At 37.4% G+C, this 144179-nt stretch overlaps 6 protein-coding genes and 2 long non-coding RNA genes across 18 annotated transcripts in view; 2 read left to right on the top strand and 6 right to left on the bottom strand.

Annotated features, from left to right (window-relative positions):
* Nucleotides 1-18455: 18455 nt before the first annotated feature.
* LOC145120391 (metal transporter Nramp7.2-like) lies at nucleotides 18456-22117 on the bottom strand. Its single transcript, XM_079056218.1, has 13 exons — nucleotides 21874-22117; nucleotides 21601-21691; nucleotides 21480-21520; nucleotides 21311-21389; nucleotides 21129-21233; nucleotides 20882-20991; nucleotides 20164-20345; nucleotides 20004-20073; nucleotides 19706-19879; nucleotides 19508-19612; nucleotides 19266-19397; nucleotides 19091-19186; nucleotides 18456-19012 (listed from the first exon to the last, which is right to left on the bottom strand). Exons 1-13 carry the CDS (start codon nucleotides 21994-21996, stop codon nucleotides 18677-18679), a joined length of 1644 nt encoding a protein of 547 aa, XP_078912344.1. The 5' UTR covers nucleotides 21997-22117; the 3' UTR covers nucleotides 18456-18676.
* A 51248-nt stretch (nucleotides 22118-73365) lies between these two features.
* LOC145120631 (uncharacterized) lies at nucleotides 73366-74331 on the bottom strand. Its single transcript, XR_013714269.1, has 3 exons — nucleotides 74050-74331; nucleotides 73768-73957; nucleotides 73366-73669 (listed from the first exon to the last, which is right to left on the bottom strand). It is a non-coding gene; the product is annotated as an uncharacterized LOC145120631 (long non-coding RNA).
* A 4242-nt stretch (nucleotides 74332-78573) lies between these two features.
* On the bottom strand, nucleotides 78574-98588 carry LOC145119046 (uncharacterized). Of its 9 annotated transcripts, none has more exons than XR_013713621.1 (6): nucleotides 97370-98588; nucleotides 96457-96530; nucleotides 96318-96386; nucleotides 96104-96138; nucleotides 91153-91219; nucleotides 83733-83959 (listed from the first exon to the last, which is right to left on the bottom strand). It is a non-coding gene; the product is annotated as an uncharacterized LOC145119046 (long non-coding RNA). The 9 variants fall into 9 exon arrangements; XR_013713620.1 differs by lacking the exon at nucleotides 83733-83959 and adding an exon at nucleotides 90490-90589; XR_013713626.1 differs by lacking the exons at nucleotides 83733-83959; nucleotides 91153-91219 and adding an exon at nucleotides 95832-96010 and having other exon boundaries at nucleotides 97370-97619; nucleotides 97768-98581.
* A 48-nt stretch (nucleotides 98589-98636) lies between these two features.
* On the top strand, nucleotides 98637-101896 carry LOC145119045 (metal transporter Nramp7.2-like). The gene is made up of 13 exons (XM_079054687.1): nucleotides 98637-98998; nucleotides 99127-99205; nucleotides 99290-99330; nucleotides 99412-99490; nucleotides 99581-99685; nucleotides 99775-99884; nucleotides 99987-100168; nucleotides 100271-100340; nucleotides 100444-100617; nucleotides 100708-100812; nucleotides 100915-101046; nucleotides 101140-101235; nucleotides 101307-101896. Exons 1-13 carry the CDS (start codon nucleotides 98879-98881, stop codon nucleotides 101640-101642), a joined length of 1629 nt encoding a protein of 542 aa, XP_078910813.1. The 5' UTR covers nucleotides 98637-98878; the 3' UTR covers nucleotides 101643-101896.
* An 8260-nt stretch (nucleotides 101897-110156) lies between these two features.
* On the bottom strand, nucleotides 110157-115288 carry LOC145120090 (putative inactive leucine-rich repeat receptor-like protein kinase At3g03770). The gene is made up of 7 exons (XM_079055880.1): nucleotides 113817-115288; nucleotides 111934-112067; nucleotides 111547-111790; nucleotides 111095-111285; nucleotides 110950-111005; nucleotides 110734-110851; nucleotides 110157-110629 (listed from the first exon to the last, which is right to left on the bottom strand). The coding sequence occupies exons 1-7, from the start codon at nucleotides 115204-115206 to the stop codon at nucleotides 110342-110344; spliced, it is 2421 nt and encodes an 806-aa protein (XP_078912006.1). The 5' UTR covers nucleotides 115207-115288; the 3' UTR covers nucleotides 110157-110341.
* A 10655-nt stretch (nucleotides 115289-125943) lies between these two features.
* SWI3C (SWITCH/sucrose nonfermenting 3C) lies at nucleotides 125944-131351 on the bottom strand. 2 transcript variants are annotated; one of them, XM_079055026.1, is made up of 9 exons: nucleotides 131145-131351; nucleotides 130435-130974; nucleotides 129791-130329; nucleotides 129359-129707; nucleotides 129210-129283; nucleotides 128998-129125; nucleotides 126950-127008; nucleotides 126709-126860; nucleotides 125944-126631 (listed from the first exon to the last, which is right to left on the bottom strand). In XM_079055026.1, the coding sequence occupies exons 1-9, from the start codon at nucleotides 131161-131163 to the stop codon at nucleotides 126197-126199; spliced, it is 2295 nt and encodes a 764-aa protein (XP_078911152.1). In that variant the 5' UTR covers nucleotides 131164-131351; the 3' UTR covers nucleotides 125944-126196. The 2 variants fall into 2 exon arrangements, with proteins under 2 accessions (XP_078911152.1, XP_078911153.1); XM_079055027.1 differs by having other exon boundaries at nucleotides 126709-126857.
* A 7954-nt stretch (nucleotides 131352-139305) lies between these two features.
* OGG1 (8-oxoguanine-DNA glycosylase 1) lies at nucleotides 139306-140940 on the top strand. The gene is made up of 3 exons (XM_079054206.1): nucleotides 139306-140120; nucleotides 140190-140400; nucleotides 140525-140940. The coding sequence occupies exons 1-3, from the start codon at nucleotides 139411-139413 to the stop codon at nucleotides 140759-140761; spliced, it is 1158 nt and encodes a 385-aa protein (XP_078910332.1). The 5' UTR covers nucleotides 139306-139410; the 3' UTR covers nucleotides 140762-140940.
* A 1245-nt stretch (nucleotides 140941-142185) lies between these two features.
* LOC145119268 (V-type proton ATPase subunit B 2) overlaps nucleotides 142186-144179 on the bottom strand; it is a 4623-nt gene continuing 2629 nt past the window's right edge. For both annotated transcript variants that reach the window (XM_079054894.1, XM_079054895.1), the window contains exons 10-15: nucleotides 143998-144148; nucleotides 143297-143379; nucleotides 143134-143181; nucleotides 142995-143048; nucleotides 142795-142878; nucleotides 142186-142693 (exon numbers count right to left, since the gene is read on the bottom strand). In XM_079054894.1, coding sequence (XP_078911020.1) covers nucleotides 142508-142693; nucleotides 142795-142878; nucleotides 142995-143048; nucleotides 143134-143181; nucleotides 143297-143379; nucleotides 143998-144148 — 606 coding nt within the window. In that variant the 3' untranslated portion in view covers nucleotides 142186-142507. The remainder of the gene's footprint in view (nucleotides 142694-142794; nucleotides 142879-142994; nucleotides 143049-143133; nucleotides 143182-143296; nucleotides 143380-143997; nucleotides 144149-144179) is intronic.

Genomic DNA, 144179 nt, shown 5'->3' with positions numbered 1-144179 from the left:
CATGAGAACTTATCGTCTTAAGTCCCTTCCCTTATACTTTACTCCAACCATTAACTCTTTGAGCCAATGGTCATTGTGGATAGCGCTATTAGGAATTGACAACTCCTCACTCTCCCGATTGCTTTAGTGCATGATACCATATAATCTATGGAACGATAAGCATAGATCTTGATAGGGTATCAGTCATAGGCTTGGTTGGGAACTCATTGTTTGCTCATACACAGACAAACTCGTTACTTATTATAGCAATAAACTTGTTTATTAATTATAGCAATGAACTTTGTTTCTCATTACAACAACGAACTTTTGTTACTGAAAACTTATATACATGTTGCAATGAAATTGTCTGCTCCTTGTAGCAACGAAATTGATTGCTCATTTTAGCAATGAAACTTGTTTACTCGTTTGAGTAACGAACTTTATCTTCCATGAGAATATGAATGTTGCATCTTATTTAGGCAACATACTTTATCTCTCATGATGACAAAGAACTTTGTTTTTACAAACTTATTTACTCATTTTAACAATATACTTTTATTATTGGAAACTTTTATCAAAACTTTGATTTCAATTCATGGAATCAATATTATTTTGTTTATCTGTGAGTACTCAGCAACTATTTTTATAGTTGACGCTCGTTTTACATGCTTTTTCAGGAATCATCGAGTAAGTGGCACTTAGGGACACTTCACTGTTAGGAGCATTCGCATGTGTTGTATTCCAATTTTCATTGTAATTTCTTTTAAAAGTTGTTCAAACCCATTGTAATTTTGTAATGATTTTTAATACTATGGTTGGTGTTGTCTTTTAACTTTTGCTATGAAACCCTTTATACTGCGATGCCTCGTGTTTCCGCTTTAGCGGGGTGTGACAAGGTAGATGACTATCCCATGCCTTCCCAAAATCTATCACACAGGCTCGCAACATATCTTCCAAAGTTTTAATAGTTCTCTCACTTTGGCCATCGGTTTGCGGATGGTAGGGTGTACTCATGTCCATACTAGTTCCTAGGCAACCTTGTAGCGACTGCCAGAATCTTGAAGTGAATCTACTATCTCTATCGGAGATAATGGATATTGGAACATCATATTGTCGTATTATCTCCCTAATGTAGGTTCTCGTTAGTTTCTCCATCTTGTCAGTTTCTTTGACAGGCAGGAAGCGTGCGGACTTTGTTAACCTGTCTACGATCACCATATGGTATCGAGACCACCCGTTGTCTTGGGCAACTTGGTTATGAAGTCCATTGTGATCCGCTCCCACTTCCATTCAGGTATCTCCGGTTGTTGTAGCAAACCTGAGGGTTTCTGGTATTCAACCTTAAGCTTGGCGCAAGTAAGGCACTTGCTCACGAAGGTAGCAATCTTTGCTTTCATGTTAGGCCACCAGTATCACTTTTTGAGATCCAGATACATCTTATCTGAACCTGGGTGGACGGAATATCGAGTATTGTGCGCTTCGTTCATGACCAAGTCTCTGAACCCACAGTGCCTCGGTGTCCAGATCCGATCCATGAGGTACAAGGCTCCGCCACCCTTGACATCCAAGTTTTTATCCATCCCTCTAAGGGATTCACCCGCCAAATTTTCAGGCTTCAAGGCTTCTAGCTGAGCCTCCTTAATTTGTGTGGACGGATGTGAATGGATAGTCATAGTCTATGATTTGACTGTACGACCAGAGTATTCTTTCCGACTTAGGGCGTCAGCTACTACGTTGGCCTTACCGGGATGATAATGAATTTCGCATTCGTAGTCACTGAGTAGCTCGACCCACCGTCGTTGTCTCATGTTGAGCTCCTTCTAGTCGAATCAATGTTGAAGGCTTTTGTGGTATGTAAAGATAGTGTTTTTTGTACCATACAGGTAGTGTCTTCAGATCTTCAGAGCAAATACCACTTCTCCTAACTCAAGATCATGTGTGGTGTAGTTGACTTCGTGTGTCTTTAGCTATATTGAGGCATAGGCGATGACCTTTCCTCGTTGCATAAGAACACAGCCAAGCCCTTGGTTGGATGCATCGTAATAAACCACGAAGTCTTCTATCCCTTCAGGGACGGATAGTATCGGTGTGGTGCATAAGGCGCGCTTCAGCGTTTGGAACGCCTTCTCTTGTTTCTCTTCCCAGTCAAAGGCCACTCCTTTCTGGGTCAATGTAGTAAGTTGTTTCGCGATCCTAGAGAAGTTCTGAATGAACCTGTGATAGTAGCCAGCGAGGCCTAGAAATTGACGAATTTTTGTAGGCGTCTTCGGAGCTGAACAGTTCTCAATGGCCTTTATTTTGGAAGGATCCACGTGAATTCCCTCTTCGCTGACCATGTGACCCAAGAATTCAACTCTTCGAATCCAAAACTCGCACTTAGAGAACTTTGCATAAAGCTTCTATGATCATAGTGTTTCTAAGACCTGACGCAGGTGTTGACTATGCTCTTCCTTACTACGAGAGTAGATAAGTATGTCATCGATGAATACAATGATGAACTGATCCAAGTAAGGACGGAACACCCTATTCATTAAGTCCATGAATATTGCGGGCGCATTGGTCAATCCGAATGGAATCACTACAAACTCGTAATGTCCATAACGAGTTCGGAAGGCGGTCTTCGGAACATCCTCCTCTAACACTCGTAACTGGAGATACCCGGATCTTAGATCAATCTTGGAAATGTAATTCGCCCCTTGCAGTTGGTCGAACAAGTCGTCTGTACGAGGCAGAGGGTAACGATTCTTGATGGTTAGTTTGTTAAGTTCTATGTAGTCGATGCACATACGGAACGATCCGTCTTTCTTCTTCACGAGTAAGATCGGTGCTTGTAACACTAGTCAAAATAGGTCAATAGACAATCACATGTGATTATACCAATCATGTAATGTGATTTTGTTAAACTAGTAATATGATAAGAGTGATATGTAGTTCATGATAAATTCAAATATAAATATGAACTTTCTTTATGATACAACTCAAAGTATACATCCATACGATTCCAAAAACATAGAGAATGTCTGAATCTGACTTCGCATGAAGAAGTTATGATAAACCGAACACTATAAATCTCTGTAATAAGAGGAATTTAAAATAGACTTATAATTAGCTATTGGAGTATAAAAGAGAGTTTTAGTACTTGTAAATACCTACGCGTGCATATAAAGAACGTCAAAAACGGAGTTTGTATGTGAAAGTTACGACCTTCCGAAGATTCAGCTGTCAGAAACCCTAATATGACTGAGTTCACGACGTGAGCACAAAACTCACGACGTGAGAAGTCATTTATCCACATCTCAAAATCTAGAAGGTGTGTGACGAGGCTACGAGGGGATAAGATCCAAGTTCACGACGTGAGCAAGGATATCTCACGACGTGATGAGTCACATAGCCACCTTCCGAAGCTAGGGACGCAAATGGCAAGTCTACGGGGATAAGCTCCTAAGTCACGACGTGGGCCTTATAAAACCCACGATGTGGGGGTCCAAAATCCCTACTATAAATAGCAGGTCCGACTTCAGCCATTCTTACACCTAAACTTCTTTCTCCTCTCTCCTTTGCTAAAGCCATCTTGCATCCCGAGCCCCGACGACCTTGTACGCTGACCGTTTCTGCTTAGATTACATAAAATCACGCTACTAGGGTGAGTTTCACGGCCCCACTTTCTAATATTTCGGGGGAAAACGCATGCTAAATATTATATATACATTATTATTATGTCTATATGATAATATATAGTTATATTATCTGGGTATAGTTGTTCTAAATATAATATTTTGAATATATACAACTATTATCAACCTGTCGGCATGTTATTTTACTGATGTAGATCTTGAGTTATACTTAGGATTCTATATATATGTTGTGTGCGATATAGTTCCGAAGTTATATTCGGAAGTTCTATATGTTAAGTTATAAAGTATGTTGCTATTATTTGTTTTATGTCAAGATAAAATTGGATATGTTATATGTTGTTATTGTTAGTTTTATGTTAAGATAAAACTTAGTATTGTTATTGATAGTTTTATGTCAAGATAAAACGAGGAATGTTATATGTTGTTATTATTGGTTTTAGGTCAAGATAAAACCTGGTTTTACTTCAAGATATAGCTGTTAGACTGCCTAAATGTTATGAAGTTAGGAGTAATGTTTAAAAGCATAGTCTAGTGACTTAGGGTTTTAGACATGAAAATGCTTTTGTTGTTAGAGTTATAGGAAGTCGTCGAAGTCTACATGAGTAATTGTATTCATCAACTAAGATTGGGGATCTTAGCGGAAATCCTCTGAACTGTAATCGTTAATCCCGTGTGAGCGAGGAAGTCGTGTATAATTAGTATACGGGTTGACCACCCCACTTGTGACTGTTAATCCCGTGTGAGCGAGGAAGTCAAAATGATACTTTCAAAACTATACTTTTGAACGTGGAAAATGTATTATTTTATGGAGTCAAAACCTTTGGACTCACCAACTTTATGGTGACGTATTTTAAAATGCATGTGTTTTCAGGAACTTGAAAAGCTGGTATGTATTCGAACAGAAGAAGTTTTACTATTACCTTTCTGTTCATTAAGAAGTATGCCATAGTCGGATATTATGTAATAGGTCCTAGAAAAACAGTTATGTAACTTTCAGTTATCAATAAAGGTATGTATTTTATTTAGTACTGTTCAATGTATGTTATATAACTGTGATACGAAGAATAACGTTACATCACCCGGTGTTTCCGCCGATGGCTGGGGGTGTGACAGAAATTGGTATCAAAGCTATTAACTATAGTGAACTAGTACTTTCTCAGGAAAGCACGTCTATAGTTTAGGGCTAACTCTATTAGGTTTAGGTATATCCCTTAGCCTATAAATAAAAAGTATTATTAATTATTCTACTGAAGGACTACTTACGGGAGCGGTGACAAGGATAGACATGTCGATTTGGGTTGCTGGATTTCAGAACGGCTATATGCTAAAATGATCCTGCCCTTTCGACTGTCCTGACTAGCCGGAGCCTTATCAGATAGACCTGAAGTAACAAACAATAGTTAAAGCGTGAATACAATAAATAAGAATATAGAGTCATATATAAAGACTCAGACCCGCGATGAGAATACACCTTAATACTCGAAATGTTTTTGATCTCAAGGATTTAAATCAAATATTCCAACTAAAGTTTATATGTATGTATATCTTATCACAATTAGGTGTAGGTGCGCAACTACATTTTATTATGATCAGATCATATGAACTATTTAATTTGGGAGTAATATTTGATAGACTAAAACTTTTGGTGATCCAAAACGTATAGGAATTCGGCATGGCACATTCACGAGAATGGATAATCATCGAGGATACGGATGAAGAAGATGAAGTTTCATTCCCCATTATGGTAGGCGATCCTTACTACCCTATAAATCCAACCACCTTTCATCCAATACCTTCTGACGATGGAGCACCTGTACCCTCCAACGAATGGGAAGAGAGTGAACCAATGGAAGAAAGCGAATCCATGGAGAAAACAGAATCGGTGGCATCATCTTTACCACCACTGAACACTCTTTACCGTAAAGTTCCAGGAGGAGTAAAAATGAAACGCACGGTGCGTAAATCTATACCGATATGGCAAAAGATTAAGAAGAATCAGAAGGCGGCATCTTTAGGAAGTCATAGAGTTCAAGATGAACCTGCACGGATCGCACAAACCGTTGATATGTGGGTAGCTGAAGAAAGAGCTGCTAAGATATATGAGACTGGTCAATCATCTCGACCACATCTCCCACATTCTTCTGAAGCTAACACTTTATCTCAATTGTTTGAGAAAAGTGTGAAAATTGAAGATAAGATGGAAATTGTCGAAGGGAGGGCTACTCATCTCTCTGGAAGAGTATGAAGGCTAGAAGGAAAAAGGACACGAGATCAGGAATCGATGATGGATGTCCATCATCGTATAAATTTCGCTTACAATGACATGATTACTCACGATGCCAGTATTGCAGAGTTAGAGCTCTACAATCAAACCTCAAGAAATGAAGAACGCACGGGAAGTCTTGAGCAGAGAACTCAAGCACTTCAAGAGCAAGTGGTCAATGTCACTGACGTGCTAGGTCATCACTTAGGTTTCTGGTAGATAAGCTACAACTAGTGGTTGTGTAAATAGAGAAATCAGACTAGTTAAGGCAAAAAGAGGGAAAGTTTATAGCAAGGCTGTAGAAAACCTTGCAAATTTTGTAATGTTTATAGAAACTTTTCTCTTATAAACCTAAATAAACTGATGTAACCGCTGGTAATAATATGAAGCATATATTACAGTAATCATTGTGTTGTCCATTATGTTTTACACTTTGAAGAATAATTGAAGTATTTAGTACTCGTGTATTAAATAATTAACAAAACTCATAAAAATTCTTATTATTTTAGGAAATAAAACAAAATGCCTAGAAGGAGTAATCGGCTAAACCCTAACCAACCATCAGCACCACAACAACCACCGGAACCAAACCCCCCAATAGGTACAACACAACTGGAAGAAATCATAGCTCAAAGAATTGATGCGGCTCTATCCCATGTCACAAGAGATGGAGTTAGAAATGAAAACCATGTAGGGACCGCTAGAACATATACCTATAAAGATTTTATGAATTGCAGGCCAAAAAGCTTTCATGGAAATGAAGGGGTAGTTAATTTGACGAGGTGGATAGAAAAGACAGAGTCCGTCTTTCAAATAAGCTTCTGTCCAGATGATTGTAAGGTACGATTTGCAGCATGTACTTTCGCTGATGCAGCACTCACATGGTGGAACAACCATGTGAATACAATGGGAATTGATACTGCAAATTCCATGAAATGGGAGGAGCTAAAAATGATGCTAGTGGAGGAGTATTGTCCTAGGGAGGAGATACATAAACTGGAACAAGAACTGTGGACCCTAACCATGAAGGGTTCAGAGATAAAAGCCTATACCGCTAGATTTAATGATCTTGCAATAATGTGTCCAGCACTTGTAACCCCCGAATATAAGAAAATTGAACGATATATTTGGGGTTTAGCATCGCAAATTAAAGGCATGGTGATCGCATCAAAGCCTACGACTTATGACAGCACCAAGAGAATAGCTCATCAGCTAACCCTTACAGAGATCTAAGGAACAAAAGTGGTCTCAAAGGTTGAGTCTCCCAAATCTGGGATAAACAAGCGCAAGTTTAATAGGAAGAATCCCAAACAATCATCTGAGAAAATACAAGAAGTGGCAACTAATTATGCAGCCACAATAGCAATACCTACACAACCAAAATCTTCATGGTGCAATCAATGCAACCGTCATCATCCAGGTGACTGTTTTGTCTGCATGAAGTGCAAGAAAAAGGGGCATATTGCTAGTTACTGTAGGAGCACAACACCTGCAACAGTCGATCAGCAAACCAATAATGGGACAGGCCGTGGTGAAGAAAGAAAATGCTATGAGTGTGGGGAGGTTGGACACATCAAGAAAGAATGTCCAAAGTTAAGGAGTCAAGGAGGCATAGGACGTGGCAGGGCGTTTGTGATCGGAAGTAGAGAGGCTATCCAGGACCCTTCGGTCGTATCTGGTACGTTTCTTATAGATAATTTATATGCTACTATACTCTTCGACTCTGGAGCAGATCAAAGTTTTATAACTCCGACGTTTAGAAAATTGTTAAGTCATAAGTCTAGCAGATTAAAAGAAATCTATGAAGTAGAAATCGCTAATGGTCAAACCGAGCGAACACATGAAATCCTAGAAAATTGTCTGTTAACTCTTAATAACTACCTTTTTCACGTCAACCTCATGCCAATGCCTATCGGTAGTTTTGATGTCATAATTGGCATGGATTGGTTATCTTCACACCACGCCGAAACTCTATGTCATGAAAAAGCCATACGACTACCCTTACCAAACGGCGAAGCCCTGATTATCTATGGTGATAAATTTGGGAAGAACCTCAAAGTCATCTCTTGTACTAAGACCCAGAAATATCTACATAAGAAATGTAGCGCATTCTTAGCCCACATTGTAGATAGGAAGAGAAAGACAAAAGAAATCAAGGACATACCTCAAGTATGTGAGTTCCCTGACGTGTTTCCTGAAGATCTACCTGGAATACCTCCCGTCCGACAAGTCAAGTTTCGAATCGACTTAATTCCAGGAGCAGCACCAGTAGCGAAATCTCCTTATCGGTTGGCTCCATCTGAAATGCAAGAATTGTCTAGCCAACTACAAGAACTTCTTAACAAAGGCTTTATCCGACCAAGTTTTTCACCCTGGGGAGCACCAATCTTGTTTGTCAAGAAGAAGGGCGGATCCTTTCGAATGTGTATTGATTATCGGGAGCTGAACAAGCTAACGATCAAGAATCGTTATCCGCTTCCGAGAATTGATGATCTATTCGATCAACTGCAAGGATCCAGCTACTACTCAAAGATAGATCTTAGATCAGGATACCATCAACTCAGAGTACAAGAAGATGACATTCGAAAGACAGCATTTAGAACTCGTTATGGTCATTATGAGTTCCTAGTTATGTCTTTTGGATTGACCAACGCCCCAGCAGTGTTTATGGATCTCATGAATCGTGTTTGCAAACCATACCTAGATAAATTCGTGATCGTATTTATCGATGATATATTGATATATTCACGAACCAAGGAAGAACATGGTCAACACCTGCAAATAATCTTGGAACTACTAAGAAAAGAAAAGTTGTACGCTAAATTCTCCAAATGTGAGTTTTGGATTAGAGAAGTACAATTTTTAGGTCATGTAGTTAGCAATGAAGGAATTCATGTTGACCCATCCAAAGTTGAAGCAATCAGGAATTGGGAAGCACCAAAGACGCCAACAGAGGTGCGTCAATTCCTAGGACTTGCTGGCTATTACCGTAGATTCATAGAGAATTTCTCTAAAATAGCCAAGCCGCTAACAACACTAACCCAGAAGAATACGAAGTTCAACTGGGAAGACAAACAAGAAGCTACTTTTCAGAAACTGAAGCAAATGTTGTGTAGTGCACTAATCCTATCCCTTCCAGATGGAACAGAAGATTTCATTGTATACTGCGACGCATCAAATCAAGGATTGGGATGTGTGTTGATGCAAAGAGGAAAAGTTATTGCCTATGCATTACGACAACTTAAGGTGCATGAGAATAATTACACTACCCATGATCTTGAATTGGGAGCTGTAGTTTTTGCACTAAAAATTTGGAGACATTACTTATACGGTACTAAGTGTACTATTTTTACCGACCACAAGAGTCTCCAACACATCTTCAACCAAAAAGATCTTAATATGAGACAACAAAGATGGGTTGAATTGTTGAATGATTACGAATGTGAGATTCGTTATCATCCCGGAAAGGCAAACGTGGTAGCAGATGCCTTGAGCCGGAAAGAATATATTAAACCTCGACGGGTACAAGCATTAACTATAACTATCCATTCTAACTTTACCGCACAAATTAGAGAAGCTCAACTTGAGGCTCTAAACGAAGAAAACATCAAGAACGAAGCTTTACGAGGAATGGAAAAGCAACTTATACGAAAAGATGACGGAATAAGATACTTTATGAACCGAGTTTGGACGCCTAAGTTCGGTGGAGTCAGGGACTTGGTCTTAGAAGAAGCCCACAAGTCCAGATATTCCGTGCATCCAGGTTCTGACAAAATGTACTTAGATTTAAAAGTACATTATTGGTGGCCAAACATGAAGGCAGAAATTGCTACTTATGTGAGCAAATGTTTGACTTGTTCTAGAGTAAAGGCCGAACATCAAAAGCCTTCAGGTTTACTTCAACAACCGGAAATACCTGAATGGAAATGGGAGCAGATATCAATGGACTTCATCACTAAGTTACCTAAAACTCCTAGTGGGTCCGACACTATTTGGGTAATAGTCGATAGATTAACTAAGTCCGCCCATTTCTTACCAATTAAGGAGAACGACAAGATGGAGAGGCTAACTAGAATTTATCTTAAGGAAATTGTCAGATTGCATGGAGTTCCAAATTCTATTATTTCTGACCGAGATAGTAGATTCACTTCACGGTTTTGGCAATCTTTACAAAAATTCTTAGGAACACGTCTAGATATGAGTACAGCTTACCATCCACAGACTGATGGTCAGAGTGAGAGAACCATTCAGACTTTAGAAGATATGCTCCGAGCCTGTGTGATAGACTTTGGAAATGCGTGGGATACTCATTTACCGTTAATTGAGTTTTCCTACAACAATAGTCATCACACCAGCATCAAGGCTGCACCGTTTGAGGCTCTTTACGGACGAAAATGTCGTTCCCCAGTGTGTTGGGCAAAAGTTGGAGATACGCAGATGGCCAGAGAACGTACAGGCGATACCTTACGTACTAGACCATAAATAATCCACGAGACAACTGAAAAGATCGTACAAATTAAGGATCGATTAAAGGCTGCACGTGATCGTCAAAAGAGCTATGCTGACGTAAAACGTAAGCCTTTAGAATTCCAAGTTGGAGATAAAGTAATGTTGAAGGTCTCTCATTGGAAAGGTGTAATTTGATTCGTGAAACGAGGCAAACTAAACACACGGTATATAGGACCTTTTGAAATTCTTGCAAGAATTGGTTCCGTCGCATACCAACTCAAGTTGCCTCAAGAGCTAAGTAATGTGCACGATGTTTTTCACGTATCAAATCTCAAAATATGTCTTTCCGATGACACTCTTGTTATACCTCTCGAAGAGATACAAGTCAATACGAAACTCAACTTTGTAGAAGAACCTTCTTGAGATCATGGATCGAGAAGTCAAACGATTAAAGCAAAGTCGTATTCCCATAGTGAAAGTTCGATGGAACTACTTACGAGCACCTGAATTTATTTGGGAACGTGAAGATCAGATGAAAGAAAAATACCCCCAACTGTTTGACAAAACTCCATCCATAAGATAAATTTCGGGACGAAATTATTCTAATGGGGGGAGAATGTAACAATAGTCAAAATAGGTCAATAGACAATCACATGTGATTATACCAATCATGTAATGTGATTTTGTTAAACTATAATATGATAAGAGTGATATGTAGTTCATGATAAATTCTAATATAAATATGAACTTTCTTTATGATACAACTCAAGGTATACGTCCATACGATTCCAAAAATATAGAGAATGTCTAAATCTGACTTCGCATGAAGAAGTTATGATAAACCGAACACTATAAATCTCTATAATAAGAGGAATTTAAAATAGACTTATAATTAGCTATTGGAGTATAAAAGAGAGTTGTATTACTTGTAAATACCTACGCGTGCATATAAAGAACGTCAAAAACGGAGTTTGTATGTGAAAGTTACGACCTTCCAAAGATTCAGTTGTCAGAAACCCTAATATGACTGAGTTCACGACGTGAGCACAAAACTCACGACGTGAGAAGTCATTTATCCACATCTCGGAATCTAGAAGGTGTGTGACGAGGCTGCGAGGGGATAAGATCCAAGTTCACGATGTGAGCAAGGATATCTCACGACGTGATGAGTCACATAGCCACCTTCCGAAGCTAGGGACGCAAATGGCAAGTCTACGGGGATAAGATCCTAAGTCACGACGTGGGCCTTATAAAACCCACGACGTGGGGGTCCAAAATCTCTACTATAAATAGCAGGTCTGACTTCAGCCATTCTTACACCTAAACTTCTTTCTCCTCTCTCCTTTGCTGAAGCCATCTTGCATCCCGAGCCCCGACGACCTTGTACGCTGACCGTTTCTGCTTAGACTACATAAAATCACACTACTAGGTTGAGTTTCACGGCTCCACTTTCTAATATTTCGGGGGAAAACGCATGCTAAATATTTTATATACATTATTATTATGTCTATATGATAGTATATAGTTATATTAGCCGGGTATAGTTGTTCTAAATATAATATTTTGAATATATATAACTATTATCAACCTGTCGGCATGTTATTTTACTAATGTAGATCTTGAGTTATACTTAGGATTCTATATATATGTTGTGTGCGATATAGTTCCGAAGTTATATTCGGAAGTTCTATATGTTAAGTTATAAAGTATGTTGCTATTATTGGTTTTATGTCAAGATAAAATTGGATATGTTATATGTTGTTATTGTTAGTTTTATGTTAAGATAAAACTTAGTATTGTTATTGATAGTTTTATGTCAAGATAAAACAAGGAACGTTATATGTTGTTATTATTGGTTTTAGGTCAAGATAAAACCTGGTTTTACTTCAAGATATAGCTGCTATACTGCCTAAATGTTATGAAGTTAGGAGTAATGTTTAAAAGCATAGTCTATTGACTTAGGGTTTTAGACATGAAAATGCTTTTGTTGTTAGAGCTATAGGAAGCCGTCGAAGTCTACATGAGTAATTGTATTCATCAACTAAGATTGGGGATCTTAGCGGAAATCCTCTGAACTGTAACCGTTAATCCCGTGTGAGTGAGGAAGCCGTGTATAATTAGTATACGGGTTGACCTTCCCACTTGTGACTGTTAGCTACAGTCAACCAAAAGCGAGTGATGAACTATCCTTTTACTTGTTATTGTTCCAGCGTCGATGAAGCGTACGGTGTTGTTCTCATGGTAAATCATGAGTGTGTTTGTTTCTCATGGTAAATCATGAGTGTATTTTATCAGAGGTATTATGTCACAGCCGCAGTTGCAGGCTCATGGTAGCAAATTGTTAGAAACATTATACTTTGTCGTATACAAGTATTAATGTTAAGTATAAGTTTCCCCCTACTTATACCTTAGGTTTAAGGAATGTTTAGGTATAACACTTAATTGATAAGTAAACTATTATACCTAATATACATACTAAATATTGGAGAGTCAAAATGATACTTTCAAAACTATACTTTTGAACGTGGAAAATGTATTATTTTATGGAGTCAAAACCTGTGGACTCACCAACTTTATGTTGACGTATTTTAAAATGCATGTGTTTTCAGGAACTTGAAAAGCTGATATGTATTCGAACAGAAGAAGTTTTACTATTATCTTGATGTTCATTAAGAAGTATGCCATAGTCGGATATTATGTAATAGGTCCTAGAAAAACAGTTATGTAACTTTCAGTTATCAATAAAGGTATGTATTTTCTTTAGTACTGTTCAATGTATGTTATATAATTGTGATACGAAGAATAACGTTACATCACCCGGTGTTTCCGCCGATGGTTGGGGGTGTGACACCGACCATCTGCGAGAAATGGAAAGGCTAAGAACGGTACAGATCTTGTCCGGTTTAACAACCGGACTAAATGTCTCATCGCAATCAATCCCTTATCTCCAGCTTTTACCGTTTTCCAAATGGTGATCTTCGTACCATTCCAAATAGTCATATGCATTATATTTCCTTTTAAACAACCACATAGACCGGACTATATTAACATCCTTTGGTCTAGGTACAAGTACCTACGTTCCACTAGAAATAAGAGCATTAAATTTGTATTTCATGGCATGGTTCCAATGTGGGTATTTGAGTTGTAACGCCCGGATCCTGGTCTGTATTCTAAATCAAAAGTTATTCATTTTTGCAAGGGGACTCGACGAGTTGGTGGCCCAAACTCATCGAGTAGGAATGGGAATTTGGACGCGGGACTTGAAGTCTACTCGACGAGTTGAGAGCCTCAACTCGACGAGTAGATCTGCCAGAGTGAAACCCTAATTTTCAGGGTTTGCACCCTATTTAAGCACCTTAACTCTTCATTGTGGCCTCCACCATCGCCTCCCTCAGTCCAGCAAAACCCTAATTCGTGATCTAGAGCCTTATGATTGTGTGTTAGTGAAAAGAGAGTGATTTCTTGGTATTTCCTTGAAGGAGTGGAAGCTTGAAGTGCTTGGTTGAAGGAGGGAGCTTTGTATCCAGAGATTTCGTTGCCAAAGCAGCCTTATTGAGGTATAAAGTCTATACCTTGACTATTCATTTACTAGATCTCTTCAAGGAGTAGTTTAGGGCTTCAAGGAGCATATTTTGGAACCATTCATGGATGCAAGCATGTTTTAGAGTCATGACTTCAAATCTGGAGACTTTGGGGGACTCCATGGCATAAAGGTGCCAACTTTATGGCCATGGGAGTCTCATGCAACATGTGAACCACTTTTTAGGGCCTTTTTAGCTAAATAACCCATGCATGGACGTAAAGTTTGAAAGTTTACGTGATTTATTGACCCTAGGGACCAAATCTATGGTTTGGAAGCTTAGAACCCGACTGGAAACGACTGAATGGATTTAGACTATGGGGGACTCGATGAATTGTTCATACAACTCGGCGAGTTGAGTCGTGGTCCCCCCAACCTTTTCTGTTACTGAGCAAACTCATTGAGTCTAGAAGATGACTCAGCGAGTTGGCCATGGTTTGGGTTATGAAGATTCAGGAACTCGACGAGTTCAAGGAGGGACTCGGCAAGTTGTGGGTAAAAGGTCCCGACTATGCTATGAGGATGAACTCGTCGATTTCATGAAATGACTCGACGAGTAGGATCGAGATTTCGGGGTTTTAGGGATTATGGAACTCGACGAGTTGATGGACTAACTCGGCGAGTTGAGTCAACCAGGATGTTGACTTTGACTTTGACCATTGACCATGGTTGACCCTTAAAAGGGTTATGATTATGAAAGAGTAATTAAAGGAGATTGTTATGTGTAGGACTTTGAGAGGAGTTGATCCCAGAGCCGAGGACCGTTCAGCTACTTCGCGACATTGAGGTGAGTTACCTTCCAGTAGAAGTGGGTCTAAGGCACCAATGTCGGCCCGCTAGTAAGAGCTATAGTAGGGATGATTGTCTTTGTGATACTTATCTGGTATGTTGCTATCTGTTATTCTTTATGTGCTAGTATGCTCTGATGTTATGTGATAGGGGGTGAAATAGTCCCCGGTACCGGTCGAAAGGACCGAAGGGGTAGGCCAGCACCCTGATATGCTAGGTGAGGTACCGATCGAAAGGACAGAAGGGGTAGGCTAGCACCCTGATATGTTAGGCGAGGTACCAGTCTCCAGGACCGAAGGGGTAGGCCAGCGCCCTGATATGCTAGGCAGTTACCAATTAAAAGAGACCGAAGGGGTAGTCCAGTACTTGGATATGTTAGATATAATGTATATGGTATGGTATGTGGTATGATGGGGGAACTCACTAAGCTTTGTGCTTACGGTTTTCAGTTTTGGTTTGAGGTACTTCCTCTTCGAAGGGAAAGGAGCCGGTACGGTAGCAACGCATCACACACACACAATTTTCCGCATATGAGATTATTGGGATTTGTACTCTGAGAATGTTACTATATTATGACATGCTTTTGAGACATATGATCCATGGTTTTTATGAAATGAAATAACTTGATGATGTTTCCTATAAATTGTTTTATGAATCGTTATATCAAAAATGAAATTTTTGGTCTCGAATTTTTGGATGTTACATGAGTGCATGTAAGTGGGAGCGGGGTAATGGAGATCAAGTTGTGGTGTGCAGGTTACGTTTAGATATGGGCTTAAAAATGCAACATTGAGAATGGGTGGTCATAGGGTGAGTGGGGAGGGGAATATTAGTTGGAACGGTAATGGGAATATGCGAAGGAAGGCTGGAAGTAGAAGAAGAAGATGATGAGGGGCTAAAATAAGGGTTATCGTTGAGGAAGGGGTTTTTTGGAGGGGTTTCGATAGATGGGGGGCTGTTTGGAAGGTTATCGAGTTGATTATGGAGGTGCAACGGATTTGAGGGGTTGGGTAGTGGATCCGAGGGTGGGGTATAGGTAGTGGAAGTGGTTGGAGATGATGGAAAATCATCAAGAAAGGTGTAAGAACGTGGTGAGGCATTGACTTGAAAGGAAATGATGTTTCATCAAAATATACATGCCTTGAGATTATTATTTTTCGAGTATGAAGGTCAAGGCTTCGAAATCCACAGTTTTGAGAGGGATATCCAATATATATAAATGGGGTGGATCGGGGTTGGATTTTATGTAAGATGTGTATTAGAGGATATCAAAAGCATCCAAAAACTGTTAGGTGAGAATATTAGGGCTTTTTACCAAAGCGTTTGGTGAAATGGATGTTATTTTGAATGGTAGTGGAAGGTGTGAGGTTAAGAAGGTGGCAAGCCATGTGAAGGGCTTCTACCCAATAGGTAGGAGATATATGTTCATGAAAAAGAAGGGTTCGAATGACATTATTTATGGACCGGATGCCATTTTGGTCAAATATTGAAAGAAATTTGTGATTGTCATATGCACCACCATGGTCACATTGGAAGGATTTTATTTCACATTTAAATTGTGTTTTGACATAGGCATGAAAATTGAGAAATTTGCTAAAAATATCCGATTTGGTGCGAGGTGGGTAAACCCATAGAGAAAGTGAATAATTGTCAAGAAATATGATATAGTATTTTATGCCACTAGTACTAAGGATGGATGAGGTCCATAAATCGGAATGCACAATTTCAAACAACTAAGTGGCTTTAGTATTGGAAGAGGCAAAAGGTAAACGAGTATGTTTTCCAAGGCGACAAGCATTACAAGATAACGAAACGTCATTTTTATTACAAGAAATTTAATGACTATAAATTAACGATTGGAGAACGTTTGGTCGGGGATATCCGAAGCGTTGATGCTAAAGAGATGCAGTGGTTGTGAAATGGGCGACATCAACAGGAGTTATTGGATATAGGTCGCTCGTGCTATTGCACCTAAGGAGTATTTGCTTGGTCAGGAAGTCCTTCACAAAAAAACCATTAGGATCAAATTCAACGGTGGCATTATTATCAATAGTAAATTTGCGCACATAAAGAACGTTTTTGATGATATCAAGTGTAACAATGACATGATTCAAATTTAAGGGGCGGTGAGTGTAGGGAATAGTTTTATGTACCGTATGAGTGACTGGTATAGTGGAAACGTCGCCAACAAAAACCGAATTGTAAGTGCGGTTATTACTAAGGGCAGAGAGACTACCTGCATCATAAGCGAGGTGGGAGGTTGCACCCGTGTCCATATACGAGCTTGCATCTTCGAGGTCGTTGAGTGTCATGGTATTAAAGGATGTTAGGAGTTCAGTGGGCTGATCGGATAGGAGTGGAGGAAACCACTGTCATGGTGGCAGGATAGAGGTTGGATCAACAGTGGTGTGGTACGTAGCCTGATAGACGGATGAACTCGGTGAAGCCATCAGGTGTTTGCCAAGGATACTGTTGGACGACGACTATCGGTGTTGCTAGTGTAGAGTTTGAGCGTGCAAGGAACAACCCAATGAGGAGGTGTCGTCCATCCATACGTAGCCCACAGATAGAAGTAGGGGGCCACGGTTACGCAGGTGAAGGAGGCGGCTGAGAACGACGGTTGGTGGAAGGGTTTACTGTTGTTGGCAATGAGCACTTGAGGAGCAGAACCATGATCATAACGGATAGATGAGGAGAAGTGATTGTGGTTGACACGGAACTCCTCAGAGACAAGGGTTGAGCGAGCCTCGGGGATGGAGGGGAGCGGGTCCTTGTGGTGGATAAGCATGGAGATGTTCCCAAACTTTGGAGAGAGATTGTTTAGCATGTAGGTAACTAGGGTTTTCTATGGGATCGGGGTGTCAATATTTGCCAACAAATTAGAAATGGCCTTCATCTTCTGACAGTAATCGGTGATAGAACAATCACCTTGAACCATAGCGCGTAACTCATTGTCTAATTCGATTTCATGTGAATGCTTGTTGTCTCTGAAAAGTGCTTCAAGAGCCGTCCAAATGGAATGAGCAGTCGAGGTAACCGTAGAGCCAAGATTTTACCAGATTATCGAGATTGTCCCAATCTGCGTTGGCTGGATTGTTGGGTTTAGAGGAGCAGTCGAGGTAACCATAGACACCATAGGCGCGATAGTGAGTGAGGAAGAGTTCACGCCATGCATCATAGTTCAGTTCATTGAGATCTAGAATGAGGGGAACATAGTATTTTATATGAGTGACAGTGAAAGATTTAGTTTTATCAGCCATGGCCACTAAAAGAGAAGCACAAGAAACGAGAGCGAGAGGAGGGAGAAGACAGTAGGATCGATAGGTAGAAAAGAGGTAGGGCGGCTTGGGGGAACCAAGATCAGAAAGAGTCTGATACCATGTTTGGTGAATAATCTTCCATAATGAATTCATTAAACAAATGGAGTATATATACAAAGTACAACGGGCTTATGAAATAATACAAATGGTATCTAATGGGCTATAATACAATACAATGGATGATACACAATATAAACTAATACACAATTCCTACACATAAGTTTTTTGGATATCCGTATAAAGGTGCTTGTAGAAGTATGTATAAGCTAAAAATCATTTCAACTTACAACCTTTCCTACAGATACTTAAAATGCCCATAGCATATTGAATCAGATTGTTGTTTTGTTACAGAAAAGCTTTTCAAAACCATACATTTCTCACTTCGAAAGTTCACCGCATTATCTATAAAAGCACAATAAGCTATACTTGACTGTAGGCTCTTAACAAAGAAAAATATACGATTATAATGATACTATTAAACTCAGTAGGCATACAAGCGTAGGCACATCAAACTTCTATGAGAATTCATAGGCATGGTTTCATGTATCCATATCTGCTCCCACTAGAATACTGAAACTACAACGATCTATAACCACAAAGACTATCTTAAGGCTAGATAACAGAGAGTTCCGAATTCACAAAAGGCACTTCAGTTACACTATCATGGGAATTGTATATCAGCAAGATCCTCTCTGTAAGGAGCATTACTCAACTCAACTGCTCTATCAGCACCATTTTCCCCTCTTTCCATGCTGACTTGTGTGGTGGGATCAAATTTAGTTGGTTCGGCAAAGGTGACAACAACATCTTTACGAAGCATAAGGTAGAGCACTGATATAACATAGATGCCCATGACAGGGAACACTATTATCCCAATGAACACGTTGGCAACTTTAGGCAAACTGCTGTGAATCAGCCAATTGACAAATGACGTGCTCAGGTAATAAATATTAATTCCGATAATCCCAAGTCCTACCACCCATGAGAAGACGATTATCTGCACAAGGAAAAGGAATTATCTTCTTTGAACTTCAGCTACCTCGAATTCATATCATACTGACAATCGCTAACTTACAATCATTGAATTTTTGTGAGGACCCATTTTTGTTGTCGTGCTACTAAACTTGAGGAGTGGAATGAGGGCAAAAGGAAGTTCAAATGACAATATCATCTGCCAAAGATCGTTATGGAAACTCAATCTTAAAGAAGCTTGGAAGTGAATTTGTAATACGAAAAACAGAGATACTAACCGATGCTATGATGATTAGTCTTCCAGCTCCAGAAGATCCACCAATGATCGAAACTATTAAACTTGGCGTGATGGCTATGCATCTTGTTATCAAGTTTCTGAGCCATTTCCTCATCTTTAATTCCAAGAAACCCTGTAATACCATGCAGCACATAATCAGTACTCACGCTTTAATTATTGGAAAGCTAAAGCTGAAAGTGAAATGACATTGGTAATCGCATATTGCAATGTAAAGTTCCTAACCTGCATTATAAATTGTCCTGCATAAGTGCCTGTGATGGTTGAACTCTGGCCAGAGGCTAGTAGTGCAATTGCATAAAGAGTGGAGCTGGACTTCCCTAAAACATTCTGTATAGTAAAATACGGGGGTTATGAAATTCTATTGAGTTTCTTTTAATATCAGTGACATGCAAGATTAAAATCCTATAGAACTCATCATACTTTAAGAAGAAACGAAGCAGAGTCAAGGCTAAGATCATTGCAGCGCTCCAAGGCGTCACTTGGCATGTTCTCAGCTGAGCAAACGGTGCCAGAAACAGCGATAATTGAGACATTTATCAAAAATGCGATAAAGAGAGCAATGCCACTTTCTATGAGGAAGTATCTGCATGCATTCTGTAGTACAAAGTATCATCCATAAAGACACATCTGATGTTAGATTATATTTGCAGAGGAGTTAATTTGTTTGATCTTTGAGGTTTACATATTTATGAGTGTCCTTGTTCATGAAAAGACTTACATTGACGCCTTGAACTGAATTTGGTATCTTTCGGGAGAGAACAAGAGCAGAATGAAGAAAGAGATTATGCCTGTTGTAAAGAGGAAAATACCTGTTAAAAACACTAAAACTTTTTCTAGGGAAGACCATAAAGATGAGTGAAGTGGAAGTGGGATCATACGGCATAACTAGTGCACCGAGTAGTGCAATGGCATCACCAGTAGCACCTCGGCCACCAAGTTTTGGAATGAACATTCCCTTTAGTAAATCAGCAGCTGGTGGCTTCACGTAGCTCATTTCTCCAAAGAAACAACCGGCCATAACCAAAACTAGAAGGGCTATCAATACTTCAAGCTTCCTCACCTATATATACATGGGTGTGCATGTATATTAAAGTTTAGAGTCCCATATGCACGTGCAAATTAAAGTTAATTAATATAGTGGAAACTACTAGAAGTTGTCGGCGTTATGTATTTCAACACATTCTGTCTAGCAAATATTTTGCAATTTACCAAAATTTAGATTGCTAGCTAGGTTCCAAGTAAATAAACTATTTACATAGTAAATGAAGTTCTTAATTAATTATAATTGTACACAGATTTCAGAAAATCTTGAAATAAACTCTAGAACTAACCACCATCAAGATGGTTAATTAGTGATGACCCCATTAAATTTAAACAATCCAAAATGGAATATGACAAGTTTCGACCTTGGGATATATAGCTGCCCTTCAAATAAAAACAAAAACTAAGAAATTAATAACTAATTGGAGAAAGCTACTGTTCGTTTTTATACTAGGAAGCGTGACACTTCTAAAACCTGTCTTCTTCCATAGAGGCCCATAATTAAATAAAATTATTCCATTTTTGCAGGCTGTGTAATAAAAAAAGTAAACTTACACCATATCTTTGAATGCCAAGAAATAGGAGGGTGCTAAAACCAGTGAGAAGAACCCCAACCCAAACTGGAATCTTAAATAAGATATTCAACGCAAAAGCCGTCCCAATCACTGTCAACATTAAAGGATAAGCGATCACAATTTAATAGAAAAAGTTGAGTAGAAGATATATAATGAAACAAATTATAATACATCATCATAGTTTTATAATCAATAAAATAATATTCGTAGATAAGTTCAAAATTTACCTTCGGGAATATCCGCTGCAATGACTGCGATCTCTGCAAGCAGCCATAGGCAATACTTGACAAATATTGGATATTCAGCCTTGCATACCTCCGATAGATGCTTCCCTGAAAAAAAAAATCAGTAATTTCTTGGCATATATATTTTTTTATAATTTCTCAATAAGTAAGTGTCAGTATCTTACCCGTGCATACTCCTAAATTTGCAGCAAGAGATTGAATCACAAGTGCAAAGATTAACCCAATTAAAATCACCCAAAGTAGCTGAAAACAAAAAAAGGTATTCGGTGATCAAACTGAAGGGGGTTTCTCTATATTATAGCAATTATGGGTGTTCCTGGCATGAACATTTACCTCGTATCTGTGATTTGCTCCTGCTTGTAAATCGGTTTCCACTGCATACAAAATATTCATAAGTTTGCGGGGATTAAGATAATGCACAATGAGATATCAAGAGATCAAGATGAAGACATACAGTTCCCAGGATCAAGATAAGCTAATGAAACTAGGAAACCAGGACCAACAAACGAGAGGAAAGCTTTCCATCCAGGCTTCTGAGGATTATCCTTTACAAGAATAAGAAAAAATTCAAATAACACTGGTCAAAAATAGGAATTCTTAGCCATTTTTGTACCTTTAAACATGAGCATAATCACCCTCTCTATTAAATGTTTTACTAGCTAAAAAGTTGAAAATCTGCTTATATTCAGCGTAAAAAATTGAAAAAGATAAATTATGCATGATGAACCTGGGTAGCGATGATCTCTTGATGATCATAGTCTTTACTATTAACAACTGGAGATGCATGTCCACTCTGATCAATAGCTGAAATGCGGTTCACTCGTGGTTCATGTTGCATCCGGCCTGACATTGGATCCTGGTGTTTAATTCAACCTGTATTTGACAATGGAGTGTCTATGAATACTGGTGACTAAAGCTTTCAATTGTAAGTGTTATTTATACACGAGTTTGAAAAGTTACAGTAGTTTTGGATTAATATATGCCCCTAATTTGTAAAGACACATGGCTAAAATACAGACGAATGCCGTCTGAAAGCGTTCTATGACCTCATATATGTTTTCTTATATATTCTTGGAATTTTGGCCTATAATTGAACAAAAAGATGGACTCTTACTTGGGTTAGGTTTGTAATTTTATTATTTGGATTTTAGGTAGTTATCGGGTAGATGGTATTATGTGTTGTATGATCCAACTTTGTGGTCTATAAATTATTTTCAACTCTACTTTACAACCTTTTGATATATGAGAAGATAACCTTGGAAATTAACCGATGAAAGTTTTCATATTAAAACAAGAACAAATTATTAAAATTGTCCCTCTAGTTTTTTAAATTTATACGTTAGGTTCCTATCCTTTTTCTGCACTCGGACCGTCCTCAAGTTTTAATTTTGTAACGGTGTAAATCCTTGTCCGATAGAAAGTGACTATAATGCCCTTATTTTTTTAATTAAAAAAATGAATTAATTGATTTACTAACATGTGGGACCCACTTGAGCTTTAGATTAGAACTTTTTGCCCTATACCCAGTTTCTGAAACTCGTCCCTTTCATACACTACCACAACCAAGTCGTTCTTCCTCCTCCCCCATCTCTTTTCAACAGAAACCTACATCACCCACTCTCCCTGTCTTGTCATGCATTTGCATCTCTTCTTCCCACATTCTACCTCTTTTGAAATCGTTCTCATAGGTTTCAGAAGGAAAAAACAATTGAAGCAGCAATGGTTGATTTCAACAACCGAATTAGTGTTTATCGGTGATGTGTAGCGGTTTATCGGAGGAGGCAGAGACGTTCAAGTGGAACCCACTCTCGTCTCTCTTATCACGATGGAAACAGCATTGCCTCTCTTGAAACCATTTCTCTCCCTCTGTCACATGCATATATGCACATCGCCACCGTCACCTGCACATCCACACATCGCCATCGAAACACATAAACTCAACAGATCGGGAAATTTTTTGAAACCCACAAAACCAAAAGATCAATAAGAGAGGTTGGTTTCTGTAATCTCTGTAACACCAGGTAAATATTTATTTTGGTGTTTATGGCAATTAAAACACTTCATATGTAGATTTTGGGTGGCCACGACGTGGTGGGAGAAATACCACGATATGGAGTTGGCTGACAAGAAGCATGCTTATTGTATCCACCACGACGTGGCAAGGTCATGACAACGACGTGGTGGTGGCCAGCGTACTTAACCCTAATTTTTCGGGTTTAGAGCCATATGTAAGGGATATGATGGCTAGGGTTTGCTTACCATCAGCCTCCATCACTCCCTCTTGACCTAGATCAAACCCTAGCCTCCATTGTTAACCTCTTCAAGCTTTTTGGTGGTTTTTAGTGGTTTGGAATAAATAAATAAAAAGGTGTCCTTGGTGCTTAGATCCAACAAATAAATCTCATCTTCTCCTTCTTGCATACATTTTGGACTTTTGTAAGTCCTCACTCTTCTATCTTTATGTGCCATCCTTCTACATCTAAGCATTTAATACACTTTTCTTCATGTTTATGGTGGTTTGAGTGGATCGATTCCATAAATTTGGCAACTTTATAGATCCTTGAGGTCCCTTTGGTATCAGAGCATTGTTTATAGTGAACTAGTATATCGAACCATACAAGATATACAACTATAAATACAATGGGACTAAAACACTCTGACTAAAAATATACTTCTCTAACAATAAGTATAAAAGTATACCTACATGCATACGTGCTAGGAGCAGTGTCATAATAAGTATATTATAAAAGTAGTGATGAGTTGAACACTACGGATAGGCCCCGGGATATGTAATTAGACTTTGGATCAATGTAGCCTAATCAACTACATTTATCTGGAGTATAACTAGCATACGTTGGGAAATAGTCGTGCTGAACGGCGAGTCTAGTACATAGCAAAGGAACTCCAGAATCAAACATAAATAATTAAAATACTATAGGAGTATAGGAGTATTTTAGGATCCTATAGAACCTCCCACACTTAAATCCTCTACGTAACTCTAATGTATCTATGGTCACACAAACAACATAGCTGAAATTCCTCACCAAGACCTCTACTACCCTACCAAGACCTGTACTACCCTACCACGGTAACCAACGAATGGATTGAGGAGAACCTAGAAATGGATCTTGAAGAATACCAAGAAATTTACTAAAAAAGGGGAGGATTCTGATGAAGAATCGGACAAAGATGAAGACGCTGGAGAAATTCTTGGCGAGTCTTACCTTATCAAGGGTGGGCAAGAAACCCTTCACCTCTTCCTCCCAAGATACGTAAGCACCCAATATAAATACTCTTGGAGTAGACATACCTAGTAATAAAATATTGCCCATGCAAGTACAAGTTTCGTGACCAACACCTACCGGATTTAGAATGCTTTACCATCAGGGGGCAACCCAATTGCATGCCTGATAGCCAACAATCCACAATTGACATGCATCGTGCTCCGATCCCCAGCACCCTCACAAATCAGGCATCACCTCCATTTCGGCCACAAGTGACTCGTTTAGACTCCCGGTCTCCAACTCTCTGTCATGGAGTAATGGAGACGGTAGGCAAAGCCCGATATACAACAAAGTAAATCCGACCCCCCCCCCCACGAATAACAAGAACACCATTCCAAAGCCTTATGGAACCAGCAAGTAGAACCATACGAACCGTCTACACTCCTTAGAGGAGGAAGTGATCACCTTGAAAGAACAGCTGATATCAACAGAGATTAGAGCAACCGCAGCAGAACAGAGAGCGGAGGAGGCCACTCATAACATAAGTGAAATGGCCAAGAACTTTGTGCGCCATTTCGGCATAGGAGAATCACCACAGTACTCGTCTTAGGTTTATAATGTCTTAAACCGCAACCAGTAGTAGTAAACCAAGAGAGGTACGCCCTCCAAGAACCCATATATTCTAAATCCACTAATTGTATAGGTGGCTATACCTTATTTTGATAAAACATAACATTCGTAGAATGCTTATTTCTACTCTTTATCGTAAAATACATCATAGGGATATAAGTTGAAACCAAGAGAATCGTACAACAACACGTGAAGGTTATATGTAAATATAAATGACTAAAGATGACCATGGTTTCTTACAAACTCGCTTCTCACCGTGCGACAGAATCATGTCTTCTCATGAGAATAACCAGCACCCCGACGAAGCATCGATTCTACAGATAGACTCCGCCACATTTCAAGCCATAGTCACAGCTGCCGTGACAGCCATCATGGCACAACTCAACGCTAACAACCCATACGGAAATGGGAAAAGTTGCAACAATCCCAACCATAGTAGTAACCAAGGACACCAAAAAATGGCTGCCTACAAGGATATCCCAACCCACAAATCTAAGAATAAGAAACGAAAGTCCTGGAAAAAGGAAAGGAACTGCTCAACTCAAGGACCTACCAAAAGGCAACGAGCTTTAGCAGCCCTCACCCCCACTGATCCTACTACCTCAACACCAAGTAAACCCTATGTTGGAAACCTCCCAAAATGCAACAAGTGCAGCATCTATCATAAGGGAGATTGTCAGAAGTTACATTGCAATAGGTGTAACAAGAAGGGGGCACACCGCCCGTTTCTGCAGAGCCCCGGCCCAATGCATCACTCCAACCCCCCAACGCTAAAGTAAGCTCAGCATGTCATACATGCGGTGAAACATGACATTTCAAGAGGGAGTGTCCAATAGAGAAGAATGACAGAGGAGCTAGAGGAGTTTGACAACTAGACATGAGGAAGCAACAAGGAACGCTACTGAGATTTTTGGTACGTTCCCAAATGATAAACTTTATGCATCAAATTTTCACAAAAGGATTTGTCAATTAAAAACATAATCAAAAATTATTTCCTCATCCGAACAAATCATGTCAATCACTGAGAAACTAGAAATCCTTACAGGTGAACCAGGATGGTTCCGTGTAAACGTTAGGGTCATATAAAATTAAGATTCTACGAACTAAGAGTGTGATCCTGCCTCATTTTATGTCCCTGGTCTGATTTTGGATTAGGGCAGAGCCACTCAGTCAACTGTCTTTTCAATCTTTATTATATACGGTTAGGTTACACCCAGCTATCATAGAAAAACCTAGTATAAATTAGACTGTGAATCCCATTGTTTTATATCAGAGCTCTCGTATTACTAGAACATATAAAGAGCAGGAACAAAATAGACGCAGTAGTAACAACAACAACGAAACTGGTAGTGATAAGAACATGAACGTAGAACACCCTATCATTCTTAACAACCATTCCTTCCCAATCGACGTAACATCTGTTATAATAAGAAGTCCAACGTCGTCAGTTGACACGGACTACCTTGATTCTCACCTTACAAACTTCGAGCACTGCAAAGAGACTTCCGCCTTACCCAATCGATTTACAAAACTCTTTCAACCTATAATGACAAATCCCCAACATTTAGGCACATAAGTACGTATGTAAGAGACATTATGCTCCTTCCTAGCCCACAATAAAGATGGAAACAATAAAAAGAAGACATCAAGGGAATCCCATAGGTTTATGACCTCCCCCAGATATTCCCGAAGTCTTTCGGAAACATCACCCATACACTGAGTTGAGAATGGAATCAACTCGACTCTTTGAACCACTCCAGTAACCAAATCCATGATACCACTTAGCACCAACACAAGAACAAATATTGTCCGATCAAGAGAACAATCTAATAAGAAAGGAAATTATCAGACCAAGCCTCTAACCTCAGTGGACACCCGTCTGACTTAAGAGAAGGGAAATCGGATTGCGCATAAGGTCACTAACTACTAAGATTCAAGCGAACCCATCGTCAAAGATTGACACCCCTATTCTGAATCAACGACCCGCTCAACCAATTCTAAGAATCAAACAATGATTGACATTCCTTTAGTTTAGAAAGTCCGTAGGGGAGAACCCCCAAGGAATTCTAGGATGTATAAGGCCAGCTGCACCTCACACAACCTCAACCTTGGTAACAATGGTGTCGATGCTTAAGGTCCAGGAGCACAACATCTAGGATGCCAGGAGCACAATCTTCAGAAAATCATTTGAGACCCTCGCCAAGATAGGTTCGGTAACCTATAGCCTTCGATTATCATAAGAACTCAGTTTCGTACATTTCACATTCCACGTATTCAACACTCATAAGTGTCTGACCACCGAAGCTCTAGAAATCCCACTTGACGAGATCAAGGTAAACAAAAACCCACACCCCGAAGAGAAGCATGTGTAATAGACTTTGGCAAAGCTTGGGATACCCACCTGCCTCTAATCAAATTCTCATATAACAACAGCTACCACTCGAGCATAGGAGTTGCTTCCTTTGATGCCTTGTGTGGTCGGAAGTGCAGTTCATCCCTTTGCTGGATTGAGGTGGGAGACGCCCAGCTGGTAAAAGGGAAAACGCCCAACAGCACTCTCACTGGACCCGAGATTATTCGATAAACAATAGAAAAGATAGTCCAAATCAGAGCACGACTCCAAGCATCATGAGACCGACAAAAGAGTTATGCTGATAAAAGGCGAAAGCCTATGGAGTTCCAAGTATGGGATCGGGTACTATTGAAGGTATCTCCTTGGAATGGGATGATACGGTTTGGAAAGAGGGGAAAGCTAAATCCACGATACATCAGACCATTCGAAATCCTTGCCCGGATCGGTCTGGTAGCCTACAAACTACAATTACCCTCAGAACTTAGTAATGTACACCCTGTATTCCATGTGTCAAACATAAAGAAGTGTCTATCGTATGAAACTCTTGCAGTTCCACTAGACGAAATTGAAGTGAACGAGAACCTTATATTCGTTGAACAACCTATCGAGATTATGGATAGAGAAGTTAAGCGCACGAAACAAAGTCACATCCCCATTGTGAAGGTTAGATGGAATGCCAAGCGCGGACCTGAATTCACAAGGGAACGCGAGGATCAGATGATGCAAAAATACCCTCACCTTTTCGCTGGTTCGTAAGAATAGCTTTTAAAAAATTTCGAGACGAAATTCCCTCTAATGGGGGGATGATGTCACAACTAGAAGTTTCAAGGCCAAAACCAAGCCAAAGGAGTCCCGTGTGTATAATAATTGTAAGTATATTACTATTATGATATGTGTAATACAAATTTTGGGAATTATACTACCCTAAACTCTCATGAGAAATACAAGCAAATATGATCTTGGATTTACGTCAAAATATTAAGCACATAAACAATAAAGCCAACAAATTGGAGTTCATACACATTAAGACGATGAACTCTTCCCTCGGAAGCACCCAAGACTGCGAACTACTTCTTATGGACCATGGTTGGCCGTAAACAACTTCCAAGGAGCCACTTTGGCCGTGAACACTTCAAGGATGGAAGGATTGGCCGTAAACCCTATAAGGGACCACCATTTAGACCGTAAACCACCTTTGGTAGACCTCCTTTAGACCGTAAACCTTAGTTTAAGGCCCATTTAGACTGTGAACCGCTTTCCAATTCAAGGGTGTTTACGGATTGTGAGCTGTAATACGTAAGTTTCCAATGCAAATCTCAGTAATCTATACATTAACTTCCAGTGATAAGGTTTTACCCAGCAGTAATCGAAGTAAACATCCCATCAATTTCCCATTCCCATATGAGGAGCGTAAACTTCCTTTTTCATTTCACAAATTCATTTCACATTCTGAAGAACTCCCTCAAGAATTCAAGCTAAGTCCAGAAGCTATTTCTTCACAATTCCCTTCTAATATGTTGTAAGTAATTTGTGCCTAGCTAGATATTTCATACATTTAATTGTTGAAATTCTTCTAAATCACACATAACTTCATGTGTTAACAACATTAGGGTATCAAAATCCTCAAGAAATTCATCCAACACTACAAGTGTTCTAGGCTCAAATTTTTCATCTCATCTCTTCAACCACACTTTCTTCTACCCAAGGTGAGCTTCATACCCCTATTTTGATTTTCATTATTTTGGGGGAGGATACAAGTCAAAGGTCTTGTGAAATCATGGTATAATTGCTTGTCTATACTTGTATGTTATGATGTATGTGTTAAGGTTATGAAACTCCTTATAAGAAGTCCAAAAACTCGAGATTTTGGTTAAGTCTCAAGAGTTTGAACTGTATTTCACGTATTATTTGTTGATTAGAAATAAAAACTAGTGTTTATATGAACTATGATTCATAAAACCTTATGTCAAGAATCACAAGGATTTGCTCAAAGAATTTACTTTAACAAGTTGTTGGACATAATATTTTGAAGATGTTAAATTATGAAAATATTAATATCTTGGACCATTTTCGGCCAAATATATGTATAAGGATCATTTTTAGAATATGGGATAAATTTGAGTAATTATTGAACATTTCGATTTAAAATGGACCAAAAATGGAATTATTTGATAAATAAGGGCCATTTTGAAGATTTTCTTAAATATAAGTCTAGAATGAGCATTTTAGAAGAAATGGGTCATTTTCAACAATTCTCGTATTTTTGGATCACTCATGACACTTTTTGACAAATGTGGGTCTTATTTGATAATTTATAAAAGAAGGGCCATTTTTGCTAACATCGACAATATTGAGTCATTTTTTATAAATATGATTCAAAGTGGATTATTTCAGTAAACGAAACGAAACACCTAGTCAACGAGCACAACTAAGGTTATGAAACGAAACGAAACACCTAGTCAACGAGCACAACTAAGGTTATGAAACGAAACGAAACACCTAGTCAACGAGCACAACTAAGGTTATGAAACGAAACGAAACATCTAGTCAATGAGTACAACTAGTGTTATTTATTAAATAAATAACAGATTTCAACTATTTGTGTAAATATCGGTTAGTATTCTAGTCAGACGCTAGACAGGCCAGTCTAGGGTGACAAATGTTTTCAACAAAATCGACGCCTGAAGAACGTCTAGACAAGCACTCCGTCATATTAGTATGGTTATAACGACTCACTAGAATATAACAATATTATTTAGAAATTTACATGGGAACACACTACAAACAGTTAGCACATTGTGTTGATCGTCCCCATGCATGGTATTGATTGTCCACATTCGTTGTGTTGATCATCCACATGCATTGTGCGGATTGTCCACAAACACCCGTTAATTACTCACACCACTCCGGTCTTAGGGTTTTAAGACCACAAACGATTACATAATTTACGCGGATCACATCTTTTGTCCATAATCAATTATGATTTTGAATATCTTGAATGAAACTTTATCGCACAAGTCTTAGGGTTTTAAGACTACTATTTTTGTATATCAGAAAATATAGGATTTTCTGAGGGAAAAACGAATTTTATACAATTTTCGAAAAGTTATAACTAAAACACACACGTAGTTATACTTGATTGGAAACAAGACTTACAACTATTTTGACAAGAAAATATTGGATTTTCTGGGTTTCTAAACTATCACAACTTTTATGTAAAAGTTCTTATGAACTCACCAACATATGATATGTTGACACTTTTCAAACGGCTTGTATTCTCAGGAAATAAGTAAGCAAGTTTATGGATCACGGATTCTGGATTATTTTGCTGTAGTTTGGAATTTACTTACTAATGCCTCTTTTGTGTAAATTGAGAACAAATACATGATGTAAAAACAATGTAAGTTCGTTATCTTAATGTATAATGTTTGGATTTTCTATGTCTCATTTATATTCAACTGTTATGGTACTATACAATGAAGTCACCCTCCTTCGACGTTTCCGCCGTTTTGGTCCGGGGGTGTGACAAAGAGTAATGTCTAGGCTGGATTTAGTGAGGTGTTTAAAGTGGAATCCAAACTCTATACTCTGTATACCAAACGGACCTACCTCCGATATGATCCTACCTAGTTATTCCTTACTCGATAGATCTTGATGTAGATATTGGGATTAGTTAGGAATCTAGATTATCATTAGTTAATAGGAACATTAAACTAAGACTCGGTTTGAATCGCACTAAGGTCACGCCAAATGAAAAGCTTAGATCTTAGGCGAAACTCTGCCCAAATCACCATTCAATTCACCTAAGTCGGGTAAGTGCATAGTCCCTTTCATGAACATGATTTTAATACAAGTATTAATTAAATTATTAAATATTTGTCGAGAGTTTATATGTGAGCTATATGCTTATTGCCTGAAATATGTGTTAGCAATGTATTTGATGAAACATGATATGTGAACTAGATATGATTCTATATGTGTTAAGATATATATACCTATTATTACATGACAATAATAATAGAAATAGTATTAGAGAGAAAGATAAAGGCATATTAATACCTAAATACTCAGTATTAAATATATGCATTGTATTAGGATAGTGTTGCCTAAACAAAGATTGTATTGGAAGCCTATTAGTTTTTCTCATTAATGAGATAAGACTTATTACGGTTACCTAGTTCAAATAAGTTTGATATTGGGTGGTTTAATTATGGGAACGTGTGTAAGTTAGGAACGAAGAGTAGAGTTTTTTTGTGTAACACTTTCAAGTGTCGATGGTACGAAATATGCATCGTAGTACAAATAGTATCCTTTTTGGATGACTAGAAATGGTGGGTACAGATCAGGCAACTGTAAAGGTATGTCTAGTCATCTTCCGGAGTAAGGTGACAACACTTGGTCATTCTAGATGGTCTTGTGAATTCCATTGCTAGTGTGGGCTCATAACCCACAAACATAGATGAAATTGGATACCATATTCATTAAATACTCTGATGAATCGAGTGCCTTTATGAATTTCACCAGCCAAGGAATCCCCTAGCAGTGTAATCAAGCCCTTTCTTTAAAATGGTTTATCTTCCTGATAACGGTGGACTAGGATTTGTGAGGATCGTTAGGGATGGGTATGAATGGTTTATAGGTATCTAAGTTTGAGATACATTGTCTCGTACCGGTTGGTTTTGCAGGATTAAGATATATATATATATATATATATATATATATATATATATATATATATATATATATATATATATATATATATATATATATATATATAATAACGTTATGGGATTAAAATGCCTATGTATCTCACCAGGTTTCCCAACGTAACCCACTAAGTTTGTATGCATCATTGGTATCAAGACTTAAGCTATGGGAATCTTGAATAGGATGTTGAGTGATTAAGATACATCACGCAATGGTGTTCAGGACCATTACAACTTTACGCTATAATTTATATATATATATATATATATATATATATATATATATATATATATATATATTTATTTATTTATTTATTATGACATCCTTAGGATTTTATTCGAGGCAATCGTGTTCACGAAAGATTTTTATAAACTAGAATTTTCTAGAAATGAAGTATCATGATTTTTAAAACGTAGAGAAAGTTCTTTTTGGTTCTAAAAATTTGAGGATGTCACAGGTACCACGTATCGCTCGCCCGTTGGTCCGAATTCCTAAATTTTTTTAAAATCATAACTTTTGCATACATTCTTCATTTTCGATGTTTTTTATATCCACACGTTGCTATCGGTGAGTACTACAACTTTTGTTTAGACTTCATCCACTAGTTTATTTTTCGTTCTACCATCCAAGAAGGCTTAGACTAAAAATAATGTTGCAAAATTCATAACTATTTCATACGAGCTCCGTTTCTGACGTTCTTTATATCGTTGATTTCATATTGTAGATTATTACAACTTTCATAGCTTCTTCATAACAATTTTTATTTCGATTTCTGTGTCGCACACTGTTATACTCTATCGCACTCAAAACTTCGCAAAATCATAATTTCCTCACACGAAGTGAGATTTAGGCATTATTTATATGCACGCTTTCCTGATTATGATTACTACGAATTTTATTTAGATCACTAAGGCTAATAATCATTCTAATTCTAATTCATTTTTTATGACAAACGTTGTCGTACCGGTTTGAACGTGAAACTTAAATCAATCATAACATCCTCATAACAAGTCAGATTTAAGCGTTCTTTATATCCGTGCGCTCGTGATCACGACTACGGTAACTTTTTTTAAGTTTATTTATCCTAAATAATAATTTATTTTTAATGTTATTTTATCTCTTAACGACCATTTTTATATTAATATTTTCTAAAAATATTATATAATCTTAATGTTTGTCTGCGTAATGTGTATACGATAAATGTTCATTAGCTCGTAACACATACGAAGAACGATTACCCTAATCAAGATTTTAATTGTTCATTAAAATGTATAATTATTATTTGTAACATCCTGTTCCGAATCGATTCCTAGTATGAGGTTATGCCCGAAGATCGGTCATCATAAGGATAAGGGCTCTTGAAAATGTAAGATCTAGGCACTTTTGGGTACGGGTGATGCATTAGAAGTGATCTGGGTGTTCGGTTCGTATTTTGGAACGTAGGGGTATTTCGGTAAAGTGTCAGTTCGGGCTTTTGTAGAAAATGGATTCTTGTTCGGAAGGTCTTAAGAAAGGTTTGAGTTGCTAGAAGTGTAGGGCTTCTCGTTACATTTTCGTTGATATAAGGATCATCGGAATCGGGTTTATAACAAAGAAGTGATGGCCCTCGGAAGTTTCGTGGGTTTCAGGCTTAGCCGAGTACGCGGGGCGTACTAGTGAAGAAAGCAGTACGCGGGGCGTACCTTGGACTACGTTGGGTGTACTGACCAGGATGATCATGAATGTTCCTCGGAGTACGTTGGGCGTACCATATGTACGCTGGACGTACGTCAATCAGATCAGAACCCTATTTTAGGGTCTTGGACCCTATTTAAGCGCCTTATGTCATAACCTAACCCTAATACCTTCAGCCTCCATCCCTCTAAACCCTATAAATCATCATATATCATCCTTGGTGGCATTCTGAGCTTATGGAGTCCATTTTTGGGGTGTTTGATCCATTTTCAAGAAGATGGAGTTTGATGCAAAGATGGGAATCAAGGAGGAGCTTATGGATCTGGCTTTTAGGACTCATTCTCAGCTTGATGAAGGTATAAAGCTTTGAAATTAATCATTCATCTCTTAGATCTCTCATTTGTGAGTTTTAGTTCATTTTGGTCATAAGGATGAAACTTTATGGTTAAAATCCAATTCTTAGGCTGAGGGTTGCCACCGTTGATGCTATTTGAGTCCCTAAGACAGAAAGTCGCCATCTTGGAGGTCTTAACGGGTTCATGCATGAATTAAGACCATTTTCATGGAAGTAGATTATCATTTTTGGAGTTTGAGATTATGTGGGACATGCAAAGTCACCAAGTCTGTGACTTTATGGGTTTAGACATTATGTGGGACTCAGATTTGTGGTTTGGACTTATGACTTAAGGCATTAAGTGTTTAATGGCAGAAGTGAGATTAGAGGGTAGTACGTTGGGCGTACAATCCAGTACGCGAAGCGTACAAGCCATTATGCGAGTATGCGCAGCGTACTGCTGGGTACGCCCTGCGTACTTAGTCAGGTTGGATTTCGGACATTGGGCTTAGGGTTTGGGCCATGTGTTTGGGCCTCGATTCTTGGGCCCTAATGGACTATTAGGGTGGTGGTGTTCTGGACTAATTGAAGGATTGGATCTTAGGATGAGGCCCAATAAGGAGTATGGGCCTAATTTGGAAAATTGGGCCATTAATGGGCTTTTTATGGATTTTATGGTTTTGGACTTTGTGTTTTGGGCCCTATTGGGCCATCAAGTTTTGAGCTTGATATTTAGTTGTAGACTATTTGGTTTGGGCCCAATTTAGAAATTGGACCATTAAAGTACTTATGGACATTATAGTGTTGGTCTTTTGTTTTGGGATTGGGCCTTAGTTTTGGATCATACTGGGCCAGGGGTAGAATGGTCATTTTACCCCATGCATGGATTAAGGATTATGGTATGGGACCCAATTACTAATTGGGTATATTGATTGGTAGTGACAGCTTAGGAAGTTGGCAGGGCGGCAGCTAAAGAATTCATGCGGGAAGCTTCTGCATTCGAGGTGAGTTTACTCACCATACCAATGGGTCTAAAGCACCAAGGCCGGCCCATTTTATGATATGTAGTATCCTAGCTAAGATTGTATTATGTGACTTTTTAGTTGGTATGAGCTAGGAAGTATGCTAGTGGTATATGTGGTATGTATGTATGGAAGACGATAGGAGAGCCCATGGCACTTGGATGTAAGACCATGTAGAGAGCCCACGGCTTTCCTATTATGTAGTAGTGGTTATTGTAGATTCGTTACTGATATGTCTGGCATGCATATATAGGTGGTATGCTAGTGATTATGTGGTATGCTAGTTGTCTTTATGATAATTGCATGGAATACCATGGGGGAGCCCATGGCACCTGGATGTAAGACCATGTGGAGAGCCCATGGCTTTCCTATTAAAGACCATGGGAGAGCCCATGGCACTTAGGTGTAAGACCATGTGGGGAGCCCATAGCATCCTGGAGTAAGACCCTGGGGACGAGCCTACGTCATTCTTATATGTTTGTATGCATGGGTTATGTAGTAGAGATAGCTTTTACAGCTAATATGATATGTGGATTGTGGATTGTGTGTGGGGTATGCTCTAGGGGACTCACTAAGCTTCATTCTTACGGTTTACAATTTATTGTTTCAGGTATCATTGACTTGGAAAAGAAGAGCTCGGATTCATCGCAGTGCACACACCTATGATTTTTGTTATGAATGATTTTGGGATAAACTCTGATAAATGTTTTATTTAATGATGAATTGAAATGTTTGGGATAAATGGTATCAATGTTTTAACTATATTAAGAATAAAATTTTTACCCTTGATTTTTGGGTCGTTACAAGTTGGTATCAAAGCCTTGGTTTGAGGGATTCGGACATATTTTCGGGTGTGTCTGTACTCAAACTGAGGATCTATAAAGTTTTTAAAAGAAAAATGTTTTCAAGGAAAAGTTTTCTAAGAAAAGAAAGGGTGTGGTGCATGCAATCAGCCGAGCTCAAGTAAGTTTCCCAGAATACCCATATATGTTATCTGTTATGACTTGATTTATGGATCTGAGAATCGCATGCTAGTTAGGGCTAGGGAAGATGCCTTTATATGTTGTATGATCCAGTAGACTTGCATGCTAGTGCTGAGTAGTCAGTGATAGATTGGCCTGATATGTGATGCATGTAGCTTTGGAGATACTGTATGGTATGTTGTAATGAGAATGACTATTGGTATTGGTAACTGCTAAGTGTATGTTTTGAAAACTGTATACGATTAGGATCTTATAGCCTTAGAATAGTCGATTTGGACTTATTTCCTGTTGTCTTAGGGTAGATTCTATTATTCGACTGTCTATTAGATCTTGTTCTGTGTATAATTTGCATGCATAAGGCAGCCGGCAGCGAGGATGGATGGATGTGGATAGCATGAGTGGTGGTATGTGGGCCGAATGTTTTATGATAGTTCATGGGTCGAAGACTACCCTAGGATAAGCCGAGGATGAGGTTAGCGACAGGTGTTACCTGCTTGCAGATTGTATGTGTGGATAGACTGACTTGTCTAGTGTATGCTGGTTAGATTTACCGATTACCTGAATGCTGCTTGCTTCGTGCTTTGTGGGATTCTTATTAATGTGAGTTAGCTATTAAGTGAATATGCTGAGTCACATGTAGCACAGAATGGATAATCTCAGAGTGATGGACTTGACCCTATTGTGCAGCTCTTGTATGAGTCCAACCGTTCTAGGGATGAGACCTTTACTTGAAGGATTGTATGATCTCTGCTACATGTTGTTGTATTCATGAGGTAGATAGTTGATATTAATGGGAATCTTTCAACAGCTGAGGGCAGGGTGAGGTTGGGAACCTAGGAAAGCCTAGGATATGCTCCAGTAAGCTTAGTGGGGCGGTTCGATGAAGTTGGGAACCTAGGGGGAGCCTCGGAGGTGCTACGGTAGAGATCGTCTTGCTTTTTAGCAAACATTTAGTATACCGGTGGAGTAAGGGACTTAGAGGATTCGGTAGGATTTCTGAGGAAAGTATGGTTAGGTGTGGAAGGTAGTATTGGGCTCGTACTACTGAAAGCACAGGATCCATACTCGAATCGGTGACAGTCTTGGAGAATCTAAGCAGCTTACGGGAAGGAGAATTCTTGGTTATGCCTTGATCGTGGGAATAGCTGCTTTGCAGAATGAGGATGAGCACGTATGGGAGGGACCAGGGTTTAGTCCTGGCTCCGGTGGTGATCCAGTTAGTGGAAGAACTGCCAGGGTTTTGAGTTCGCCTTGGATCTTTTGTATCATGCGGCAAGGATTGATTGTGTGATCTATTGCGCTTTGGGATTGGAGACTGTGTCTTGGGAGTGGTTTGTAGCCGGTTTAGAGCAGAGGTTGCACTAGTTATTGCATTTTAGCCGTGACGATTGAGTTGGTGAGCGCGTTGGGGTGCTGAATGATATGGATCCCAGATCCGAGGGCGGAAAGCAATTGGGAGAACCTCGATGAGAGAGGATCAGGTCAGGTGAATCTAGTGGAGGATCTCGGATGGAGACCCAAGATATTCGGATCAGCCTTTGAGAGGCCAGCAGGTTGGGTTCAATGCAACGCTTGAGGAAACTGGACGATGGAGGTTCGTTCCAAGAGTTTGGAATGTCATTGGGATTGGAAGGAAGTGTTAGACTATGTCCTCAGGATGGTCGAGATAACACATGAGGAGGTGGTTAGGATTCCTTCACATGTTGCGAATATGCTATCTCCTGTCACTTCAGGTGAATATCAGGAATTTGCATCGCTTTGGAATTGTGATAAGTTAGATCTCGGGTCGGTTATCTGCTATTGTCTGAGTTAGCAAGGGTTGTCAGATGCCAGTCAGCATGACGAGGAATCTTTGAGAAATCTTCAGACGGGCGTATCACGTGGAGCTGGTTCCACGTGTACCGTGATTGTTCCGAGTCTTTATCGGAATCTGTTTAGGGGTCTGTGTTGCTACATGTGTAGCAGGGTGGTTGCGTCAGCAGGGATGGCCCACAGGGGGCAAGCCCGTTATTCTTTCGTTGTGATCAAGTGGGCGACAAGGAGGTCGACTGTCTGATGATCAGAGAGAAGCAGAGAGTACACTTGCTCCAGTTATTTTGGGGTTGTTATCTCTGTTGGTGGTTGAGTTGATTATATTCAAGAAGAGTCATATTTCATCTGCATACCATGGATCTTTGATGGAGTAGCACGAGGTCGTATCCTTATATACAACAGATTCCCAGTGTTCGAATGTCATCTTAGGTGTATTAGGGGATGGATCAAGGGCTTGTGCGAGGGAATCATGACTAGTTTTCAGTATCCTTGGTATTGTGTGATTGGAAGAGAATTCGGGATCGCCAAGGGAAAAGAGAGTTGTTGCGGAGGTCTTGGTTAGACTATCTGTTCGTTGGACTCCGAGATCTGAGCTTGATATCGCTTTTAAGCGTTTGAATTCATTGATGTTGTTGGGCTACGGTTGTGTTAGGATGGAAGTGTTGTAAGTCTGCGGGTGTAGCCGTAACATTCACAAGATTGTTGGATAGTGTTGGAAGTGTTGTAAGTCTCTGGGGGTAGCCGTAGCATTCACAAGGTTGTTGGATAGTGTTGGAAGTGTTGTAAGTCTGCGGGTGTAGCCGTAGCATTCACAAGATTGTTGGATAGTGTTGGAAGTGTTGTAAGTCTGGTGGCTAGCCGTAGCATTCACAAGGTTGTTGGATAGTGTTGGAAGTGTTGTAAGTCTGCAGGTGTAGTCGTAGCATTCACAAGGTTGTTGGATAGTGTTAGAACTGTTGTAAGTCTGCGGGTGTAGTCGTAGCATTCACAGATTCGTTCAGATGACTTAGGAAAGGATGATCAAGTTTGCAAGGTTGTGTGTAGTCACAACATAACTGGAATCAGGAAACGGTAGGTCGAAGGAGACCGGGTATGATGTAAGACTACAGTTATTCTGGTAGCATTCACCTTTTTGCGTTGAATTCAGTGGCGACAGGTTGTCAACCTATCATGATCGGATGGATCAAGTGAATTGAAGGAGCCACGAGTGGCGGTATAGATAGGGCAGTTATTGTTAGACGATGTATCCTTCGGAGGTCGCATGAGACTGGGGCGTGTGTTTTTGGATCAGCAATCAGGTAGGTGTCCGGTGTTTCGGACAGTTGGCAGACAAGTTAGGACTAGGGAGGTCCCGGTTGTTCTTCAGGAAAGCAGTTATGTGGCAGCAAGAGGAGTTGGAGCGACTTCAGTGATTTGGGGTCCGTGTGTGGAGTTGCTTGTTATTAGGTAACCGCAGTTGACCGGTGATTTTGTTCTTTTGGAAGACTCAAGTTGTCGGGAAGCTAGGTCAATTTGAAGTTTCGAGTTTCGGAAGGATAGAGGTGGTTTTATTCTAGAAGGTTTCAAGGTTCGTTCCTTTTCAGGTTGGTAAGTCCTTTTAGGGTTGGTATCAGGTTGCCTTGGGAAGGCTGTATTTATTCCAGATTGTGGAGGTATGGACCAGATTGTTGGATGTGTTGGGAAGGTAAGGACAGATTTCGAGGACGAAATCTAATTCAAGTGGGGGAGAGTTGTAACATCCTGTTCCGAATCGATTCCTAGTCTGAGGTTGTGGCCCGAAGATCAGTCATCATAAGGATTAGGGCTCTTGAAAAGGTAATATCTAGGCTTTTTTGGGTGTGGGTGATGTATTAGAAGTGATTCGGGTGTTCGGTTCATATTTTGGAGCGTAGGGGTATTTCGGTAAAGTGTCAGTTCAGGCTTTTATGGAAAATGGATTCTTGTTCGGAAGTTCTTAAGAAAGGTCTGAGATTTTAGAAGTGTAGGGCTTCTCGTTACCTTTCCGTTGATATAAGGATCGTCAGAATCGGGCTTATAACGAAGAAGTTATGGCCTTCGGAAGTTTCGTGGGTTCCAGGCTTAGCCAAGTACGCGGGGCGTACACAAAGAGTATGTGGGGCATACTAATGAAGAAGGCAGTACGTGGGGCGTAGCTTGGAGTACAATGGGCGTACTGACCCAGGATGGTCGCGAATGTTCCTTGGAGTACGTTGGGCGTACCATATGTGCGCTGGGCGTACGCCAATCAGATTAGAACCCTATTTTAAGGTCTTGGACCCTATTTAAGCTCCTTATCTCATAACCTAACCCTAATACCTTCATCCTCCATCCCTCTAAACCCTATAAATCGTCATAGATCATCCATGGTGGCATTTTGAGCTTATGAAGTCCATTTTTGGGGTGTTTGATCCATTTCAAGAAGATGGAGTTTGATGCAAAGATGGGAATCGAGGAGGAGCTTATGGATCTGGTTTTTAGTACTCATTCTCAACTTGATGAAGGTATAAAGCTTTGAACTTTATCATTCATCTCTTAGATCTCTCATTTGTGAGTTTTAGTTCATTTTGGTCCCAAGGATGAAACTTTATGGTTAAAATCCAATTCTTAGGCTTAGGGTTGCCACCCTTGATGCTATTTGAGTCCCTAAGACAGAAAGTTGCCATCCTGGAGGTCTTAATGAGTTCATGCATGAATTAAGACCATTTTCATGGAAGTATATTATCATTTTTGGAGATTGAGCTTATGTGGGACATGCAAAATACCAAGTCTATGACTTTATGGGTTTAGACATTATGTGGGACTCAGATCTGTGGTTTGGACTTATGACTTAAGGCATTAAGTGCTTAATGGAAAACGTGAGAATAGAGGGTAGTGCGTTGGGCGTACAATCCAGTACGCACAGCGTACAAGCCATTATGCGAGTACGCGCAGCGTACTGCTGGGTACGCCCTGCGTACTTAGTCAGGTTGGATTTCGGATATTGGCTTAGGGTTTGGGCCATCTGTTTGGGCCTCGATTCTTAGGCCCTAATGGACTATTAGGGTGTTGGTGTTCTGGACTAATTGAAGGATTGGATCTTAGGATGAGGCCCAATAAGGAGTATGGGCCCAATTTATAAAATCGGGTTGTTAATGGGCCTTTATGGATTTTATGGTTTTGGACTTTGTGTTTTGGCACCTATTGGGCCATCAAGTTTTGGGCTTGATATTTAGTTGTAGACTATTGGTTTTGGGCCTAATTTAGAAATTGGACCATTAAAGGACTTATGGACATTATAGTGTTGGGCTTTTGTTTTGGGATTGGGCCTTAGTTTTGGATCATACCGGGCCAGGGGTAGAATGGTCATTTTAACCCATGCATGGATTAAGGATTATGGTATGGAACCCAATTGTTAATTGGGTATATTGATTGGTAGCGACAGCTCGGGAAGTTGGCGGGCGGCAGCTAAGGAATTCATGCGGGAAGCTTCAACATTCGAGGTGAGTCTACTCGCCATACCAATGGGTCTAAGGCACCAAGGTCGGCCCATTTTATGATATGTAGTATCCTAGCTAAGATTGTATTATGTGACTTGTTAGTTGGTATGAGCTAGGAAGTATGCTAGTGGTATATGTGGTATGTATGTATGGAAGACGATAGGAGAGCCCATGGCACTTGGATGTAAGACCATGTAGAGAGCCCACGGCTTTCCTATTATGTAGTAGTGGTTATTGTAGATTCGTTACTGATATGTCTGGCATGCATATATAGGTGGTATGCTAGTGATTATGTGGTATGCTAGTTGTCTTTATGATAATTGCATGGAATACCATGGGGGAGCCCATGGCACCTGGATGTAAGACCATGTGGAGAGCCCATGGCTTTCCTATTAAAGACCATGGGAGAGCCCATGGCACTTAGGTGTAAGACCATGTGGGGAGCCCATAGCATCCTGGAGTAAGACCCTGGGGACGAGCCTACGTCATTCTTATATGTTTGTATGCATGGGTTATGTAGTAGAGATAGCTTTTACAGCTAATATGATATGTGGATTGTGGATTGTGTGTGGGGTATGCTCTAGGGGACTCACTAAGCTTCGTTCTTACGGTTTACAATTTATTGTTTCAGGTATCATTGACTTGGAAAAGAAGAGCTCGGATTCATCGCAGTGCACACACCTATGATTTTTGTAATGAATGATTTTGGGATAAACTCTGATAAATGTTTTATTTAATGATGAATTGAAATGTTTGGGATAAATGGTATCAATGTTTTAACTATATTAAAAATAAAATTTTTACCCTTGATTTTTGGGTCGTTACAAGTTGGTATCAAAGCCTTGGTTTGAGGGATTCGGATATATTTTCGGGTGTGTCTGTACTCAAACTGAGGATCTATAAAGTTTTTAAAAGAAAAATGTTTTCAAGGAAAAGTTTTCTAAGAAAAGAAAGGGTGTGGTGCATGCAATCAGCCGAGCTCAAGTAAGTTTCCCAGAATACCCATATATGTTATCTGTTATGACTTGATTTATGGATCTGAGAATCGCATGCTAGTTAGGGCTAGGGAAGATGCCTTTATATGTTGTATGATCCAGTAGACTTGCATGCTAGTGCTGAGTAGTCAGTGATAGATTGGCCTGATATGTGATGCATGTAGCTTTGGAGATACTGTATGGTATGTTGTAATGAGAATGACTATTGGTATTGGTAACTGCTAAGTGTATGTTTTGAAAACTGTATACGGTTAGGATCTTATAGCCTTAGAATAGCCGATTTGGACTTATTTCCTGTTGTCTTAGGGTAGATTCTATTATTCGACAGTCTATTAGATCTTGTTCTGTGTATAATTTGCATGCATAAGGCAGCCGGCAGCGAGGATGGATGGATGTGGATAGCATGAGTGGTGGTATGTGGGCCGAATGTTTTATGATAGTTCATGGGTCGAAGACTACCCTAGGATAAGCCGAGGATGAGGTTAGCGACAGGTGTTACCTGCTTGCAGATTGTATGTGTGGATAGACTGACTTGTCTAGTGTATGCTGGTTAGATTTACCGATTACCTGAATGCTGCTTGCTTCGTGCTTTGTGGGATTCTTATTAATGTGAGTTAGCTATTAAGTGAATGTCATCTTAGGTGTATTAGGGGATGGATCAAGGGCTTGTGCGAGGGAATCATGACTAGTTTTCAGTATCCTTGGTATTGTGTGATTGGAAGAGAATTCGGGATCGCCAAGGGAAAAGAGAGTTGTTGCGGAGGTCTTGGTTAGACTATCCGTTCGTTGGACTCCGAGATCTGAGCTTGATATCGCTTTTAAGCGTTTGAATTCATTGATGTTGTTGGGCTACGGTTGTGTTAGGATGGAAGTGTTGTAAGTCTGCGGGTGTAGCCGTAACATTCACAAGATTGTTGGATAGTGTTGGAAGTGTTGTAAGTCTCTGGGGGTAGCCGTAGCATTCACAAGGTTGTTGGATAGTGTTGGAAGTGTTGTAAGTCTGCGGGTGTAGCCGTAGCATTCACAAGATTGTTGGATAGTGTTGGAAGTGTTGTAAGTCTGGTGGCTAGCCGTAGCATTCACAAGGTTGTTGGATAGTGTTGGAAGTGTTGTAAGTCTGCAGGTGTAGTCGTAGCATTCACAAGGTTGTTGGATAGTGTTAGAACTGTTGTAAGTCTGCGGGTGTAGTCGTAGCATTCACAGATTCGTTCAGATGACTTAGGAAAGGATGATCAAGTTTGCAAGGTTGTGTGTAGTCACAACATAATTGGAATCAGGAAACGGTAGGTCGAAGGAGACCGGGTATGATGTAAGACTACAGTTATTCTGGTAGCATTCACCTTTTTGCGTTGAATTCAGTGGCGACAGGTTGTCAACCTATCATGATCGGATGGATCAAGTGAATTGAAGGAGCCACGAGTGGCGGTATAGATAGGGCAGTTATTGTTAGACGATGTATCCTTCGGAGGTCGCATGAGACTGGGGCGTGTGTTTTTGGATCAGCAATCAGGTAGGTGTCCGGTGTTTCGGACAGTTGGCAGACAAGTTAGGACTAGGGAGGTCCCGGTTGTTCTTCAGGAAAGCAGTTATGTGGCAGCAAGAGGAGTTGGAGCGACTTCAGTGATTTGGGGTCCGTGTGTGGAGTTGCTTGTTATTTGGTAACCGCAGTTGACCGGTGATTTTGTTCTTTTGGAAGACTCAAGTTGTCGGGAAGCTAGGTCAATTTGAAGTTTCGAGTTTCGGAAGGATAGAGGTGGTTTTATTCTATAAGGTTTCAAGGTTCGTTCCTTTTCAGGTTGGTAAGTCCTTTTAGGGTTGGTATCAGGTTGCCTTGGGAAGGCTGTATTTATTCCAGATTGTGGAGGTATGGACCAGATTGTTGGATGTGTTGGGAAGGTAAGGACAGATTTCGAGGACGAAATCTAATTCAAGTGGGGGAGAGTTGTAACATCCTGTTCCGAATCGATTCCTAGTCTGAGGTTGTGGCCCGAAGATCAGTCATCATAAGGATTAGGGCTCTTGAAAAGGTAATATCTAGGCTTTTTTGGGTGTGGGTGATGTATTAGAAGTGATTCGGGTGTTCGGTTCATATTTTGGAGCGTAGGGGTATTTCGGTAAAGTGTCAGTTCAGGCTTTTATGGAAAATGGATTCTTGTTCGGAAGTTCTTAAGAAAGGTCTGAGATTTTAGAAGTGTAGGGCTTCTCGTTACCTTTCCGTTGATATAAGGATCGTCAGAATCGGGCTTATAACGAAGAAGTTATGGCCTTCGGAAGTTTCGTGGGTTCCAGGCTTAGCCAAGTACGCGGGGCGTACACAAAGAGTATGTGGGGCATACTAATGAAGAAGGCAGTACGTGGGGCGTAGCTTGGAGTACAATGGGCGTACTGACCCAGGATGGTCGCGAATGTTCCTTGGAGTACGTTGGGCGTACCATATGTACGCTGGGCGTACGCCAATCAGATTAGAACCCTATTTTAAGGTCTTGGACCCTATTTAAGCTCCTTATCTCATAACCTAACCCTAATACCTTCATCCTCCATCCCTCTAAACCCTATAAATTGTCATAGATCATCCATGGTGGCATTTTGAGCTTATGAAGTCCATTTTTGGGGTGTTTGATCCATTTCAAGAAGATGGAGTTTGATGCAAAGATGGGAATCGAGGAGGAGCTTATGGATCTCTTTTTTAGGACTCATTCTCAACTTGATGAAGGTATAAAGCTTTGAACTTTATCATTCATCTCTTAGATCTCTCATTTGTGAGTTTTAGTTCATTTTGGTCCCAAGGATGAAACTTTATGGTTAAAATCCAATTCTTAGGCTTAGGGTTGCCACCCTTGATGCTATTTGAGTCCCTAAGACAGAAAGTTGCCATCTTGGAGGTCTTAATGAGTTCATGCATGAATTAAGACCATTTTCATGGAAGTATATTATCATTTTTGGAGATTGAGCTTATGTGGGACATGCAAAGTCACCAAGTCTATGACTTTATGGGTTTAGACATTATGTGGGACTCAGATCTGTGGTTTGGACTTATGACTTAAGGCATTAAGTGCTTAATGGAAAACATGAGAATAGAGGGTAGTGCGTTGGGCGTACAATCCAGTACGCACAGCGTACAAGCCATTATGCGAGTACGCGCAGCGTACTGCTGGGTACGCCCTGCGTACTTAGTCAGGTTGGATTTCGGACATTGGCTTAGGGTTTGGGCCATCTGTTTGGGCCTCGATTCTTAGGCCCTAATGGACTATTAGGGTGTTGGTGTTCTGGACTAATTGAAGGATTGGATCTTAGGATGAGGCCCAATAAGGAGTATGGGCCCAATTTATAAAATCGGGTTGTTAATGGGCCTTTATGGATTTTATGGTTTTGGACTTTGTGTTTTGGGACCTATTGGGCCATCAAGTTTTGGGCTTGATATTTAGTTGTAGACTATTGGGTTTGGGCCTAATTTAGAAATTGGACCATTAAAGGACTTATGGACATTATAGTGTTGGGCTTTTGTTTTGGGATTGGGCCTTAGTTTTGGATCATACTGGGCCAGGGGTAGAATGGTCATTTTAACCCATGCATGGATTAAGGATTATGGTATGGAACCCAATTGCTAATTGGGTATATTGATTGGTAGCGACAGCTCGGGAAGTTGGCGGGGCGGCAGCTAAGGAATTCATGCGGGAAGCTTCTACATTCGAGGTGAATCTACTCGCCATACCAATGGGTCTAAGGCACCAAGGCCGGCCCATTTTATGATATGTAGTGTCCTAGCTGAGATTGTATTATGTGACTTGTTAGTTGGTATGAGCTAGGAAGTATGCTAGTGGTATATGTGGTATGTATGTATGGAAGACGATAGGAGAGCCCATGGCACTTGGATGTAAGACCATGTAGAGAGCCCACGGCTTTCCTATTATGTAGTAGTGTTTATTGTAGATTCGTTACTGATATGTCTGGTATGCATATATAGGTGGTATGCTAGTGATTATGTGGTATGCTAGTTGTCTTTATGATTATTGCATGGAATACCATGGGGGAGCCCATGGCACCTGGATGTAAGACCATGTGGAGAGCCCATGGCTTTCCTATTAAAGACCATGGGAGAGCCCATGGCACTTAGGTGTAAGACCATGTGGGGAGCCCATAGCATCCTGGAGTAAGACCCTGGGGACGAGCCCACGTCATTCTTATATGTTTGTATGCATGGGTTATGTAGTAGAGATAGCTTTTACAGCTAATATGATATGTGTTATGTGGATTGTGTGTGGGGTATGCTCTAGGGGACTCACTAAGCTTCGTTCTTACGGTTTACAATTTATTGTTTCAGGTATCATTGACTTGGAAAAGAAGAGCTCGGATTGATCGCAGTGCACACACCTATGATTTTTGTAATGAATGATTTTGGGATAAACTCTGATAAATGTTTTACTTAATGATGAATTGAAATGTTGGAATAAATGGTATCAATGTTTTAGCTGTATTAAAAATGAAAGTTTTACCCTTGTTTTTTGGGTCGTTACATTATTATACCTTAAACGTCTACCTCGAATTTGCAGGCGTTACAACCAGGTGTAGCCAATGTATCACCCGGGCTCGACGAATTGAGCAAGGGGGATCGGGCATAGCCAATGTGTCCCAATGGGTTCGGGTATAGGGGATTGGGCTTAGCCAATGTGTCCCAATGGGTTCGGGTATAGGAGATTTCTCTTAGCCAATGTGTCCCAAGGGCTCGGTGTACTGAGCAAGGGGGATCTCGCCTAGCCAGTGTGCCCCTGTAGGAGTATTTTTGTTTCTAATTCATTCTTTGACATGCATACGTGGTTGTCTGATTGATATTGTTGGTATATCTGCATAAGGATAAAGCTTATATGATATGATATTGTGTATATGTGAAATTCACTAAGCTTTTTTCTTACCCATTTTCCCATAAAAATACGGTTTCAGGTACACAGAATGAGAGGGCATGATCGTACACATTGGCTCGAAGCGGTTTGTTGTAGTTTGATATTACATTGATTTATGTTTTCATGGATTTTAGAAATTATAACTATGAATGATTTTTGAAACTAGATTGATCTTGGGTTTTTGATTTGAAGTTCTTCTGAATAACGAATACTATTTGTTTTAATTATATTGTTTTTAAAAAGTTCAAATTTATGGGAAATTTGGGATGTTATAGGATCCTTGTCAATTTTCTTATTGGACTTTATTTCTCTTTCTCTTATTAATACATTTAATGGTCTTGGTTTTTTCTTCTGGATCTTAAAGAATATTTCTTTTTCTTCTTTTTAACACTCCTACTAGGTATTACGATTGTCTCTGCGAATTGTTCATTTTGAAGTTCTTCTTCATTTCTTAGTGTTTGTTGATCTATTTGTGGTATGATTTCTTGCTTTGTAACCTCTACATTCACTACACATTAAAAAACCAACGCACTCATTATATTATGCAAGACAAAATACAATCATTTGGCCCATTTTTTCATTTTAGGATAATGTTTTCACAAATATTATTAAATATAATAAAAACAACTTATAAAACATACATAACATGTTAAGGAAACCTATAACATGTCATAATCCTATTAGTCGTATAATTTAAAGATTATATCAAAATAAAACATCTTACTCATACATAATCCATAGAAAATAAGAACCAATTTACATTAAAAAAAAACTTTTCCACATTAACTAAATATCAAACGTTAACCATAAATACCTAGGGTATGAAAATGGGGAAACATCATTCACCCCATATTTACCTCCTAAAAAAAGTATGCCTAGAATACCTATAGTAAAAAGGAAGAGATGTCTCAGAGAGAATGGGGAAGCATAAAATGTCAGAGTTGGGTAAACCCATTGTTTGTAGTGCTTGTAATATGCTTGGCCATAACAATGTGGCGTGAACCAAAAGAAATGAGAGGCCAAGTAAGCTTATAGTGAAAAGAACAAATAGAAGCAAGGCTAACTAGGTATATTGTAATGATGTTGTTATTTAATCAATGTAAACACATTAATAATTATTTGTAACACTCATAAAAATCACAATAAATTTAAACTTTTTAAAACCAACTCAAATTCACAAATTGTTTACAATCATAGTTTTCAAATCATTTTCAACATCAGAGTCTCCAAAAACCATAAGTCAAAACATGAGGATGTGTACGGTCACACATTCGCCTTCTCGCGGTCATCTGAACTACCTGAAACATAACCCAAAACTGTAAGCCAACACTTAGTGAGATCCCCCAAAGTACCAACACATAAACAAATAACATATATAATAACAACATATCGGGTCCAATCAACCATCGGGTTGGAATACCCCCAGGCCTAGTCAACCATTGGGTTGGAATGGCAATGCATTATGGGTCAAGTTAACCATCGAGTTGGAATACCCCAGGCCCATCAACCATCGGGTTGGAATGCCAATATACAACGGGTCCTATCATCCTCGAGATGGAATACCCTCGGGCCCATTCAACCATCGGGTTGGAATTCCCCCGGTCTGTTGGCTCATGCACAAAGTAGTAAAGCCTCAACCACCAACCAAATATGTGCACATATACATAATAGATAAAAATATAATCAGCCAACAGACGAACATGCAGATTTACTGATCACTAAGCATACCAACATCCTATATATCAGGGTACCGATCTAAAAGATCACTACAGCTCGATAACATACTATCACATAACATGATATCAAATCCAAAGGGTCTGCCTTGGTGCCTTCGACCTGCAAGTAAAGTAAGGAAAACTCATCTCGCAAACTGGACAAAGCTGATGAGGTCCCGACTCCGAATCTCAGCTCTCTAACCAACACCTATTCCAACCAAATGACCAATCTCCATCAAATGCCCAAAATTTCCCAAAATACCCTTAAGGTCCAACTTGATCAAAGTCAAAGTCAACTGGTTAAACCAACTAGTCAACCGAATCAACCCCAACAGAGTCAACTCAACCGAATTGACCCGGTACGAGTACGCGGGGCGTACTCCGAATGTACGTTGGGCATACCCCATCCTTGCATGTTGACCACCATCGGGGTGGTTGACCTCGTGCGTAAGGCGTACTCCGAGTATGCGGGGCGTACTCCCCAAAGTCCAAAAATCCATTAAGAGCTTAATGGCTAAAGCTCTTACGTCCGTAATTCAGATCCAAGGTTAAAATACTCTAAGGAGTCATAAAGTCTCCAACTTTATGACTTAGCATGTCCAATAAGTGCTTAACTCAAGGTCTTATTCCATTGAGATGTTCTAAATGATGCATGAAGCAAAACTAACCATTTGGAACCCATTTTTATAACTTAAGACCCCTCATAGGGTCTAAAAGGACACCTTAAAGGTCAAGAACATGCAATGTTCAAGACCTAACATTTTGGGACCAAAAAGCTTCATAAAGACATCTGTATCTAGATCTATATGCTAGAGGGAGAAATTTGAAATCTTTATACCTTAGAAAGATTGTAAATGATGTAGAAACTCCATATCCAAAATGCTTCACTCTTCCAATATGAGCTTGGCTTCCTTCCTTCTTCTTCTAAGTAAAAAACACACACTCTTAGCCTTGAAATAGCTTCTCAAGGTGAACTAAGGTTGCAAAACGTCTCAAGAGGGATGGAGGCTAATGAGGTGAGGGGAAATAAAGCCATAAAGATGTTTAAATATGAGCTAAACCCTAAAAATTAAGGTTTCCAAATCTGGAAAGTACGCTCGGTGTACAGCATGTATGCCCAGCGTACGCTCAGCGTACACACATGCGCATGGTGTACTCCCTAAGAAAATGATACTAGGGATCCTTTTGCACACTTTATTGAACTTAGGGACCAAAATGCAACATAATTAAATTATAGGGTTAAAATTAGAAGTACCTTATCGCCGGGATGTTACATCATTCAAATGTGATCCTGTACAGGAATCTGTAGGTGAAAGAGGAGTTAATGGAGGTGAAGGAGGAGTGCATGGAGTGAATGGTGGTGGAATAAATGATGTTCCAATGGGTGAAGGAAGAGTGAATGTAGTGAATGGTGGTGAAGGACGAGTGCATGGTGTTCCTACGAGGAGGGTATGTACTGCACCATGCATTAGAGAATTTTTAAACAATATATCAATTAAAGGGTAATATTGCAATTTTGTCTACTACATGTTAATTCAAGGGGAAGGAGTGGTGGTGTTAGATCAAAAAGGCCATCTGAGAATTTTGAAGACTAAACTTTCAAAAAGAGTTTATAGAAAAATGGTGAAGGCAGTTCAACAACAAATGTTGTAGATTTAGATTCGGTGATTGAATGGGAACATGTGTTGTGTTTTTAAACTTTTATGATATGTACTGGTGTATCTTGTTGCTGCATGGGGAACATTAATGTCTTTTGAAACTTTAATTACTCACATGGACGCAACAATGTATTTTGTCTTTATAACATCTTGTTCCACAAACCTTGAATGGTAGTTTCTTTTCGCGGTATTCAGTTCTTTTGGTCAATGTTCTTTATTATACACAAATTCTTGTTCCAAGTGCAATTATATTTATTTATGTATATGTTGTATGTGGTATCTTGGGGAAGTTCACTAAACTTTGTGCTTACGGTTTTGTGGTTTAAATATTTTCAGGTACTTATAGTTTCAAAAGGAAGAGCCCGGCTTGATTGCACTGCATCCCCTAGAGTAATGACTGTTTATGATTTTACTCTGATCTTTTGAGAATACTTTTACATTGATCTTCTTTTGGAGTAATGAATGAACGGTTTTAATTTATTTAAAAATGAAAATTTTACTCAGTATTTTTGGGACGTTACAATATAAGGGCCCTTCTCAATGGGTGCTCGATGAATGATTAGATTACTTTCAATGTTTTAGATCATGGTAACATACAAAACATTTGAAAAACATGTCAACTTCTATGATTTTGGTCGCACTGAGTGGAGGTAATGTAAAGGTATTCAGTACCATTTTCTGGAACAGTTTTGAGATGAAACTTGTTTTCTCAAATATCCTTAAAACTCAAGAAGTTTTGACTGGAACTTGGAACAATATAAGGACTCATATATGGTTATGAAGGGTCTAGTTTATGGTTTGGGCTAGGCTATCTGATGTATAGGTCTTAATGGGTCTTTTCTCATGTAATAGAGCTGTTTGGATGTGTTTACGGCCAAAAGTCTGTTTACGGCCGTGAACAGGTTTACGGCTGTAAACCTGTTTACGGCCAGCCTTTCCCCTTTATACAGGGCTTGTCAGAGTCTGTCAGTGGTTGTTGAGTCATAGAGTTTACGGTCCATGTGTGTGTGTCCAAGTTGTACCTGACGTTTCATTGATATAAACGTGTGTAAAGCTTAGTTTAATTTTCTTCTACTCCATTCTAATCTTAATTGATTGTTATTTGTTTGATCACTGGTTTGGATCCTAGATTTCAGGGCCTTACAATTGGTATCAAAGCAAGTACGGTGTCAAATCATCTTACAATCAAGTTCACGGTCAAAGGAGCTTAGTTTCGTCATTGTTCGAGGCCTGATTTGGTGTCTTCGTAGCAAAAGGGGATAAGATCTACTTAAAATTCGTGTTTTCGTCAAAATATGGGCATTTACGGTCAAGAGTTCACGGCCATAAACTCCTATTCACGGCCGTAAACTAGCAATCTTCAATAACTGTATACTGTGTATCTTTAGAAACCGTAAAAAGGCAATCTTCAAAGACCGTAAACTACCAACCGTAAACTCCTCAATTGTAATTAGTCAACCGTAAACTCCTCAACCGTAATCAGCCAACTGTAAACTCCTCAACCATAATCAACCAACCGTAAACTCCTCAACTGGAATCAGCCAACCGTAATCTTGTTTACGGTCGTAATCTTGTGCCCGTCAACTAGATTTTTGGTGTTTTAGTTTAATTTTTAAGTCATTTTCAATTTAAAAAAAACAACAAAAATGGATTCTCAAAGCCCAACAATTCATCATGAATTGCATTCAATCATGGGAACAACCACTCGCATTCCATGCTTGTTATCTGCAGAAGGGTTCCCGGAATGGAAATACCGGATCGAGAAATACATCAAGATGAAAGACTTTAAGGTTTGGCGAAGCATTCTCAGAGGACTAGTCAGAATCACTACTAATCTTGCGCATGGACAAATAATTGACAAAGTGTATGTTGATTACACTGATGAAGACTTCGAAAAGGTTGAAGAACAGGAAAGGGTGTTGGCTACTTTAACTATGGCTTTATCTCATGATATTGCGCAAGGATTCAGAGAGTATGATTCAGCCAAGGCATTGTGGGAAGCTTTAATTGAGGTCTATGAGGGTAATGAAGACATGAAACAGAGTCGCCAAGACATGTTAAGACAGAAATTCAATATGTTTAATTATGTTCTTGGAGAAACTCTAAAAGCCCAGTTACAGCGTTTTACCACACTCACCACCGAAATGAGTTCAGCTGGGATTTATGTGACTAAGTCTGAGATAAACAAAAAGCTGCTGAATTCACTTCCGAAGGCATGGGATATGAACATGGTTGTCATCAAGAAGACGAAAGATCTCAATCGTCTCAGTCTTGTTGAAACTATGGCAATCATCAAAGCCTGTGATCTTGATGATAAGCAAAGAGAGATCAATCATGTGAATTCCTACTCGACTGCAAATCTTGGGATTTCTTCAAATAATGCATTTTCATCTTTTACCTCCTCTCCAAGTCAATCTTTTGTCGTTCAACAACATCATAATCAAACCTTTGTTGCTCCATCAGCTGCACCATTTGTTGATTCATCATCTATGTCTCATCCACAAAGTCAGTCTTTTGTTGTTCCACAAACTGTTTCCTCCTCCAAAGCACCAATTATGGTTCCTGCTCCCGATCCCAAAGAAAGCGATGAAAACTTAGCTCTTGCCACTGGACTTGTCAATTGCTACAATGCTTTTGTAGCTGGAGAGCTTCCACCTCAACTCTCATTTGCTGATCTGGATCAAATTCATCCAGAAGATGTGGAAGAAATGGATATTACTTGGCAGATAGCAATGGCAGTGTTCAGGGCAAAGCAATTTGCTAAGAAGACGGGAAAGAACAACTGGGGAATGAATGCTGACAAGAAGGTTGGGTTTAACAAGAGCAAGCTTCGATGTTACAATTTCCACGAGCCAGGTCATTTTTCTCGTGAGTGTCCGAAGCCAGACAGAAAAGTAAGCAATGATAGAACAATGGTTCCAGTGGGAAATAGTTGTGGAAGTGCTGCTATCAACAGTGAAACTGCTAATCTGGCAGTGGTTGCTCAGTCCTTTGACTGGGAGGACCAGATTTAGGCACTGAATATTTCAGGACCTGAGAGTGCTCATTTTGCTCAAATCGATGATGTTCCAGAAGAGAAAGTTGAGGTTGATCCTGAAGAAGAGATGATGGAATTGCAGTTTGTCTTTATGGTATCTTCTACTCCAGAACCTGAGACGAAAGAGGTAAGTCGGTCTTCCTGTTCTCAAACATGCATTGATAATGTCAAAATTTTACTTGAGTATATAGAATTATTGCGTAGAGAGAACGAGGACCTAAGATATGAAGGGTATCAACTTAGGAAAGGACAGAAACCTCTAAAAGCTCAATTAGAAGCAAAAACAAATGATTTTAGAAAACTTCAGGAAGAGTATAGCAATAAGTGTGCCAATTATAGATTTGTGACTGAACAACTTGCTGAGTTAACTGCTGAGCTTGACACATTGAAAAACAAATTTGAAAATGCATATTTTAATTTTAGAAAATTTGATGTGTCAAGTGAAGTAGTTGCGTCCATGATAGAACATAATTTGCAATTCAAAAATAACCAGCAAAAGGGTTTAGGATATAATAAAGTGTCTCCTCCTTTTAATCACACTTATCAGTATAATCCTTTGACTGAAGAAGAGATGGACAGAGAGCCATTTCTTAAATATAGATTTGTGTCAGGAGGTAGTATTAATGTTGAAAATACTAATGTTTCTACTTCCCATGCAGATCAATCTTTAAGTCAATCAAAGCAAGAAGCTGAAGGATGTGTTTCTGACAATAAAAATGTTTCTGAACCTGTTGTTTTTATTTCAAATGATAACACTTTTGTTTCTGATGTTAAAATAAATGATGTATCTTGTGATGATTCTGCATCACAAAATGATAACTCAAACTTTTTCGATATATTTGATGATTTGTTTGACAATACCGATGTTTTTGTTTCAAGCACATCCACTTCACCAATCACACAACATGGTTCATCCTCATCAATCACACAATCTGATTCTTGCACATGTTCTTGTGGGAAAAGTAAGGGTGTCAGTAAAGAAAGTAAATCAGACAAAGGCAGTACCAGTTACAATCATAATAAGCAAATTTATTTTAACGGTGGTATCGTCGGTCACATCGCTAGGAATTGTCCTAATAGGGCATTTGTGCATTTTTCGTCTCAAAGAGGAGAGAACGAGTCTCGAGGAAGGTCTTTAACTAGAAAGTCCTTGAGATCTCACCCTCGAGATGATGATTGGAAGGCTAATCAAAACAAGAAAAGGGCAGTTTTTCAAAAGAACAAACAGGTTTTCAATAATAAAGTCACAAATAGTTTGCCAAAATCGAACAAGGCTAAGCCGAGGTCGGTTTCGTCAAAGAGCATATATGGATCTTCAACCACTTCTGGTACAAAATCCAAATGCCCAAAGCAAACGGGAAGGAAAAATGTTTCAAAAACACCCGTGATTTTTAAAAAAAACTAAATACCAGTGGGTGCCCAAATTAACTTCCAACCAATCATCGTTATCCTCTGAAAGTGTTTTAAATGGTGATTCAAAATTAAAAAGTTCAAAAGATAAATCTGTGATCGTAAAGGGTCAACCCAGGAAAGTAATGACCTGGGTCCCCAAATCTAAATGATCCCGCTCATTTTGCTGGGACAGTTGCAGAGTAATGTCGTCAGACCTTGGTATGTCGACAGCGGCTGCTCCCGGCATATGACAGGAGACATCTCCCAGTTGAACGACATTCAAACTTTTAATGGGGGATTCGTTTCCTTTGCGGGCGGAGAAGGCGGAAAAATCACTTAGAAAGGAACTGTGTCAAATGGAGTGCTGAGTTTCGAGAACGTCAACTATGCTCCCGAGTTAAAGCACAGCATGTTGAGTGTCTCGCAGATTTGTGACAAGGGATGGAAATGCATACATCATCGACATGAATAGCAACATTCCTGAACAAGTCACCTGCCTCTTTTCAAAAGTCTCAGAACAAAATGCTATGTTGTGGCACCGATGACTCGGTCATGCGAACGCTAAGAATCTGAATCGTCTTGCTAAAAATGAAATGGTGTGTGGCCTACCTGTCAGAGGCTTCATAACATTTGAAAAGTGTGTGTCACGTGCCCAGGGAAAGCATCACAAAAAACCACACCTGCCAAAACAGGTCAATTCAATCAGCCAGGTGCTCCAATTATTGCACATGGATTTATTTGGTCCGGTCAATGTCCTAAGCATCAACAGAAATTCATACTATCTAGTTGTGATCGATGACTTCTCGCGTTTCACGTGGGTCTTCTTCTTATCCAACAAAGTTGGGGTGTCTGATCTGATTAAAAAGTTGATCGTAATAATAGAGAACCAAACCAATAACCGGGTGAAGGCGTTTCGAACTGATAATAGAACAGAATTCAAGAATGCGGTTCTTGATCACTTTTGCGCAGAAAAGGGAATTGTGCGTCAATATAGTTCCGTTCGCACGCCTCAACAAAATGGTGGTGCTGAACGGAGGAATCGAACATTGCAAGACGCTGCAAGGACAATGTTGTGTGACTCAAAGTTGTCAGTTTTCTTTTGGGCTGAGGCGATCAACATAGCATGTTATGTTCAAAATCGTGTTCTGATCAACAAAGCTCAGATGAAGACTCCATACGAAATTTTATATGGTCACAAGCCATCTGTCAGTCACTTCCGCATATTTAGCTACCCTTGTACCCTTCTTCACTTGGAGTCCAACCCGAAGTTCAATGCCAAAGCTGATGACTTCTATTTTGTGGGGTATGCTGCTCGCACTGCGTGGTTGGAGGAGAATGAAACGGATGCTAGAGTGGGTCCTGATTGGTTGTTTGATTACACATCTTTGTTCAAATCGTTCAATGTGTGTTCAGATAGTTTATCTAGTTCTACTTCTGGTTCGAAGACTGTACCTGAAGAAGAAGACGAAGAAGTTGTTTACAGACCGCCGATAGTGCCCTCTGCAATTCCTTCGGTGGAGTCATCAGTTCCAATTACTTTTCCAGAATCTCCAAGTCAACAACACGCTCCAGATGCTGATGTCACACCTTTTACTCCTGTTGAAATAGAGTTCATGTCCAGAGATGCTTCCGCTGCTGCTCAAAATTTTATGGAACTTCTATTTCCTGAGCAAATTGCTAATGAGTTTGTGGCAAATCCTTCTAACAAGACAGGTTCATATTAAGTGGATCATTCGGCAAATGATGGAGTTATCAACATTCATAATCTTCCTGTTTCAATCAATGACATCAGCCAAGAGATACCTTCTCGTTTTCAACTCGATCATCCGATCAAAAATGTCATTGACCAGCTGGGTGATGGTGTTAGAACAAGAATTCAGAGTGGAGATGTTAATACATGTCTCTGTTCTTGCTTTATCTCTCAAACTGAGCCAAAGAATGTTGAAATGGATTTGAATGAGCCCAACTGGGTAGATGCTATGCACGAAGAGTTAAATCAATTTGAAAAGCTCGGGGTTTGGACGCTGGTTGAACTACCTAAGGGCAAAAAGTCTCTTGACACACGCTGGGTATATCGCAATAAGCAGGATGATTCCGGAGTCATAGTGCGCAATAAGGCGAGATTGGTGGTTCGTGGGTTTAGACAAATCGAGGGTCTTGACTACACCGAGGTTTATGCTCCGGTGGCATGCTTGGAGGCTATCCGTATCTTCCTTGCATACGCTTCCTACATGAACTTCACGGCTTACCAGATGGATGTCAAGACAGCCTTCTTGTATGGCGCGGTGAAGGAAGAAATCTACTTTGATCAACCCCCTGGGTTTTTTAACTCGAAGTTTCCCAATCATGTCTACAAGTTGGACAAGGCATTGTGTGGGTTACATCAAGCTCCTCGAGCGTGGTATGCAACTCTCACAAAGCACTTGCTCGAGCATGGATATTCTCGTGGCACTATCAATCAAACCTTGTTCATCAAGCATGTGGGTAATGATCAGATTCTAGTTCAGATCTATGTTGACGACATTATCTTCAAGTCTACAAGTCCGCAGCTATGCAAGGAGTTTGAAGGCGTTATGAAAAAGAGGTTTGAGATGAGTTCGTTGGGTGAAATGACCATGTTTTTGGGGCTTCAGGTCCAACAGAAGTCAACCGGAATCCTGCTCCCTCAAGCCAAGTATGTGGAGGATATGCTGGAGAAGTTCGGGTTCCGAGACGCTAAACCTGCATTGACATCGATGGCCGAAAGACCCATGCTGACTCCGGATACTGATGGTGAACCCGTAGATCAGACCGACTACAGATCGATGATCGGATCGTTGATGTATCTAACTGCAAGCAGACCAGACATCATGTTTGCAGTTTGTCAATGCGCTCGATATCAGGCCAATCCTAAACTTTCACATCTTATTGCTGTCAAAAGAATCTTTCGGTATCTCAAAGGCAACCCAAAATTGGGTCTTTGGTATCCGAAAAATTCTGAATTTGATTTATATGCTTTTGCTGACAGTAATTATGGAGGTTGTGAGCTTGACAGGAAATCAACTTCAGGAGGATGTCAATTTCTCGGTGATCATCTGGTGTCGTGGCAGTGAAAAAAACAGCACACCGTCTCAACCTCAACAGCAGAAGCGAAATATGTTGTTGCCTCTGCTTGTTGTTCTCAAGTTATCTGGATCCAACATCAGCTGTTGGATTACAGTTTGAACTACCTAGAAACCCCTATTTTTTGTGATAATGAGGCTGCAATTCAGATCGCAAAAAATCCAGTCCAACATTCGAAAACCAAGCACATTGATATCAAATTTCATTTCATCAGAGATTGTTTTGAGCATTCGCTCATTCGGCTGGAACAGGTTCCCACTGCTAATAATGTGGCGGATCTATTCACAAAGCCGTTTAACAAAGCTCGATTCGATGTGCTTGTGAGCTTTTTGAAAATGATACGTTTTCAGGACTAATTTTTGCTTTAGGTTAGTTTAAATTTGCGCATTTTAATTTCATTCTCTCCCATGCACAAATTTAGGGGGATAAATATACAAAAACCAAACAAAAATTTAAAAAATTCAAAATCCAAAAACATTAGAAAATCAAAAAATCAAAAATATGTTGCTGATAGTTTTTGTTTGTAGGTGATGTGTTGGGAAGTGATATAATCATGTGATAACAGGCAATCTGAATCTGTGTAAGGTACCAAAGTTGAATTGTCTAAGCTCTTTTTTCGATGCGCTGGTAGGCACGAAAGTTTTTAAAATGGACTTGACTAGGATCAGATGAACTTAAGGAATTTAGAGACCTGACAAATCTTGACCTAGATAGTTCCATTTAGCCTGACAATACGACGCTTGGGTAGGTTGAGCAGAGAGATATACATGGGAATCTGCGGATACATTAAATGATTTGTATCTAGAACTGTGGATTAACTTTTCCTCGATGTGCGGACTTTGTCCTTAATTCCGGTATTGACTGGGCAATTGGGGAATTCCGATAAATTAGGTCTGTAGAAAGTTATTTTCTTTCTTTCTTACTGTCAGTCATATGTTACCTCCTCTGTGTGATCGAAATATCCGACCTGGACTGCAACATATGCAACTCTGTCTCTCTGCATCTTCTTCTATGCTATTCTTCCTACTTGTTAGCCATATGTTGTCTCCTTTGCGTGATTAACAATCCGACCTGGTACACAGCATATGTAACCTTCTACTTCTCAATCCATCTAAACTCTAGTTAGTCATATGTTTCACTCTCTGCGTGATTGGAAGATATCCGACCTGAGTGTACAACATATGCATTCTAAATCTGACTTCTTCCTTAATAATTGTCTGCTCATCTGAAGTAAGGAGTATTCTGGAAGTCCTTGATTATTGGGGTATATCAGGAAGCGGGAAACACGTTCTAGTACAACCAAAATTGAACATTTATAGGTTGTCTGTAGATCTCGTTGCTCAATTTAGGTGGACAACAATATCCTTGGTCGTCGTCAGCTGAATGGTCCTTAGGAAGTTTATCTAGGAACATAGGATCAAAATGTCTTGTAACTTATAGCATGTCCAAAAATTTGTCACAATTTTTCGTGCTTAAGTGGACCACAATACCGACGATCGACCAGACATGGACATGAAGGTAGAAGTACCGATAAGTGGATTAAGGCTGTCTAACAACTTTGATCCCAATATCACAAAAATATTATTAGCGTTAGTTGAGGTGAAATTAGTGTTAATTTATTTTAATTTCAATTTTATTTTTATTTTTTATTTTTTATTTTTTATTTTTATTTTATTTTCATTTTTTCAAATACTAAAATTTTTAAATAATAATAATAATATTTTAGTTTGATTTTTAAAATTTGTTTCATTTTATTTTTATTTTATTTTTAGTCCTCAAAATGTTTTATTTTTAAAAATTTTGGGTATTGGACTTTATTTTTAAAGCATTATGGGTAGCAGCCCATAGATTTTGGACCGAGTATATAAGGTTTTCAGTTCCAGCCGAAAACTCTTTACCTCTTCATTTTGTTTGTCCTGGCCGTAAACCCTGATTTTCTCTCTCTACTCTTTGAAATTTTTTGTGAAATTGACTGATTGTACGTGCAGGTATGCTATTTTCGATCCTCAAAATGCCATTCTCGCATCAAATCGACCTGTATTGAGGGTGTAATCGAAGAAAAATCGTTTTCGAAGTTTACGGCCATGAGCTTACGACCAGAGCTTACGGTTAGAGATTACGGCCAGGGGCTTACGGCCATGAGTTTATGGCCGTGAACTCCCTTTGACCGTAAACTCAGTTTTGGTCAACAAAATTTGATTTTTCATCATATAATTCATTTAAGAGTCTAATTAACCTGTTTCAAGAGTAAAACACAAATTTTAAATGTTTAAATACATTGTTTTCTCACTTGGCTCGGTTTGTGCAGGTTGAAATGGCAGATCTAAAATTCTCACAACTTGGCAATTCTTTTGGCTGATCCTCATGTTGCTCATGGAGAGTTCAAGTCAATGATACATGGATTAAGGGAATGTTGCCTGACCACTGCTCTTACTGTGAATCCACCAATTTATCAAGGCATAATCAAAGAATTCTGGAGGTCAGCTGACGTAAAGAAAGGAGAAGATGGATCTGTATCTGTTGAAGCTATTGTAAAGGGTTGCAAAATCATCATAACAGAACAATTCATCAGGGACGTTCTGAAAATCAACGATCAATCTACCTTCCCTACTGAGATTGAAACCGATCAAGTTCAGGAATTTCTCAACAAGATGGGCTATGAAGGCGAATTTCCTCCAACAACGAAGAAGCTGCTACCACCTTACTGGAGGTTCTTAGCTCATGTCTTTGTGAGCTGCATATCAGGAAGAAAATCTGGCGCGGATGAAATTTCTTTAAGGAACACAGTTGCCATCATTTCACTTGTTGCGGGACTGGGTTTCAACTTCTCTAAGTTCATTCTTGACGAGCTGATTGTAAACATCAAAGGAAAAACAAGGGACAAGTTCTTGATGTATCCAAGGTTCATTCAAGTGTTCATCAACGAGCAATTTCCTGCGATGGTTAAAGAAGGAGAAACTCTAGACATGAAGTCTCTTGGGCCAAACACTGTCGGGCTAATAAAGCAAAATCGAAGGGGAAAAGTTACTTTTCAAGGAAAGTATCCCTTAGTGAAGTTTGGTATGTTTGTCGATTCAAGCGAGGCATCTGAGACTCATGAGTCTTCAGACCGCGTAACTTCTGAAGACACTGTCATTTCCGAAGAAGATGTTATTCCTGTATTAGATCACGAAGATAATGTAGTTATACCTGTTGCTGTAGTGGCTAAAGAGCATAACTTGCAATTTGTGCATGTTGAGAGTGACTACAATGAGGGAACGATGGAGGATGCAACTGAAAATGAAGGAGATGATGATGATTCGTTTAATGATATTGATCTTTCAAGTTTTGACAAGGATGACATTTCTTTGAATTTTGGAGGCAATGATAACCTCTTGTCCAATGAAGACCTTGACTCGTTTTTTGACAGTATTTGTGATGTTGCTCATCCAGCAATGGAGATAAGGGATACAGAAGATGTTCTTGAAACAACGCCTCCTACTTCCAACCAAATAACTGACACTACAACTCCTATGGAGACAACTTTAGGGATTCCTCCCCTTGAGGATGTTATTCCTACTACTGAGCCATCTGTGAGTGAACCGTTGACGACTCAGACCTCCCAGTCTCTATTGAAAAGGAGAAGACCTGATCCGAGGCAGGGAGTATTCATTCCAGAACAATCTCAAGGCCATCTGACTCAACCAACAACTACTTCAACAACTACTTTTGCTGCTAATTCATTTGTACCATCCCACAAAGGACCAAGCACCATTCTTGAAGTTGGTGGTTCATCAGCTCCCCCGGGATCATCTCCTCCTAGGCCTTTTATGATGCTGCCTCTGAGAGGCTTGCTATGCATCTGGCCCAACAACAAAGCTCAGTGCCTTCCTCCCGCGCTAAAGGAATTTCTATAGAGGAAAGCCACTCAGGAGAGGATGATTCCACCATGCACGAACTTAGAAAGGAGATCGGCGTGCTAAACCAGAAAAACATTGAGCTTGATATTCGTGTAGCTGATCTTGAACCCGAAAAAGCTCAGCTTAACATTCGTGTTGCAGATCTTGAAGCAGATAAGACTCTGAAATCAAAGCAAATCTCTGATCTGCAAACACACCTGGGAACCATAACTGCATGCTACTTTGACTTGAAGAAGAAACTGGCAGAGGAACTTGGCGACAAGTTCAAATCACCCGTTCAAGAATTCAATTTTGGTCATTCATCTCAAGATCCCCCTGTTGACCCGCCCGCTGAAAGAAGAATTCGGATCGTTGATCGTTTTGAAAAAGAACCAGTTCAAGCACCCAATGTTGCTACACTAAAACGCGCCAAATTAGCAGCATTCGTCAAGAAAAAGCAACTATCGTTCAAGAAGAGCTCAGATCAGAATGCTCCTGGAGATCAACCCAAAGTCACCGTCACTGATCTTGAAAAGAAAAGATTTGGACACAAGTACGGTGATAGATCAGGAATTGTCTCATGGGGCTTTCATGATAGGGTAAACATGTGGATAGTGAGACGCAAAAGCTCAAACTTCGAGTATTACAAAGACTTCCATGATTTCAGTTCATGGACAAGGGTTGATCTTTCAGAACTATCTAATACTCCATTTTCAAATCCATCAGGTGATCCACGGGCAACTCATTTCAAGCTTTATTTGGAGAACCAAGTAAAGAAGGGATTTCCTAACATGAAGACTGTTGGGTCCATCATTAAAAGATTCCCTGACATACTGGATCCCAAGACAAATCAGCCTTTCCAGACTATGATGTGGCCACCGACCAACCAAGTTAGGCAGATTCCTATGTTACAAAACTTTTGTGATGGATCTCTTGTGAATATGCTTTACTGGGTGTATGATGAAACCACTGCGACTGCTATCATTAAGTTTCAAGATGGTTGTTTTCGCCTGTTCGACAAAAGAGACCTACTTCAATTCGGAAAGTGGGATATTCATCATTTGGCACAACATCAGATCAAAGTGGCTGAAGAGATCTTCGAGAGTGCTGCTAAAGAATACATGTCAATGGTTGTGGAGATCATCGCAAAAGAGATGTGTAGTGGCACGATGGGGGGGGGGGGGGTCCGATGTGCTTATCGTTGAAAAGGACTAATTCAAAGCTAGCCTCAAACCAAGGGGGAGATTGAAGGGTCTAGTTTATAGTTTGGGCTAGGCTATCTGATGTATAGGTCTTAATGGGTCTTTTGTCATGTAATAGAGTTGTTTGGATGTGTTTACGGCCATGAACAGGTTTACAGCCGTAAACCTGTTTACGGTCAGCCTTTCCCCTTTATATAGGGCTTGTCAGAGTCTGTCAGTGGTTGTTGAGTCATAGAGTTTACGGTCCATGTGTGTGTGTCCAAGTTGTACCTGACGTTTCTTTGATATAAACGTGTGCAAAGCTTGGTTTAATCTTCTTCTACTCCATTCTAATCTTATTTGATTGTTATTTGTTTGATCGCTGGTTCGGATCTTAGATTTCAGGGCCTTACAGGTTAAAGGAGTACCATTTAACAACATAAACTGGGCTTTACCAAAGCCTTCAACAACGGTCGACATGCCCGAAATTGTTGTCACTGAAGTTACTTTAGGCGTAATGTTGATAAAGTAATCCTTGCATTTTAGGATAGTATGAGTGGTACCACTATCAACCAGACAATCAACCAACCCAATATACGTGCCTAAAGGTAAAAATAATTTAAATTCGACCACACATAGAAAGTAATTTCATAAAGAGAAAACTTTACGTTATTTCGAGAAACATGATCGACGTAAAACAAACCATAATCCAAAAGATAGATAATATCTAAATGGGAAAGCATAATCCAAAAGGATAAAAAATATATATATAATCATGGAGCTGAACAATAGCTCTATTTTTCCATTTTAGCCATAAAATAAGGGGTCTCAAGGAATGTGTTTGTTTCGATAGCATTTGCTTCAACTTTTCTTCCCAACTTTTCTTCCTTTATGATAGTTTTGAACTTCTTCGAGCGTAGCGTTACAAGTCTGTTGCATATAACTGTAAGTACCAAATTTGTAACACAAAGTTTGCTCATTAGCATAATTTGTTACTTTAGTACGACAACCCTATTGCTGTTGTTCTTAGTACGAGATTGCATGGGAGCCACAGGACGTTGGTCGGATTAGAATCCAAACCTCGCTTGGATTTGCGAGCTTTAGGCTTACCATGATTCCTTGGTTTTAGGGATGACTAGCCCTTGTCTCAGTTCCCATTTCATGGTTGACAACCATGAACATTATTAGCATCAGGCATTGGCATTGGTTTTGTCCTAACTGGACGAGAATTGTTATTTCTCATTAAAATGATGCTATTTTTTATCCAATAGCAATTGGGTAATAATCTCAGGGAACGTTGAGAACTTGCACTGACAGTATTGATTTTAAAGCAAGTTGTCGAAACTAGGAATGGTGGTGTAAGTCTTCCCTAATAAGTCAACATTAGTCAATTGTTGACCACAGTAGTATAGAAGTGAACGGATCAATATTGCATTAATTATCATATAAAAACGACAGGTTTATATGTTTTTGGTTTTTAGTAGCACAAACATTTTTTCGAGATGGTTGGTTCGAGAACCACTATTTTTGCTAGACTGAACTTTGTTTTCAAAACAACAGGTTCGAGAAACACAAGTGTAAATGGTTTTTTCATAATCGAACGACGGGTTGATTGGGAGAAATTGATGCAACAACGGTATATAAACACATTCAGGGAAAAGATTATTTATTCAACCCTTTTTGGTAGCTCTATTCGAATACGGCCATGAAAAATGGTGAGGATGGTAAGTGCGTACCATTTTAATAACCGGTCTCATTAGGATATAAATAACCTCCTATAACTTTCCTAGACATCGTATTTAAAATAGTTGAGCCTAGTTGAGGATAATTCATAATTTTTCCAACATAAATATGAATATATAAATTTTGTAAATGATAAACACAAATTTTTTTTAAAAAAATCATTTTTAAGTAAAAGAAAAAAAAAACTTTTTATTTTTTTCATTTCAATGTTAAGAGTTTTGAAACAACTTTTTAAGCCATATACTAAAAGACAAAAAAAACATTGATGTCACGTAAATAAATAATTATTGCCTTCAATTTCTTAAAAATTGAGTTTGTAAATGGATCAAGAAAAGTTTCTTCATAAATTCATTCCAAAACATGATATGTGATGTGTTTTCTTAATTCCATTAAACGATCGACCAAACAAAACGATAATGAAAATGAACTTCATATATTCTTAATCTAAATAAATATGTATTTTCATTTGGAATTTCAAAAACACGTTTTAATTTTGAAGATTTCCAAAAATTATTAAACATCAAAAGAAAACTATTTCATTTTTCTTTGGACAACATAAAAAAATCCAAAGAAATTGTTCTTTTTCCGATTTTGATTTCCCATTTTTTATATGAAAGCACAACTACAAGATCATAAAAAGAAAAAGAATGAGGTGAAATAAACGAGTTATCCAGAAAATCTTACTTGAGGATTATAGAGAATAATAATCTCGAACTTCTTATTTTTTTTGTTACTCTTTGAGCGACAAAAGTGGATTATGAGGCATCCATCCTTCAGCAAAGTGTTGATAGCATGTTGTATGACAAATTATCTCAACTCAAAGGATCATGAAAACATTTTCAGTAGACATAGAAGTGTTTACAAGTGTTTCTAGAGATACATGATATATACAAGACAAATACATAACACCCCTATTTGGTAGAGTTTGGGTAAGCAAATGGGTGTAGACTTTATGTACTTATAAAGGTGATAAATGTGAGCAACCATTCGTCTTCATATGAGTTACAACATGTATAGAATTATACTACTGGTTGGTATTTTTCTTTATAACAAATAAAAGTTATTTACAGTTTTGGTTCCTAGGGTTTACATCCATTTATATGTGTGGTAAAATTACCTATATACCCTATTTTTATTTTATGATATTTTAACATATTAATAAAGGGTTAATAACCTAAAAAGGTAACGAACTTTGGTCTTTGTCCATATTTAGGTAACCATGTTTTTTTCGTTCACATTTGACCATTGAACTTGTTTGACCTGTTCAAAATAGGGTAATATGACTGGTAATTACGATAGTATTACCCTATTATGAACATGTCAAACAAGTTTATTGGTCAAATGTGTACAAAAAATAACATAGTTACCTAAATATGGACAAAAACCAAAGTTTCTTACCCGTTTTGGTAATACTGGACAAGAACCGTCTCAGGGACTGTGCCTTGGGATCAGGCTCCGACAATCAATGAACAATTATGTTAGGCTTGGTCTGGCCCAGTTTAGTCCCGGCTAGGCTGTGTTTTTAGGTCCTTACAGCACATACATCCTAGCCCTTTAAGCGTATACAACCTAACCCCTAATTAGTTGGGCCTAAATTGGGTTGGCCCAAGACTTGACCATCTCCTCATACACAAATACCGGAGAACCCAATTTCATGTCATATCAATGGATCTTATGACTACTTACACTTAACATCAAGAACCCAATATTACCAAAATAGGTAAGGAACTTTGGTTTTTGTCCATATTTAGGTAACCATGTTTTTTTCGTACATATTTGACAAGTAAACTTGTTTGACTTGTTCATAATAGGGTAATGTTACCGCTAATTACCAGTCACATTACCTTATTTTGAACAGGTCAAACAAGTTCAATGGTCAAATGTGTATGAAAAAAAAACATAGTTACCTTAATGTAAACAATGACTCAAGTTCATTACATTTCTAGTTCATTAACTCATTAATAAACTACAGGGGCCATTTTATAAATTAAATAAAGAAAGCCCTAAAAACTTTGTGGCTTCATGCTTTCTCTTCAACCACCACACTCTTTCATTGGATGTAGCCAGAAAGCCAATGTTCCTCCTTCCATTAACCTTATTGAAACATACGTATATGGAAATAGACCATGACGTGCATATATTTTACAAACAAATGTTTTCATGATGGGAAGTGTGATCGTGAGCAATGCATCTACCTCTAGTTTGAGGCCACCAAAGTTTACTACTCCTACTATGTCCTATATAATATTTACCTCATTATGTAAGTTATAAAGAACTGATTCTTGATTTCTTGTCTGAAAATTATTGTTGGAGATTAATTTATGAAATATTGGATATGTTGGGACGTGTTGTTACATGGCACCAGAATATTGTTTTTTGATTGACAAAGCCGATATTTACAACTTTGGAGTATTGATTATCATGATTGATTTATGGTCGAAGACTAGTACATGTTATACCATCACCGATGAAGCCTGAGAACATAAATTTGACAAGTTATCGGAAATTGTCTCAAGGCGGTGCGGGGGTGAATGGTGTTTGTTGGTGGGTGATGGGTCGTGGGTGGGAGTGATGATGGTAGTGATTGTGGTGTTGGTGTTGACAATAGTCATTATGGTGGTGTTGCTCAGGGTGATGACTTTGACAATGGATGTAATGGCACTCCTAGAATATTGAGCGTCAAAGATGGAATCAAAAACGAACTTTATCCCTCACTAAAAAAGTGATGGATTAGAGAGAGATCAACGACAAAATTTTTGCTAATGTTCCGGCAGGGGGTTAGAGAGGGATTATCGACAGATTTGTGATAAACATATCTTCCTCGTTGTTCAGATGGTATTGTGTTCTGATCAACGACGATCAACGACGGGCATACGACGAGTATGGTGGTGGTGATTGTGGTTGATTTTTCTAGAAAATGTAAGTTAGAATGATGGTGAGTGGTGGTGGTGGTGGTGGGGTGTTATACGTATTAAAATATTAAATGTCAAAAACATAATGAATAAAAAATGAAAGAATGAAGATAATATGGTAATTTAGAAGTATTTAACATACGAGAGTTAATTTTTCGAAAATTACATGGATGAGTCATGTTAAAAATTGAGAAGATGGTTTGAAACTACACATTAATGTAAATAACAGGGACCAAAACTGTAATTTACTCACCAAATTTATTGATGATTACTACGTATACTTTTGTTTGTGATCTAATTTATTTAACATTTGACATGCATAGCTTCGACACAATGCCAAGTAGTAGTTGATCAATGATTGAATGGTGATGCCATGCATGACATCCTTCAACCTTTTCGCACATAGTTTAATAATGTAATGGTCATCTTATAGTTACTAAACAAGGTCTCATTAAAATCTTAGATTTTTTCCAACTAATTAATTAGACCGTGTAAAAAGTCAATGCTAAAATAACTGTCACGCCTCCATTTCTATTAATGAACATGATTTAAATAAAATTATCCGATCATGTCACAAAATGCGTTTTAAAGTTTCAACAATCCATAAGTTAAAGATGTGGGGAACACAAATATGGTATGTTGGGTTATTATCATGTAATCAATCATTTAGAGGGTAATTACATCCCACATTATTGCTACAGTTACAGCTTCTGAAAATGAAGTGTTACAATACATTTCCATCGGGTGGCCTCACAAGCGAGGCTACATAGTGCTAAAGTGCCGTGATTTGACCCACCTAAAATTATAAATTATAAAGTTTATAACTATCTATATACAAAAAATATTTAGGACTTACCTTAAATATTTTGAAGTATCTACCTTAATGTGTTCCGGAAAAAAGAAAAGAAAAGAAAAAGATATAAAACTATATAGTATAAGACATATTATATGTGTGGCATTATAGATAATAACAGAAATATTATATTTGTTGCATGAAAGAGTTTCACATTGACTCCAATAAGAAAACGGTGAAGTGGTTTTCTACGCCATGAGTTTGCCGGTTTAGACGGACTAATTCTAAGTATAAGTTGGTTTAGTCAAAATATTAAGAAAGTACCCGTTTAGGTTCGGTCCTTTCACTACCAATTTTTATACATGTTGAACCACTTATTTTTCACGAGCAAACCGGCTAATTCTAAGTATAAGTTGGTTTAGTCAAAATTTTAAAGAAGAACCGGTTTGGGCTCGGTCCTTTCATGACCAATTTTTATACATGCTGAACCACTTATTTTTCTAGTTGAACCGACCCGGTTGAATTGGGTTTTCTGTTGAACCGACTTGGTTCAAATTAGTTAGTGAACTACGTGGTTTTCTATTCTAGACTCTCCCCTAGGTGGCCTGATACTTCATTTTATCAAATCAGTTTTCATTCCATAAAAACATGTTTATGTATAAGAATAATGCAAAATTGAATTTCTATATATTATAATGTAATATTATAAATAGTAATGTAACTTACTTTCAACAACAGAGTCAACATAGAAAATAGGTACATCATATTTTTTTTAGGACGGAGTAATAGGTACATCATGTAATACAACAGTAATATATGGTATGTTTCTTTTGTAATCAAGCTTACTTTTAGTTGCCTTCCTAGCAAGCTTTGTTTTGAAATTGCTGATGGAGTATTACATGTTACCATACGAATCTTTAATAATCTACCACTAAAATTTCACATATTCTTCACAGTTAAAATAAAAATAAAGTGTATCACTCATCTTCACCTTCGATGTTGGTTTAGGTATATAAAACAACATCATCATTTAAAACACAACTATTGATGTGTATATTATTTTGTTTCTATTTGAGTTTAGCAACCATTGCTTGACTTTCAAGAGTTGCTTCATATTGCCCCTTATGAAGGTCCATTGATATATTCACTACCACATAAACTGAGCATTTAAAAACAACTAAACTTCTTATGACTGATCTTTTGAATATAGTAAATGTAATCTACTTTATCATAAGTAACCAAATCACTTTTTATCTAACCATTAAATACTTTATTTTTCTTCTCTATGAGCTTAACCATTCTTTCTTGATGTGTAAGAGTTGTTTTATGTCTTATTCTAGCAACGTCCATTGGTCTACCTATTACCATAGAAACTAATCATTTAAAAAGGTATTTTGTACAAATAACTGATTGATTTGTCACTAAAAACAATTAAACTACACATAACGGACTCATCACATATTAATTCAATCGTTTAAGTTTTACTACTTAAAATCATTAAGTAGTATATTCAAGTTAGCAATGCCACATTAGGAAAATAATCTACTTTGCATCATAATTAAATAAATCACTTTTCTTGAACCATGAAATGTAAGTAAGAAGACAATCCAATATATTTATATGCATCAAAAACATCATATAATTAACAATAATTTTCACACTACGTACTTTTCAAACTACATGTATCTATACATTTTTACTTAAAAAACATCAAATTCTAATTTCAAGTAACCAAGGAGTCTTTAGTAACTCTAAACGTAATATAGTTCCTAATTTTCATTCTAGTAATTTGTTAAAAATACTTCTAATCTCCTTTTTAACACTACATGAGTAGTTTGTGCTCCAGTCCTCTTTCTACTATTTTGATAACAATGTAGCTTCATAATAAACTGTAACACCCGTTTTACAAGATGCATCAGTGGTGACCTAAAGGAGTCGATGTTTGGTTTTTGAAGAAAATTATTTGCCACGACGAGTTGTATGTATACCCACGATGTGGAATTGATTTTTATGATCGCACTTTTCTAGTGAGCACCACAACGTGGCAAGTAGTGTGCCACGACGTGGTTGTTGTGGCAGCCCAAGCCCATGATCTTTTAGGGTTTCTTCTGTATTTAAAGCCTCTAACTTCAAGGTTAGGGCATCCTCTTCAACCTCCAACCTTCCAAAATGAAACCCTAGCCTCCATTTCACCACTTTGAGCTTCTCATCTCCTCTTTCCTCCATTTATGAGCTTTTGGTGTTGATTTTGATGCCTTGAAGAAGAAGAATGTGTTCTTGGTGCATAGATATAGCAATCAAGTTTCCTCACCACCGTGGAGTATATATTTTGGAACATTATATGTCATCAAGTTCCAACCTTTATGTGTCATGCTTCTAGATCTAGGATTTTATGCTTTGTTCTTTATGTTTGGGGTAGTTTAAGTGTTTGGATTCCATAAAGTTGGCAACTTTATGGATCCTTGGGGTCCCTTTGAGGTTTGGTGTGCTAGATCTGAAGTTTAGATGATTTTTGGTTCCTGCATAAGAATTTGACCTCATTTTCACCATTCTGACCTAACCAAGTTCAAGATATTCATTGGACATGTATGAACATAAAGCAAGGGTTTTATGAAGCTTATTGACATTTGGAAGTATTCTGGAAGAGATAAGTATATGGCTTAATGGATTAAGGGATTAATCCATTAACTGGTTTATGGATAGTTCCCACGACATGGCAACCTGTTTACCACGTCATGGCGAGTGGATTCTTCATGACTGTTTTGTCGAAGGATTGCTATTTCATGGCAGGTTCATGGACATGACATGGTGATCAGTTGTGTTGATATTGGTTGTTGACTGTTGAGTTTTTGACCAGTTTTACTTTTGGTCAAACTTTGAGAGGTGTTGAGCTATAGTCTGAGGTTTAGCTAATGATTGGTATAGGAGGTTCATGTAGCTAATTCTATAGGACTTTGAGTAGTAGATTTCAAGTCTTCGTTCAGGTGAGTCTTCTCACTATATTACCTATGTCATAGTAGGGTGCATACCAGACCAACTGGGCCTTATTTGTTGATTGTTGTTTATATTGTTGTGATGTATGTGATATTTAGGACTGTTGATAGTCCTCGGGACTTTTCATAGTCTCAGGGTTGCTGATAACCCATAGATGATTATTATGCTATGTTGTATGTGATATTTTGGGTTACTCGCTAAGCTTTGTGCTTATAGTTGTCGATTCATTTTTTTCTGGTACTTATCAGATTGCAAAGGCGGGATTGTACACACATCAACAGTTTTATGATTTGAGATTTCGCATTGGCTTACTTATAACTCTGTTTTTAAATTATGGCTTATGAACAATTGGTGGACTTGAATGTAACTTTAATAAAATGGGTGTTTATTTTTTTTTAAAAATGATTTTTTTTCTTATAGATTTTGGGACGTTACAAGTTGGTATCAAAGCCCGCGTTTGAGGGATTTGGATGAACACTCATGTGATTCCAAGCTCAAACTAAGGATCTGAGGATTTCCACAAGTCTATTGAAAAATATAATTTTAAAAAGGAGAAAAGAGAATGCGATGTGTACAATCAGCTAGAGATCAAGTAAGTGATTCCAAAAATATCCATACATGTTTGATGTGATATTGATGTTATAGTCTGAATTTCATGCTAGAAGTATCCAAAGGATCTGCTCAGGGTTGCATGCTGGAGTTCCTGCTTAGCATAGATGCCTTTTGTTTGTGATATGTGAAGTATTAGATATAAATGATAGTGTGTAGGCTAAGGATCTTCAGGAATTTATGTTAGGATTTCCTGATCTTTATGATGCCTTATTGTCGGTTGGTTTTTTCTTCTTGAAAGTTGCTTGCTTTGTTCTATGTGAAAACTATATTGATGTTAGTTAACTATTAGGCGAATACATTAAGTTGCATGCCACGAAGATTAAATAATTTTAGAATGTTTGATTTGGCCCTATTGGCGCAGCTCTTATCTGAGTCCAACCATTGTAGTGCGGGATCTTTTAGTCGAATGACTGTTGAATCCTCGTTGCATGTACTTGTATTCATAAGATAGTTAGTTGGCATTTGTTGAAGTTTCTGCTGCATCTAATAGCAGCAGGGTGGGGTGGGAATTCCTAGTGACCTAGGAAGAGTTCTAGAATGTGCTAGTGCAGGCACTTTCGTATGAGGAAACGAGGAAACTAAGGTGAGAATCTAGGAAGTTTGTGGTGGCTTTTTAACATATGGGTATGTTGGTACACATAGCAGTGGTGGAGTTCATAGTGACCTAAGAAAAGTGTTAATATTACATCCCCGGCCGGCGGCGGAAATGTCAGGTAGTGCAACGTATGGATATTAGATCATACCAATGTTGCAGAAAACGCTAGACGTTAGCTAGTCGGTCAACTGGGGTCTAGGGATTAATCGGATATGTGGGGATTAATCGGGGATTAATCGGAGACCATTAATTATTAAGAAAAGTATTCAAAAGTTTATAAATCTAACTTTAATCCTAAAAATATAAGTAAATAAGCATAAAAATTTCATAATAAGTTTAATCCCCGTCACTTGATTTTGTTCCCAAAATATCCTTTTGAGTAATGCATCCAATCGGTTGCTGCCAAAAGCTATTTAATTTAACCTGCAATATCAATATGATCCTTAATCACCAAACAATATGATCCTTAAATTCAACACCCAATAGCCCATACGAGTAATTATAATCAACCAAATTTAGGATGCTCACATCATGCTTAAAAAACAACTTCAAGTGTTTTACAACATAACAATTTACCTGTTAAGTTAACAGGGGAAGAGACTAAAATCGCCAAAATACAAATTAGAATCAAGCAATAATAGAGCTAATGTTGGTAAGTTGGTATACTTGTTTAACCAAAATCTAATGTTAGTATACATGTTAACATCTGTTTACAGCATAAATCATGTTTGTTTACACTCCGAATAAACCAAAATAAGCTTTGATTTGAGAGACATGGTCTCTCCTTTGGATTCCTTAATAGCCTGTTAAAAGAGTACACAAGAAGATATATGGTAAGAATAGATCCAATCTGGAAAATAATCAAAGCTAAACGCATAAAGAAACCGATCACCAAACAAACCTTTGAGCAAGCCAGGTGATATTAGTGATGTGTAAACCAAAATCAATAATCAAACACGTAATCGAAAATAGAAGAAAAACATATTGACCAGTTGAAAAACAAATCTGGGTTTTCATTCCTTTCCAAGCTCCAATCAATACGGGCCTTCCTTCAAAACGAGGCTGTAATCATGGCGACTGTGGTGACTTTTCTGGAAGCAGGTCTCAAGATGAGTTTTAGCTTTACAGCTTATATGATAAGTTTCATGAAGAAAGAACCAAAAGTAGCTTGAGAAGAACTAACCTTTGTCGATGAGTATTTCGAAGTCGAGAAGATCTAATCTGGAGTAGTACACAGCGTCGGAGGAGAAGGCGACTGCGTATTTTGTACACAGAGGTATTTCGAAGTCGAGAATGCCACGACGATGTACCGGAGCAAAAGGCGACGAAGATGTAGCAGAGCAAAAGGCGAGAATGCGACCGTCAGTGGTTCAATTTCTCAGTTCTTCATTGTTGAGTTGGGGGAGAATACATTTTCCCTGTAATGTTATAATGAGTTAGAAGAGGAACGAACCCTAGAAAAGTTTTCGGTTTGACACTTTTGCCCCCCAATTTATTTGAATCTCCGTTTACCGCGTTTGACCGGTTAGAGTGCCTAGATCCATTATGTCCGATTATCTCCGATTAAGTACGACTTTGACCGGCGTTGACCAAACCCGATTATAGTAACCGATTAGCAATAAACGTAAGCGGTAGAGGTCCGCCTAGCGGCTAGGCGCCGATTAATCGGCCGCCTAGGCCGATTTTTGCAACACTGGATCATACATTGAACAATACAAAACAATATAAAACATAAATATCACTTCCATTATGGCTAAAAATATTACATCAGAATATGATTATGAAATAATAAAATTTTGCTTACAAAGGTGCCTTAACAACTAGGCCTAACTATAACGATAATAAGCTTTTGGTAGCTTCATCGCTAAACCGCTGCTCCCGGAGGTGTTATCTTTCATCTCGTGGTTTCCAAGGAATACATGTGTTTTGAAAACGTCAACATAATGTTGGTGAGCTCACAGGTTTCAGTGTCATATCACTTGAAAATATTTTTTATGTGTAACTTTATTAAGTTAATAAAGTATTTTAATTTAAATTGTTAAGGTATCTCCTAATAGTATTTTACCATTTCTAGATATTAAACTTTTGATGATTTACTTTTTATCACATACTACCATTCTCTTTAGGTTTTCCTCTATAAAATGGAGTACTATATAATCTTATCACATATTGTTTATATTTTTTATTCCATAAGTATGCTATTGGATACTTCTATTTTTAGAGTAATTATACTTTTATTCCAGAAGTATGCTTGCGTAAGGTCATACTTCTATGTATAGTGATTAGGGATCTTTCGTGTGACAGATTAAGTTGGGAATATCATCCAAGCTTAATCTACATAACCGTTTTGTTTTATTAGTTTATTTATTATTTAATTTTATTAAATAGATATATCTTTAACAAAGCCAAACTGGCAGAATTGCGACATAATATCTAACCAATATACGTGAGGAGTGACGACGTGATATAATTTTCTTTGATATAATTTATATTTATAATTATATATATATATATATATATATATATATATATATATATATATATATATTTAACCTTATATATAATTATCTTTGCTTTGATATCTTTGATAGGTTCAGGTTAAGGATAAAACTCAATAACACATTAACCTTAGGTCTTTTATCTTTTCTTTAACTTTCCTACTTAATAATTTTCTATAATTATCATAATATAACTCTTTTGCTTTATATTTGATATTATAACGTATAGATCTCATAATTTTCTTGTACATATATATATATATATATATATATATATATATATATATATATATATATATATATATAATTTTGTCATACATATATACCTTAATTATGGTTAATTTGAAAACAGAATACTTGGGCAGAGTAACGATTATGTACAATAAATATCAATATATTTGATCAGCATTACTTCTAGGTACTATGTTATCCTAGGAAATTGGTCAGTAACGATTAGGTACAGTACATATCCATATATTTCATCAGCATTACTTCTAGATATTATGTTATCCATATAATCTTTTCCTGGTATATCGGGTAGCATAGAGACTAAGCATAATATCATTGATTAAGACTAGGTAGAGTTTCTATCGGCATATTATCCTAACGTATTTATCACATAAACTACTAATATATTACAAATAATAATATTTTGTAAAATAGATACAGTAGTTTTATAACATGTCCCCCACCCCCCATATTTTATAGAACGATAGAAAAAGGGGTTGTGAAACTCACTTTTGAAGCGTGATATCGCTGATGTAGGTTAGAATCGGGACTCGGGACTCGAAGATCGCATCGGGATCGACCGGACTCGAGAATATAAAAATAATTATTAAAATATATATTTAATAAAATTTTCTAAGAATTTCATGAGGAATTTGAAGGAATCCTCGAAGAAAAACGAGAGAGAAATGAATAGAATTGAGTGAGTATCGAATGAGGGTTGTTGCGCCTTTATAGGCAAAAAACTAAAGTGTGCCCTTTGCAAAAGCTGTGCGCCCCGTGCAAATGGGAGGAGCCTAGAGGTGTGCCGTGTCACTTTCCTGGTGGTCCACGTCGCCCTTCTAGAAGATTGCACGCGTCACGACCTTTTTGCTTCTGGCGCATTTCGTAAAACTTTAAAAATCCGTAACTTCTTCATACGAACTCTGTTTTTGACGTTCTTTATATTCACGCGTAGACCTCAACGGGTACTACAACTTTCCTTTAGGTTGTATTGTCTAATTCCGAATTTTATTTTTAGCGCTTATTTTATATGATTTAATGATTTTGCAAAAATTATAACTCTCTCGTACGGACTCTGATTTTGACGATCTTTTTATCAAATTTCATATCTTAAAGAGCACTACGATTTTCCTTTTGGTGACTTTACCCGAAAAGTCAACCATTCTTTCTGTAGCTTTTGACATTAATAGTTTTTATTATGCGGTTGATTTTTATATTTTACAAAAATCATAATTAATTCATACAGAGTCGGATTTTTATGAAATTTATATTTTTCGAATCAGGGTGACACGTACTTTCTAAATATATAATAAAATATATATGTTTTGGCGCACTAATTTTTACGACTTACGGACGATTCGGTTGATTTTTCCTATTTATCTTAATACGACACTTTATATTTCTATCATATATTGATATATATTATGTATTAAGATTTTTATACTCGACATTTGTCAATTTTCGTAAATAACGATCGGTGCCAAAAGTCGCAATTGTTACAGTTAAGGTTTTTTAGTGTGTGCATACATGTGAGAAGAATCCTAGAGGGACAGTCTAGGATTATCAGTAGTATGTGCTTGTGGGAGTATGGGTATCTGCGGTTAGTAGTGGATGTGTGTAGTGACTCAGGAACTTTGAGACAATTCTTAGGACACATACTAATAGGTGTGGAAGATAGTATGGTCCCATACTACTGAAAGCACAGGATCCATATGAGGGTCAGGAAGATTCGAAAAGGTTTATAAGGAGCTAGTGCAAGGTAGATAGTGTGGTATAGAACTAGTGTTAATTATAGTCGTTTCCTTCGGTGCTTGTCTTTCGATGATTGTCGTCCAGGATGAAGGCGAGTCTGGTCATTATTCGGGCATTAGTGGCCAATAAAGATTGGATTTGATTAGTGTAGACATGTGTGAGTTAGTTGATTCAAAGGTCTTGATGGCCTTGTACAAAGTAGTGCCAGTAGAGTCGCGAGACGTAAGTATGAAGCGATTGTGATGATCGACTTGAAGACTGCAGCCTGAGGCTGGGTGGTCGGCTGATGTCTTTGTATGTAGTTTTCTACTATAGGTTTATGTTTCTCCAGCATGCCACGTTCGAAGGAAAGAGAGAGTTGGCATATGATTTCGGATTTGAGGTGTAGTGCCAACACGAGGTTGATGAGCGGGTGCAGGGTCAGATACCGTCAGTGGATAGAGATTCATGTTGTTATAGCAGGTTTGTTAGAACTATTAAGCATATGTAAGTTTAATGGAGCAAAGTTCAATTCTTGAGGTGCCTTGTGAATCAAGTTGGTATCGGAATCCACCATGTTCGCGGAGAATTTAAGGATTGGTCAGATTGTGGGTGCAGATCAAGTTGTCGTTAGGTTTATGCCTTCAAGGATGCATGCATTGTCCTCGTAGTAGGAAAATGATGAGTAAGGAACTTGTTGTGGTCAGTAGTTCCTTTTTGAAGTGACAATGATCTTGATAGAGGGGCGTTGAACCACTCAAGTTATGCATCGGTTATAGAGAACATGGTTAGCCCATGGCATAGGTTAGTTATCTTTGTTCAATTTTGGGAATTGGTTAATTTTTTTATCAGCTTTAGGGTTTGATATGTGTATTTCTGCTCAGGCTCCTTCAGTAGTATAAGAGATCATTGGTCATTTCATTCATCGTTGACAGTTGAGGTTGTTTGAAGGTCTTGAGTTATGATTAATTGAAGGTGCAATTGATGCGTCAGCCCTTCGTTAAGTTTTGTAAACATATATCTTGGTCTCTATGTATGCATACTCTCGACCATTTGGTTGTGGAATTGTTGTTCCTAGAAGGCTTGAGTTGGCAGCTTTCTTTGGTTTCTGGGAATTTGGATGCCGGAGTGACGTTCTTCAGTTTTTTCAGGCGTGCGTGTGGCCTACATAGAGTCCAGTTTTGACATGTCGCGTCAGTTGGGTTGGTTTTGGATTGATTCGACCAGGGTGTGGGCAATATTTCTGGATAATTTTGGAATTCTTCTCCGAATTTGGAAGTTTTATTTGTCTATTTTTGCATTGGTGGGATCCATTAAACTTCTCTATCAAACTCTCTTCATCAATATCATAAAGACACTTTCCCTGACATTAGCAAACAAACAAACAAAAAACATTAACCCAACGCAAAGTAAAGAAAAGAGACATAGACATCACATAACTACCTCCTACTCCATTAAAATCATATCAATGTTGTTCAATTTTGATGTCTTCATGTATACGTGTTGCATATACAAACAAGAGCAAAATTGATTGCAGAAATCAACAACCAATAAACTATAATAATTAATGAACATAAACAAAATCAATAAAACAAAGATTATTATGATGTTTCATCTTAACCAAAACGCAAAAATCAATAACCAACAAACTATAAAGATGAATGAACATAAACAAATCGTTTCTTGAAAGATTGTCCAAGATGCCTCATTTATAAACGAAAAATGATTGGTTATTATAGCAGCTGGAAGATCAAAGGCTACAAAATACAATCCGTAATCGTAGCCAAATGAAGAGCCTCTCTAAATCGAACAACATGTCGAAAAACAAAGGCTTACCATAGGCTATTATAAACAAATTTAGGTGAATTACAGTAGTTATGTTGTAACGTCATGGATTTAACTCAATTTTTTTTCATTTATTTTAAAATCTTTTAGTGGCAAATGCAGCGGAAGACTGTAACCATCGTTTATTTCAAAAACATTTCAAACCACAACGTTACGTTCAATTCAAAACCAAAATATCAAAAGTATTTAATTATAGCGGAAGCATAAGTATCAAAAGTAAATAACGTGTCCAAGTGGCATCTTTATTCTAAGGATAAACTACCCAAACGTGACCCCATCTCACCAAGCCAAGCTCCTAAGCTACTTGTACCAATCGTAAAGGCACAAAACAAAGAAACAAGTGTCAGCAAATGCTTCGTGAGCCAATAGGAGTTTGTACACAATCAAAGGGAAAACATACCATCCCCTAACGGGTCAATCATTCAAATTAAAAAACATATAGACAAACTACACATAAAATTCAATCATTCAATTTTATATCATCCATTCACATATCGTTCATTTGTGTAACAACAATCGTATTTCATGCATAATCATATCGTAATCATATATCATCATATCAAAGGAATGTATCATAATCGTATAGGCGTAGGTAGTCTCGTAGTAATACCTAACCCCAAAGGAAAACCCCGTTCGCTACTTGTGTGCCTGGCCAGGCAAATGCTTTCGGTGGTTCGCGACTCCCACCCGTCACACCGACCCCAAGACTCCACTTTCACTACTCCGACTATGCAATGTACAAGTACATCGCAGTGTCGTTCTGGTGTTGGTACAAGCGGTGACATTCGTTCGCCACCTCCCAGCACCTACGTGATGTTTGTACAAGCCTCGTTCGAATGGCCAACATCACTCCAGTCCGCAAACACCGAAGTGTACACGTACCATGTGTCGCACGGGCATCTAGAAAGACCGAGCAACTCGTAAATGACTTAAGCTCTTTTCCTAGAAGGTATTTTCAACCAACTAGGCTCGAATGTATCCGGATAGGGTTTCATGCTAATTGCTAGGTTCTACCCTTGCCCTCTATGCATAACCCCGCATAATCGATCGTAAATCAAGTACGAGCATGCAAAATTCGTATTATCATAATCAAGATACATAACATTTATACCAACAAGATACTCAACAAGGTCATTGTCAAATATCAAACATTTCATATAGCATGTCATAGTTGCAATTAATCGTATCAAGTACCAAGATAGGCATATCAACCAAATTTACTAAGCTTGCAAGTGTCACAAAAGGCAAAACAATGACATATCTCATACTGCACATATAGGCATAATCAACAATTAATAATATTCTAATTTGCCTAATCGAGCCGTTTCTGGAAAATAGTTTTCGACTATATACAAGGTTTATGAAAAGTCTATTGACTCGCCTTAATATTGGTCGAATGAATTACCCTTTCACTTCAACTCGTAAGCTTCGTAACTTTCAAAAAAATACCTAAACAAATATATGTTTAACATTTAGTTTAGGTTCTAACTAAAGATTGCCCATTAATAATATAAAAATAATAATTGACCTAAAATATCAAATGTCATAAAACGTAATCAAGTTTTAGATTATTTTTAACCCTTTAAAGTTAACATATTTTTAACATGTACCTTATCATTTTAATAACACATTTACCATTATTAGTTCATCTTTACTAATAAAGCTCAGAATGTACCATAAGACGTCAAAACTATAATAATCCTCCATTCGCTAGCCCTCCTATATTTGTAACTAAATATATTATATATATCATATGTCATATATATAATCAGAGTATGTTTTAAATTATTGTTTAAACTTTAAAACTAACATATTTTAACATCGCCTTAACATAATTATAATTCAGGTCAAGCTTGTGCAATTCTTTTAATCGGTCCTAGATCATAATTTCATTTTGTCTAATAATTAAAAATATTATTCACTACCCAAACTGTTAAATAACCATTGATAATCTCATTCTTCTACATGTACCAACTTGTAGGACCCTTACATGCAGTTTACACAGGAGCTAAAGTCAAAACCATCATTTCCTTAGTCACTCTAGAATTTATATATCATTCGTAAGATATTAAGATGACTGGGTTTAGTGGTACTGAAATGGCCACGTATAAAACAATTAAGATAAAGGATACTCTTGTACTATTATATATTTTGTCTTAGAGTCTTGCGAATCAGAAGATGAAATGGATTTTCATATGCTCAAATAGTTCAGATTTCACGTAAGGATCAATATCGTTCATATTTTCCAACTTAATGTTAAGAGGGAATTAGTTATGCCTCCACAAGCTTGTAAACTTTCTGTCTTCACTTCTTAAGAAAGTTTATAGGTTTTAAACAACAAATACATGGCAAGTATATCGACAGCTATGTCGTGAAATAGGAAGAACAGAAGACGAGAGTTGACAAAGGGTCCGATCAAGGTGTAGTTCTTACCGGATCGATGTTGGACGCGCAACAGCAATAACAGGGCCAAACACGTTTCGCTTCTCTTCTTCCACTCCTGAAGATGCCTCCAAGTTCACGACTGTCTCGAACTTCTCTGTTCTCTCGCCTCACTCTCTCTCGTTTCACTACATCGTTCTCACTCGTTTTTTTCTCCCTCTTTCTTGTAAATGTCGATGATGAAACAACCCAAAGGGTGTTGTAATCGGTTTTTAGGGTGTAAAGGGAAAGACGTATAAGCCTCCTGGAAACGGAAACAAAGAGGAAGATTGGTCGCATCATCTTCCTTAATTAAATGGGTGTTATCTAAAACAAATTTACAGCTTGGGTCTCTATATTTGGCTTTTATTCCATAATCAACCCCTATTTTCCTTTTCTTATCTTTTCTCCTGGGTCTAGTGTAACCCTATCAGGTATCCTTAGAGAAACGTATGCGAGAGTAATTAGGGCAGACGGTTGGTATATGCGTCATGTGTAACAGAAACGAAGGAGATGGAAAGATACGGCCGCTTCCATAATCGCATGAAATTGATTAAAGATCAATTTACAGTTTTAGTCCCCAATAACTTCTCCAATTTCATTAAAATCCCCATCTCTTATATTCATTTCAATTAAAGTTCCTATGATTAAGTATTCAGCCCCTAGACTTATATATTCACTTAACTTATTACCTTAATTAAAATTTAAAGTTAATTAAACACATTTTATACATTTTGATTCTTAGTTAAATCGTATAAGTAATTTAAATCTCAATTAGTTACAACATTCTTGTCATTACGATCGCTTATAGATTTAATTCATCAATTGAATTCAAATTTACATCTATGGTCCTTGAACTTTGATACCTATTCCAATAGTAACCCTAACCATATTAAATAAGATTTTCCTTTTTTGTACAATCTTTTAATTAGATTAAATATAAAATAAAATAACCCATTTTCAATCATTTTGAATTATTAATAAATCCTAGATAATCATTCAAAATATTAATTAAATCTTTTAAATCATAAATAGTATCGTTTTGTTCATGTTATTATATACTAAGCATACATTTCTACATGAAATAAACGCACAACTTAATCTTATATATAACGGAAGACTAACATCGTTAACAAGGAGATTCTTTGATCGTTACAAGTCTACCTTTCTTAAAATGATTCCGTCCTCGGAATCTCTAAATAATTGCACCATTTTGTTCCTTATCAATGTGTGTAACAGAAACGAAGGAGAATAGGAGATGGAAAGATACGGCCCCTTCCATAATCGCAGGAAATTGATTAAAGATCAATTTACAGTTTTGGTCCCCAATAACTTCTCCAATTCATTAAAATCCCCATCTCTTATATTCATTTCAATTAAAGTTCCTATGATTAACTATTCAGCCCCTAGACTTATTACCTTAATTAAAATTTAAAGTTAATTAAACACATTTTATACATTTTGATTCTTAATTAAATCGTATAAGTAATTTAAATCTCAATTAGTTACCAATGACTTTCAGCCTAGCTGGGAAGAGGTATCGGGTTTAATACCCACGTGGGGTCAGAGGTCGGGAGTTCAATCCCTGCAAAACCCAATTTGGGTGCCTCTTAAACTTGTGTCACATGTGGGGAAATTTTCCCAGGAAACCCCTATGGGGGCTGGGTTTGCCCTGTAAAGGAGCTCAAACCCAGGGTGCTAGTTGAAATATGCGAGTAGGCTTCCGTTTAATCATTTGCCGTTTCCAAAAAAATCTCAATTAGTTACAACATTCTTGTCATTACGATTGCTTATAGATTTAATTCACCAATTGAATTCAAATTTACATCTATGGTCCTTGAACTTTGATACCTTCCAATAGTAACCCTAACCATATTAAATAAGATTTTCCTTTTTTTGTACAATCGTTTAATTAGATTAAATATAAAATAAAATAACCCATTTTCAATCATTTTGAATTATTAATAAATCCTAGATAATCATTCAAAATATTAATTAAATCTTTTAAATCATAAATAGTATCGTTTTGTTCATGTTATTATATACTAAGCATACATTTCTACATGAAATAAACGTACAACTTAATCCTATATATAACGGAAGACTAACATCGTTAACAAGGAGATTCTTGGATCGTTACATATGTGGCCTTCAAAACGCGGTGCTTTCGATAAATAACCAAAATTTTGTTTAAGTTATACAGGATATAGATATGAAAAATAAAAAAAAATAAAAAAACCCCTTGCATCTCATGTGAAAATGAATTTCATATCTAAGGGGTGCATATTTAACATAGAAACACCTTTGCTTTTAATGACCTTGAAGAAAGAGCCTCATGAGCATCCACAACGAGCATCCACAACACTAAACCTGAAAGGTATATCATTTTTTTTACTAGAAAGTCCAAGTAAAGTGTCAATTGCTCCAAAATAACAAATATTAATGTTAAGATATTGTCGCAAGCACCTAAAAAATAATATATATGTATAAAACACCGCTCAATTGCACTAAGGGGTAGTACATGAAAGCAAGGTTGAATCCATAGGGACACGTCCTAAGGTCTATGCCTTCTTGTGTAAAGTTCGCACTAGTCTGACAGTAAATTAAATAGGGGTGTTTTGATGATTAAAATAAATATTAAACGAGAAATTATAAAAATGCAACTAATAACTTATGAATAATCAAATGATTAAAAGCAATTTCAGTTTCGCGGTGATTCTTCTAATCATGAAAATAACCTTTAACTTGATTGTTTGAATTGTACACTGTCTAAACTGGTGTTGAAAATCATTAACAATATCTAATAATCTTTTTTTAACAAATTATTTAATACAAACATACTCATTGAATTACACCTTACTTTTTTCTAAATTAATCAAACAATCTCTTAATTAATCTAGAAAAGCATTATTAATAACAGTGTAAAACTCGCAGTATAGTTAAATACATCTCATAGGCTCGGCAGTGTAAAAATTTGTTCAATTAGTTTATGTTATAATTAAATCCTAGCACAGAACCAATCTAACACTCGTTACTTATTACTGATTAATTAAGACAATTATGGATCATAATAATCAATTAACCGGAATGATTTAATATCAATTCAAGTGGCCAAAAAAACTAAAGTAAAATCAAACATTCATTAAACACAAAATTGATCAAACTATATAGGATTCACAAGCAAAAATCAAGCCTAATGATTACTTACACGAAAAAATCAAGTCAATGCGAAACTGAAATCTAGGGTTTTCAACCTGATATGGCTAAAAACTAATTACATGTAACAGCCCGATTTCCTGGGATGAAATTCTAAGGAGATTATGCATCTTAGTAAGCCAACTCGACGAGTTGGGAGGCCCCAACTCGTCGTGTAGAAACTAAGAAGGTCGCGTGAATTATAAGACCTACTCGACGAGTTGGAAGGTCCCAACTCGACGAGTTGAAGGTTGAACATGAAAACCCTAATTTTTAGGGTTTGCACCCTATTTAATGGCCTTAACTCTCATTGTTGGCCACCCTCATCATTCCCTCAGTCCATAGAAAAATCTAATCATGCCTCTTTCCCCATTTTGAGTGTGTGTGAGCTTAAAGAGCATTCTTTGGTGCTTTTCTTGAGGGAGCTTGAAGTTGGAGGTACACAGTTGAAGGGAGAAGCATTAGATCCGGTATTTTCAGTGTTGTTGCAGCCACTTGGAGGTATAAAGTAGATACCTTGACTATTTATTTACTAGATCTCTTCATGGAGAAGCTTATGGCCGTTAGTAGCTTATTTTGGAGTCATTCTTGGATATGATCATGTTCTGAAGTTAAGACTTCGGATCTAGACATTTCATGGCCTACTGAGACTTAAAGTTTCCAGCTTTATCCAGTCTTGGCCCTCCTCGATGCCCTGTCCCTCTTATGAAGCTTAGTTTTAGTATTTTAGCCTCTTGATACCATGCATGGACGTAAAGTTAGCAACTTTACGTGGTATCTTAGCCCTAGGGGACCAGATATATGGTTTGGAGGCATTAGACTCACTTGGAAGTGACTGAATGAGTTAAGACTATGAGAACTCGACTAGTTGCTTATCCAACTCGGCAAGTTGGATCGTGGTCCCCCGACCTTTCTGAATATTGAGCAAACTCGGCGATTTGTGGAGATGACTCGGTGAGTTGGCTAGGGTTTCTGCGGTTTTCTGAAGACTGGAGAACTTCGACGAGTTCATAGAGGAACTCGACAAGTTGGGTCAAAGCGTCTCGATTCTGTTAAAAGGAAGAACTCGGCGAGTTGAAGGAAAACTCGACGAGTTGGATCGCGATTTCACGATTCTGTGATTCATGGGAACTCGACAAGTTGAAGGGCAAACTCGACGAGTTGAGTCAACTGGGAGCGTTAGATTTGACTTTGACTTGGATGCTGACCTTGACCTTGACTTGACTCTGACCAGGGTTGACCCTTGAGGGGTTATGAAACATGGAATGGTTACTAAGGATTGTGTTATGTAGAGGTTTGAGTAGAGCCGATCGTGGGGCAAAGACGTTTCAGCTATCATCTGACATTCGAGGTGAGTCTCCTCCTATAGGGACGGGTCGAAGGAACCAATGTCGGCCCGTATGTATGATTGTATGTTTTTCGAACCAAGTTCTAATACCAGGCGGTTCCTAATGAGTGTTTATATGTGTGCTTCCGGACTACGGATCGATGTCGGGTGGTACCCGATGATTATGTGCATGTTGATTATACTTGTTGTCTGTGTGATACTTGTATGACCCTGGTAAGGAGGTGAGTGTGGGCGGGGTCCCGTATCTCATCGTTAGCTGAGTGTGGACGAGGTTCCATATCTCATCATTAGCAGAGTAGGGGCGGGGCGGGGCCCATGATAGGCAATGCCTTAGGACTGGAGCATATAGTATTGTGTATGATTATTTATGTGCTAGTATGATTATATGATATTATTTGTATGTTTATAGCGAGCGAGGCCCAGAGACAGGCGGGGCATGGAAGAAATAGATATGTATATCGAGCAGGGCTCGATGTCGGGCTGGGCCTGATGTTGGGCGGGGCCCCAATATATGTGGTTATGTGTATGGTATGTGGTAGTATGGGGAACTCACTAAGCTTCGTGCTTAAGGTTTTCAGTTTTCGTTTCAGGTACTTCCATTTGTAGAGAGAAGAGCTCGGGATGACTGCATTGCACACACCATGATGTTTTAGCCTGGGATGTTTACTCTGATGTTTTGATTTGGAAACTCTGATAATAATATTTTGATATGTGTTGACTTATGTTTTGATGAAATGTTTTGATAACTATGGTTTTATTTAATAATTAAAAATGAAATTTTTGGACCGTATTTTATGGGTGTTACGAGTTGGTATCAAAGCCTTGGTTTGAGGGATTCGGGCACACTCTCGGGTGTGTCTGAACTCAAACTGAGGACTTGGTATGAAAATTTTCAAAAAGAAAAGAAAACCATTTTTATAAAAAGGATTTCGAAAAGAGAAAAGGGGTGTGGTGCATGCAATTAGCCGAGCTCAAGTAAGCTCTCCCAAATTACCCATACAAGTTTGTTATGTTATGATATGCTTATGAGAACTGCATGCTAGATTAGGGCTAAGGATCTAGGAAGGATGCCTTGTATGTCTGTTATATGTGTATGAGAACTGCATGCTAGAATAGGGCTAAGGATCTAGGAAGGATGCCTTATATGCCTACTGTATGAGCTTATGGAACTATATGCTAGTGCTGATTAGTCAATAATATGATGGCCTGATTAGAATATGTTTGATTTGGTTTACTCAATGCTCGAATGCTACTTGCTTTGTGCTTTTAGGAGTTCTAGTTATCTTTAACTAACTAGTAAATAAATATGTTAAGTTACATATTATGAGGACTAAATAATTTCAGAAGGTTAGGTTTAGCTCTATTTCACAGCTCTCGTTTGAGTCTAACCGTTGTAGGGTAGGACCTCTCATTCAAATAATTATTTGGTCTTAGTGATATGTAACAGTATTCGCGAGCTAGTTAGGGGGAGATAGTAGGGACTTCTTATGCAGCTAATGTCGGAGAGTGGGGCAGATGTTACCCTAGGGAAAGTTAGGATGAGATTAGCGCGAAGAGCAGTAGTAGTAGAAGGGACTTGGTGGAGTCAAGGCAATTCTTGAGGAAAGTACGAATAGATGTGGAAGGTAGTATGGGCCCGTACTACTGAAAGCAGAGGATCCATACTCGAATCAAGGAGGGCTGAGATGAAACCATGGAACTTGTAGTGTGTGAGATCCCTCAAGTTATGATGAGTATTCTGATGATTGTTATGGTGTATTTTCAGTATGGTGACGCTACACACTAGACCAGTTGGCGGTTTTGGCGTCGGCGAGGGATCATGCTCAGGATCAGGAGCCGAGCAGCTCGATGATCAGATGAGAGAGTTTATTTCAGCTAAGGTTACACGCAATATTATTGTTCAGATTCATGTGATCTTCGGAACGGTCAAGGAGGGTATATTGGAGATTCTTGATGAGAGGTTGGGTGCTTTCCGTACTGAGATGGCGGCCATGATGGGGGTGTGCACATTGACATTCAGGAAGTTCAGAGCTTGTGGAGCTCCAGACTATCATGGGGCTAGGGACCCCATTGCTAGCAGTCGGTGGTTGGCCAATGTCGCCAACGCCTTTCGTACTAGCCGATGTCCGGAGGGGGACAAGGTCTGACTCGCCTCCTGTCTTCTAAAGGACAGAGCACGTGATTGGTGGGACGAGGTTGGACATGCTATTGGAGACGATGCCGCTATTGACGCGATGACATGGTGTGACTTCTCGGCCAGGTTCAGTGCCGAGTTTGCACCAGTGATTAAGGTACAGAAGCTATCAAGGGAGTTCCAGGACCTCCAGCAAACCACAGAGATGGTGGCTGAGATCACTGCTAAGTTCAGGGAGAGGGCCCTTCTTGTCCCGTAGTATGTAGCGGATGAGGAGATGAAGAAGGCCCGATATCACGAGATGCCGAGGAGCGACATCAGGCAATTTGTGAGCCGATCCAGCTACAAGACGCTGGAGGATATGATCGCTCAAGCCAGAGAGAGGGAGATCGATTTGGAGGCAGAGAGGAAGAGGAAGCCAGACGAGGTTCGGACATCTGCTGGATCGGGCAAGAGACCCAAGGTATCGGATTCTAGATTGAGGGGTCATCAGGACCGTAGCCGATGCGGCAGGTACGGCAGGACGCACGAGGGTGCGTGTAGGAGTGGAAATGGTGATGATTCTGGCTACTTCAAGTGCGGCGGATCGGTCATTATAGCAGGGATTGTACTGCTAACACCACCCAGGGATCAAATCTTATATGTTTTCATTGCAGTCAGAGGGGCCACAAGAAGGCCCAATGTCCGAGTTTGAAAGCAGTGGGACAGGCGATGGCACCTACCCCTGCGACATTGAGGATCACCGACGGCTGTCAGGGCAGGGCAGAAGCGTCTGCGGCGAGGAGCAGGGCTTTCCAGCTGACTACAGAGGAGGAACGAGCAGCTTCCGATGATGCAGGTGTGTATCTTTTGTTTTCCTATCAGTTCTTACTTATGATTTTATTGCTATTGTCTTGCACCGGTATGAGTAAGTGTGTATTAGAGTAATATTTTTTACGTATGTTCGGGTTATATGCCATCTGCATACCATGAATCTTACAGTAGTAGTGTGAGGACGTCTCCTTATATAGTGGATTCCCAGGATACGATAGTTGTATCAGGTGTGATTGGAACTCGAGAAGTGTTCCGTTAGTCTCCAAGAGTTGTACTGTTTTAGTATTGGTTTGTTCAGGAGCACTAGCAGTGGAAAGCATTGGTTGTTAGCAAATTGATCATTGGATGGTAAGAAGGAATGGGAATCCTTCAAGCATTGAGTGTTGTAATATCTTAGACGAATTGAAGTGGGGGAGGATCGTTCAGGTATTCAGGAACAGAAGCAGGTACGAAACTAGGAGGAGTTTCGCATTTCCGCTGAGGAGGAAGGCGTCCCAAGCAGATTGAGGAGTGTGTGAGTTGGGAGTATGGGAAACTTCCCAACGTCGAGTTCGCATTTTCTTGGTGTTTGACAGCTGGTGTTGGGGATACCAGGTTTGGGAACTCCCGTCAGGACTCGAGTTTAGTCAGGATGATAGGTCGCGTGAGTGTTAGCCCTTGGGTGTGTTTAGATTAGTAAGGAGCAGTAGGGTCATGGGCGTTGGTTGAGATAGCGTAGGAAGTATTGTACGACTGCGGGGCAGCCGTAGCATTCTTCATGCGGTCAGATAGTGCTATGAACTGCTATGAACTGCACACACTCATGAAACTTCCACCAACCCTACAGCCACTCGTGCATGCTAGTCATACATAACGTTGGATCCCATAGACAGTCGAATACTTGACTCTACCCTAAGCCCTTAATCAGACAAGAACAGGAGATAAAGCTAAATAAAACATTCTCATGCTATAGAATCTTTGTTATGTACAACTATGATGCACACACTAAGAAACTACAGTAATGATGTCAAATTCATACAAGAAGTAACCCTAGGTTATCAGCCATCATATATCAGGCAATTCTATCATGCAATTCCTGAAGATCCCTAGCCTATCACTAGCATGTAGTTCTACCATAAACATCATAAACAAGTAACAGTGTGGTAACTTGGGGTATACATTCTTGCTCCGGTTGATCGTATACATCTCATCCTTCCTTGGTTACTTTTGAAAATAATTTGAATTTAATTTGAAAATAATTTGAAAACTTTCACAGATCCTTAGTTTGAGTCTGGATTCACACGAATGTTCATCCAATTCACTCAAACTAGGACTTTGATACCAAATTGTAACGCCCTAAAAATCAGAGTAAAATTTTCATTTTTCCAAACCAAACCCAAGTAAATAACTGTTTACTAAAACGTTGTTTCAAAAGTATAGTACGTAAATCAGAGTATCCCACAATCCAATAACATAAAATCTGAAAGATGTGCACGATCACGCCTTTGCTTTTACCGATCATCTGAAGTACCTGAAACCATAAAAAACAACTATAAGCACGAAGCTTAGTGAGTTCCCCCAAACTACCAACATACACCATATAACATCATATACTGAGTCCACAGCTAAAAGACTGGATTACCCCCTGAGCCCGTAATATGAGTCTGGCTTGCCTATCGGGCCTACAGCTCAAATTTGGATTGCTCTCGAGCCCACATCATAAGTCTGGCTTTCCCTCGGGGCCAACAACTTATGTTTGGATTGCTCCCGAGCCCACAACATAAGTTTGGCTTGCCCTCGGAGCACACAACTTATGTTTGGATTGCTCCCGAGTTTGTTGGCTACCGCACAAAGCAGTACAACCTCAAACTAACCCTACTATGTCGACATATGCATAACAGATAACATATAAACATCAAACGGATAATCATATAATCGGTCAAACAAACAGGCATGTCCATAGCAACATCCTATATCTCAGAATACAGATCTAATACATCACTACTGCATAACAAAACCTTATAAACCAAAATAGAAAATCCAGTGGGCCGGCATTGGTGCCTTCGACCCACTAGTACAGTGAGGAAAACTCACCGGAATGAAGTAACCCGAGAACCACTGCAACACGCTCTCTGCTACATTGCTTGCTCCCGCGGATCCACTAACACCAGAACCATGTAAAATATTAATCACCAGTCAAAACCCTCAAGTTTGACCTAAAGTCAAACTTGGTCAAAAAGTCAACGGTCAATGTAGTCAACAAAAGTGAAAGTCCAAGGTTGGTTGAGTACGCCCAGCGTACTCAACTTATGCCCAGCGTACCCGAGATAGTTTAGTACGCCCAGCGTATGAATATTACGCCCAACGTACACAAGTTGGTTCCATCCTTTCCATTAAGCACTTAATCCCTTAAGGACTTTTCACCCAAACTCAGATCTAGCCTAAAAACATTGTCTTAAGTCATAAAGTTTCCACCTTTATGACTTTCCATGGCTAGGGTAGGTCCAAAAGCAAAAACCCTAACTTATTAATCCATTAAGACATCACAACTCTTGCATGGAATGGAGAGAAGGACCAAGATCACATTTTTATGGTTCCTAATAGCTCCATAATGGACAAAGTTTCCAACTTTATCCATTAGAATGGTCCCAACAAACAAGATCTAGTCTTTAAGTCTCAAAGGGACCCAAAAGTGCATCTTTTTCAACTTAATCCATTAAGTCTGTCACACCCCCAAACCGGAACGGCGGAAACGTTCGGGGGGCGGAGGACGTCATGTACAGTATCACAACAATTGTAAAATAGTAATCAAAACAACAACAACCATTTTATTAATAATATAGTGTTTACATTGTATTCAAGTCACATATGATTGACTTCAAAAGTAAATAGCAAAACAAAGACTTGAAGCTACTATGCTCCGTCTTCTTGAAACCTGTGCATGTACCTGTCTACTAGTTTCTTGAGAATACAAGTGATTTTGAAAGTGTATCAACATTTAAGTTGGTGAGTTCATAAGCATTTTGTATTAGAAAGTATGTACTTTGTTCCTTGAAAACCTTAGTATGTTCCTCCAGAAAATCCTATATTTTCTGATGTAAAGAATTATAAGTAATATAACCCATACTAGTGCCTTCTACGATTACTTAGTGCATACAAGTTATATATAACCCAGATCGAACAAATAGCCAATTTTGTGGTTCTTCCCTAAGCCCACAACCAAACAAGGAATAGGAAATGAGGCGGAAATCACACATTCCACTGCATGTCGGATCTTTATTGTATATAAACCTAACGTATCCACTAGGAAATTACATAACTTACAGTAAAGATCCCTTTTGATAATGCGAGTGTGAGTTCCTTCATGAAATCCAATATTTTCTTAGTAAGATGATATGTAGCCTTTAAACCTTTAGACCCCGATCTATGCATATTAATCTACTCTGAAATAGTATACTTGTAGTTTTATTATTAAATAAAACTATATAGATATAAGTTTTCCTCAGAAAGATATGTTTTGTGTTAGAAAATAGTGTACTGTTCTTGTATATGGTGACTTGACCCATAACTGTTTCCCCCTACGATTACTTAATGTGTACAAGTCATATATAACCAAAATCGAATAAGTAGTAGACTGTGTGATTCTGCTCTAAGCCCACAATCAAACAAGGAACAGGAAGTAAAGCAGACTTCACCTATTTTACTACCAATCGGATATCATTTATATATAACCCTAACGTATAAATCAAGTAATCATAGAATAAGCATTAAAAGTCCTTTCTAGAATGTAAGTTCATAGTGCTAGAGACGCAGTGTGGTTTAGTTCTATTATTAAAATAAAACTCTTTGAAGCTATGTATTTCCCGTAAACTAAACGTTTTAGTTGATACTATTGTGAGTTTCTCATAACCATACTAAAATGACTATTGGCATGCACAACGTTCTTCAGACGTCGGAATGAGATGACATTTGTCACCCCAGGCCTGCCGGCCTAACTATAGCTAACAGTTGAGGTGCGGGATTGTCAGTCTCGTATATATCTATACACAAATTCACGCTCTCCCTCAAGGAGACTCTGGTTATAATTTATAGGACTTTAACTTGTACCCTGATGGGTACAACGAAGTAGCGCCTCACAACCCTGTATTAACTAGTTTACGTATAGTGTACTAGTGTTCTTTTGTACTTAAAAGATGTATGCATTCCCTTTAGTAATGTACTTGTATTACAAAATAATTATACTTAAATAAATATTTTAGTAGTGTATCATTGAACTAGTGAAATAGTGTATCCTTGAAATAGTGAGATAGAGTAGTGTTCCATAAATTATACATATTATAGTTTATATACTTGTTCCTGTATAGTGTTCCTAAATTCAGTAAAATAGTGTAGTGTTTTCCCAAACTATACCTATTATAGTTTATGTATATGTTCTGTAATGAATTGAAAACTCTTGCAATTTAACAGTGTGTATAAAGCGAAAATAAAAGGTTTGTGAAAAATACCCTTTTGCTCGACATGTTACAAAAGGGTTAAAGTTTTATCTAACGAGTTTTATATTTGTATAAACATGTATTTTACAAAACCAAGGTATAAAATAGTTGAAGTAGTTTGAAACCGTTTTAAAATAGTTTGAATCAGTTGTGATAGTTAGACATGGTTCGAAATCGTTTGAAATCATTTGAATATTTACACAAGATTTCTTGTGTTTTACTTGTATTCCCCCCCCCCCCCAAGAACATTGAAAAAGAATGAAAACGTAGGGGTATGAACTCACCTCTAGTGTGTGTGCTTGTTTGGATACGAAGTGGTAGTGATGATCATCGGGTTAGAATATGTGCGAGTAGTCGTATCCTAATAATAGTTATATATGATATCGTATTTAAATTAATAAGATATTAATTTAAATAATAGATTAAGTAATGGTTTAAATAATAATTAAAGTGTTAGACAACACCCTAATTATGTAAGAAAATTACTTACAAAAGTCTTAGGAATTATTTGGAATAATTCTGGACGTTTTCGGTGCACAAATGGAGTTTTCGGTGTGTTCTTGAGTGTTTTCAGTTGGATGCTTGAAGATTTGAAGATATGAATGAATGTTCTTGGTGTTGTTGGTGGAAATAAGAAGATCTGGGCAAGATTCCTATGAATTTATGGGGTTTACGGATGATACTCGAGAGCAAAAGTGGAAGTGTTTACGGTGTGAAATGTGATAAATGAGGGGTGTTTACGGTTGAACAAATATATATAGAATGGTGTTTTCGGCCTTAAAGGGCCCTTGGTTATTGGGTTTTCGGTCCTATGTGGGCTTAGCTAAATGATTTTGGTCTCATAAGGGCTGATTTCGGTCACCTTTGACCGAAAACCCTTGTTCTTGATTTATTCCAACCGTGAACTCCAGTTGAATTAGATTGTTTGGCCGAAAACTACATATTTCTAGATTCTTTTGACCGCAAACTCCTTTGTTTTCTTGAATTCTTGGCCGAAAACTCCAATATGGGGTGTTATTTTATAGTTTAAACTTTAATCCTTTGACTTATATTAATTTATACTAACATAAATCAACTTAGCTTTCAAACTATACTTAGATATTAGCTTATACACATGCCCTTAAGGCTATAGAGGATACAATGCAACAAGGATTGCAATGTGGTTTCACTTGTACTTGGTTAGGGTTTAGGCTTTGTTGGGTTTAAAATTTTCGGGTTGTGACAAAGTCCAAGTCTCCAACCTTAAGATCTGAATCAAAATGATGTTTAGATGGATAAAGTTTCCAACTTTATCCATAACAATGTCATAAACTTTCAAGATCTAAACTTTATGCCCTTAAAGTGACCAAAAGCTCATAACACCCAAAACTAGCTAGATCTAACAATTTCATCATCAAGATTCAAACTTTATACCTCTAGAAGAAAGATCAATGTGAACAAGGTTTGGATCTACAAGCTCCAAAGCAACCAATGCTTCTTCAATGAGCTCCTGCTTCTCCAAAGTGCACCAAGAACACTCCAAAGCACTTAAAACACCTTTTTTGCTCACAAGGCTCAATCTAGGGTTAGGGTTTGTTTGAGAGGTGGAGGTTGAGAATGGAATGGGTTTGGGGAGTTAAGGAGCTTAAATAGGGCTCAAACCACGAAAATTAGGTTTGGGCACTGATCGCGTACGTCCAGCGTACGCCTAGCGTACTCCTAGTACGCCCCGCGTACTAGGGATGACCTAGTACGCCCAGCGTACTCCTCGTACGCCCAGCGTACGCGACTAACCCAAAAATCGTCCTAACTTCAAACGGTCGTAACTTCTTTGTTCCAACTCCGTTTTTGACGTTCTTTATATCCACGGAAAGGTGTTGAAGATCTCTACAATATTATCTAAATATCTTGGACTAAAAACATCTCGAATAAAAATCCATATTTCATACAAAAACCCGGTCTATGACTTTTCCCTTTCTACCATTCGGGCCAAAACACAATTCAAGGGTAAAATCTCTTAACTAACATTACCTTATTCCACAAGGACTAAACTTTGCCTCCTTATGGCCCAAAACCCTACACAATCGACTTCCGGCCCACTGCCCAGAAATGGCAGGAAACAGGATGTTACAATCATGTTTTATATTTTTCTCGCAGATTGGTCGTAATTCTTCAATTAAAGCAGCTTCTAATCAGTCCCCAACATCAATCTTCAGTTTCCAACTCCAATTAAGCTCAAATGCTTCATAGAAAGCATCCTCAAATTGTCGTATTCTCATACGGGTCTAATTTATAATGAGAAATACACAATTTATAGCAATACAACGGAGAAAATTAGTTTTTTATAAGAAAATACCGAGAAAAACGTGCTAAAAGATGCATATAAAATGCATCTAACAATTAGCCTGAAAACATCGGGTTGAAAGAGTAAAAGATGTGGGATTGCCAATGAATGTCAGGGATGTCTTGAACACATATATCTAAGAAATTTTATAAAAGAAAAAAAGGGTATTCAGCAAATCAAATTTCTTATTATGATTTATGTTAATACTAAAATTAATACAAAGTTTCACCTTCTTCTCCTTCCTTGGCTGCTCGCAAGCTGTACCTATATACGTTTAAACTTGCATTAGATTTCCTGCTTATGTGGACATGTACACTTTGCATGATGATTTGAAGTCTTTTGAAATGTTACACAATTTAAACAAAATAAGTAATACCATATTATAAGTACAGGGTTATGAAAAAGATAAATTAACTAATGACTTGATTCTCGTAAGGGCATACCTCAATTTGTTTTTGACACTATTTGATGTGATCGATAACCAAATCCAACATGTATGTCGTGTTTGTTTGCTACAAATATCAAATACACAGATTCTTAGTAGATATTTAAGGAGGATAATTAATTAACAAATGATCTTACTTTGACCATATATATTAGGGACAAGCTCTTGTAGCGTTCTCATTTTTTTTTTCGCTTATGTATGTTCGCCTTGCCTACACATGTATGTACAGAGCTATGATCTTCATGACAATTTAGAAATTCCAAATGAACGATAGGTAAGATTGTTTATCCTTTCGTTTATGCTTCATGGGTAGGTGGGTACCCACCTATCAGGCTCCTTATAGGCACATTGTCTTGAAACCGTAATAATTGTTCCATAACAGATAACTTAGAGGAACTCATTGGCAAAACTTAGCTAATTACTCAAAACAATTGAAACATAGATTCTTTCTTCTTCATTACGTTCATCAAGATAATTAAAAAACAGGGCAAAGTTATTTGAACCAATTACAAGCTACGCAACTAGGGTTTTAAACAAACCTAACGTTCAACGAACCATTCGTAAACTGTTCGACGGGAAGATTGTTTGTATTCGTTTATTTAATAAATGAACAGACATGAATACAAATTCTCGTTTGTTTAGTTAAACGAATGACCATGACAATGGTTTCGTCCGTTCATTTATGTTCGTGAATTTTCGTTTATGTTCGTTCATTTAATTTTATTTATGTTCTTATATGTTCAATTGTTTGTTATTATATTACTATATTATATGTTCCATTATGTTTATATATGTTCAATTGTGTTTATTTATTTTTGTTCATTTATGTTCGTTCGTTTAGCATATTCATGAACATAAACGAACAAACATGAACAAGGTAATTTGTTAAAACATAAATAAGAAAACTCATTTGTTTATATGTTTGTGTTCGTTCGTTTGTTCCGCTAACTTAAACGAACGAACATAAACAAGTCATTGTTCGTGTTCGTTCGGTTCGTTTACATCCCTTTACGCAACTATCATCACAAAATGAAACATCATCAATTTTACCTGGTTTTCAGATGAACTTATTTGATCGCTTTCTCCAAGATCTTTCGAAATCAACATTGTTGGTTCATTCCAAGAATCACCACGAAAGTTGGAAACATAACCACTTTGACCAAAACCTCCATCGATTCGATATGTGCACCATTCTTTCTTATGGTTTTGCATTAGTTTTTAGGAAAAAAAGACAGTGGTCTAGAAACTGAATGTGAACCTGACGAAAAAGTAATTCGGCTTTCAAACCTCTTCTGGGACACTGTCATTAGCAGTTCAAAATCTATTCGTGGATATCATTCGAAGAGTAACCAAAGAAGAATTGTGATCCAGAATTTTATCCATGGATCACCAATTAATCTGATGGTCACCGTATTTGAAGCATTCACTTATAAAAATCGAGGAATTACCGGTCACTGGATTCATAACAGAACTCCATGAGAAGTCATGGGTGATCTTGACTTTCCGACTTACAAACATTAATATAAGAAATAAAAAATAAAAACGCATCATCTATAATCAGTGATAACACCCTGCCACCATAAAACAGGAAACCCCAAAATAGTCCTCGGAAGAACAATCAGAACAGGAACACTGAACCAGCCAGAGAAAGAAAAGCGAACACCTTAGAACAAACATAGAAGAGAAAACATAACTTCTTTGACTGAGGAGGCCATGGCAGAACACAGCTCAAGTGGAGAGATATTATGCAGATAAAGCATCCAGTAAACCCTAGGATTCCATGGACGTGCACAATTTCACATTGACTTTCAAAATCAAATTCTAAGTGAGTAGTAAGTAGAACATGTAGAAGAGATGATCAAGAATAGGGACAAAGACGATGAGTACCTGGTCCGACTTGCACGTAAAACCATGGGGGCGGCGGCGACGACTTGTCATGGTGGTGTCGGTGACGGTGATGTTGATTTTCCTTCCGTCTCTTCCTAATCTCTGCATCAGCTCTGTCGTCTCTTCCCTCCTGAGCCTCAGAGACACGAAGCACAGAGCAGCAGGTGGTGATAGAGATAAGAGATGATACAGATTTTCCTTCCAGTGGAGATTAGGGGTTGAGAGCGAGAGAGATGGAGCGATGTGGGTACCTTTATGATGATGGTGATAGAGTGGATAAAGACGTGGATAAAGGAAAAAGGAAGAGGCGGCAAAAAGAAATACAAGAGCTGAAGAGGTTTCTCGCGGCGGGAGGTGGCGGAAAGGGTGGGCGTTATCGGGTTAGGGAGAAGCTCGAATCCTTTTTTAATTCAAACGGCATGGACATGCCCACAAACTGAAAGCAACCTTTAGAACTTGAACTCAGCAGCCGTCTTTTTTTAATGCAAACGGCATGGACATGCCCAAAATCTGAAAGCAACTTTTGAACTTGAAATCTAGTAGCCATGAATTATGTGCAGAACCCTAGTATAAGTAGCATATTCAATCCAATGCTTTACCATCAAATCTGTTCATACTTGAGATTGTTCACATACAAAGACTCTGCATTCCCACACAGAGACAGAGACAGAGATGGCAAGTCTGCAGCATGAACCACGAGTTACAGGAGGGAGCAATCGTGTTTCAGCTGTTGATCTTTCTGTTCTCAACTCCAAAGACTATGATGATCATAAAGATATCGACCATGATCAGGTGATCTCTCTCTTTCTCTCTCTTTCCACCCTCACAAACGTTAATTTCAAGATTGATATCTAACCATATGTTTGAAGTTTCTATTTGTTTAATAACATTTTGATTATTTTGATAACCATAATCTGCAGAAACCTGGATGGAAAAGTTTTCTCTCCTTTGTTGGCCCTGGTTTCCTAGTGTCATTGGCTTATCTCGATCCTGGCAACAGTAAGTTTTGATTTCTCATATCTCATTGTAGTTTATATATCTTAATCCTCATTATAAATTTATCAATGTTTTTAATTTATGCAGTGGAAACCGATTTACAGGCAGGAGCCAACCATAGATACGAGGTAAACGTTTTTTCCAAGAAACACCATAGTTCTAGTTCAAAAAAATGGCCACTTTGATCAATAAAAAATCTTTATTTTCAGCTACTTTGGGTGATTTTAATCGGGCTAATCTTTGCACTTGTTATTCAATCTCTGGCTGCCAATCTTGGTGTAAGCACTGGTAAGACGTACACTGAACTAGACCTATGAATTTGTTTATATATCCAGAAATAAATATAAATATCTAAACTTTAGTTATTCTGTTATTCAGGGAAACATTTATCAGAGTTGTGTAAGGCTGAATACCCTATCTTTGTCAAGTATTGTTTGTGGCTGCTAGCCGAGGTTGCAGTCATTGCAGCAGATATTCCCGAAGGTACTAATTTTTAATCTTATCCATGAAACTGATGTGAATATATGATTTAACATTTAATATTTTGATTCAATTTCTTTTGATGTTTGCAGTGATCGGAACAGCTTTTGCACTGAATATCTTATTCAAGATTCCAGTTTGGGTTGGAGTTCTTCTCACTGGTCTCAGCACCCTCCTCCTTCTTGGCCTCCAAAAATATGGTGTAAGAACTTCATTTATGATTCGTTTTCTTTCCATGTTTTCATAGTTGGTGTTTCCTTATATATATGACAACACATGCAATGTTGGTTTCATATATCCACAGGTGAGGAAGCTTGAAATATTGATAGCTATTCTAGTTTTTCTGATGGCTGGTTGTTTCTTTGGAGAAATGAGTTATGTGAAGCCACCAGCTGGTGATTTGCTAAAGGGAATGTTCATTCCTAAACTTAGTGGTCAAGGCGCCACTGGTGATGCCATTGCTCTACTTGGTGCCCTTGTCATGCCGTAAGATCCCACTCTCAAAAAAAAAAAAACCTATTTCTCATATTTTTGTGATTCCCTAAATCTACTTTGGTTTATTAACATTAAGTTCACCCTTTTTGATAGGCATAACTTGTTTCTCCATTCGGCTCTTGTTCTTACTCGGAAGATACCAACTTCAGTTCGTGGCATCAATGTAAGTCCCTCCATGATATAATGTTCTTGGTATTATGTACACTTTTTCTCAAAAGATGAACTCGAGTTCTTATCTCTATTCATGATGATGTTTTGAATTACAGGATGCATGCAGATACTTCCTGATAGAGAGTGGCATTGCTCTCTTTGTAGCATTCTTGATTAACGTCTCAATGATCGCTGTTTCTGGCACTGTTTGCTCAGAAAAAAACCTACCAAGTGAAGAAATGGATCGTTGCAGCGATCTCACCCTTAACTCAGCTTCATTTCTTCTAAAAGTATGAGCTTATAAGATGTCAAATTTATAACTTCTATACCAACAACATTCACAAAAATTCTCATAATTAACCCCGGTTTTTACTACACAGAATGTTTTGGGAAAGTCCGGCTCTACTCTTTATGCAATTGCACTGTTAGCTTCTGGTCAGAGTTCAACAATCACAGGCACTTATGCTGGACAATTCATTATGTCGGTAGGTTAAGAGAGGTCTTTATTGGGATGTAATATTCATTCGCCTTTGGCAGATACTTTTTGATATTGATAATCACTAAGCATGAACTATTTGCTATTTTAGGGTTTCCTGGACTTAAAAATGAGGAAATGGCTCAGGAATTTGGTAACAAGGTGCATCGCCATCACACCGAGTCTAATAGTGTCAATAATTGGTGGGCCTTCTGGAGCAGGAAGACTAATTATAATAGCATCTGTATGTGACTCCATCTTTAAAGTTTCATTCTATATGTAGGATATCCATGCTTCATTGAAACTGGATTTTAATGTCGGTATGGATCTTTTGCAGATGATACTGTCATTTGAACTTCCATTTGCACTCATTCCACTACTCAAGTTCAGTAGCTCAAGTACCAAAATGGGACCTCACAAGAACTCAATATTTGTGAGTTTCAGTTTCGTAAATCCAGGATATACCTGAAATTCTTTTCTAATATGTTTATTTTTCTTCTACAGATCATTCTTTTCTCGTGGGCACTAGGACTTGGAATAATTGGCATCAACATCTACTACTTGAGCACTGCATTTGTCGATTGGCTAATCCATAGCACTTGGCCAAAAGTGGCTAATGTGTTTATTGCAATATTAGTTTTTCCAGTCATGGCTGCTTATGTTCTCTCAGTGATCTACCTTATGTTGCGTAAGGATGTTGTGGTTACATATATTGAGCCATCAAAAGGTGACCCTATTGCTCAAGATAACATGGAAAGTGGAAATGATGCTAATAGAAGACCAGAGTTGACAAATGCTCCTTACAGAGAGGATCTTTCTGACATCCCATTTCCACAATAGTGTATCTGAAACATTCTGAGTGGATTCAAAGGCGTTCATTGGTATCTAGCCTTCTTAAATATTACTTCTTTATGTGTGTAGATCATCGGTGTTTCAGGATTGGTCATATACACTAAATGTCTAATCCTAAATGTAGGAGATTTAATTTGGTTGCTTGAAACCAAAAAGTTTAATTGTCTGCGTTTTGTAAACCGAATAAGAAAGTGTACGGCATCAGTTGAATCCGTTACAGCTTAACTTGTTTTTATTCTTTACATTATTGAGTGAATCTTCAAACTAATGCAACTATATCATATAACCAACAAGGCAAATAAGGCAGCTCTCATGTGTGTTTTGGTCCTTTATTTAAAGCAACTTCAGAAAAGAGCGCTTATTGCATGGTTGTGAATCTTTTTAGAGCATTGGGTGTGGGCAACTAGATTTAACACCATTTTGGTGCCACCTCACATGCCACATCACCAATGGTGTTATAACACCAAGTGGGGAAATGGTCACCATGTTACATCTTGTTATAACACCAACTTTTTTCCCTTTTATAATTTTTTTTTTATTTTTTTTCTAATTTCTTTTTTTTTTAATTTAGACAAATATTTTTTAAATATAACATAATAAATAAAACATGATGTTTAAAAATTATAAATAACATATAATAAAAACAATTTTTAAAGATTAAAATTAACATATAAATTAAATTACACATACCATCCAAATTCCAAAAAAAATATAAAAAAAAAAATAAAAAAAATACAACGCTATTCGTTAAAAAAACATTTTTTTTAAAACTAAACGTTATTCGTTATCGTTATTGTTACCATAAAAGATATAATCCGCCAAGTCCTCTCGAAGTTGTCTGTGTTTATTTGCGTCCTGAATGTCAACAACTCGATGCAAATACTCTACTGTTCCTGGTTGAAATTGAACGTGTCTGGGCTCCGTTGGGATATAGTGTGCAATATTTCGCCCTTTATCTTCTACTACCATGTTATGCATTATGATACATGCATACATGATATATCGTAGAGTTTCTAAATCCAATGGTCGTGCTGCATGTTCAACTATATGCCACTTCGCCTTCAGTACTCCAAAAGCCCGTTCCACATCCTTACGTGCTCCTTCTTGTCTTCTCTTAAAAAATTTGTCTCGTTCTTCAACCGGGTGGCGGAATGCCTTCACGAATGTGGAATACTGCGGATATATTCCATCTGTAAGGTAATACTCATATTTGTATTCGTTTCCATTCACCGTGAAAGGAGCATCCGGGGCCTTTCCATTCAAAAGATCGTCAAATATTGGCGACTGATCAAGAACGTTGACATCGTTGTTGGAACCCGCAACCCCAAAAAATGCATGCCAAATCCATAAATCTTGAGAAGCAACAGCCTCTAAAACCAACGAAGGTGATCTGTAATGACCACTTGCGTATTGCCCTTTCCATGCTATCGGACAATTTTTCCATTTCCATTGTGTGCAATCAATGCTTCCGATCATTCTGGTAAACCCATGGCGTTCTTCATGCGCCGCATACAATTCTTGCAAATCATGCAACGAAGGTTTCCGCAAATACACGTCTCCAAATGTTTCAACAACACCCCTTGACAATGTATACAAACTCTCCCTTGCGGTTCTTTCAGACATTCTCATATAGTCGTCCATGGTGTCGGGTGACTCCCCCATAGCCATCAAACGAATGGGCGCATCACATTTCTGCAACGTTGTAAACCCTCGTCTACCTCTAGCATCATATCTCAATTGAAAAAATTCATACCTAAACATAAATTAACTACAGTTTAAAAATATATTGCATATGTTGTAAAATTAAAGAAACATGTACTAGATTTTTATTTATTTTGTATAAAGGTATAGTAAAGAAACGATACCGGCTTTCCAAGGCGTTGGCGATCTGTAGGAACACATTCCTACTCAAACGAAATCTTCTTTTGAAGTCCTTCAACCCGTATACACAATTATCCGCAAAGTAATCGCGATATAGATGTTTGTGTCCTTCTTCTCGATTTTTGTTTAACATCGCACGTCTTGTTAGTAGCGGGGATGGGTCTGGTTGTAGCAGGTCGGTAGTATAATAATGATACACCATCCTGAAGAAAATATCGTCATCTGAATCATCGGACGAGTCGAAAGGGTCCATATTTTTTTTTGAAGATAATTGAAAGTATGTAGAGAGAATAAAAGAAATTGTGTGAAATTATTTATAAAATGGCAGGTATTTATAGGGTAAATGATTTTTTTTAATAATTATTTTTTTTTATACCGTTGCCAAAGGAACGTTGAAAAACGTTTAAATTTTGTGCGTTTCATCCGGTCGCGACGCCAACGAGTTTCACTCTCGACGAGCAAAAACGAGTAAGGGGCGGTGTTCCCCCCGTCACGACGCCGTTAAGGCGTGCCACCTCAGCCCGTTGCTTCTCGTTCTGGCCCATACCGCATCGTCTATAAAAGGTATGTGTTTAAGATATGATGAGCACTTATTTCATGCTTGTGAATCTTTTTATAAGAGTTATGTGTTAAAAATATGCTCACCGAAACAACAAATTAGTGACACTCGTAGGCCTATTGAGTTACATACAATCCACAATCTAAAAGCAATAAATAAATAAATACAGGGGATAGTTTATTACTCATCAATACTTAATGGTTTAACTAGAAACTAACAGAGAGACTTATTTTGTAATAAGTCAAATATTTTAATTAAGGAGATAATTATATTAAGATAAATTTCTCAATTAGAAAATTACTTAATTTAAACTAAAACTTTGAGAGGAAGAAATTTTCATTGTTTTGGTGGCCTGCAGAGGGTCCATGGTGTTGACTGGAATGGAAAAATCACAAGTTGTACACAACAACTGTAATAAGCAAAGAACAGAGGAAGAGAGAATTTGACTCATAGGTTTCCTGCATTAATTCAACTGCTAAACAAAACAAAGGAAGTTGCCATATATGGCTTACGATTACAGAGGAAACAACTGCAAAAAGGAAACTGCCCACTAAGGCACTACTACTACTATATGACTGAGTCAAACTCTAAATTAACTAAGTTAGAAAATAACCATGCAGAAAACTAATAGGACTAAAAGAAATCACGTGTCAAGCATGATACCACGTGAGGTGTTGCATCTTCAATATTCCCTCTCAACACCTGCTTCAACAATGCCCAAAGAGTTGCAAAAGTCCACGAGTTTATGATTGGCTAGACTCTTGGTGAGAAGGTCAGCTACTTGATCAGCTGTTTTCACATAGATTAAAGCTATCTCCCCTTTTAGTACTTTCTCACGAATGAAATGATAATGGACTTCGATGTGTTTTGTTCGAGCATGAAAAGTAGGATTCTTTGCGAGATGAATAGAAGATAAGTTGTCACAAAACAAGGGAATCTTGGGTTTTACATCTTGATTTAAGTCTTTTAGGAGTTGGACAAGCCAAACACATTCTTGGGCTGCCATAGTTGCTGCTCGGTACTCATCTTCTGTAGTAGAAAGGGACACAGTAGGCTGCCTCTTGCTGCACCACAACACAACACATGATCCCAGCATAAACACATAACCTGTAGTGGAGCGACGTGTACTTCCATCTCCAGCGTAATCAACATCACCATAACCTACCAGCTTGCATTCATGTTCCCTCTGAAACATAAATCCATAATTCATGGTTGCTTTGATGTATCTTAAGACTCTTCTAACTGCATCAAGATGAGGTTTTCTGGGATTTGCATATACCGACTTAGTACTCCAAACACGAAAGCAATATCCGGCCTAGTTAGGGTTAAGTAGATTTGACTTCCAACAAGTTTCCTATACATAGTTTCATCTTCCAGTTTTCTCCCAACATCCACATACAACTTTGCATTTGTATCCATGGGTGACACAGCTTGCTTACAGTTGAACATTCCAAAACGTTTCAACAAGTCTGATGAGTACTTTCGTTGATGCAAGATTATATCTCCAACTTCATATTCGATTTCCAAACCCAAGAAGTGTCTTAGCTTTCCAAGATCTTTCATGTGAAAACGAGTACACAAGTTTTCTTTCAGCCGAACAATTACATCATCAAGATCGCTTACAGTTGAACATTCCAAAACGTTTCAACAAGTCTGATGAGTACTTTCGTTGATGCAAGATCATATCTCCAACTTCATATTCGATTTCCAAACCCAAGAAGTGTCTTAGCTTTCCAATATCTTTCATGTGAAAACGAGTACACAAGTTTTCTTTCAACTGAACAATTACATCATCAAGATCTCCTGTGATTATGAGATCATCGACATATACCAGAACAATAGCCACTTTTTCTCCTTCAGTCTTCACGAACAAGCTAGCATCTGCATTGGTTATTGACCAACCATTGTGTTCGAAAAATTCAGCTATTTTACCGAACCATGCTCTAGGTGACTGTTTAAGCCCATACAAGGCTTTCTTGAGTTTGCATACATAGTTAGGGTTTGTCTTGCTTATGAACCCTTGAGGTTGCGTCATATGAATCACATGATCCAAGTCCCCATACAGAATCGCGTTGCTCACGTCCATTTGCCACAATTTCCATCCTTTATTTGCTGCCAAAGCTAGTAACACACGGATTGTTGTTAATTTAGCTACTGGGCTAAACGTATCTTCATAGTCCATACCATATTGCTGGGAGAATCCACGGGCCACCAACCAGGATTTACATCTTTCAACCGAGCCATCAGCACGTTGCTTAACTTTATAGACCCATTTGCACGAGATGGGTTTAACACCAGTTGGTTTGGGAACTAATTCCCAGGTTTGATTCCTTATTAGGGCTCCCATTTCTTCTTCCATTGCTGCAATCCATTCTTTTTATGTACTCGCTTGTTCAAAGGAATCAGGTTCACACACTTCCTGTTCAACTATAATAGCATTAACATACTTGGGATTGGGTTTCTTGAGTCTGGACGATCTTACACTTGGTGGCTCTTCACAGTTATCATTTGTGTCTTCATGGTGGAATACTCCTGAGCTCCAAGGTTGTTGATTATGTTCTTCTACATCAGTTGATTCGATTACACTTTCCTCTTGGCTGAGATTGAAGTTAACTCCATATGTTACTAGCTTCTCTTTTAACTTTTCTGAATCTGGAAGCACTCCATGGTTTGTTGTCCACCACGAGGATGTTTCATCAAATACCACATTCCTCGAGACATAGCACTTTTCGGTTATTGGATCACAACATCTCCAGCCTTTCCTTTCTTGGCCATAGCCCACAAATATGCTTCGTACTACCTTCTTCTCTAGCTTGTGTCTTAGATGACCAGGTATGAAAACATTGCACACACATCCAAATACTCTCAAATGACTTACATTTGGCTTTACTTTCCACAACTTTTCAAATGGAGACTGATACGAGAGACCTTGCCGTGGAATTCTATTGATTACATAGGCTACAGTTCTCATGGCTTCAGTCCAAAATCTTCCTGGAACATTTTTATCATGAATCATGTTGCCCGAGATCTCTGCCAGATGCCTATTCTTCCTTTCTGAGACTCCATTCTGTTGTGGGGTATTTGGACAAGTCAACTGTCTTTTGATGTTGTGTGCTTTCAAGAACTCAGTGAAATATTGTGAGAGATATTCACCTCCATTGCCTGATCGTAAGCAGTGAATTTTTTGCTTTATTTCCCTCCAAACTTCACTCTTGAATTCTTTGAACTTGGCTAAAGCTTCTGACTTTTCTTTCATGAAATAGACCCATACGTATCTTGAGTGGTCATCAATGAACGTAATCATGTATTTCATGCCTTTGACAGAGGATTGTTTCACTGGGCCAAACACATCAGAGTGTACCAACTCCAAAGGTGCCTTTGCATGGAAGTTTGATTTCTCAAACGGTAGTTGATGGGCTTTTCCAAATTGACATCATGCACACACTAATTCCTTATTTACTTCAAGCACCGGTATCCACTGACCATTTTCTTCTTCATCATTAGCTCCAATTTGTCATAACTTACATGACTTAATCTCATGTGCCATAGATCCACATTCTGATTAATCTTCGTCTTTTCAACATAAGTTGATTCTGCAGAGAGAACATAAATAGAGTCGTTTCTTCGTCCCTGTAAAACAACCTTAGATGGAGTTTCAAACTCCTTGTAGATCTTTACATCATTAGGTCCAAATACAACATAATGACCTGCAGATGTCATTTGTGATACTGAGAGTAGATTCTTTTTCACACCTGGGACATGTACACATTTTTAAGCGTTAAGACTTGCTTATTTTTGCTTGGTGAGAAGATTACATCACCAATACTTTCAATGGCCAGCCTAGAGTTATCTGCAATTACCACCACTCGACTACCCCCATACTCAGTTGCATTGTGTAATCGCTCTTTCTCTCCTGTCATATGATTAGAACAGCCAGAGTCAACTATCCAATCATCCAACTTATTACCTTTGTTTTCAGCAGTTGCAGTAAGAGCCATGACATCCTCATCTTTTACAAACCAAGCCTCAGCATCCCAAGGTTCTTCTTCTTGCGTGGTTTCTGTGTTTCCTTCTTCTTTAGGCTCACTAGGACAGTTGTGTGCCATGTGACCACGAATTCCACAATTATAACACTTGAATGGAAAACGTTTCCCTAAACTATGGTTTTTCTTTTCACCTGAAGAATCTCCTTTCTCGAGTTCACGTTGTTTCTTGTTGTCATGCTTCTTAAACCTCCCATTATGGAGCTTATTGCCATAGTTGTTTTGAGGCTTAGACTTGCTCTTGCCTTTGCCTACATACAAAGCTTCATCTTCGGCCTTCACAGAGACACGACTCATCTGTTTGGCTAATTCTTCTTGACTTGTGAGAAGATTCTCAAACGCTACAAGGGATGCCTGAGTAGGCCAACCTTGTACTGCTGCAACAAAGCTTCTAAACTCCGGTTTAAACCCATGAATGATAATTCTCTTCATTCTCGATTCCTCAATTCTTGGTTGAGGATCAAGTTCAGAGATTTCCCGACATACGGATTTCACTTTGTGAAAATACTGTGGAATCGGCATATCCTATTGCACCAACGACATGAGTTCATTTTCAAGGAGTTGAAGTTTTGTTTCATTCTTCTTTGAGAACAAAACAAGAAGGGTATCTCATGCTTCCTTTGGAGTCTTCACATCACGTAGATGTTCCAACACGTCTTCCTCCACTGTTGTCTTCAGGATGAACATAGCCTTGCCCGCCTTTATTTTCCATTTCCGTAAAACCCCATTATTATCTTCAGCAGCAGGTTGTTCTGTCTCAGCACCATTTACAACTTCCCACAGATCCTGTCCCTGCATATACGAAGTGATACAGGTGGACCATGTATTGTAATTCTGGTTGTTGAGTTTCTTAACACCGCCTACAACTTGAAACTCAGCCATGGAAAAGGCTCTGATACCAGATTGTTGACTGAATGGAAAAATCACAAGTTGTACACAACAACTGTAATAAGCAAAGAACAGAGGAAGAGAGAATTTGACTCAAAGGTTTCCTGCATTAATTCAACTGTTAAACAAAACAAAGGAAGTTGCCATATATGGCTTACGATTACAGAGGAAACAACTGCAAAAAGGAAACTGCCCACTAAGGCACTACTACTACTATATGACTGAGTCAAACTCTAAATTAACTAAGTTAGAAAATAACCATGCAGAAAACTAATAGGACTAAAAGAAATCACGTGTCAAGCATGATACCACGTGAGGTGTTGCATCTTCAATACATGGGTCTTGGGTTTTTTCATATGTAAAAATACATGGGTTGTGTCTTAGCATGTCAACTCCATAGCGAAATTTTATATCTTGGTCATTTGGTGTCGGATTTGCTTTCCATCACCTCCATTGTTACTCTAGTGATAAGTAATGAGGGTTTGGGGGTCAAAGTGTCTTAGGAAAGATTAGTAATTATAATTTACTTAATAAGAGGAACAAATAAAGTATACTTACCTATAATTGAACAAGTGTTAGGTGAAGGTTAAACCTATAATTGAACAACTATAGGTGAAGGTTAAGTGGTTTATTTACTTGGGAGTTGAAGTGAGAGATTGTCAATTAATACTTTGAGGTGAGTTTCTATCCATGGATACACATCCCTATTTGTTTAGACAAATTCTACTTGTTTCATTTTAAGTGCAATTTGGCTGTACTATAAGGGTTGACTCTAGGATTAACACATTAGGCATCACTTGCCTAACCTACTACTTGATGTGTATCCAAATTAGGATCATGCTAAGAGATTAGAACACTAACTTTATCACAGATAGATATAGCTTTAGGTGAACCTTTGCATCTTTCCTATTTGTCTGCACGAAATTTCCGCAGCTTGGGATCTCGCATTGAAATTGCCTAAAGTGGACAAGGGAGTGTTCATTTTAAGCACTTGATAGCTGGGCAGTTTGCTCGCATGGCCTCCATTGCATCTGGTCCATTCTTACTTGTGCTATGCAAATTATTAAAGTTAATCATATTCTCTGCATTGTTAAGTTCGGAAATTTAACAAATTTTCCATGCGTAAACATGTGAAGATTTTGAAGTAACTCAATTCGTCATAGCAAATTTCTTGGTGTAGTACAAAATGTGTAAGTTTTAATCACACACAAATTTGTTAATTAAGTCTTTAATTGTTCTAGATATCACTATCATAAGCACAAAACTACAACGAATTTCGAAACAATTACAAATGTGATAATAACTTATTGAACTATTTATGTTATAGAGACGATTGTCTCATTTGTTGAGGTTTGAATATTATTCATCTTCTCGTTTGTTGAGGTTTGAATATTATTCATCGAATCCTCCATTGATGAGGTGTGGGCCTGAGCTATGAACTCTAGATTCCATAACACGTCATCAATGGAAGGTCGATCCTTAGACATGCATCTTAGACAAAGCTCCATTAAAGTCTTTAAAGATTCATCACAACATTCCTTACGAACCAAAGGATCCAGGATACTCCTTCGAGCTACCTCATCCGCCACCAGACTTACATGCAACTGTAAACAAAAAACAAAGTTTGCATGACTTTAACGTTTTGACGTTAATTCCAAACATCTATGAACATATACAGTCACATAGCTTGGTATACAATACAACTTACCATATCTTTAGCAATAGTTATGTCGCTTATGCAATCGATGGCCCTTCCTAAGATGAGTTCTAGCATGATTACTCCCATGTCGTAAACATGATCATGGTCATCCTCCTCCGTTTCAAATCTGTATAAAGTATAAACGTCAAAGAAAAACATTAATAAGCAGAGATGCATGCCATGAACGTTGACTCCATTAATTAAACGTTAATTAAACTTTAATACCGTTTACTTCTTCCAAGATTTTCACTCGATCTGGTTGCAGAATGTCCAGCAGCCACCTGCGGTAGAAAATCGTATCTTAATTTCTGCTAACATACATCGTCAACTTACTTACATGAGTACTGAAACACCGGAAAGGCATATATACCTTAGTTTCTGGTAGCAAAGGAAGATTATAGCCACTGATCTTCACTTGAAAATTTTGATCCAACAAAACGTCGGTTATTTTTAGGTTGTCTGGAAATAGTTTAGCAGTTATCCGTGTGTTTAGAAACTGTATCCCTTTTGAAATCCCGATAGCAGCTGAAAGCCTCTGTGCCCAGGAGAATTTCTGTCCGGCTGCCATTTTAATCTTCAGATTAGTTAATATCTTCAAGATTGTGGGTTTGACTTTTTGGGTCAATCCAACTGATTTTCAAATTCCAAAATCGTCAAGAATCTTTTACTTTTTCAAAAAAATTCTACAACCAGATTACCAGACACAAAGATAAGAGAAAACCGAAAAGGGTATTTAAGCTATGGTGATTGGAAGCACTGTTCTTATCGGAAAATAAGATCCAAAGTGTCTCTTTTTGTTTTTTTTAGGGAATCGATACTGACCCATTAGGGAGGTTCTGAGTGTTCCGTTTGGGACGAATTCAAAAACCAGAAAGACGCCATGGATGATGGCTGAATCGTCTGTGTGGCGTTCAAAACAGTGACCGATGGGGTTGACTAGGTTTGGATGCCTGAGTTTAGATATGAGTTCAATCTGTCGAGTACAACTCTGGATGCTACACCTCTTTCTCAATTTCAAGTTTCTAATAGCAACTATACTTCCATCGTTAAGCTGGCCTTTGTAAAGCTGATGGAATATGCAACATAAACATATTAATTTTTAGTTGAATTGTTTTAATTAAAAAGGACAATTTGATTAAAATGATAACCAAATTTCATATTTGTTATATTTAAAATCAAAATGTCTCTGCTTTTCATTAAACCAATTACCTGGCCATGAGAACCATCGCCCATGCAAGTTGATCTATGGAAGTTATTTGTGGCCTCAATCAACTCCCCCAAAACATAAGTTCGATATGCCAGAATTCCAACTGCTCCCAGCTTCATTGTCTCTGAAATGTATCCTGCATTTAATCATTTCGTTTGTTAATAGATTGGTATTAGGAGTCCTACATTTGGGACTCTGATTTCAGACATTTCCCGTTTAGAAGGTTTTAAGATTTGACATTATTTTAGTTCTAGTATAAATTACCATAGATTAGCATAGCTATATAGGGTGGGGTATTATAGCATCCCTAAAAAATTTGTTTTTTATATATATAAAAAAGTTATTTGTAAACATGTTTTATATTATTATACCCCAGCTAAAATGATCATACCATGTTTTTTTAATGTTCAGGATAGGATAACTATATAAAATATATCTCGACAATGTTTGTATCTCCGTGTCAAAAATTTTCGTTCCGCCACTTTTTCCTAAAGCCAAATAAATTCGGTTTCTAACCACAAAAACTTGTTATCTTTCAATTTCAGTTTCTAGGTTCAATAGAACTAAGCAATATGTCATATAATTAAGCATATAAAGAACTCATAAATGTAATATATACAAATGGTTTTGTTCAAATTTATTTTCAGTTGAGGGTATGCTCGGTAAAAATAGTTATTTGTTTTTTCCACATGTTATACTAGTTTGGCACTTTCCGTCCAGTTTTTGAATTTTTTTTGTCTAAAGTTTGAAGTTAGTTACAAATATGGTCCAAAATTTTTTTTTATAAATTCACCCTAAAATTAGTTTTTTTATACAAATTTTTATAAACTTTTTTTAAAATATATTTTTTACAACCTTTTCTAAACTTTTTTAAATCTTTTCATAAAAAAATTTATGAATTTTTTACATTCCTTTACAAAAAAAATAATAATAATAAACTTGTTTTATATTTTTTTTAATATAATGTTATAAACTTATTTTGTAATTTTTTAATGCAATATATTAACATTTTTATAAGTTTCTAAGTGTTATAAACGAAGTATTAAAAAGTTCAAAGAAATTTTGTGAATTTTTTTAAAAAAAATTGTGTAAGTATTTGTAAAAAAACTGTCTAAAAACCTTTTTAATACATTTTACAATATTTAGAAATATTCTTTTTCGTAAAACATCTTATATTTAAATAAAAAAATTTAAAGTTTAAAAAAACCATATAGTTGTATGAAAATTTATAAAACATGTAAAAAAAATATTAAAAATGTTTAATAAATTCTAAAACTAAAGTTATACAAATAGTAAAGTTGTAAAAAGAATGATGTGAATTTGTAGGGAAAAAAATAGACCATATCTGGAACAAAATTTATAGTTTTAAATAATAAAATTTAAAACTTATGTCAAAAATGTAAAATTAAAATGACCTACCTACAGAGAAAAATAAAAACCTAGAATTTGTTTTTTTTATAATATTATTTTGTTTTCTTGGTGATATCATAACATGTTCAACCGTATCTTTCCTAAAAAAAACAGTTTAACACTTTAATCCAAAAAGTTTTAAATGTGTTAATTTATATAAAATATAAAAGTTAAAAGATATTTAAATAGATTTTACATTATGAGTTTTTTTTTTTTTTTTTTTGGTATAAAATAAAAGTTTTAAATTTGTATTTACAAACAAAACTTTTTCAGATAAAAAAACCATACCAATCCTAAAATTTCGGTTTTTCAGAAAATAAACGGTCGTTTTTATTAAACCGCTTCATTTTATTTTTTTTTGGTTTTTATTTGGTTTGGGTTTTTTGCACAGTACACACCCTAATTTCCGGGATTTTGACCACAGACCACATAGATCCGATTCATGAAAACAGAGGAAGAGGAGATGAAGTCTTACTTGCATCAGTCAGCATTTTAATGGTATAAGCAGATGAAATCTTTTCAACTAAAACTCTAATTTGTGGTGTCGCTGCTGCACATCCTCCACCAAAAAACTCGCTCCTAATCGCAACCAAGACGACACCAAACACTGCAACTCCTCCGACTACAACACCCCCAACAACACTCGAAGCCACCACCATTTTAACCTTCGACGACTTGGAAGAATCGTCATTTCCACTTACAGGAGGTTTAATCATAACAGCTAGAGCTTCGTTATGACAAAACGAATCATTATGCTGTTGTTTCTTGTCGACATTTGATAAACAATTCCATCCGTATAAAACGCTCCCTCTTTTATTGTTCTCTAATGTTTGCATGCATGTCGGCAGTTCTCCGGTGAATCTGTTGAACGACAAGTCCACTGATACCAGTTCGTCGTTACATGAAACGTTCGCTGATAACTTTCCGGTGAACTTGTTCCCGGAGAAGTTGAGATACGAAATGGAAGGGAGGGAGAACAAGAAATCGGGTAAAGGCCCGTTGAATTCGTTTGAAGAAAGATCGACTTTTCGAAGCTGGAAAAACGAACGTAGATCATACCCCTGAATGCCATAACTGAATCTATTCTCTCTTAGCACTAGAACTAACAACCTGTTATGAAGAACTGGAAAACTAGGTCCAAGTTGGTTGCTTTCAAGATCAAGGACTTGAAGATTCGTTAGATTCTTGAAATCAACTGGGACATCACCTGATAACTGATTCTTGGAAAGATCAAGAACACGAAGAGAGAGTAATCGGGAGAGTGAAAAAGGTAAAGACCCATTAAGTGAATTGTTCTTGAAGCTCAAAACTCTCAAGGATGAGAGGTTACCAAGCCAATCAGGGATGGATCCTGAGAAGTTATTGTGATCAAGAACTAGTGTTTGAAGGTTTTTTAAGTAAGAAAGCTCGAAAGGTATGTCGCCATGGAAATGGTTTGAGCTAATGTTGAGGATTTCCAAAGAAGAAACTGTTTTAGCAAGAACAGAAGCAGGTAGAGGACCATCGAGGGCTAGAGAAACCAAAGAGAGGACTTTCAAGTTAGGGAAGATGGCAGAAATGGTGTAAAAGAAAGATTCAGTTGAGAGGTATTCATGGTCAAATCTGTTGTTGTTGTCCCCAGTTATGTGAAGTTGAGTGATGATGTTGTTGTAGCATACGAGTGTTAAAGATGAGTTTGGAATTAATGTAGGAAGGTTGATGGCGACACTGCTGCTGGTGCTACTGGGGCAGTAGTTAGTTGTACCTCGTGCATTGAAAGTGGTAAATAGAGTTTGTAGAGAACGAAGGGATTGAGAATGGGAATAGTTGATTTGCAGAAATGGTATGAGGAAGAAGAGGTGTAAGATGAAGGTGACTGGAGCCATTCGAGGTGTTGCGAACTGCACATTTGATTCTTTACAGAATTTGGAGGACTAAATTCACCCTTGAATTAAGTTGATGTTTAAAAATAATAATAATAATAATAATAAAACATTAACTTACTATTTTACCTATTCATTCATATAATGGATAACGACTAGACAAAAATAGATACAAATCGACTATTTTGTCGGTCAATAATTAAAATGGCTACCTGTCTCGTAATAAACCAATTACTAAAAATTTAAAAACTTGTGAAATTATTCTTGCCGGAAAAAGACATTCAAAAAAGTTCAAAAATAATGTGAAGTGACTTCATGAATTCACAACATATAAATACACTACATCTTGCAAAATATGTTATTTTTTCTCAAAAAAAAAAAACAAAAAGAATGTTTTTTTTGTATGAACTAATAAAAAAGCAATTTTTATAAGGATAATTTCAGAAAAGTCTTTACATTTTTTAATATTTTAATAGCCACTGATTTACATTTTTTGAAGAAAAAAAACACTCACATTTTGTAAATTTTGCAATTTAACGATTAAAACTTTAGAAATTTATAAATTTAGCCAAAATGTTAATTACTTTTTAAATTTTAACAAAAAAAAATCATTTTTTCAAAAACTAGCCAAGGAAATAGCAGACGACTAGACCTCATCTATTATTTGCTATCCTCCAACTGCGAATTATTTTCTTGGACAGTTATTTTAGCCCAATTTCCGTCTCATGACCCGACAAGAATGAATATCTATTAAAAGGTTTTTTAGATTTTTCTAAACAAATCGCAGATGATTGTGCTCCACCTGCCATTTGCTCTTTGCTCTGTTCCCACCTACAATATACCCTCAAATAATCTTTTTTTTCCAAAAAAATGACTACGGATTCTGAAGAATATATATATATATATATATATATATATATATATATATATATATATATATATATATATATATATATATATAGAGAGAGAGAGATTATATTTCCAGCCCATTGTTGGACCCAATTCTCAACCCAACATACTCAAATAAAAATGAGAATGTAGGAATTCGTAGGTGTGAAGTGTGATTAATCACTTCCGAATTGAATGGCTATTTTTTAAAAATTGTTAAATTTTAGTTATTTTTGTTAGTGTTTTTTAGCTAAATTTATAAATTTCTCTTAAAACTATATCTTTTGTATTCTAGTCATTTTTGAAGGTCCCCTTCTTAATCAGGCGGTTCACTTATAGGATTTTCTCATAAATAGAAACTATTATTTTACCATACATATGATAATAAATTATTAAATTCATTTAATAATCGAATTAAACTAAATAATTTTTTTAAACATTTAGTTCCAAATCTAAAGTTATTGTTTGTTATATCATTTTAAAACAGTCAAAATTGCTAATTTTATGAAATCTAAATGGTTTTCTAAAAAAATAATTAAAGTAATGAATAAAAAGCTAAAAATATAATGATGTTTATAAAAAAAAATCCACTTCATTGTTCATAAAATCTATATTACAAAATTAATGATCATTTTGATAGAAAAATCAAAAGGGTGTCTACCTTGTTAAATAGATCATATTATTTAGTTACCTTTACATTTTTATGAAATAGTACTTCAGATATATTTTATGGGTAAACATAAAGGACATAAAATTTGCATTGAATAGGTCCACTATATATATTTTTAAAAAGTAGCAAGGTAAGCATAAACATATAGATTTTTTATGTTTTGATAAGTAATAATATATATATATATATATATATATATATATATATATATATATATATATATATATATATATATATATATATTCCCCTAAAATCATTATAGTAAATTAGTACCTAAATTTGATCATTTTAATTAAAAAAAATTAAAAATAAGATCTTTTGTTTAACTAAAAAAGGGTTGTTTGTTATGCAATGACATTTTGGGTTTTTTTGACTTATACAACAAACTAACTTTTTAAACAAAATATGCAACTATATTTAATCCATCTCTAAAAAATCATTTTTCTAGCTAGTAGTGGAAAGTGAAAACATAAATTGGTAAATGTGAAAATTTTCTCATATGTCATGAAGTTAGCGGTTTCAAGTTACCATGCTTCATTATTTTGTCATAGAACAAAACTTCATTGCATATTTAAATCTAAAAATAAAAATTATAGCAGTCGATCTAGGAATTAATGTTTATTTTAATACTTGTTTAACTAACCAAAATATAAATAGAGTTCATAAGATACAAATAAATATAAATTTAGTTGAGCAAAACAGTACTGTGAGGTCTGTGTCATGTTTAGTCACGGGGATGAAAGCATAAGCATCCAAATAAAGTTCACGTGTTTTGTTTCTTACCAAACCAAAACCCAATGTGCTTCCCTTCATGGATCTAACACCAACTTTTTATAGGACATCTTCGTTCACACCCATTCGAACTTTCTTATTTCGTCTATACTTGAAAAAGAAAGGCAAACGGAGTGATTTCATTTTATTAAAAATAAATAAATAAATAAAAATAATAATAATAATAATAATAATAATAATAATAATAATAATAATAATAATAATAATAATAATAATATACTTAACATATTGGTTTCTAAATTTTAATTGTATGCCCTTGTTATAGTTTCATAATTTCATATAATGTTTTAAGTAGTTATCATAAAAGGTTGTAATTATAGAATAATATCATGGTGATCATTAACTTGAGTTTGTTATGTATTGGCAGAATTTATATAAACAACTAGCAAAAAACTAGAAAAGAAAATTACAAAGAGCTACAAGCTAAAGCCAGGTTTTACAAAAAATCCAGAAAAACGATCTAGTGACTTCATCATTGAAAATATGAACTTTCTTGGGTTTAGCTGTTACAAAAATTTGTACATTGCGAAAATTTCACAACACTGTAATGACAACCACATCAAAACACTTTTTATGGTTAGTCGATAAAGGCACGATATCGTCCCACTTAATGCGAGAATCAACAGACACTACTGCGGGAATATCAACACTCCACAAACTACCAATGAGCCCCTAAATAACTACAATAAAGATACATTAGGAGAACAAATTACTAACAATTTCAACCCCCTCCAAAACAAGTTAGGCACAAAATCGACTCCACTTCCAACCATGATCAACAAGCTTCTATTAAGTAGGAATACACACCAAACTGATCCTACAAAGCGGGATATTTAACTTGATAGGAGCAGAGTCGTTCCATCTAGTCGACACCCAAGTCCCCAACACCACAAGGCTATCTAAGAAACACCTAGCAGAAGACTGAAAACTCATTATAAGAATCCAAAGACCGCTCCTGCATATATGTCTGATCAAAAAGAACAACGTTGTTCACCAAAGCATCAAACGCCACCTACTGCTCATACCCCCTGTATCATCCCCATTTTCACGGCCAGACCGATTTGTTTATGTTTATTAAATCAGAGTATTCTTGAAAAGATTTATTATGCGGAAATTGTCCCAAAAACATGATAATATTATCAAAACTGTAACATCCCAAGTTCGGAAGCAAAAAGTTGAAGGGTGCAAAGTGTAATCTCGAAGAAGGGACTCGACGAGTAGGTACGCTTACTCGCCGAGTCGGAGCGGGTTTGGGTCGCGGTTTAAGTGGCCAATTCGCCGAGTCGGCTGCTTGGACTCGACGAGTTGGTGCTGGAATGAGAAAACCCTAATCTCGGGGGTTGCACCCTATTTAAAGGACTTTATGTCCTTCTCTCAGCCTCCTTATTGCCCTTGAGAACCAGAAAACCCTAAGCTCGTGTGTGTGAGGCCTTTGGAGGGAGATTGAAGCTTGGAAGTTGTTTCTAGTGGAAGAAACTTGAAGATCAAAAGGGCTTGCATCAAGAGAGTGGTGTAGATCCAGAATCTACTGAAGTTTGGGCACATCTTGGAGGTAATAAATTGTTACCTTCACTCTTTTGCATCTAGATCTATTCATGTAGGAGATTTGGGGCCATTTTGGTGTGTTTAAGATCTATTTCGGGTTTGGAGTTTAGATCTGAAGTTGCTACTCCAGATCTAGACTTGTGTTGGTCTAGAATGTCATAAAGCATCAGTCAGTGAATTGTTGGTGAAGCCCCTTTGTCTTAAACCCTAGCCCTAGAGTGATTTTGGACCTTTAACCCCTTGGTTTCACGTAAAGTTTGCAACTTTACGAGGGAGTTATGCCCTAGAAGAGTGGATCTATAGTTTGGAACCCCTGCATGGCTCAAAAAGCCTCTGTATGGATGAAGTGCTGAAGGGACTCGGCGAGTCACATGGGTGGACTCGGCGAGTCACATGAAGATAGGCATGGAGTCGGCGAGTTGAAGAACAACTCGGCGAGTCTGTTGAAGATTGGCTTGGACTCGGCGAGTCTGTTCTTGGACTCGGCGAGTCAGGTCGCAGAACCCCTAACCTCTTCTGGTTAAGACGCAGATCAGTGAGTCGAGGGGTGACTCGGTGAGTTGGTCAGGATGGGACTCGGAGATCGTTGGACTCGACGAGTCTTGGGGCGACTCGGCGAGTTGAGTCGTGTTATGGGAGTTTTCTGATTATGAGGACTCGATGAGTCGACGGGTTGACTCGGCGAGTAGAGTCAACCAGGAGGGTTGACTTTGACTGGAGACTTTGACTTTGACCAAGAGTTGACCAGTTTGACTTCCAAGGGTATTTTGGTATTTATGGAATTGGTTCTTTGGTAGTGTTCTGTGGTGAAGTTCGTGTCGGTGGTCGGAGCAGCTTGGTCTTATCTCTTCAGTCGGCAATTGCAGGTGAGTTATCCTCACTATATCGACAGGGTCTACGGCACCAAGGCCGGCCCTTTATCGGATGGAAATCCGGGTAGTGTTTGTTATGTTATTGCTTTGCTAGATCTGCATCCTGGTATTTAGGATGGTGTTATGTTAGTGACCTGGTTAAGGTCGGTACCCGGTATATAGGGTAATGTTATGCTAGTGACCGGTTAGGTCGGAATCCTGGTTAGGATGTTGATATGCTATGTGATCTGTTAGACTGATAGTCTGGTTAAGGATTTGTTATGTGATTGATTGTTTTATGTGCACATGGTTGTTTGATGGGGGTTGGGTTGAGGCGGGTCCTGCTTTGTGCTGTAGGCCAACATACCCAGGGCGGACCGGATATTCCGAAGGCCCAGCGAGCGGTCCGGATAGGCTGAAAGCCCAAGAGGGGCGGACCAGACATGCCGAGGCTCGGAGAATGGACCAGGCCGACTGAAGGCCCGGTGCGGGCGGACCAGTCATACTGTAGACTCAGAGAGTGGACCAGGTGGATTGAAGGCCCGGTGCGGGCGGACCAATCACACTGTAGACTCGATGTACATGGCTAGACTCGGAGGGTGGACCAGGTGGACTGAAGGTCCGGTGCGGGCGGACCAGTCACACAGTAGACCCGATGTGCATGGCTGTTCTGTATTGTGATATGTTATGAGTATGTTTATGTGTGGTTGGTATTTTGGGGGTAACTCGCTAAGCTTTCGGGCTTACAGTTTCAGTGTATTGTTCAGGTACTTCAGGAGAACGTGGCAAGGCGAAGGCGTGATCGTACCGCTCCTCATGTTTTATGATTTATGTGATATGGTTCTGGGGGATACTCTGATGTTTAAACTATTTTGAAAACGAAATGTATGAACGTAATGGTTTTTGAATGAATTAAAATGTTTTAAATTGACTCAAATTTTATGGGTGTTACAAAAACATATCCGAAGAAATGTGTTTTAATTATAAAACGCGGGATGTAATCGTCAATACAGAAACATAAGCATAAACGGAGACTTACAATGTCTCAATAATCTAACGGTTTATATCTCCTTGAATCTCTCATCATGCATGTAACTTTGTATTGCTTCCCGTTGATACAAAGAAACTGATTGAGTCAGGTTGGGAAACTTGGTGAGATACATAGGGTTTTCAACCCACAATATTATAATCTTTATTTATATATTCTTCTGCATTCAAATAACCCAATAACCTCATTCCCGTTATCTTCACTTTCTAATCCTAGAGTAGCGATCTTGAGAGATCTTTCCTAAAGGATCTATGCCGACAGTATGATAACATTTTGGGTAAGCACGGCAGTATAAAAGTACTTGGATAGGCACGGTGGTACAATAGTACTTGGATAAGCACAACAGTACAAAAGTACTTGGATAGGCACGGCAATACAAAAGTACTTGGATAGGCACGGCAGTACAAAAGTACTTGGATAGGCACGACAGTACAATAGTACTCGACTAAGCACGGCAGTATAATAATACTTTGATAGGCATGGCAGTACAAAAGTACTTGGATAGGCACGACAGTACAATAGTACTCGACTAGGCACGACAGTATAATAATACTTTGATAGGCATGGCAGTACAACAGTATTCGGCTAGGCACGGCGGTATAATAATACTTTGGATAGGCACGACAGGTCACGATTTACTAAGTTTCACAACTCTCACTTAACCTATCACAATCGCTAACTTACATAGCCCTCGCACAGCCTCTCATTTATTATTACGTATAACCCTTTACTACCCAATTATATTATTAAGTATATGATTAGATCAAGTAACAATCATATCATATTGTACAAATATATTAAAACACAGAAAAAAATAGTGCACATAGCATTTAAGCAATTAGAATACTTGTATATATGCGTAAGTTTTAAAGTAACTATGCACTCACTTGATAACAGTAGATGAATCGAGGTTAGGGCAGTGCCTCGCCTTAACACTTTTCCAAAAGACCTAGATGTACATAATGCTAAGTCTTAGTCTAGTTTCATGATTATGGCAACTATAATCATTATAGCCTAGATTTTGCAATAATCCCAATGTCTATTGATCTATATTTGATAAGGGATAACCAGGTAGGATCATATCGGAGGTAGGATCTGTTTGGTATACAGTGTATATTGTTTGGAAATCCCACTTTAAACACCTCACTAAATCCAGCCTAGACATCATCTCCGTAAGTAGATCAATCAGTAATATGACGTTGGAATCACTAACAAATCTTATTTATAAATTTATAACAACGACTATGAATTTAAATATAAATTACACTAAAATAAAGTTAGAGTGTAATTTAACTTACAGAGATTCCCTAGACAAAAGTCTGGAAATTGCAGTGTCAGAGCTTTTACTCGAAAGCTACTACTTGTCGGGCACTCAGGGGTCGTAGGGCTTTGTCGATATATTAGAAATAAAGGAAAATAGGACCAAGGCAAAGCAGAAGTCGATAGAATGAATTTTAGGGGTGTGAGGAATAAATGAGGCTTGGCCTTCTATTTATAGACGATTTTGGGGTACGCAGCATGCAAAAGGGGTGCACGTCATGCATTTTAAGGCTACGTCTCCCCATCCACTTTGTGCCACGTGTCGGCCTCTCTGTGGTTCACGTTTTCACCTTCTAGAAGCGTGCGTCTATAACATTCAAAAAATTCAAGAAAATTTTAAACTTTTCAATATGATCAAAAACCATCATTGTTTACAAATTGTTTTCAAAATAGGTTCAACATCAGAGAAGTCCCAAAAAGTGAAACAAAACACGAGGAGGTGCACGATCACGCCTTCGCCTTCTCGCGATCCTCAGAGTACCTGAAACATAATCCAAAACTACAAGCCCAAAGCCTAGTGAGTTCCCCCAAAATACCACCACAACACATAATCATAAATACCACAGCAACAACATGCATACAGAACCTTCAGCATGTCTGGACCGCCGCACAGGGCCTTCAGCCTGTCTGGACCGTTCTCCGGTCCTTCGGCCTGACTGGTCCGCCTCATAGGCTTTCAGTCTATCCAGGCCGCCCTGGGTCTGTTGGCCTTCAGCACAAAGCAGGACCGCCTCAACCCAACCACAACACACATGTCGACATATACATAACTCAAAAACATATAATCAATCAACCGACAAACAGACAGATCTTACAAATCAATAATTAGCATATCTATCAGGATACAGATCTTACAGTTCACTATAATACTCAATCATGCAACAATCAGGATAATCAATCCAAAAAGGTTCGGCCTTGGTGCCTTCGACCCAACAAGTATAGTGAGGAACACTCACCTCACAAGCTGCACGGATCTGACAAGGTCTGACTCCGAATCTCAACTCTCTACTCAAAGCCTACAACCACCAAGTGACCAATTTCCATCAACTTCTCAAAATACCCAAAGTACCATTAAGGTCAAATTTAGACAAAAGGGAAAAAAGGTCAAGAAAATTCAACTCGGCTTGACTGCCACGTCGTGGTACCCTTGTATTCTAGACAGTCTAGTGAAACACTGGCAGGCTCACAACCTGTAGGTGTTTTTGAACTAAGTGTTCACCAGGTGTACTCCATCCCGACCCATGGTTGCCTTGTTGACATATACTTCTAAGGAATCCCCTAAGCATTATTATTTATCCTGAAGATGATCCTTAGTATATGTCCCTTGAATTAGATGCTTTAGGGACATATAGTGAGGATAACAGGAATGGGTAATCGGGTTGAATGATTTGATGAAAATAAATCAATATTGTGTTTTGAAAACCCTATGTGCTCACCAGGCTCCCAAGCCTGACTCATTCAGTTTCTTGTATCACAGGTAGCGGCACAAGAGCACAGGTGTGATGATTGATGAGAGATTTATGGATTATAGGCCAGTAGACTAACAGATGTTTGTAAGACTTGTATTATTTCTGTTTATGCTTATGTACTTTATTAACGATGACATCCCAACGTTTTTAATATAAATAAAATACATTTCTTCGGAAGTGTTTTAATAATATCATTATCATGTTTTTGGGAACAAATTCTGCAATTTTATTCTTTAAAAATGATACTCATTTTAAATAAGCATAAATAAATCGGTCTTTTATGGCCGTGAAATTGGGGATGTCACATAGGAGTAGTTATTTGAGTTGTACCTTTGTTGGTACCTGTTGTCCTTTCTAGCGGGTTTTTGTTTTCACTTGTAGTCATATGAGTCTAATATTTGTCCTTTCTAGCGGGTTTTTGTTTTCACTTGTAGTCATATGAGTCTAATATTTGTTCCCTCTTACTTACTGTCTTTTTATTTACTAGTTTCTACTCAAAGCTTTATAGTTATTGTTTCTACATACTTTATTGCTAGTATTTGCTTACATGGTTTGTACTTATAGCTTTTTCAAGCTGACCTTGTATGTGCTTGTATTCATATGAGTTTTTCATATATTTCCCTTTTTAATGTCTTATGCTTTTTGCTCAAAGTATTGTGGCTTATTGCTTCTATTTGTTTGCAATATTTGTTCATGTCTTATTGCTCCTATTTGCTTATTTTGTTTGTGTACATATACAATGAGCACATGTTTTCCCCAAAACTTGTACCTATTTAATTTATTGATTATTCATTTATTTATTTTATTTATTTATATTACTAGTTGTGAGACTCATTTATTACATTGGTTTATTCAAAAAATAAACAAACATGAAGATCTAACAATTTAGACAATTAAAATTTGTAAGAAAAAAAAAGTAAACTATTAATTATTAAAGTTGAAGTGCTTATTTATCTTTTAAATTTCAACTAATAATTTAAATAAATAACAACTAACATAATTAGATTCAATTTATAAATTTATAAATTATAAGGAAAGTTGTATTAATGAATTGGATATATATTTATTATTACATTTATTCAATATTATAAAAATCGTTCGGCGGTCGACTAGCGATAAACGATTAATTGGACTAGGCAGGGATTAATCGGCGATTAATCGGGGATCCTAAATTATAAAAAAAAATTATTAAAAAAATTAATATTTCCTAAAAATTTAAGTATTTGAAAATTTAAATTTTTAAAAATATGAAATTTTGAAAATTTTAGTATAATATTTTAAATTTTGAAAACTTAATCGGTTCAAGGCCGTGAAGCAATTAATCAGTTGCCAAGGCCGATTTCTGCAACACTGCATTTATTACATTTAAGTATTATATGAAATTTAATAAAATAGAAAAACCACAAAATAACACATGGATATAATTTAATCTAAATTTATTATAAAATGACATGTGGCATCATAATACATAAGAAGATGACAAGTAGGAAAATTATTTCTATTTATTAGGAAGAATTTGATGATGGACTGACGTTTAATATGTATGACAAATATTATTCAACAAGTAGTTTTGTCTTTTCCTCTTTCATTTTTCATTTCTTTTTTTTTTGCCGGTTGTTTTTTTTTTTGAAACATTTTTGACAACCTTCCATCTTATCTTGATATCTTCCCTTACCTAAATAAGACTTTGGTTTTTTTTGTTGTTGTACATTGTTAGTTCTAGATGAACATCAAGAGTGGTTTTAATGGAAACAAAGAAACAAACCATATGTCCAATTATCCAACATGTAAACCTGCTAGTACATAACAAAAAGGATTATGAGGAAAGTAATTATCAGCCATGAGGACTATTGAATATGTTATTTCTTAGATCATCCTCATCATTATCTCAAGAGTTTATTACAATTTAATGGTTATAAATGGACGATGGTATCAATTTTCAATGACATTGAATTTAAAATTCAATACACTTTGAGTGTGATCTTAGTGCCTGATGCCAATTACCAAACCCGTTAGATATCAATATTGCCATGTGGCTTTAGTAACGTTAAAACACCATTACACCAGACACAAAGGACACACATGGCACAGGTTCAACATGAACACGTTGCTATGAAGAAACCAAAAGCAGTTGTTATCCAAATGCTTCTTAATCAGTAACTTAAAAGGTCTCTTTCCATAAGCTAATGTCATGTCCACAACACAAAGCATATGCTAAACTTGCTACATAATCAATATCTCTGTACAACACCATACCAATTCAGTCACAATAACATTAAGAAAGAGATTAAAAAAAAAAAGCCTAATCAACAAATACCTCCAAGATTAACCATTTCCCTCGTGTCATTTCAAGAAAAGTAAAAAACAAAAAAAAAAAAAAAAAAAAAAAAAGTTAAAATCATTTTTTTAATTACTCAAAACCAGATCTACTTCCCGACACGGGTCTCAACATGGGATGGGCGGCTGATGGCGGAGATGGGTTGATTGCCGAGAGGGGCAGGCGTGGGCCCAGCCCAAACATAGGTTGCTGCTGCTGCTGTTGAGAATGAGACATCTGTGGGTGGTGGTTACTGGGGAACCCTGAAATAAATGGCTGACCTGGCGACCCGGAGACAGAGACGGGTTGGCGGCTAGGTCCGGCGGTGTTGTTGAGCAATGAGGGGCCGACACCTGGCATGCCGGTTGGTCTGTTGACGGTTGTGCCGCCAGCAGCGAATTGGGAGGAGATGGTGAGTGCTCGCTCGGCTGAGACCCTTTGCCTTGCCCTTTCGAGCTGTTCGCATTCTTTGATTAATAAGCTTTCCACTTCTGCAAATTGCTTCAGCTTCAGCTCTAACCTCTTTAACTGAAAATAAACATAGTGGTTTTAATGATTAAAGAATTTTATTAAAAAAAGAAAAAAAAAATGAAGAAAATTGATACCTGATGATTGATGATATTAGCAGATAGCCTTTGAATTTCTCGTTCTTCATGATCTGCAAAAAGCTTTGCTTTGGTTGCAGCAGCAGCAAGACCAGCTCTTACTGCATCCCTCATCTTTTCAGGACTGATATTACTACTACCTCCTTCACCTTCTGAGAATTATTATTATTATATTATCATCAAAAGAAATAAGTAAGAAAAAAACAAGACATCAATAAACTCAAGTCAAGGCCTTACTTACCTTTCTGTTGAATTGGGTTTCTGGGATCTGCACGACCATTCATGTTTTCCGAATTTACCCTTCAAAAACGCAACTCTCAAATTAGAAAAAAAGATTATGTCTTTGATTTCCTAGCCACTGGTTTTTAGGGTGACAAGGTAAGCAGAAAAAACAATATGATAAAAGCATTGTTTTAATGCATAAATATAATTTTCCAATTTAGAAAAACATACCAAACAATTAGCAAAACATAATACTAATATCATTAGCAACTTCCAAATCCAAATCCCACACAGACAGCGTAAGGGGAAGGTGAGATGTAGATGATCGTACCTCCACCCCACCGAAGGTGAAATGCGAGCCCATAATAAAGAAGAAATAAAGCCGAGTAAAAAGGGGACAAAAGCATGTGTTGAGTTGAGATAACTTGACCAAAACTGACAATAGCAGAGTTGCAGAAAGTAAAGTATAACTGAATAGAAATAGATTGCCTTTTTCAGTTTCAGATGGTCACCAAATACAACCACCACAACACACATTCACTGCCAATTGCTGCAACAAACCAATCCCAATCCCAGACACAAGGACTCTGTTTTTTTGTAAAGTTGTGGTCAGAGAAGACAAGTTGAGTTCCTAATGGAATTTAAGCATTAAACTTTCTTTCATGTCATGCAATCTTTTTGGTGGGATTCCAACTCATATTTATGCCTTGTATCTTGGAAGTGGTGAGCACCCTATCCCATTTCAATTAAGCATCAATCATAAACTTTCCATTTCCAGTATCAACTATTAAACCCACAAAAGTTTAAATCATAAACAACCAAAACCCAAAATAGGACCTCATCCGGTTGCTATATTGATTCAGTATCTTGAATCAAATTGATTCAGGATATAGATCCGGTAAGAAGGAAATTTTTGGTAGGAAGGTAAGAAGTTTTTTTTCTATATATTTTTTTGACGAACAAAATAAATGAATCACTAGATGATTCATTTGTAAGATGATTCACAAGAAAAAATTCCCAAAAAAACATCTTTATGATTCATTTATAAGTAAATTAAGAAAAAATTCACTTTTATGACAATTTTAGTGAATAACAACAAATTCATTGTATAAATGAATCATCGAGATGTTTTTTTGAGAATTTTTTCTTGTGAATCATCTTACAAATGAATCATCTAATGATTCATTTTGTTTGTTCGCGAAAAAAATATGTAGAAAAAAAACTTCTTACCTTCCTACCAAAAATTTCCTTCTTATTTGATCTTGACTCTATATATATATATATATATATATATATATATATATATATATATATATATATATATATATATAACTGATCTAATGTCGATAACAGAAACCCAAATCAAATGATGCAACAACAAATGGCCAGATTTCTTGAAATTACTATTTGAACAAAAACTAGAGACGGGGAATTGCTATTTACAAATATCAGTAGAAAGCATACATGAAGTTTGTTTGTAATAAGTTGGGGTGATTGTGATTCACATCTTTGCTCCAACTTGACAAGTGTATGTATGAATTAGGTTGTCTTGATTTAATTACCTTATTTAGAATTGATCTAAAAATCTTTTTGTAGCCTCAAGACATACACAAAAAAAAATCCCCATACACAAATTTGGTAACAACTCCACTTTATTGCATAAATCGGTAAAAGAGCTCATAACAAACTGAATCATGGCTCTGCATAAATCGTTACAAAATTCACTTTGTTGCATGATTTGGTAAACATGTGTAAGTTCGTTACATTAACAAGTCATTAACAATTTCTTTAATTGAATGTGTTTTAGAATCATCAAGTCATTAGTATATATGATTCTTCCTATCAAAGAGTTCAAAGCTGACTACTAACTAAAACGTAAAATCCAAATATATTTGCTTTCCCTAGCATACAACCTACTAAACTTCAGTCTATAAGACTAATAAGACACTAATGCAAAGCAACTCAATAACTATAACAAAAAGAGCAAAAACATGCATCCCATAGGAAATTACTTCCACCTCAAAAGGGCATAAAGCTAATAATAATAAATCATTAGAGGAAAAATACCTATTTTCAGACCCAGATTCGTCATTTTCCAAATCACCTAGATGATCATCCTCAGACAATGCTGCCAATGATGCATGGGCACAAGCTGCAGCCACTCTTGGTCCCACTGCAGATGCCAAAAAAGCAACCTAGAAAAATCAAACAGAAATATAACTATAGGTTAATTAATATATTTCAAGATATATATAATATCTTTAGAAAAGACAACTCACCTGAGACATTACAGGATTCCCAGATTTTTCAAATGGCAATCTCTCTTCAAATTCAGAGTCTTCAATAATAGATGCTATATTCACAAACAATATGTCAGGTATAATTTCAATTAGTTAACCAACCTCCCAAATAGAAAACACAAATATACCTTTCCCATTTGCATATGATTGTGGTTTTGCACATGAATTCCCATTGGGCAAATTTGAAGCAGTTGGAACTTCAAGATTTTCCAAAGGAGTCTCATCTATAGAAAGGCGTACAAAATGGAGGATGCATTGAGCCTTTGATTTGGTACCAACATGCTCAGCAATCTCAACCCAATTCTCATTGAAGAGTTCCATAGCCTCCAACAACAATAATGTCTCCTGATTGGTCCAGCTGTCTGCTTCAAGATCTCCATAATCTTTTGTGGAATCAACCTTGATAAAATCCAGACTTGAATGACCAGCAACAAATTCCCCCTCATTGTAACAGTTCAAGCATAATAGTGACTCAATCTGCCAAACAAAATGTATCACCATAAAGTTTAAAGCTTCAACAAAACAAGAAAGAGAAAAGTACAAAAGGGTTGGTGAATTACCTCTTTGAGAGACTGATAGTACACAATACCAAGAGATTTAGAGCAATGATTGCACTTATTCTCAGATAATAGCTCACGAATTCTTGTGTCTAAATCAGATGTTTCATCACTATCAACAGCTAATTCTGGATATATATCTGTTGCTTTTATCCTACATCTTGGTTTATCAAATTGGATTAAGCTATCAATAGATCGCAAAGCAGTTGCTGGCACTTTTAATTCTCCTTTTGAATCTTCTGTCAGATATGAGCCTTCATTTCTAGGTTCATGATGATTTGGTGGAGCAGCACAGTAGTTGATTACACCCCAGTTTTCAAGAAACCTTACAACTCGAGTTACATCATCAGCATCAACACCAGCTAAAAAACTATGGCACTCAGAAGCTGACAACCTCATTGCTGGATTCTCCATGTATTTAGCAACAATTCGGTTGCGACAATCCATGTACTTTTCTGGAGTGTGGTCTGGTGACTTCCCAGAGAAAAAATGGGGCACTGCCTGTCTCTCTAATCTGTTTACAGTTGTTGGTGAAAACCAATCTGCTTGAAATGAGAGGAAGATACAAACCCATGTAGGTAAGAAAGTGCCTACAATCAACAAAACCTGATAACAACAAATGGAAGCCCACATGTGATTCTACATACCTGCGTGCATTGGTACAACATGTACTCGATCTGAACCATATCTCTTGACAACACCACGACCCTCCATGATTGGAGGTGGTGTAATTACAAAAGACCCTTCTGAGTCTCCGCCAGTCAAAGCTGGAGCATCCTTAGGCATGGCAGACAACGCCTGTAGCTGGCCGTGAGAAATATTCTCCAAGAAGACGCAGTTCATGCCACCATTGCTACTGTCTCCAGCTCGGCAAGCTCTCTCCCTGGCAACACTCTGAATCACCGAGTAATGGTGTTGATTTACCGTATGCTTGATTACAGAAGGGAAGGTGGAGATTCGAACGGCGCCATCGGATATGACCTCAGTTACTGCTCCGGTGGCAGCAGTAGGATCGGGTGAATTACTGTGGTCATCATCAAATTCGGGATGCTGGTTCTGTTGATCGAGGTCGGCATCGTCTTCTTCTTCATAATCCTCATCGTCATCATCGTGCTGGTGCTGGGGTTGCGGTCTAGGTTTTCGGGACTGCTCTCCTCGCTTCCGTTTCCTCCACCTGTTCCTAGTCTCTGTAGAAAATCAAAATCCACATCCAAATCGAAACCAAAACCAAAATTGAAGTTATCCCAAAGCTCAAATTGAAAATGGAAAAAGAATTGAAACCTTAGAAGTTCCAATTTTATTGTGTATATACACACACATATACATATGTGTATATATAGAAAGGGTGTATATGTACCTGAGGAGGAGGCTGGCATTATTGCAGCGAGAGAGAGAAAGGAAAAGAGAGAAGGAAGGGGGAGAAGAAGGGGTTTAGAGGAATTGTGGGGTCCGTGAATGGTGGAAGTATGGGGAGAGAGAGGACAAGAAAAACACGATAGAGAGAGGGGGGGAGAAGGGTTTCCAATCAATCTTCCCCAAAACACAAGAAAACGAGATTGCGCAGAGAAAATTTATCTTCCTTTTCTACCCAAAACTGTATACACAGTGATGTTAGAGGACCAATAAGCAAAAACGCAAAATTTATACTTTGACCACTACACTTTTATGTTTTGTATCATTATTTACTTGTATTTAATCAGAGCAATTTGTATATATATATATATATATATATATATATATATATATATATATATATATATATATATATATATATCCATTAAAATGAACATATTTTGAGATAATACATTTCCTTATAACAATATTTTATTTCTTATCATAAACAATCAACAATCAACAAGCTTGTTGTGTGAATTCATGATGATAAATCCTACAATAAAATGAGTGTGCTAAGCATTCTTGATATTCTTATATGTTGTGAACATGATCACGGCGGTATAGAGTTCACTAAGAACAACTCTGTGAGTTCGTAATGTATATTAAATTTTTCGACAGTTTATAATGATTGTTAACCTAATTAAAAATACAATGAACGGTATCTTTTCTTTTCTTTTAATTCTTAAACAATGTGGATTTCAAAAACAAATAACAACGATAAAGATGAATACGTTGATATACGGTGATATATCAAATATTCTTAATCCAAGTTATTCAAATTCAATAAATTCAAAGTAAATAGACATATGTAAATGCTTTTACCATTCGTGAGCGGTTGTTATAACGATTTTTACCATTCGTGATAAGATGATTAAAACAACGAACCTATATAATTTATGTAGATAATATTACTCGTGAACGTTTTATAATGACTTGCAATACTTATTTTGTCTCACAAGACATTATTTTTCTAATTTCACCAGTTTCAACCTTATTTGTTTTGTATTTATTGATTTAGCGATGCTAACAAGCAGTTAAAAAATTCATAAAAATAAAATGCAAATGATAACATGGAAATTGGAATAGTTTCATTAAGGTTAAAGGGTATATTTCCCACACCAAGGAGTCATGGAGACTTTCCATATCATCCAACAACAACACCACTATATGTGGTCGGTTGGTGTACTTCCAACAAAAAAGAAGAGAAGTGAAGAGAAAGAGGGGAAGAAAGAGAAGCAAGGAAGCAACAAAGATATATAGGGAGAGACATAGAACGTTAGCCTTCATCCGTTTGTTCCCTCTCATGTCGCTCTCCACGAAGCACCATAGTCATGGCACTGGAGGTGGTGTGCACGATTGTGGTCAACCGCCACCTAAGTCACAAATAGTCCTCGTGCAATGTAATATATCATACAACCTAATATTTAATATGCCAAATGAAGGCGTACATAAAGGTTATATGATTAATGTCTTTGTAGCCAATGTGGGGGTGTAACCTCCATGAACTGCAAAATGTTTGCACGAATAAATGATCTCCAACTAACCGAGGTTTTCCTCTAGGAAGACCTATAATATTACAACCCTAACACCAAGACTGAAATCCAAACAAATATTTTAGTATCATTTATATTTATATATACTTATAAAAGAGGCATTTTTTCTTACACCATATGCATTTGAAACCTCAAAAACCTTTTCATTTTCCACATAACTAATAACAATCATTCAAAAAAAAAATTGTATTTATATATACTGAATGGTATTTTTTTGAAACAAATTGATTAAATCATGTTTATTTTTTAACTTATATTTACTTAATGGTATTTCATGGTCATTGCACTCTCAAGGTTTCCTCATAATACATCTTACGTATGTGTATGCATAATTTCATTTCCTTGCAAAGAATATCAATGGATGTATTGCCACTAATTTTTTTGGATTCTTTTGTTACAAGGTTTGTTATCGATTTAATACATGTAATCTTTTTATTCTTATTATTAATATTATTCTCACTTTTGATGAAGTTTGTGTATTCTATTTGTGTGTTTTCGTGGGTTGTTTCTCACATCTCCATTGAAACCAAGATCTAGAGTGGTAATACATCTCAACCATATATTCTCAACCAACAAGATTTTTTTTACTTTCAGATAATAATTAGGATTCTAAAATAATTAGGATTCTAATTATTAATTCTTCGAATTGAGTAGAATGACAAGATTGCTCATTCTTATAGCATTTTTTTTATTAAGCCCATGTGCTTAATTGTTTTTCACCTAAATAAATACGTTATAGGTTTAAAATGCGATTATTGTTTATATAATTACTTTTAATTGAAAAAGTTATAATATTATATTAATTAATTCATTAAAACACGTGACTTGAGTGGTTTAATATTTTTACTCAAATAAGTATTTACATATGTTTTACTCTATATAGTATATCTCTATATTAATATATGATATATTAACATGAATCGATGTACACAAGTGCAAAGCTTGACCAAGTTAATGGGTGCCAAAATATAATAACCAAGATGATATTAAACAAGTTGATGAGATTACGTGAGTAAGAGAAGACGAATGCAATAATTTGGATTTAGTGTGTTATTCGAGTAACGAAACCAAATTTGTTCAAACTGGACCCGAATAACCAAAAAGCAAATTAACGGAAGTAATATGGTTCGGTTAAGTGACAAACATCAAACTGATAACCTAAAATCCGACTTACCCGCATGACGATCATACCTAGATGACATGAAGTATATTCTGTGGTGTGATATTCTCTAGGTAAAATTACTTCATTACTCACATTTGTCTCTATGTAAATGTGTAATTAAATACTTTTTCAAAGTTAACTAATTTTATATATACATTGTAAATTTTTATTGATGTAGGTGAATGAAAGAAAGTATTTATTGATTTATTTTATGAAGAAAAAATGATAGATCAAACTATAATTGTTAGAGAACAAAAACATGTTTGGATGTATATCATTAAGATAATACAATTCTAAAAGATAGCTATACAAATTGCTTAATTATCATAATAATAAATAATACAATAAATCAAAAGTTAATGAAATTTTATACTATCCAATAATAAACACTCTTGAGATTAGTTAGTTTAAATATGTATCTATCTTATTCTATATTTAAAGTAATTACAATCTAAAAAATATTATTTCAAAGTCAATGATTTCGACATAATTATTTTTAATAACATATATTAATTATACTATAATATTCTACGCACCGCACGGATATTCGCCTAGTTGTTTATAAAAAGGTGTTTAAGGAACTCGCAAGATCATAATGTATTATTAATAAAATAGTTGTGAACTAAAAATTTGAGGTGAATAGCCTTTATTAAAAATTATTAGTGGTGCCTTCTTTATTACATGGTAGATATGGTTGTGTTTTCAATGCCTCTCAAGTGTTTTCATTGCATAGGTTTTATTTTAATGGTGTATTTTACTAGTTTGTTAGGTGTTGTATTTATGATAGGTTGTTGAGAGTTCATTCTCCGGTTTGTATTTTATGATATAATCGTTATCATATATTCATGATACTTATTCTCAAACTTTATCAAAACTAACAAAATTGACACACACAAGCACACACACATACATATATAAGTGTGTAGTTCATTGTAAATAACTCTCGGGGTTCAAATACAGACACGATATGGTTAGGGATGTTTTGTTTAGCATATTTAAGTGTGTCAATGTTTCCACCAAGAAAGAGGCATTTGTGAATTTCTTGACTGACCCGACAGAAGGAATGTCAACTCTTAGACCGGCTGACATTTTGATTTTTAGGTTTGTTGGATGGAAACACGCATGTGTTGACCTTACAGGGGTATCCCCTCTTGTGGGCTTGATGGATGGGGGTTTCACAGCGGGACAAACTGCTTTAAAAGCTACTATAGGCAAAGTCACCAAACATGATAAATTATTCATGGAAAATCAACACGTGTCCATACCATTTGCATTCGATACGTTTAGTTTCCTCGCCCCGGATGCGGTGGAGCTTCTTAATAGAGTACAACAAATCATGCATAACAATGTTATATCCCCTAGATCTATGGATGTAGTCTTCAAAAGAATTGACTTTATGATACAGCAAGGCTTAGTGACGCAGTTTGTTGCATGTTTGTTATCTCACTCGTTGTACGATGATAACTAAGATATATTATTAAGCTAACTAAAAAATACAAAAAAAAAAATTAGGACCATTTTGAGGATGTTACAGAAACATATGTTGATAGATTTTACGTGTTTCATGTTACAAATTATAACTGAATTGTGATTCTTGCATTTTTATTCCTTTTTTCTTATTTTATTTTAGTCAATTTGGTTTGATTTATATTGTTTTGTCAAGCATATTTTAAATTTTATTTATTTTAATGATTATCGGGTTACCTTCTCATTTTCTTGTGCCTTAAAATTGTAGAATTTTTTAAAACAACATTCTCAGTGGAATTTTATGATGGCATGTATAGAGCATAAAGAAAGTGGGATAGTGTAGAGCTTGTGCTCATAATTAAGGTGTGGAGTAGAAAATTTGAATCTGATAAAATGGTTGATCTATAATGATTTGTATAGTAGTAGAATGTTATTACTTTTATATTCAAAATTCTTGGGTTAATAAAAAGGAAAAAGTCATCTGCATTATTCGAGCTTTTTATAATTTGTGCTAGCATTTTTATTACATGTTGGTGTATTTGTACATCTCCATGTCGATACGCCCCACATAAGGTTAATTTACTAATTTTAGAACTTTATTATGTCTTATAAAACGCGTTACTAGTGGTTTATAAGATGCCTTACTTGTGGTCTTGCTTCTTGTGCATGGGAACGAGGAGTGAGTTTAGTAGGACAAATGTCACAACAAAGAAGTGCATCATCACTTTTTAAAGATAAGAGAGAGTGATTGTAACGCCCCGTTCCTGGTACATATTTAATTCAGTAAATGTCATTTTATAAAGAGCTACTCGACGAGTAGTAGCCCTAACTCGTCGAGTAAATGTCAGGAGTTGGACGCGGGTTTTAAGTGATCTACTCGGCGAGTCCGCACCTTGACTCGACGAGTAGGCCAGTCTGGGGAAACCCTAATATTTAGGGTTTGCACCCTATTTAAGCAACATTATGGGTCTCTTGTCCAGCCTCCATCACCTCCAGAGCATTAATCTCGAACCCTAATCCTCCATAAGTGAACTTGAGCTTTCTTGGTTATATCGAGAGTTATTTGGTGTATCTTGAAGTTAGTGGAAGAGGTGGAAGCTAGAAGATTCAAGGGAGAAAGAGTAGATCCAGAAACCTCATCCCATTTGACATCTTTTATGGTAATCAAGCTTCATACTTGACTGATAGTTTCATAGATCTTCTTATTGTCACTTTTATGGAGTTTTGGGTCCAAGAAGCTTGATCCTTGAGACTTGGACGTCCCAAGTCAATTTACCCTCAGATCTGGAACCTTGGAGGGTCCTCATGGCATAAAGGTGCCATCTTTATGGCCATGAGAATCCCATGTATGAAATAAACCTCATTTTTGGTCTTTTGAGCATAAAAGTCCCATGCATGAACGTAAAGTTCAGGACTTTACGTGTCATACCGATCTTAGGAGTCTAGATCTACCTTCTGGATGAGTTTTGCCCATCAGAAATCGAGTTATAGACTTGGACATGCATAGACTCGACGAGTCGTTCTTGGGACTCGGCGAGTCGTGGGTTGGTTCCCACGACTGTTATGATTCAGGAGGAACCCAGTTGAGTTTAGAAGGGATTTAGATGAGTCCAGGGAAGGGACTCAACGGAATAGACATAGCCATGGAACTGGAAACAATGGGACTCGGCGAGTGCAGGAACGTACTCGGCGAGTCCAAGGCCATCTCCTAACTCATGAAGACGGACTCGACGAGTTGTTCATACAACTCGGCGAGTCACAGACTAGACACGTTCATTTGATGAAGATAAACTCGACGAGTTCGGGAGGAACTCGGCGAGCCAGATGAAGATTGTCCCGATATTATGATCGAAAGAGGACTCGTCGAGTCTTGCTAAACTCGACGAGTAGAGTCGGGTTGAGAATAGATGAAATGATTGGGACTCGGCGAGTTGGCGGGCCAACTCGGCGAGTCCGGTCAACTGGAAGTTGACTTTGACCAGGATGTGGATTTTAGCCAGGGGTAAAATTATCATTTTACCCTAAGGATAGTTATTAGTTTCTGACTAAGTGTCATTGTGGAAATTATAGCCGGAGAGTCGCCGGAACAACAGTCAGATATTTTCCGCGTAGTGTTTCGACAGCAGTTACACGAGGTGAGTTTCCTTTCAGTAGGAACGGGTCTAAGGCACCAAGGCCGGCCCGTAGTATGAAATGTCAGTAGCTGAGTGTGGGCGGGGCCCGTATCTCACAATATAGTTTGATTATGGATATATGTTTGACTGTTAGAATTAGTATACTTGTTGTCTGTGTGATATTTGTATATTGGAATAGTAGTTGAGTGTGGGTGGGGCCCGTATCTCGCAGTAGATGAGTGTGGACGGGGCCCGTATCTCATAGTAGTCGAGTGTGGGTGGGGCCCGTATCTCGAAGTAGCTGAGTGTGGGCGGGACCCGTACCTCAGAGTCAGCAGAGTGTGAGCGGGGCCCGTATCTTTTAGTTGCATGATATGTGTGTATGGTATGTGGTAGTTTGGGGAACTCACTAAGCTTCGTGCTTACAATTTTCAGTTTTGGTTTCAGGTACTTCCACTAACAAGGGAAATGGCTCGGGATGATCGCATGACACACACCACAATCACAGCCTGGGAGTTTACTCTGATGTTTTACTATGAGATTTTGATCTAAGACGGATATTATGATGTTTTATGAAACATGATTTATGTTTTTACTTATGCCTTGAATGGTTTATGATTTTAGTAATGATTTGAAAACGAAATTTTTGGGTCATATTTTTGGGATGTTACAGTGATGTTGTTTGAAAAGATTTAAGGGAAGGGTGTTCGATATTATTAGATCAAAATGCGACACATCATAATGATGTCACAATAATGCTCGCCCACCCATCCAAAGCCACATCAACATGTTAACGAGACGAACAAGGTTAAACCGAGGAAGCACAACCTGATTGGAACAAGTTAACAAATTAATGACCACGACATATAACTAAAAGCTTAGTCGTATGTAACAAAAGGTTGACGTAGTTATTGTATATCATAAGCCCAAATTAATTTTCCGAAAGGAGTATTCTACTTAGAGGTATCAAAAAGCGATACGACAAGCTAATCTGAAACGAAATACCTAAAATCAAAACCGAATATACAAGAAAAATCTAGACTGAATCATTTTGTAACGTGGAAACGACTTTGTCATATATGTAACACTTAATTTTTAGTTTGTTCTTTCTCCCACATACTCCATGGTACCACTCATTACCTCGTCCTCATGACCTCTCTCGTTCGACTCCCGACTCTTATTTTTTCAGTTTTTTAAAATTTTATATTTCGCCTCTCAAACTGCTATTCTTTGAACCTATTTAGTGTATCAATTTTCTGACATGACACAAGACAAAATATTCACATATTTACAAATTTTAAACCATAAGGCTTTGGGAAGTGGATACGTTAAGAGTCCTCGCCAAAGCTCTTAGCATGCATGAACACCACCCCTTAGCATGCGTTAAGGGTGTGCGTCAGCAAGAACTTGCTGGTTCATCAGCGTGAGGAGAAAGGAGAAAGATAGAGGGGAGAATGATTTGTAGCTTTTTTCTTGATTGACTGATTTATTTATTTGTTTGTTTTTTTTTTTTCAAAAGCATGCTAGCACTTCTTAGCATTATGTTATGTTTATGTGGCATGTCTTAACATACCTTAGGACACACCACCACTCCCTCTAGCCTAATAAACAACCTGACATAAACGTCTTGTTTCCGAGTTTAAACAAAGAAAAGAAGAGAAGAAAAAGAAAAAAAGAAAATTATGTTCCCAAATTTGAGACAAGTAGAATAAAAGTTAATCATTTTGTAAATTAAAAAGTAACACCAATTTTTTTTACATTTTTCTCGTTACCACTCAAGAACGGGCGAAAAAAAAGTTGAAAAATAAGGAATTGACACGACAACGGTTTTAGATCCTAGAGGGTGTTTGACAATTTGTCGTGAGCAATCGCCAGCCAGTGTAGAGGTCCTTGAAGCAGCGAACCAAATTTCAGCACCCAATTACTCATCGAATGATTACATATATGAAGCGACAACGACCCCTCCCGTCGCCGCCGTCAATAACCACGGCTACTGGAGAACCCATCCTTTCAAAAATCACCTCAACCAATTCCACCATATCCTCATACTACTCTTCCAAGAAACCTAGAAAAGCCCTTATTTCAGACCTCAAAACCCCCAAACGGGTAACTCTCAATTTGAACAAATCAGAGCTCTTTTTACCCCTCACATTCCCAACCGGCCAAACATTCAGGTGGAAACAGACATCCCCTTTTCAATACACAGGTGTTGTTGGCTCCCACCTTGTCTCCCTCATACAACTTCAAGACGCAAATGGGACTGACGTAGCTTATACTTTTCACAACACCCCCACCTCCGATCAAACTGCTGCTAAATCAGCTCTACTGGATTTCCTTAATATGAGTATTTGTTTGAGTGATTTATGGAAGGAGTTTTCTGCTTCCGATCAACGGTTTTCTGAACTGGCGGAGCATTTGAGCGGTGCCAGAGTGCTCAGGCAAGACCCACTTGAGTGCCTTATTCAGTTTATTTGTTCCTCTAATAACAATATTAAGAGGATAACCCAAATGGTTGATTTCATATCATCATTGGGTAATCATCTGGGCGTGGTTGAAGGGATTGAGTTTTATGAATTCCCCTCTCTGGATCAATTGTCAAAAGTTTCTGAGGAAGAGCTTCGAAAGGCTGGTTTTGGCTACAGGTTAGACTTTCATTCCCATGGAATGCATATTTCCTTACATTGAAAATACATTTTGGTTTGATGAAACAGGGCCAAGTACATAACTGGCACAGTGCAAGCACTGCAATCAAAACCTGGTGGAGGAGCAGCATGGCTTGCTTCTCTTCGTGAATTAGAGCTTCAAAACACAATTGAAGCCCTTACTACTCTACCTGGTGTGGGCCCCAAAGTTGCTGCTTGCATTGCTTTGTTCTCTTTAGATCAACACCATGCTGTTCCTGTTGATACACATGTCTGGAAGGTCAGCCACCTTCTTATACTTATATTTACATAACATTCATTCATGTACTCTTTATGACAAGGTTTATTGCATGAAACATAATTACTAAAATATTGGTATTTTTTTTTGTTTTTATATAAAAAAGATTGCAACCAGATACTTAATCCCTGAGCTGGCTGGAACAAAATTGACACCCAAGCTGTGTAGCCGTGTGGCAGATGCATTTGTGGAAAAATACGGGAGATATGCTGGATGGGCTCAGACTCTACTTTTTATTGCTGAATTGCCTTCACAAAAGGCACTTTTACAGTCTCTAACTACTCAAACAAAGGAGGCAGCCAAAGATGTAAATCACAAAAAGGTTGATAAACATAACATTTGATAATAGTTTTCATGTATTAGGAATGGTGTTTCATTGTGTCTTTTTAAAGTGATTATCTGATTATTACAAGTCATGATTGTTGCTCCTAGTGTTAGGTAAGTTAATTCTGTTGTACAATGGAAGAAATTCTTAAAATTGGTAGTTTTATTTATTGAGTGGTTATTCTTTTTTAAAGTGTATATTATTTAGAGGTTATTTTAAATATGCAGTCACATCATTTCCGTGCCTTTATCAAATGAATACTCAGTTGTGGCCAAACAGGTAAACAATTTACTTTTACGGTTTTACCTTTTTGCATATGAACATAACAAAAATGGAAGTTAAGTGTTGAAACCTTTATAAAAGTGTAAGCTATTGAATTGTTTTTTCTTTTAACCAAAGTTGTTATCCATATTTTAAGTAAAGAAGAATTCCTTAATTGGCTCCTCCGTCGTCTACAAAGAGGATGCTCTAAAGTAGGCTCCCCTTTCACTTGCAAGACACACACACGAAGTATTGAATTCTCTTATTAATACAAAAAACCATTATATATCTCTCTCTTGTGCTTCATGTTCTTATAGTTCTTAATCTTAATTCTCCAAGATATAGTAGACGTTCTCTTGTACCCCATATGTGTCTATGTTTAAGAATATCTAATTCTTAGAGGTCATTTATATGTTGTACTTATGCATAAGGATTGTTTCTTTTTGGCTTAATGGGTTAAACACTTAAACGTGGATAGCAATACATGAATGTTTAAAAAACCTAGCCTAATGTATCAAGACACTGACAATTACCTATTTGATATTCTCTTTTCATCTCAACTTTTCTCATGTTAAAATTGATGAATATTGTAAAAAAATGAAAGATAATGGTAAAATGGCCATTTAGTTTTATTCTGATTGTTCATATGATCTAAAAAAGGGTCTTTAAAAAAAACATACCTTATGTGTATATTTCTTTATCTAGACAATCGTTATTACTCATTCAGCCAAAAGAAACAACCCTTGATTGGGGCCTTGCCAAGTTGCCTTTATTTGAGGAAACACCTCTTCATTTTCTTTGGTAGTTTGGTTTTAGACCATGTTGTGTTGTTCATCTGATTATTTTCTATGGCATAGTAATTTGAATTAAGCAGTTGGGGGATGTTTAAATTACATTATATTAGGAAATGTACTTTTATATATTAGATTATGCATTAAGGTACACAAGTCTTTGGTTTTGTAACAAGTATCATATAGACATTTACCATCGTTTTGCATCTATAATAATAATAATAATAATAATAAGAAAAAGAAGAAGTTTTAGGCTATACGAGATCTAAGTAGTAGAGCACCACATTAGCTGGTCATTGGTTGCAACGTATCGTATATAATAGATTTATTTGAAGAAAGGATTCAAAACCACCCCTTGGAAATTTTCAAAAATTAAAAAAATATATATGATTTTCAAGAACAGAAACAAATAACTTGCATTCACGAACGAGCACAAAACAATCCAATACAACAATAACAATATCGATAAAGTAAGCAGAAATGAAGGAATAATAAGGGCAGGGCTGTTCCCAAAACACAAATCCACAGCTAATAGTCTCTCGTAGTAGCCACTAAATACCATAAATTACATAGCCTACCCCCCTGCCTCTTATGCAAAAGAATCATTAGCCGAGGCTTTCAACATAATAAATCAAACCACAGACAAACAAAAAACCTTTTTCTTATTTCATCGATAAAAAGGTCGTCCAACAAATAACTACTTCCTTTCCTTTCAGTTGGTTGCCTCACGGCTGTAGAAGGCATCGAGGGTCTTGGCGGGAATACGGTGAAGAAGCTCACGTGGGAAGATTCTCAGAAGTGTCCATGCCAAGTCCAGTGACTGGAAGATGTTTCGTGTGTCATACGCTCCTTGTGCCACAAATTTCCTCTCAAATTTGTCCAAAAATTCCAAGTACAGCTGAAAATGATATAAAATTTTCATTTTTGGCAAACAACTATCACGTTTGTCTACTTTAATCCCTTGTAATTTATCACAGTCACAGAAAGAGAGAAACTCACCAGATCCTCAGAAGAGAGAGCTTCTTCTCCAACCACTGCCTTCATGGCCTGGACATCTTTACCAATGGCATAGTTTGCATATAGCTGTGAACATACAAATTACAATACAAGGGTAAAAACGTCATTCATTTATACAATATGAAGTTATTGAATTTTTGAAGGGGTATATTATATTATATGAGAGAAAAAAGAATCTTGACCTGATTGGAGACATCAGAATGGTCCCTACGAGTCATCCCTTCACCAATAGCACTCTGTAAATCATTCATACAACCTCTAATTACAAAAAAAAGCCCTTATGGTTTATTTAGTCGGGATAAACAAGAGGTTTAGGCTTACCTTCATCAATCGAGATAGGGATGGAAGCACATTGATTGGAGGGTAAATCTGTCATTTTATTTTTTTAAATCATCATATCAATAGACTTTTCACTTTTCAGTTTTAGGTTTAATAAAAAGAAAACCAATCAAGCATCAGAAATAAAGCTCCATGATCATCTTACCTGTCTGTTGTGGAGCTGCCTGTCAATGTATATCTGTCCTTCAGTGATATAACCCGTAAGATCAGGGGTGGGATGTGTAATATCTGATTAATTCAATCACTAATTAGTACCCAACTACAAATCAAATCTAAAACAAAAAAATAACAAGCAACTTCCTTAAGTAATGAAAGAGGGAATGGAATGTGATTCCTTCTCATGGCTGATTTTCATTCCATAGACCATAGGGGAGGAGTGTTTTTTTTTTATTTAAAGGATAGAATGATATAATCTTTTATATCAATAATGTTTTTCATTTTTTTTTTTCAAAACTTCAATTAAATTATTTTTTGTTATTTCCAAAAGTAACTGAAGATTTCATGGTATTAAATTTTATTTTATCTTTTAATATGTGTAAGCAATCTTTTTACAGTTACAGATAAACTTTTTTAACTGTGTATAATACATATACGACATAAAATATGTTCATCTGTAATTTACTTAGCAATATATTTTTATTGGATTAAAAATTATTTTTATAAAACAATATTTTTTTCTTTATTTAACAATTTGATTTCATTTACTTTTTTATTTGTACATAACAAACAACATGATTGAATGACTTGTTCCATTTCCTCAAAGCAAGCAAACATGATAATGGAATGTAATGACCCATTCCATTCCATCATAATTCATATGAAACAGAGGATAAAAATGATACATACCATCATTGGGCATAGTCAAAATTGGAATCTGTGTGATGGAGCCCTTTCGGCCTTCAATTCTTCCAGCACGCTCATAGATAGTTGCCAGATCAGTATACATATACCCAGGATACCCTCTCCTTCCAGGCACTTCCTCTCTAGCAGCAGACACCTAAATTAAAAGTAAACACATAAATACTTAT

The sequence above is a fragment of the Lactuca virosa genome, chromosome 6 (genome assembly GCF_052849685.1).
Source record: "Lactuca virosa cultivar CGN04683 chromosome 6, Lactuca_virosa_CGN04683_v6, whole genome shotgun sequence".
NCBI classification, from domain to species: domain Eukaryota; kingdom Viridiplantae; phylum Streptophyta; class Magnoliopsida; order Asterales; family Asteraceae; genus Lactuca; species Lactuca virosa.
The sequence above is the reverse complement of the archived record's forward strand: the minus strand, read 5'-3'. Positions and strand labels throughout refer to the sequence as shown.

Excerpts from the sequence above, each read along its gene's own strand:
- OGG1 (XM_079054206.1), top strand. The coding sequence starts at position 139,411 with ATGATTACATATATGAAGCGACAACGACCCCTCCCGTCGCCGCCGTCA. Across the intron at positions 140,121-140,189 it reads AAGGCTGGTTTTGGCTACAG|GGCCAAGTACATAACTGGCA; the intron begins GTTAGACTTTCA and ends TTGATGAAACAG. Across the intron at positions 140,401-140,524 it reads TTGATACACATGTCTGGAAG|ATTGCAACCAGATACTTAAT; the intron begins GTCAGCCACCTT and ends TATATAAAAAAG.
- SWI3C (XM_079055026.1), bottom strand. Across the intron at positions 127,009-128,997 it reads GAATCTGGGTCTGAAAATAG|GGTAAATTCGGAAAACATGA; the intron begins GTATTTTTCCTC and ends GCGTTTTTGAAG. Across the intron at positions 126,861-126,949 it reads AAACCCAATTCAACAGAAAG|AAGGTGAAGGAGGTAGTAGT; the intron begins GTAAGTAAGGCC and ends AATAATTCTCAG.
- LOC145119045 (XM_079054687.1), top strand. The coding sequence starts at position 98,879 with ATGGCAAGTCTGCAGCATGAACCACGAGTTACAGGAGGGAGCAATCGT. Across the intron at positions 99,206-99,289 it reads TTATCTCGATCCTGGCAACA|TGGAAACCGATTTACAGGCA; the intron begins GTAAGTTTTGAT and ends TAATTTATGCAG. Across the intron at positions 101,047-101,139 it reads GACTAATTATAATAGCATCT|ATGATACTGTCATTTGAACT; the intron begins GTATGTGACTCC and ends GATCTTTTGCAG.
- LOC145120391 (XM_079056218.1), bottom strand. The coding sequence starts at position 21,996 with ATGTCAGGCCGGATGCAACATGAACCACGAGTGAACCGCATTTCAGCT. Across the intron at positions 21,521-21,600 it reads TTATCTTGATCCTGGGAACT|TGGAAACCGATTTACAAGCA; the intron begins GTATGTCTTCAT and ends TTTTGTATGCAG. Across the intron at positions 19,880-20,003 it reads ATTCAGTTCAAGGCGTCAAT|AATGCATGCAGATACTTCCT; the intron begins GTAAGTCTTTTC and ends TTTGTACTACAG.
- LOC145120090 (XM_079055880.1), bottom strand. The coding sequence starts at position 115,206 with ATGGCTCCAGTCACCTTCATCTTACACCTCTTCTTCCTCATACCATTT. Across the intron at positions 111,791-111,933 it reads GCGATGGTTCTCATGGCCAG|CTTTACAAAGGCCAGCTTAA; the intron begins GTAATTGGTTTA and ends ATATTCCATCAG. Across the intron at positions 110,852-110,949 it reads AATCTTGGAAGAAGTAAACG|ATTTGAAACGGAGGAGGATG; the intron begins GTATTAAAGTTT and ends TACTTTATACAG.